The sequence below is a fragment of the Thamnophis elegans genome, chromosome 11, assembly GCF_009769535.1.
Source record: "Thamnophis elegans isolate rThaEle1 chromosome 11, rThaEle1.pri, whole genome shotgun sequence".
NCBI lineage: Eukaryota > Metazoa > Chordata > Lepidosauria > Squamata > Colubridae > Thamnophis > Thamnophis elegans.
In genome coordinates, this window is record NC_045551.1 from 68717566 (window position 1) to 68835065 (window position 117500).

At 43.3% G+C, this 117500-nt stretch overlaps 3 protein-coding genes across 3 annotated transcripts in view; 1 reads left to right on the forward strand and 2 right to left on the reverse strand.

Annotated features, from left to right (window-relative positions):
* Positions 1-17351: 17351 nt before the first annotated feature.
* EPSTI1 (epithelial stromal interaction 1) lies at positions 17352-34637 on the reverse strand. The gene is made up of 6 exons (XM_032226273.1): positions 34455-34637; positions 25649-25707; positions 23298-23381; positions 22601-22674; positions 19241-19324; positions 17352-17429 (listed from the first exon to the last, which is right to left on the reverse strand). The coding sequence occupies exons 1-6, from the start codon at positions 34544-34546 to the stop codon at positions 17352-17354; spliced, it is 471 nt and encodes a 156-aa protein (XP_032082164.1). The 5' UTR covers positions 34547-34637.
* A 2332-nt stretch (positions 34638-36969) lies between these two features.
* On the forward strand, positions 36970-63261 carry DNAJC15 (DnaJ heat shock protein family (Hsp40) member C15). Its single transcript, XM_032227052.1, has 6 exons — positions 36970-37145; positions 46978-47029; positions 47651-47724; positions 55224-55300; positions 60963-61033; positions 62417-63261. Exons 1-6 carry the CDS (start codon positions 37050-37052, stop codon positions 62485-62487), a joined length of 441 nt encoding a protein of 146 aa, XP_032082943.1. The 5' UTR covers positions 36970-37049; the 3' UTR covers positions 62488-63261.
* Positions 63262-85801: 22540 nt separating this feature from the next.
* ENOX1 (ecto-NOX disulfide-thiol exchanger 1) overlaps positions 85802-117500 on the reverse strand; it is a 132600-nt gene continuing 100901 nt past the window's right edge. The window contains exons 8-12 of the mRNA XM_032226638.1: positions 115627-115734; positions 109315-109371; positions 97535-97637; positions 94868-94953; positions 85802-85933 (exon numbers count right to left, since the gene is read on the reverse strand). Coding sequence (XP_032082529.1) covers positions 85802-85933; positions 94868-94953; positions 97535-97637; positions 109315-109371; positions 115627-115734 — 486 coding nt within the window. The remainder of the gene's footprint in view (positions 85934-94867; positions 94954-97534; positions 97638-109314; positions 109372-115626; positions 115735-117500) is intronic.

The window sequence follows — 117500 nt, forward strand, 5'->3', positions numbered from 1 at the left end:
TAAAAAAACTGGGATAGAGAGAGAAAGTGGGAGGGACAGAGAGAGAGAGATGACAGATAGCTAGATAGCTAGATAGACAGACACAAAGAAAGAAAGAAAGAAAGAAAGAAAGAAGAAAGAAATAGAAAGATTGAGAGGGACAGAGAGATAGAGGAGAGAGAGAGAGATGATAGATGAAAGACAGACAGACAGAGACAGAGAATAGAAAGACAGAGAGGGACAGAGAGAAAGAGAGACAGAAACAGAGAGAGACAGAGACACACATACACAGATAGGTAGATTCTCTCTCTTCTGCATTCAGTGAGTGATCCATTTCTCATCAGCTCTGCTGTGGATGATGGGGCTCATCAGCATCACAATGGGACTTGCTGTGTCCCAGGAGCCCAACAGAGCAGAATCACTCAGCCGTCAGTAACTAGGGAAAGATTTGGAGAGAGATTGGAAAGAGTCGGTGAACCGTGAGCGACATTCCAACAATATATTGGAAATTACCCACGCCTGGTTGACACATAACTACGCAGAGTTGCGAGACGTCGGGGGAAAAACGCTGGTGAAAGTTGCTCTCAGTTTGCTGGAAGTTTTTTTCTTCACCTGCTGCTGATGACAATTATTTGGATTACACATTGTTCACAATGAACAATGAAGGCACATTGTTGTTGAGCAGGCTTTGTTGAAAAGCTAGCAATTGAGTTGAATCAAGGCCATGAAACACCTTACAGGTAGTCCTTACTACCCGTAAGATGTTTCATTTAGTGACTTACAGCAGTTCATTTAGTGAGTGTCCAAAGTTACCCAAAAAAAAGCACCTTATGACCATTTCCCACACTTATGACCATTGCAGCATCTGCTGGGGGCAAGGAGGTGAAGCTCTGAGTTTCTGTCTCCCTTAAGGTTTTTTTTTATTTCTCTTTTAGGGGAAAGATAATATCCTGCCTTTTTAAAACATTCCCTAAAATATTTCACTCTCCTAGGAGAGGGTCGAGAGCTAACCTTCTACAAATGGCACTATAAAAAAAAGGTTACTTTGATTTTGAAAAAAAATATTTTCTTGCTCACAAAAACTAATCGTCACCTGAGCCCCTGAAGAATCATACCATTTTTTTTTCCTGTTGGTTAAAGTCTAGTTTAAAACAAGCCATAAAGCAAGTTCGTAAGAGCTTGCAAAAAGGAAAAGGGAAAAAAATCAAAGGCGACAAAATTTAACTGCTAGAGAATCTATTCAAATTTGGGTTTTTTAAAAAAGTTGTGTTGATTGACTTGACGGCACCTGCTGGGGTGATTTTTGTGCCTGCTGAAAGTCAGTCGAGAGTGAAATTCTTGATGGATAAACAGGCACCCAGGAGCCTTTCAGAGTGAGGGGGAAAAATAACCACCATAGCAGGGAATCTGGTATGAATGTCCAATCTCCCGTAAACTCCATGCCAGGGAAAAAAACCCCTAGTAGTTTCTCCATTGTCTGGACTCCAAAATTGTATTTCAATTAGAATAAAGCTTGAAGGGGCCTTGGAGGTCTTCTAGTCCAGCTCAAGCAGGAGACCCTATACCTTTCAGACAAATGACGCTCCACTCTATTCTTAAAAACTTCCATTGATGAAACATCCACAACTTCTGGTGGCAAGCTGTTCCACTGGCCAATTGTCCTCACTTGTTAGGAAGTTTCTCCTTAATTCCAGGTTGCTTCGCTCCTTGATTGGTTTCCAACCATTGTTTCTTGTCCTGCCTTCAGGGGTTTTGGAAAATAAATTGACCCCCTCCTCTTTGTGGCAGTCCCTGAGATATTGGAATACGGTTATCTTGTCCCCCCTGGTCCTTCTTTTCTCTAGACTGGCCAAACCCAAATCCTGCAACTGTTTCTCATATGTTTTAGCATCCAGGCCTTTAATCGTCTTACTCTTCTTCGTACTTTTTCCAACACTCCACAAGATAAGCTTAAGATACAGAAGGATCTGAACAGACTTGAACATTGGGCACTATCTAACAAAACGAAATTCAGTGGTGAAAAAAGTCAGGTTCTACATTTAGGCAAGAAAAAATGAAATGCACAGGTACAGTATAGGTGGTACCTTGCTCAATTGTAGTAACTGTGAGAGGGATCTTGGAGTCCTAGTGGAGAACCATTGAAATAGGAGCCAGCTGTGTGCAGCAGCTGCCAAAAAAGCCAACACAGTTCTAGGCTGCATAAACACAGGGATAGAATCAAGATCCTGTGAAGTGTTTATACCACTTTACAATGCCTTGGTAAGGCCACACTTGGAATCCTGCATTCAGTTTTGGTCTCCACGATGTAAAAAAAGATGTGGAGACTCTAGAAAGAGTGCAGAGAAGAGCAACAAAGAGGATTAGGGGACTGGAGGATAAAACATATGAAGAACGGTTGCAGGAACTGGGCATGTCTCGTTTAATGAAAAGAAGGACTAGGGGAGACATGATAGCAGCCTTGCAATATCTCAGGGGTTGCCCCAAAGAAGAGGGAGTCAAGCTATTCTCCAAGGCACCTGGGGGTAGAACAAGAAGCAATGGGTGGAAACTAATCAAAGAGAGAAGCAACTTAGAACTGAAGAGAAATTAGAACAGTTAGAACAATTAACCAGGGGAACAGCTTGCCTCCATAAGTTGTAAATGATCCCAAGTGTACACAAGTGAATGACAGCTTTGATTTGGACGGGGCCTGTTAAATAATTGGAATATGGGGGTGTACCTTGTATTGGTGCAAAAGGAAAACGTAAGCAAGCAATTCTCATTTTGGCTTCACCGGAGATTAATTTGTGCTGCTACTGGATACAGTGAAGACATGGATTTTGGACAGGACAAAAAAGAAGGGAGCTTTGTACTAATTTCATGAAACATTAAATCTGTCATCCCGAGGGGGGAAAAATGGCTGGTACTGTATTTTAAGGGATGCGTGTTACATAATGCTAAATCACATGGCGACACCTTGTAATTGAATTTTGAAGTTTATATAATATTTCTCTTAGAGGTAGATGTTACTCTGCTTCCAGGCCTTTTTACAAAATAATTGCATTTGTTGCTAAGGGTTTTCCAGAAGAGGAGAGGCGTCATAGGTGAAGGAAAACAACCTTTGAAACAGGGGGATTTTGGCGACCATTTTACAGAAGTTTTGGTCACCACAATCTTTGCTTTGCTTATCAGATTATATTATGCCAACTCAGGTCACTTGCAGTGAAAAATCTAAAAAAAGATCTTTAAGTGGTTCAACAAATCTAAGGCTCGACTCAATTTCAATCTCGCTTCAGGTGGTAAGAAAATCAAAGATGAACACAACTGCAGAAATCTCCCCCAAGTCTTGCACATCAATGTGCTTTCTCACAGGTTCTGGAAAGAAACTGAACATATAGGAGAATTGAAGTAGTTAGAATTTTCATGATGGGAACAGAGGGAGGAAGTTGATTCTCCTTCTCCTCTACGTCCTCCCTATTTCCTTTCCTCCTCTTTCCCCCACCAACCCCTGTCCCTTCTAACACTGATGATGCTCCCTAGTTGGGTCATGAAATGTCTGCATGAAAACCACCAATCTCACAGAACACTAAGGACCCTGTAGATCTCCTCCTCCTTTTCTTTCTTCTCCTCCTTTTTTTCTTTCTCTTTCTCCTCCAGCCCTTCTTCCTCCCCACAAACCCAACTCTCTTGTAACACGGATGATATTCCCTAGTTGGGTCATGAAACATCTACAAGAAAACCACCAGCCTCAGAGAACACCAAGGATCCCTACAGATCTCCTCCTCCTCCTCTTTCTCCTCTTCCTCCTCCTCTTTTTTCCCTTCTCTTTCTCCTCCAGCCCCTCTTCCTCCCCACAAACCCAATTCTCTTCTAACACTGATGATATTCCCTAGTTTGGTCATGAAACATCTGCAACCAACCTCAGAGAGCACCAAGGACCCCACAGTCCACCTCCTCCTCCTCTTTCTCCTCCTCTTTCTCCTTTTTCTTCTCCTCCTTTTTTGTCTTTCTCTTTCTCCTCCCGCCCCTCTTCCTCCCCCACAAACCCAACTCTCTTCTAACACTGATGATGCTCCCTAGTTGGGTCATGAAACGCCTGCAAGAAAGCCACCCATGGAATTCTTGGGATTCTCCATCTTAGCCCATTTAAAAAAGAATACGCAATCCTGCTGATCTAGTCCCTACATTGCAGCCATCCTCAATATTTTTGCCCTAAAGGATTTTCCATATTTTAGGAGATGTAAATACCTATACAGACACACGCACGGTATATTAAAATCCTTCAAGTCTTCCCTCTCTTCCTTCCTAAACCTCAAATGCTGGTCTTGAATTCCTACTGCCCAACTCTCTTAGCAGCACTTAGACTTATATACCGCTTTCTAGGGCTTTCAGCCCTAAGCGGTTTACAGAGTCCGCATATCGCCCCCAACAATCTGGGTCCTCATTTCACCCACCTCGGAAGGATGGAAGGCTGAGTCAACCTTGAGCCGGTGAGATTTGAACCGCTGAACTGCAGATAACAGTCAGCTGAAGTAGCCTGCAGTGCTGCGCCCTAACCATTGCGCCATCTCGGCTCTTCTCTTCCTGGCCCCACGTGGCCCAACAGGGATCGATTCGCCTGAGCCATGCAACTTTATATATTTGTAAAATGTATTGGCCACCAGTCTTACCACAGGGGAAACTCTACCTTTGTCTTGAAGCTTCCTTTTGAGTCTACACTACAGAATGGTGGATGGGTCCCTTGGAAACAGGGGAAATGGCTGTTTTGAATGCACATGGCAACGTTTCTTGACCTTGGCAACTTTAAGACGTGTGGACTTCAACTCCAAGAATTCCCCAGCTGGCCATGCCCGCCAAGGTAGAGAAACATTGGCATAGAGGGAATGTGGGGGCAGGCTTCCCAGATCCTCATCGAGAAAAGTGTCGGCATTTTACAACTCTTGTTTGCAGAGATATACTACTAGCTGGCTGTCAGTCGACTCGGTTCTCCTCAGGGTGGACTAGAAGACCTCCAAGGTCCCTTCCAACTCTCTTATTCTGTAATCGTGTTATTCCTACCTTACAGCGTTCAGGTTTCAGCTTCCTGTACAGTTGATTTGATTCTTGAAAGAGATCTGGATTCCACACATGATTTCAAACTTTTATTGATGCTATTTCAGAACCCTTCCCCAATTATAGGAAAAAGCCCAATTTCCATTAAAATCAGCTACCTTAAATAGGCATGAAAAATATTTTCTCCTTCTGCTACACATTATTATAAAACAACTGCCATGGCTTATGGGTTAAAGTAGTAAAATAAGTTACTATTGTCTGTACAGATTAGATTCAAACTAAGAAAAACAAGCGCGCCTTACCGAGACAGAAAAGGCAGAAGGGAGAAAGGACACTAAAACACACACACACACCATCACTAAGCATTTAAAATACTTCTAAAGCGAAAGAGGTAATCAGAGGCATGGCCCAGTAAGGAAATGGACCGAGTCAGGAAGGGAGAAATTAAAAGCTAGATTTCTTGTGTGCCTTCAGAGAAGCTTCTGTGGGTTTTGAATCCTGCAAAACGAAATCAGAATTAATGTTACAGTAAAAGGGGAAATCCCACAAAAATAACATTTAAATAAGATGAAATGCACACTATTTGGGGCATAATTCCAGTTTTCTAAAATAAGCAGCAGACCTCAATATGAGACGCTTAGCAGTGAGAGAGAGAGAATAAGTTTCAAAAACTTTATTGGTTATTGCAAAAGTTAGCAAGCCCGTTAAAGCCATCAACCTAATCTCACTTGGAGCAGATTAAGAGAGTTGGAAAGGACCTTGTAGGTCATCTAGACCAACCCTCCACTCAAGCAGGAGACCCAACACCATTTCTGACAGATGGGCAGTCCAGTCTCTTCTTGAAAGCCTCCAGTGATGAAGCTCCCACAACTTCCGAAGGCAACTTCTGTTCCACAGGTTGATGGTTCTCACTCTCAGAAAATTCCTCCTTATTTCCAGGTTGAATCTCTCCTTGGTCAGTTTCCATCCCTTACTATATTCCTTGTCTGGCCTTCAGGGGCTTTGGAAAATAGCTTGACCCCCTCCTCTCTGTGGCAGCCCCCCAAATATTGGAAGATGCTATCATGTCTTGGTTCTTCTCTTCACTAGACTAGAATAAACTTCTTGAAAGCTTCCAGTGATGAAGCTCCCACAACGTCTGAAGTCAACTTCTGTTCCATTCAGTTGATTGTTCTCACTGTCAGAAAATTCCTCCTTATTTCCAGGTTGAATCTCTCCTTGTTCAGGTTCCATCCATTATTCCTTGCCTGGCCTTCAGGTGCTTTGAAAAATCGCTTGACCCTCTCCTCTCTGGGGCAAACTAGCAAAACTGATTTGTAAGCCTTGCAGACAAAATTCTGGTTTTCTTGGATTTAAGAATGCCGAGAATTTGCTGAAATTAATTAGGGGCTAATCATCACCAGGGCTATGACACAAGCATAGTTAGCACGGTATTTAAATGCACACCAACAGGGGCCAGTATTGTCTAGGATTGGGGTGAACTAGGATGGAAGACCAGAAGGTCTCTAGAAAGTGTGCAGAGAAGAGCAACAAAGATGATTAGGGACTGGACCAGTGGTGGGTTTCAAAATTTTTTAGAACCTCTTCTGTAGGCGTGGCCTGTTTTGTGGGAGCATCTTCGCCTCGACTGTTGCGTGCCTCCTTTCTCCACCTGCCCAGACTAGCAAAGAAGGTGGGCCATTAAACTATCCACTCACCCACATTCAAATCAGTCCACCTCCTCTCTTTCGGCAAGGGCTCTCCTGAGAGGGAGGGAAGGCCTGCATGCTTCCAGTGGGAATGGGAAGCGCGGGGATCTTAATGTAGTAGGGAGAGGGAGGCTGGAGCGGAAGGTTAAATAAACAAATTTGGCTTCACTTCGTTGTGCGGCAAGAGAGAAAGTTGCCTGAGACGCCGCTGGGAGAATGTCCCCTTCGGGTTGCCAGAACAGTAAGTTTCAAAGCAAAACGCAGCGGCATTTCAGGCAACTTTCTCTCTTGCCGCACGAGGAAGCAAAGCCCATTTTTTTTTATTTACCCTTCCACTCCAGGCTTCCCTGCATTACTACATTAAGATCCCCGCGCTTCCCATTCCCGCTGGAAGCATGCAGGCCATGCGAGCGAGAAGGCGCGTGAGGCCCCTGATGATCTGAGGGGAGCCTGGAGGTGGCAAACTGCGCCCAGCTGTCCTCACTCCTTCCGGGCTAAGGGCGGGAGCGCCTGAGATGCCGCTGGGAGAATGTCCCCTTCGGGTTGCCGGTACAGCAAATTTCAAGGCAAAACGCAGCTGCTGCAATCGGTGCACTTGCAACTTAATGCTCTCCGAGAAGCCTGCATTACCGGGAGCAGCAGGAGCAGCAGCAACGGGCGCCACCGCCACCCCCAGTGTCCAGCATCCTCCTCGGGAGCCTCGAGTTGCGGCCATTTGTCCGTCTCTCGTGAGCTTCTCTCGGGAGGAGAAATGGGAGGCGCCCAGCCGACAGAGCCTCCGGGTGGAAGGCGAGTGAAGAGTACAGTGACGGGAGAGGCTGGCCATCCTTGAAGCCAGCTCTCGAGGAAGGAGGCAGAGATGAGGCCCGGGGCTCGCTTCCCTGCTGGGCATTGGAGGGGGGGACTTTCTCGCACGCCTTCGGAGAAAGAAAGAAGGTGTGCAGGAAAGCCCCACCTCACTGCCTCTCAGAGGCGGGGCAATTGGTGGGCCAGCCAATTAGTGAGCAGCGGGCGGGGAAAGCATGGTGTGGATGGGTGGGGAGAGCGAGCGAGCAGCGACCGGATGGGTGGGGGGAGCGAGCGAGGGGGGGCTCAGGTGGAGGGAGCTTTCCAGTACTGTGCAACTGGACGAACGGGTTCCAAAAGGTACGCTAAATTTCATGGACAGGTTCTAGCGTACCGGTGCGAACCGGCTGAACCCATCCCTGGATTGGAGGCTAAAACATACAAAAAATGGTAGCAGGGTATGTCAAGTTTAATGAAGAGAAAGACTAGGGGAGACATGATAGCAGTCTTCCAATATCTCAGGGGTTGCCACAAAGAAGAGGGAGTCAAACTATTCTCCCAAGGCACCTGAGGACAGAACAAGAAGCAATGGGTGGAAACTAATCAAGGAGAGAAGCAACTTAGAACTGATGAGAAACTTCCTAACAGTGAGAACAATGAATCAGTGGAACAGAAGTTGCCTCCAGAAGTTGTGAATGTCCCAACACTGGAAGTCTTTAAGAAGATGTTGGATAACCATTTGTCTGAAGTGGTGTAGGGTTTCCTGCCTGAGCAGGGGGTTGGACTAGAAGACCTCCAAGGTCCCTTCCGATTCTATTATTCTATTCTAAAGTGATCCCAAGTATGCAGACTAGACTGGGAAGTTGCCAGAAGAGAATATTTGTAGCTGAAGGTTGAACTGCGGTTTCCTTGGTGCTCTCTGAGCTTGGTGGTTTTCTTGCAGACATTTCATGACCCAACTAGGTAACATAATCAGGGATAGCAGTGAGGATACCACGGGCACCACGGATTTCAGGGTTCTCTAAAATAAAATTGTGAAGAAAATTGTGGCTGTGTCTTTGAAGTTACTCAAAATCAAGTTTGACTCAAAGGAGATTTTTCTTTTCAGGGAGGACCAATTAATTATATTTTTTAATGTTTGTATTTCTTACCCACCTCAAATGTAAACTATTAAACTTTTTATTATTCCACATTTCTTTCCTCCTTTTTCCTATCCTATCCTATCCTATCCTATCCTATCCTATCCTATCCTATCCTATCCTATCCTATCCTGAATGAACCTTCTCCTTCTGATATCTGGAAATAAATGTCTATTTATTGTTAACTATTTCAAAAACTATTTTGTTTTTAAATTAACACTGACATGACCTTTAAGGCAAATGTGGCTCCATTTGATAAAAGACGTACCTTTTTCAGAATCCAGTATTATTTTATTTCACTTGAAATAGCCAGGCACCTGGGGAAGTAAGAATATTTATTTATTTACTTGCTTACTTATTTGTATCTTATCTTTCCCGTCTTTCCATGGGATAACTGTATTTCTTATCAGTATGGTTTAAAATATTTTCTCTGTAGAGACAGGTCTTTTCAAAACAGCAAAGGAATTCCTGGCTATCAAGGGGCGAGTTACTCCAGGTGAATACGGAAGTTTTCCCAGAGGTGAAAACAGGGCCTTAATTTCAGCCCCTGGTTCTTTACCTTCCTCCGTTGTTCTTCTTTCCCTTCCTCCCTTCTCCTCGTCTTCGGCTCTCCTTGGACGTGAAGCTTCTGGCCTGTTGCAAAGCAGAAGAACGCAGGTGAGGGGTGTTGCCTAAGGACCAGGTGAGCTTTTCCAGGTAACCATGGCTTCTGTTTAAACCATGGTTACCTGCAAAAGTTTGCTTAAGTCGCTCCTCTCCTTCCTACCTACGACGGAGGTGGTTCTCGACTTACGACTGCCATTGAGCCCAAAATTTCTGCTGCCGAGCGAGGCATTGGCTAAAAGTCTTGAGTTTTGTCGCATTTTACGATTTTTCTTGCTAAGCGAATCAGTGCATTTTCCAAGTTAGCAACACGGTTGCGGCCTTACTTAACAAATGTCTTGTTTAGCAGCAGAAATGTTGGGCTCAATTGTGGTTGCAAATCAAGGACTACCTGTGTTGGAGGTTGGAAGGATGGGAGCCACTTAAGCAAAGTTTTGCAAGCAACCATCGTTTGAACGGAAAGATTCTCCTGGTCCTTAATCCAAGAGCAGCTGTAGATGTTTATTTATTTGTTTAAACCTATTTCTAGCCTTCATCTGATCAACTCAGATTCTTTTGCCTGCAAGAAAAAGGAAGAGAAATACTTACTTTCTTTCTTTCCTTCTTTCCTCCTCTCTCTTTCTCTTTCTTTCTCCCTCCCTCCCTCTTTCTTTCCTTCTTTCTCTCTTTCTCATTCTCTCTCTCTTTCTTTCTTTCCTCCTTTCTTTCTCTCTCTCTCATTCTCTCTTTCTCCCTCCCTCCCTTTCTTTCTTTCTCTCCCTTTTTCTTTCTATTTCTCCTTTTTTCTTTCTTTCCTCCTTTCTTTTTATTTCTCTTTCTCTTTCTTTCTCATTCTCTCTCTTTCTCCCTCCCTCCATTTCTCTTTCTTCTTTCTTTCTTTCTTTCTTTCTTTCTTTCTCTTTTTCTTTCTTTCTCCCTCTCTTTCTTTCCTCCTCCTCTCTTTCTTTCTCCTTCTCTCTTTCTTTCTTTCTTTCTTTCTTTCTTTCCTCCTTCCTTTTCTCTCTCTTTCTTTCTCATTCTCTCTCTTTCTCCCTCCCTCCCTCTTTCTTTCTTTCTTTCTTTCTCTCTCTCTCTCTTTCTTTCTTTCTTTCTTTCTTTCTATTTCTCTCTCTCTCTATTTCCTTCTCTTTCCTTTTTTCCTTCCTTTCTCTTTCTTTCTCTCTCTCTCTCTCTCTTTTTCTCCCTTCCTTTTTCTCCCTTCCTTTATCTTTATTCCTTTATTTCTGACAGGGTCTGGAGAACCGGTAGCAGGAAATTTGCGTAGTTCGGAGAACCTGCAAATGCCACCTCTCGGTGGTCCCAGAGTGGGGTGGGAATGGGGATTTTGCCGTACCCTTGCCCTGCCACGCCCACGGAACGAGTAGTAAAATAAAAAAAATTGAATTACACCGCTGCTACTCCCCTGTGTTGATATGAATCACCTTACCTGATCTACAGCAGCCTCCTGGGCAGGACGTTGCGGAGGGCGGACTTAAATCCAATTGGCTTAAGAATTCCATGGTTTTTCTGCAGGATGAAGACAAACAGACTTCAGAGTTTTTTTCTGGGGGGGAAAAAAGTCAAGCCCCTTCATCTATTTGAGCTGCGGAATTGAGGCCGGCGCTGTGAAACAGACAAGAAGGAGCCAAGAGCATCGTAGATTGAAAAGGGCAGTCAAGAAAACGGGTTTAGACGAGGGCAAAAGACACTTTGAACAGGAGTTCCTTCCATCTTTTTTTCTTTGTTTATAAATGCACCTGGAGAACTTTGGCCACAGCGAAAGTTCACAAGACGAAGGACGTATTTTTGAAGCTCCTCCGCGTTTCTCGTAAGCAAAGAGGTTGTGCGGTGAATGGTGCCGAGCAAAACTGAAAAAGCAAAACCTTTATTGTCCCAAAGGGGCCTTTTTCCCCCCCCAGGAGGCAACTGGACTGTCTGGTTTGTCCTTTGAAGCCCTTATTCGCTCCTCATCCAAGAAGCTTCTTCAGCTCTGACTGGATGGTGAGGAATGGAAGGATTTATACTCCTTGCCAGAAGGCTGGACATTTGCATCCTTTCAGAGGATCATTGAGGCCACTTGGAGGCTTATCTGTTTATCTGTCCAAATGGCCTCAATGACTCTCAGAAAGGAGTGCTAATTATCAGATGAATAAATCCTTCCATACAGAATAACAGTCGGAAGGGACCTTGGAGGTCATCCAGTCCAACCCCGCACAATTGGGAGACCCTACACCATATCTGACCAATGGCAGTCCAGTCTCTTCTTGAAAGCTTCCTGTGAAGAAGCACCTACAACTTTTTGAATAACAGAATAATAACAGAGTTGGAAGGGACCTTGGAGGTCATCTAGTCCAACCAACGCCCAATCAGGAGACCCTACACCATTTATGACCAATGGCAGTCCAGTCTCTTCTTGAAAGCCTCCAGGGATGAAGCTCCCACGACTTCTGGAGGCAACTCCTGTTCCACGGGTTGATTGCAAAACCTCAAATGCATATGGTGCTTGCTCTTATGGAAAACATTGTCTTTGCAACCAAATATATAATTTGGCTGCGATGAACCTTGGGCCCCTAATAGTTCATAAAGTTATTATGCAGCTTGTCAGCCCGCTATAAATACAATGTCTAGTCTTTCTTTGTCTAGCAAAAAGCCAGACCTTTGCTTGATGCTTTGAGCAAGCGGTTGAAACACAAAACAGATGCTTAACAAGTCACTAATCTGGTTTCCAGTCACTCTGACAAGTCATGTTAAAGGCATGACTAAATCCTCAATAATTTACAAATATAAGCGTGTTTAGTTGTGGCTGAACATCACACGTGAACCCGGCCACTGCGGTGTAGAAAACACCATGGTTCCATAGATCTGAGTTTATCCATTTTTCTTCCCCCCGTTGGCCAGATCGAGTTTTCAGAACTCAAACTTAAAAGTAGTTCGTTCTGACTTAAGGTGGGTTCCTTAAAGTGATTGTCACAAGGCCAAATGATGTATTCATTCACTGAATTGTATTCAGCTAAAACCAACTTTTGGGAAAAAAAATATAGAAAAAAATATAGAAAAAAATATAGATACTGCTGTAAACTTTATAACACTATGAAAAAGATGTTGAGACTCTGGAAAAGGTTGCAGAGAAGAGCAACCAGGATGATGAGGGGACTGGAAGCTAAAACATACAATGAATGGTTGCAGGAACTGGGCATGGCTAGTCTAGTGAAGAGACGGACTGGGGTGACAAGATAGAAGTATTCTAATATTGGAGGGGCTGCCACAGAGAGGAGGGGGTCAAGCTATTTTCCAAGGCACCTGAAGGCCAGGCAAGGAACAATGGATGGAAACCAGTGGTGGGTTTCAAAAATTTTTGGAACCTCTTCTGTAGGTGTGGCCTGCTTTCCGGGTCCACTGGTGGGGACCTCTTCTAACTGGTTTGGTAGATTTGACGAAGCGGTTCTACCGAATGGGTGCGAACTGGTAGGAACCCACCTCTGTTGGAAACTGAACAAGGAGAGATTCAACCTGGAAATAAATAGACATTTTCTGGCAATGAGAACAATCAACTGAATGGAACAGAAGTTGCCTTCAGAAGTCGTGGGAGCTTCATCCCTGAAGGCTTTCAGGAAGAGGCTGAACTTCCGTCTGTCAGAAATGGTGGAGGCTCTCCTTCTTTTGGCAGGGTGGGGTTGGACTAGATGACCTACAAGGTCCCTTCCAACTCGGTTAATCTGTTAAGGTGCTAAGCAGAACCGAAATCAATCCATAGGCCAGGAACAGAGTTTTAAAACTCTGGCTTGCTGAATATTATTATTATTATTATTTAATTAATTTGTATGCCGCCCACTCTCAAAGAGACTCAGGGCGGCTGAGTCTAGATAATCCTTGAGTTACGGCCACTATGGAGGCCAAAATTCCTGTCGTTAGGTGAGACATTTGTTAAGTGAGTTTTGCCCCATTAGATGACCTTTCTTGCCACAGTTGTTAAGTGAATCATTGAAGTTGTTAAGTTAGTTAAGAAAGTTAGTTAAGTTATTAACTCGGTTGTTAAGTGAATCGGGCTTCCCCACTGATTTTTGACTCTGCAACCGTCGTAAATATGAGTCAGCTGCTAAACGGCTGAATTTTGATTATGTCACCATGGGATTGCTGCTATGGTCATTAAGTGCAAAATGGTCGTAAATCCCTTTTTTCCGGTGCTGTTGTAACTTTAGTCACTAAATGAACTTTTGTAAATCAAGGACTGCCCGCAAACCACAATCTGCTGAATGAGAGCCAAGTAAACTACATGGTGATTGATAACTGATTTGTGACTCCCAATCCTTATAATTGTTTGGTTTCATTATGGGTCAGTTAAATGGCCAAATAGTGGTACAACTAGGTAACTGGGATCAAAATTCAAACACTTGAACACTGATTTGTACTTATAGCAATAGCAATAGCAGTTAGACTTATATAGCGCTTCCTGGGGCTTTCAGCCCTCTCTAAGCGGTTTACAGAGTCAGCATATTTGCCCCCAACAACAATCCGGGTCCTCATTTCACCCACCTCGGAAGGATGGAAGGCTGAGTCAACCTTGAGCCGGTGAGATTTGAACCGCCGAACTGCAGATAACAGTCAGCTGAAGTGGCCTGCAGTACTGCACCCTAACCACTGCGCCACCTCGGCACTTATGGTGGTTGCAATGTCCTGCAATCATGTGACCCCCCCTTTGCGACATCGGGACACGCGAAGTCCAATGGGAAAGAGAGATCTACTTAACAGCCGGGATACTATTTTAAAAACTACAGTGTCTCGCTTAAAAACTGTGGCAAGAAAGATCGTAAAACAGGACAGAAAATTTGGCACGGAAAATTTGTAGTTGCAAGTTGAGGAGGAACCGTATAGGATGCTAAAATCCTTTGCCTTACCTGTAAAGGAAAGGTTCCCCTCGCACATCTGTGCTAGTCGTTCCCGTCTCTAGAGGGCGGTGCTCATCTCCGTTTCAAAGCCGAAGAGCCAGTGCTGTCCGAAGACGTCTCCGTGGTCACGTGGCCGGCATGACTCAACGCCGAAGGAGCACAGAAACGCTGTTCCCTTCCCACCAAAGGTGGTTCCTATTTTTCTACTTGCATTTTTTACCTGCTTTCGAACTGCTAGGTTGGCAGAAGCTGGGACAAGTCACGGGAGCTCACTCCGTTACGCAGCACTAGGGATTCGAACTGCCCAACTGCCGACCTTTCTGATCGACAAGCTCAGGGTCTTAGCCACTGAGCTACTGTGTCCCCTGAGTTTCACTTAACAACCATGTTACTATTTTAAAAATGGCAGTGTTTGACTTAACAACCGTGGCAAGATAGATTGTAAAACAGGACAGAGTTCACTTAACCAATGTCTCACTTAAGCCACAGGAAATTTGTGGTCACAAGTCAAGGACGAACCGTATAGGATGGTAAAAACCTTCACCCTACATACAGTTAGTTATTTCCATATTTTCTCGATACTCTAAGGCTGGGGTAATCCAACCTTTGTGTTTTTGCACAGCGATAGGAAAAGATCGATGGGAAACTTTTTTTGCCTGCCCATCGTATTTCAGTTCTCATTAACTTTTCCAATCAGCCATTTTTATTGCCGATACTTTTTTTTTTTTTAAACGTAATTTTCGGGGCCATTTTCTTCATTGCTGGCACCTTCTGCCGTTCCCCCCCCCCCAACCTTCCCATTCATGGCTAACCTATTAAGTGGCTTTTTTTGTTTTTGTTTTTTGCTGAAGGCAATTTTGGGGCCCCGAGGTTTCATTTATGATCTGGAAAAGCGGGTTTCCCATAAATCCAGACTCTGAAAGAAATGATGAACTACGAGGGTCTTGGTCTTTTTCAAGACTTCCCGGCCTCTGATTGCACATGTATACTGTCTTCTCTTATTTTTTTCTTTAAAACTAAGATATGTTAAGTATATTGATATGGAAGCATAAATACCATCAACATAGAATGGAGTTTGCTCAGAAGCTGAAATACACCAATGAGAGGAAGAGTGGGAAGCAGAGGAGAAGAAGAAAGATAGGAAGAGAGGGATAGGAGAGAGGGTAAGGGGGGAAGACGAGGAGGATAAGGAGGAGTGGAATGAAGAGAGAGGAGAAGGAGAAAGGAAGGGGAAGTAGAGTAGGAAAGGATGATGGAGGGAAGAAAGGAGGTAGGAGAGAGGCAGAAGAAAGAGGTGTATGGAGAGCAGAAGAGCCAATAATGGGTTTTTATCTTTCTGGGTGTTGATGACAAGAGGAACTGATGTAATTACTACTTAATACAATAGGATATTGGCTATGTAATAGTATACATGTGATGGTATGTTATGAAAGTGGAAAATAAAAAAAGTATATTATAAAAAAAAAGACTTCCCGGCCTTTCCCCATCTGTGTGGTTCAATCTGTTCTGGATATTTCCAAGCCAGTTTGGAAGTTAGATTAATGGAAACAATTAGACGGGTGCCCTTGCTGGCATCCAAATGGCCTTAATTACTGAAATCAAGAAGGAGGTTTTGGGGGGGGGGGGGAAGCAGCCTTCTCTTTTCTCTGGCAAAAAACTTGACTTCGATCCAAGAGGCTTCAAGAGCGCGGGAGGGGGGAAAAAAGCAAGAGATTCCCAACGACCAGAGCAATTTCACGATGGTTTGGAGAGCAAGATTACAAGGCTCCAAAGAGAATTTAGGAAAAGGGTGAGGGGTGGGGGGGGGAAACACCCAACTAATTCTTCGCCAACTACGTGATTCATGCTCTTGGGAGTTCATGATTAATACAAAAAAAAATCAGCCAGCCTGGGAAAAATCTCTGTGGGAGAAGAGACGGAGGGGATCACATCATCCGCTCCCTGCTTCTAATAGTAATTTTAAAAAGGCTGCCATTTTTTCCCCTCCGTAGGAAACCCGTTGCATTTGTCTTTCTGTGTTAAAGAGGGTTTGGGGGCATTGCAGACTTTAAAAAGCCTGGTCTGAATAAATGCAGAATTGGAGACTGAGGAGAGAAAGAGGAGTGGGAGGTCCTTGGTGCCCTCAGAGCTTGGGAGTTTTCTTGCAGACGTTTCATGGCTCAACTAGGTAACATCATCAGTGCTAGAAGTGAGTTTAGTTTACAGGGAGGAGGAGGAGGAGGAGGAAGAAGAAGAGGAGGAGGAGGAAGAAGAAGAAGAGGAGGAAGAGGAGGAGGAGGAAGAGGAGGAGGAAGAGGACTGTGGGGTCCTTGGTTCTCTCTGAGCTTGGAGGTTTTCTTGCAGACATTTCATGACCCAACTAGGTAACATCATCAGTGCTTAAAAGGAGTGGGGTTTGCGAGGAGGAGGAGGAGGAGGAGGAGGAGAAGGAAGAAGAGGAGGAGGAAGAGGAGGAGGAGGAAGAGGAGGAGGAGGAGGAAGAGGAGGAGGAGGAAGAGGAGGAGGAGGAAGAGGAGGAGGAGGAAGAAGAAGAGGAGGAGGAAGAGGACTGTGGGGTCCTTGGTACTCTCTGAGCTTGGAGGTTTTCTTGCAGACATTTCATGACCCAACTAGGTAACATCATCAGTGCTTAAAAGGAGTGGGGTTTGCGAGGAGGAGGAGGAGGAGGAGGAAGAAGAAGAAGAAGAGGAGGAGGAAGAGGAGGAAGAGGAAGAGGAGGAGGAAGAGGAGGAGGACGACGACTGTGGGGTCCTTGGTGCTCTCTGAGCTTGGAGGTTTTCTTGCAGACATTTCATGGCCCAACTAGGGAGCATCATCAGTGTTAGGTGAGCATGTAAGCTTTGATGACATTACCTGGCTTGGATAATGAAATATGTGCAAAAAAACCAACCAAGCTTAGATGGCACCAAGGACCCCACAGCCCACCACCACCTCCTCCTCCCTGAAACCCACTCCTCCCTTCTAACACTGATGATGTTACCTAGTTGGGTCATGAAACATCTGCAAGAAAACGGCCATCCTCAGAGAGCAGCAAGGACCCCACAGTCGTTGTCATCCTCCTCCTCCTCCTCCTCTCAAAAAACTCAATTCCTTTCTAGCACTGATGATGTTGCCTAGCTGGGTCATGAAACGTCTGCAAGAAAACCACCCAGCTCAGGGAACACCAAGGGACCCGCGTTTCAACCCTGAGCTACAAATTTGTTTTTTTTCTATTGTCTTCCTCTTTTGAGACGAAAGCGTTGCTTTCTTGGGAGCCCAACTTACGCCGCGTGGTCTTCCCTGAGCATCTGCTGCCTTTGCCATTCTTGCTGTTTTCTTTTTTCTTCAAGTTTATTAGCCTGGAAGAGAAAAAAAATCATTAGGTCAGCCAGAAGCTAAAATATAAGCAGGCTGGCTAAGGAAATGACACCCCCCCCCCCTCAAAATGCAATTATATTTTTCACTGGAGCTGTGCAATCTGCCCTGGGAGCTTTGAGCCTCATTTTCAGAATGAAAGGTTTTTAAAAAAATGCATGTCACCAGAAAGCTAAAACTCTAGTTTAATATTGCGCGCGCGCGCACACGGACACACGCGCACACACGCACACACGCACACACACACACACACACAGACATACATACATACATACATACATACATACATACATATATATATATATATATATATACTTAAAGTCACAACCCCTGGTATGCCCAAGTGTGGGAGGAAGGTCACACTTCCACTCTCTGTCATTAGGCTCGTCACAAGAGTCCATCCAGACAGAAACCCAATATTTTTTACTGTTGCCTTTTTTGTTACATTTGTTATATTTATGCTGATAAATAAATAAAGGGAGACTAGTATAGATCTATTTCAAGCTATTTAGCTCTCATCAGCTAGCCATACCCAAAAACTTGGGTATGGCTAGCTGATGAGAGCTAAATAGCTTGAAATAGATCTATACTAGTCTCCCTTTATTTATTTATCAGCATAAATATTATATATATATATATATATATATATATATATATATATATATATATATATATATATATATATATATATATATATATATATATATATTTAGTGTCACAACCCCTGGTAAGCCCCAATTATGGGAGGAAGCTAACTGCTTCCATCATCTGTCAATCGGCTCGTCACAAGAGACCATCACGACAGAAACCCAATATTTTTACTGTTGCCTTTGTTATATTTGTGTTTTATTTGTGCTGATAAATAAATAAAGGGAGACTAGTATAGATCTATTTCAAGCTATTTAGCTCTCATCAGCTAGCCATACCCTTACTGGGATTCGATCCTGTGCTGTATTGCATCTTAGGCAAACGTCTTAGCCATTATGCCACAGATCTCCCCCTTATCAGGGAAGAAGGTATATATTTAGTGTCACAACCCCATAATTGGGGCTTACCCAATTGTGAGAGGGATCTTGGAGTCCTAGTGGACAACCATTTAAATAGGAGCCAGCCGTGTGCAGCAGCTGCCAAAAAAGCCATCACAGTTCTAGGCTGCATAAACAGAGGGGTAGAATCAAGATCACGTGAAGTGTTGAATACCACTTTATGATGCCTTGGTAAGGCCACATACGGCATTCAGTTTTGGTCGCTACGATGTAGAAAAGATGTGGAGACTCTAGAAAGAGTGCAGAGAAGAGCAACAAAGAGGATTAGGGGACTGGAGACTAAAACATAGGAAGAACGGTTGCAGGAACTGGGTATGTCTAGTTTAATAGAAAGAAGGACTAGGGGAGACATGATAGCAGTCTTCCAATATCTCAGGGGTTGCCACAAGGAAGAGGGAGTCAAGCTATTCTCCAAAGCACCTGAGGGTAGAACAAGAAGCAATGGGTGGAAACTGATCAAGGAGAGAAGCAACTTAGAACTAAGGAGAAATTTCCTGACAGTGAGAACAATTAATCCGTGGGACAACCTACCTCCAGAAGTTGTGAATGCTCCAACACTGGAAGTCTTTAAGAAGAGAGTGGATAACCATTTGTCTGAAATGATGTAGGGTTTCCTGCCTAGGCAGGGGGTTGGTCTAGAAGACCTCCAAGGTCCCTTCCAACTCTGTTGTTCTGCTTTGTTTTGTTCTTTTGTAATAATGGCACCTCATGTGCACCCCATGATGACCATCTCATGGGCTCTACCTTACCTTGTCTCTTTGGATGGCTTTCTTTTTCAAAATCTCAGCTTCTTCAGCCTCTCTCCTGTTTCTCTCGTAGTCATCTTTCTTTAGCTGAAACCAGAAGAAGTGTTGTTGTTTTTTAAGTTCACCAAGTTCATTTTTGGAAGTTGCTACAGAAGAATGGGACCCTTCATCTCCTCTGCAAGCAGGCGGGCTCTCTAACAGATGACAACTCCTTTTTTTGCTCAAAGAATACCACTTAACCATCCCTCACTTAGCAATGTAAATTTTTAGACTCAATTGTTGTTGTAGGTCGAGGACTCCCTAGCTCAAGTCAGCCATTCCACATCATCACCCTCATGTCAGGTACCTGAGAGAGAGAGAGGGAGAGGGAGAGGGAGAGGGAGTCCCTAAATTATGGCCACAATTTATGTTGCTAAGTGAGACATTTGTTAATACCCCATTTTATGATTTGTCTGCGAAAGTTGGACCATAAGGGAGGCTGTGCACCAAAGGATGGAGGCCTTTGAACTCTGGTGCTGGAGAAGACTCCTGCATTAAGTCCCTTGGACTGCAAGGCCATCCAACCGGTCAGTCCTAGAGGAGATCAACCCTGGCTGCTCTTTAGAAGGCCAGATCCCGAAGAGGAAACTCAAAGACTTTGACCACCTAATGAGAAGGAAGAAAGACTCCCTGGAGAAGAGCCTCATGCTGGGAATGATGGAGGGCAAAAGAAGAAGAAGGGGACGGCAGAGACAGAGGTGGCTGGATGGAGTCACCCAAGCAGTCGGCGTGAGCTTCAATGGACTTCAGAGGATGGTAGAGGACAGGAAGGCCTGGAGGAACGTTGTCCATGGGGTTGCGATGGGTCGGACACGACGTCGTAACTAACAACAACATCGACTTATCTTTGAATTTGAATTTGTTTATTATTTATAGGCCGCCCTTTTCCCTGAGGGGACTCAGGGCGGCTTACAATTTGTAGGGAGGGGAATACAAGACAAGACATAAGACAATACATAAGTAAAAATAGTACACAACATTCATTCATCATTCGGGTGGGGACGGATTAGAATCCTTATCCCCAGGCCTGACGGGATAGCCAGGTCTTGAGGGCTGTGCGGAAGGTCTGGACGGTGGTGAGGGTGCGAATCTCCACGGGGAGATCGTTCCAAAGGGTCGGAGCTACTACTGAGAAGGCTCTCCTCCGCGTAGTTGCCAGTCGACACTGACTGGCAGATGGAACTCGGAGGAGGCCTAATCTGTGTGATCTAATAGGTCGTAGGTCGTGTCTTGTTAAGTGAATCATAAATTAGTAACACGGTTGTTAAGTGAATCCAGCTTCCCCGTTGACTTTGCTAGTCAGAAAGCTGCAAAAGGGGGAAATCACGTGACCCTGGGACGTTGCAGACATCATAAATGTGAGTCAGCTGCCAAGCCTCCAAATGTAAATCAAGTGAGGGGTGCGGCGACGGTCATTAAGTGTGAAAAACAGCCGTAAGTCCCTTTTTATAGAGCCGTCGTAACTTTGAACACTCACTGAATGACTGTTGTAAGTTGAGGATTATTACCTGTACTAGAACAACAGAGGGCGTGCAGTTTATACACCATTGGCGCGATGGCAAAATATGCCAAAATGTAATTGAGGAAAAGCAGGGGCTTTTCCTCAATTTCTCCAAAATCTTGGGGAAAAGCAGTTGGGTCTGAAAAGTGAATCATAGCCTGGTCTTAAATTGTTGCAACCGTGAAGTCATCGGTGCCCAGAAGTCATGGGAAAAGAGTACACAAAGGACACAAACGTTACACACCCAAAGTTCACACACCGCCCTCAAGTTTTGTTTCAACCGTTAACCACAGTTGGTTTAACAAACCACGGGGCGTGAGTCACATATGTGCAACGCTAATGGGAGGGTAGACTAAGCCAAAAGCGAACCACTTTTTTGGGGGGGACGGGACGAGGGTCTGCGCTGGGCACGGATCAAATCAGAGAGTGATATACCGCGTGGGCTCATCTAGAAAGCCTGTCCTTCTTCACCTGCTATAAATGCCAGTTTTGAATGCGGCAAAAAACGACGCATCCTATAACACAATCGCAACATTGGCTTTGAGGAATTCAGCCTGGAAAGAAGAAATGTTCTGACAGTGAGAACAATCAACCCATGGAACAGAAGTTTAAATACAATGTTCCTTCCTTCCTTCCTTCCTTCCTTCCTTCCTTCCTTCCTCCCTCCCTCCCTCCTTCCTTCCTTCCTTCCTTCCTTCTTCTTTTTACTAATAAGGTCATAATGAAGATTAAATAATAGTTAAGAAGTCAGTTAATGATGATTGTAAATGTGCTTGGCTGTTAAGATGAAAAAAAATCTTTATTTTCAATGTGAACATTTCTAACTTTTTCTGTTCGAGATACCCTGGTGATACTTCCTTAAGATGTGGGAGCTTCATCACTGGAGGCTTTCAAGAAGAAACTGGACTGCCATCTGTCAGAAATGGTGCAGGGTCTCCAGCTTAGTATGGGGGTTGGACTAGATGACCTACAAGGTCCCTTTCAACTCTGTTATCCTGTATTCTGTAGAAACAATTTGTGGCCTTCCTCCAGAAGCTCAAAACACTGGAAGCTTTCAAGAAGAGACTGGACTGCCATCTGTCAGAAATGGTGAAGGGTCTCCTGCTTGGGCGAGGGGGATGGAGCTTTGGGAGAAGAGGCCCAAACAATTGGTTTGTCTGGTTTTCAGGAGTGTGTATTTAACACACCGCTTCGCTTCTCAGGGTTCTGACAGTCTTTGTTTCATACAAAAAAAAAAATGAGATTAAAACAACAAACTCATGTTACGGGAGAAAACGCACCTTGAGATGTTTTCAGTTCAGAACAGAACGAAACGAATAAGAGAGTTGGAAGGGATCTTGGAGGTCATCTAGTCCAGTGGTTCCCAAACTTGGCAACTTTAAGATTTGTGGACTTCAACTCCCAGAATTCTCCAGCCAGCAGAGCTGGAGAGCAGAGCTGGCTGGAGAATTCTGGGAGTTGAAGTCCACAAGTCTTAAAGTTGCCAAGTTTGGGAACCACTGTTTTAATCTAAACAGATTAGCTAGAGGAAAACTCTTTGTTGTGCCAGGCAAAAGAACAAAATCCATGGATATATAATATTAGGTTTGGGGTGGGTGGGAGGAATCCAGATGTTTTCGTTTCCTGTTCCTTTAAAAAAAAAAACTTAGGGTTTCGGAGTCTGATGTAAACCTATAAACTTTACAAAGTGCAATTTCATGTTTGCTCTTTGCTCCAATCTGGATTTTTCTCTCTCCTGCGTAGGGAAAGGTTAAATTAGACAACCTATTTCTCTTCTTGTTCCATGCAAAGAACGAGAACCGACAAGCTACATTTTAACTGACCTTTTGCTGGTATTTTGATTGGATGTACTCAAATTGCTGTTTTTCCCTGACTTCAGGCTCCGTGGCTCTTCCTCCTGTAAACACAACGTAAGACAGTATTAAAACAGCAGCAATGTGTAGGTCGCCCTAAATAAAGATTTTAAAACAGCTATAATGTCACCGTAAAAAGCATTCTGCTTACTTCACAACTTCCGACCGCTTCAAAGCCATCTTAATTTCAACAACTTGACTGATCAATCCAGAATTACTAGTTGCAATTTTTTGTCAAGAATTTCCATAACTTTTCTTTTTCTTTTTTAATGATACCATTATTCTTCAGGACATCTTTATTGAACAAAAAGACATTTTTAGCGTTCCGCCTTCATCGGATTCCATAGATTGGCTTCCCGCCAGTTAAAAGTAACATCGATTGTTTTGCAAACTCTGCAAAGATTTTATTCCACCTATATATCAGAATGCACACCGCATTAACCTCAGAGTTAAAAGGGGTGGTGGGTGGGGAAGGCTAGTAAACGTTCTTAAAATAACACAGTTTGTCTCCAACAACCAATAGGATCTGAATTTTCAGGATTCAATTAAAAAAATAAACACGACGCGTCTTCGTGAAAGAAGTGTCCTTCGGGATTGGGCGTCCTATAAATCTCATAAATTAAATTAAATTAAAGTGGAAAGTCTCTTCTATTTCCTCCTGACTTACCTAATTTCTGAGGTTTCAGGTTGATTGGGCCGAGTTTTTGCTTGGCCTTCCATTTTGTCCAATTTTCTAGTTCTTTATTGGCAACTGAAACAGAACCGAAGCAAAACAGAACTCAATAGAAATCCAGAAATATATACATACAGACTTACAACGGTTCATTTAGGGACGATTTTAAGTCACAGCGGCCTCCCATAAGCATGAAGAAGCTGACTCCCCATCCCGATAAAACCCATTTTACTTAGTGGAATTCCTCTCCATGCAAAAAAATTAGAAAATAAACGAGGGTCAAATCTGGCTGGTCCCGGCCAAGAGTCTTTCAAGAGATTTCACAACTACAGACCTTGGAGAGCTGCCAGGCCGATATCTTCAAAACTCCAAGCTGTAGCAGCAATTGCTTGGCAAGGAGTCAGGAACAGATCTTCACCCGAATGAATGGAACTAACTGTCTCCTGCAAACTCCACTCCCCTTTCGCTCCTCTTTTATTCCCCCTGGGAGGGGCCATTCACTGTCCACCTGTGGCTTTACTCCCGAGTCGACCCTTCTTCCTTAGCTGGTCCCTTCTCCTGGAAGTTGTGCACATGCGCACACTGGGAACAGGCTCCAGCTGTTCTTCTGCCTCACTGATGTCCGACTCCGAAGGCAACTAATAACTGTCGGACGGCCCTGTCCCCCTCTCTGCCTCCGACACAGAGCCCTCATCCGAGCCTTCCCCAGACTCCAGGACTGGCCCATCTTCCTCCCCAACCTCCTCACTGTCCGATTCTGCTGCCAGCTCCGCTAGCCGCTGGCGGGCCACAACAAACGGCCCTGAAAAAATTGACACAACCGTTTTTCACAGGACCATCGCAACATCCCCGTGGTCACGTTTTCCAAATTCAAATAATTGGCAGCAGCCTCATATTTATGACCGTTGCAGTGTCCTGGGGACACGTGATCCCCTTTTGCAACCTTTTGACAAGCAAAGTCAATGGAGAAACCAGAAACAGAGATTGAATTTTCGTGATCCAACAAATGCGTGCTCAACAAAAGCGTGCCGATGAAACCGGGGCGTGAAAACCACGACATCATCAACGCGCCCACAACAGTGCGCTGACAACAGCGCGCCAACAGAAGCGCGATTTAAGTTAAGGTAAGGGTTAGGTTCAGGGTTAGGTTTAGGGTTAGTTTTACGGTTAGTTTTAGGGTTAGGGTTAGGTTCAGGGTTAGGTTTAGGGTTAGTTTTAGGGTTAGTTTTAGGGTTAGGGTTAGGGTTAGGTTCAGGGTTAGGTTTAGGGTTAGTTTTAGGGTTAGTTTTAGGGTTAGGGTTAGGGTTAGGGTTAGGGTTAGGGTTAGGGTTAGGGTTAGGTTCAGGGTTAGGTTCAGGGTTAGGTTTAGGGTTAGGTTTAGGGTTAGTTTTAGGGTTAGTTTTAGGGTTAGGGTTAGGGTTAGGGTTAGTTTTAGGGTTAGTTTTAGGGTTAGGGTTAGGGTTAGGGTTAGGGTTAGGGTTAGTTTTAGGGTTAGTTTTAGGGTTAGGGTTAGGGTTAGGGTTAGTTTTAGGGTTAGGGTTAGGGTTAGGGTTAGGTTCAGGGTTAGGTTCAGGGTTAGGTTTAGGGTTAGGTTTAGGGTTAGTTTTAGGGTTAGGGTTAAGGTTAGGGTTAGGGTTAGGGTTAGGGTTAGGTTCAGGGTTAGGTTTAGGGTTAGGTTTAGAGCGTGCTTCTGTCGGCGCACTGTTGTTGGCGCGCTTCTGCGCTCATTCATCGGCACGATTTAGAACTCGCAATTTTGTCACCGTGGTTTCGTCGGACGCGCTTTTGTCGAGCGCGCATTTGTCAGGGAACCGTGAATTTTATACCCCTGGACCACCCACAATTTTGTCCCGATTACTCTAGTTGACCAAGTCCTACTTTTCAGTGGAGACCTTCTAGCAATGGGGTGCATTGGCCCAGCAGTTGAAGGCACTGAGCTGGAACTCTGACAACTAAAGTTCGAGACCCAAGCGCCATGCAATGGGATGAGCTCCCGTTCCTTGCTCCAGCTCCTGCCCACCTCGCAGTTTGAAAGCATGAAATTGTGAGTAGATAAACAGGTACCCCTTCGGTGGGAAGGTAAGAGGGTTTTGTGCACTTTTGGCGTATAGCCGTGGTGGCCACATGACCACAGAAAATATCTTCAGACAACGCTGCCTCCCTTGGCCAAGAAACGGACTTGAGCACCTTCCGTTAGAGTCAGACATGATTGGGAGGGGAAACTTTTCTTTTTCTGCTTTCTAACAACAGAGGAATGTTAAATATACAGCAAACGTCTTCGCGTGCTCGGGCCAAAATGGCTGTGTCAGGTTTGGTTAAAAAACTACTCAACCCAAGCGACTTACTTCTTTGCAACTCCTTCCGCTTTGCTGGATTCGGAGGAATGACGAAGTAGGCGCCCGAACTGGAGACAAAACAAAAGAGTCACATGTTCAAGAGGAGGAGGAGGAGGAGGAGGAGGAGGAGGAGGAGGAGGAGGAGGAGGAAGAAGAAGACTGTGGGGTCCTTGGTGCCCTGTGAGCTTGGCTCTTTTCTTGCAGACGTCTCATGACCCAGCTAGGTAACATCATCAGTGCTACAAGGGATTGGTGTTTGTGAAGAGGAGGAGGAGGAGGAGGAGGAGGAGGAGGAGGGAGGGAGGGGAAGAGGAAGAAGAGGAGGAGGAGGAAGAGGAAGAAGAGGAGGAGGAGGAAGAGGAGGAGGAGGAAGAAGAGGAGGAGGAGGAAGAAGAAGAGGAGGAAGAAGAAGAGGAGGAGGAAGAGGAGGAGGAGGAGGAGGAGGAAGAAGAAGACTGTGGGGTCCTTGGTGCCCTCTGAGCTTGGCTCTTTTCTTGCAGACGTCTCATGACCCAGCTAGGTAACATCATCAGTGATAGTCACTAATACTGACAATGTGACCTAGTTACAGTAGCTTCTTACTCCAATATAATATACAGCATCTAAAAGGGCCTCACATTCTAACCTACAATTTGGAGCGAGAGACTAGGAAAAGATGCCTCATTGTTGTATATCCTCCTCCTCTTCTTCCCCTCCCTTCCTCCTTCCTCCTCCTCCTCCTCCTGCCTCCATATCCCTGATGATGTTACCCTGTTGGGTCATGAAACGTCTGGAAGAAAACAACCAACCTCAGAGACCACCAAGGACTCCACAGTCCTCCTTCTCCCCCTCTTGCTCCTCCCTCCATACCTCCCTCCCTTCTAGCACTGATCATGTTACCTAGTTGGGTAATAAAACATCTGCAAATAATACCCATCGTGGTATTAATGCTAGACACCAACATTGCACAGGAAATGCTTACTTCTTACTTAATCTTCTTCTTCTGAGGGCCGTTTTAGTTTCCCAAACTAGCACAAGCCACCATCCCTCTCTCTCTCTCACTCCAACATAACTCCACTACCACCACACCCAGCTCTCTCTCTCTCCCTCCCTCCCTCTCTCTCTCTCTCTCTCTCCCTCTCTCCTCCACTTGCTGGACTTAAAAGGACAGGGCACCAACAGCCCAAGTGCTGGCCAGTTTGCAGACAGTGCCCCCCCCCCCCCCCTTTGAGTCAAGAGCTGCCCCAAAAGAGTCTATGGAGACTCTCAGTTTTCCGGGCCATTGTTGTCTCAAAGGTGTTTTTCAACAGATGAAGCTTCTTGGATGAGAAGCAAAACATCCTTTGGTTCCTCAAGGACGCACGAAGAAAAATCCAGTTGCCCTTTGAAGAAATATCTTCGAGAAAGGTCCACTTACGGTTCTTCTCGACTCTTTAAATCTGGCTCTCTGCAGCCTTCTTGGGGTGAGCACCCTGGTCCTCTCCTGTAGTCTTCTTGGGGTGAGCACCCCAGTCCTCTCCTGCAGCCTTTTGGGGGTGAGCACCCCAGTCCTCTCCTGTAGTCTTCTTGGGGTGAGCACCCCAGTCCTCTCCTGCAGCCTTTTGGGGGTGAGCCCCCCAGTCCCCTCCTGTAGTCTTCTTGGGGTGAGCACCCCAGTCCTCTCCTGCAGCCTTTTGGGGGTGAGCACCCCAGTCCCCTCCTGTAGCCTTCTTGTGGTAAGCACCCCAGTCCTCTCCTGCAGCCTTTTGGGGGTGAGCACCCCAGTCCCCTCCTGTAGCCTTCTTGTGGTAAGCACCCCAGTCCTCTCCTGCAGCCTTTTGGGGGTGAGCACCCCGGTCCTCCTCTCCTGCAACAGCCCATATCTTCACAATTCATGGTTCTTGGGTGGAAAAGGCACACCTGCTTCCTCCTGAGCCTTGGCTGTTTCTTAAGAGGACCAACCTCTGCCGTCCTTCTCCCTGCACACCTGAATTGGGGGTTTGCAATGAAGCTCCTTTTTCTAGGATCGGCTCTCCTTCAAACTTCCTGCAGGGTTTGCTCTTAAAGAGGAAGAAGACTCGGGAAAGGAGGACGTTCGAAGCTCAGGGTTGAAATGAAGGCTCCTTGGTGCTTTTTCAATCAGACTACAGCTGGAAGGGAGCTTGGAGGTCTTCTAGTCCAACCCCTTGCTCAGGCAGGAGACACCCCCCCCCCATACCGAGTGGCTGTCCAATCTCTTCTTAAAAAAACCTCCAGTGGTGGAGGCACTCACGACTTCTGGAGGCAACTTCTGTTAATTGTCCTCCCTGTTAGGAAGTTTCTCCTTAATTCCAGGCTGCTTCCCTCCTTGATTAGTTTCCATCCATTGTTTCTTCTGCTGCCTTCTGGTGTTTGGGGAAATAAGTTGACCCCCCTCCTCTTTGTGGCAGTCCCTTAAATGGAAAACTGCTATCATGTCACCCCTAATTTCTTCTTTTCTTTAGAGGAGCCAAACCGAAATCCTGGCACTGGTTACCGATTGGTCTCCGGATACGCTTCAAGGTGCTAGTCGTCACTTATAAAGCCTTTCATGGTATTGGACCTGGGTACTTGAGAGACCGCCTGCTGCCAATTACCTCCACTAGACCGATTAGATCCCACAGATTAGGCCTCCTCCGAATTCCATCCGCCGGCCAGTGCCGACTGGCGACCACCTGGAGGAGAGTCTTCTCTGTGGCTGCTCCGACCCTTTGGAACGAACTCCCCGTGGAGATTCGAACCCTCACCACCCTCCAGACCTTCCGCACAGCCCTTAAAACCTGGCTGTTCCGACAGGCCTGGGGCTAAAGAGCTGTTGCCCCCCGCCTCGAATGGTATGACTGCTGTGCGTTTTTTAAAATTATGTATTGTTATGTTCCGTCTTTTTTATTTCTTGTCTGTACCCCCCTCCCCTGATTTGAATTGTGAGCCGCCCTGAGTCCCCTTGGGGAAAAGGGCGGCATATAAATGTAATAAAATAAAATCAAATCCTGCAATCGTTCTTCCTTTCTGTCTCCAGGCTTTTAATCATCTTAGTTGTTCTTCTCTGCACTTTCCCCAAAGTCTCAACATGTTCTTTGCCATGTGGTGACCAAAATTGGATGTAACCCCTCGAATACTGGAAGGCTGCTATCATGTCCCCCCTTAGTCCCTCTTTTCTCTAGACTAGCCGGATCCTAATTCCTTGCAACCATTCATCATATGTTTTTGTCTCCAGTCTTTTAATCATCCCAGTGGCTCATCTTTGAGCTTTGTTATCTTCTTCCAGACTTTTTGCGACCCAAACTGGGTGACAGCATCACTGCTAGAACGGATAATACGACCTAATTTGGGGTATCAAAAACATCTGCAAGAAAACCGCCGAGCTTACAGAGCACCAAGGACCCCTCAAAGAAGGGGAAACTTTTTCCCCCGAGGATTTGTTGCGTTGCTCCTTAAAATACCCAAGCAAAAAGGAGTGTGGCAGTTTAGTTCAGATTTTCTTCTTTGGGTTTCCTTTTGCCAAACTCAGTTTGTGCCATATTTATTTTGTGGGGTATAGAAAGTCAGCATATCGGGGTTCCAAATAGCACCCAAAAGTAAATCAGAGTCCAAGGCAAAGTATTGCTCAAAGTTCCAATTTATTAAGAGACACATGTTGGCACATCTGGGAAAACCCGAATCTGAAAGCTTCCCAGTTTTCCCCACCCAGTTGAAAGTTCAGGATCTTGCCCCCCACACCCACCAGTCCATCCATGGTCCAATCTCCCACTGCCATGCTGGCAGCTTCCACCCATCCAGTTCCTGCCAGGGAGAGAGGTGCAGAGACAAAAGATGACCTTGCCTTTCTAGAAAGAATGTTGTTATGGCTACATAGCATCTAACTCCGTATAATCCAGTCTCCCATTTTCCCACAGTAGAAAATGCATAGTAGAATAATAGAAAGTGTGGCAGGCCAAATATTCAAAAGAAAAGATGGCTGCAGGCCACCTCTCTCCTAGAAAAATGAGATATTTTAGGAACTATTAAAAGGGCAGAATATTTCCCCTAAAAGGGAGGCAGAAACTCATCCCCCGCCACCACCTTTGTCAATGGAACTTTAAGGCCTGGGCCAGTCTATTCTACATAACAAAGATCTGCCTTCTCCAGGCAGAGCCATCTAATTGTCCTTCATTGCATCATTACCCAGCAAGGCTCAACCAAGCTTGGGACTCAGGACAGCCTCCAGAGTTGTCCCTGCATGCCCCCATGGGAGCCGGACAACAAATCAGAGTACAAGCTCAAATTCAAACACCACTTATTGAGGGTATAAAACCCAGGCGCCCTCAGCATCTCCTCCCTTTTTTCTCCTTCACCCAACATCTTCAAGGCATGTGATCCTGTCTGCCATTAAAAGCCATCTTTCCAAACAGCCACCATTGTTTCCAGGGTCTTACTACCCTGAACTGAACCCCGGAAGGACATCCTGGCTGGAAGGGAGTGAGGCTCAAGCCATCCTCTGTCGTGAAATATTTTTCCCTTATTTATTTTTTGGCGCCATTGGACGGAGTTTCAAGGCGTAGCGAAGTGGTTCAGTTCCTCTTTCCCTCGGAGAGCAATCAGGATAATAAACGGGAGACCGAGGCGAGGGACGGGGAGCAGAGATTGGCAAGCAGGGACTGCTAATTTCACACTGGTTAGGTCTCGGTTGGAAGCCAGCATATTGCAGCAGTGAAGGTTTTAAACTAGGATCTCTTGAGTCCTGGTCCCCCCAGAGATCCAGAAGCCAGCTTGGGTGTATTTCACACACTCTCAAAATCAAAAGGCAGGATGGTGCAATGGTGAGGGTGCTGGCCTATCTCAATCAGTCAGGACAGAGCTGGATGGGACTGTTGCAGAAAATGACAGGCGTTAGACTTCTCAGGATACAGGAAAAGTTTATTTGGCAGCCAGGTTCAGAAAGCGAGCCCATGGCTAACATTGCAAGTTCTCAACAACCTTCATTATCGAAGCAGGCATTCGTATACATTCTCAAAAGCATTGCAACACGGAAATACTTAACACATTTCTTAGTGGTTACCTTGAGGAGAGAAGCCTTATAAGGAGATGAGGGTCTTACTTCTCCTTTTGTTTCAGGTATGGCTTACGTGTCATTAATGAACTTTAATTGAACTTTGTGGTTTGGACTTTTAACACAAGAAGGGACGTTGGCGAGAACGTCCTGTGGTTAGTGAATGGGGACACTTCCTTTAAGTAACTTCTAACTGTCCCTGTTATTCTATTGCAAGTTCCAACTCTTGTCTATGTGACTTTTAATATAGAAGTAAAGGGGTTCTAAGAGGCTGTCCAGCCTGACCCAGTAGGTTTCACACTTAATGTCCAAATCTCACTTTAGGGCTGCTTCTAGTCCAGGCCCCCAGCTCAAAACTTCCACTGATGGAGCACTTACAACTTCTGGAGGCAAGTCGTTCCAATGATTGATTGTCCTCACTGTTGGGAAGTTTCTCCTTAGTTCTAGGTTGCTTCTCTCCTTGATTAGTTTCCATCCATTGCTTCTTGTCCTGCACTCTGGTGCTTTGGAGAATAAGTTGCCCCCCTCCTCTTTGTGGCAGCCCCTCAAATACTGCAATACTGCTCTCACGTCCCCCCTAGTCCTTCTTTTCCCTAGACTAGCCATACCCAATTCCTGCAAGCATTTTTTACATGGTTTTGTCTCCAGGACTTTAATGTAATGTGGGAAGTTATCATCCAGCCCGCTCCCAGAAAAAATGAAATATCCTAGGAAATACTGAAAAGGCAGAATGTTTCTCTGGATGTGAAAAGAAGCATGTTTTAAAAGACAGAATAGTTGCCTGTAGCTTCCTGCCCACCCCCACTTTGTCAATAGGCCCATTAAGACTAGCCAGGCTAGTCCACTTTACATAATAAAGACTTCAGCAGCAGCTACAGAAAGGCATGATAATATACTCAGCTGACCACAAGGCATCTGAGAACTCATCACAGCCTAGAGAGTAGCCCCCTGCATGGCCCCATGGGAGTCTGACAACCAATCAGAATACATTTCTTACACAGGAACAGGAAACAGAGAGGTGGGACTGAACAGGTTATAAAAAGCCTAGCAAGCCCCTCCCTCAGCCCTTCTCTTCTTCTCCACCAACATTGAAGCATGTGATCACCTTTTCTGTTCAGGACTCAAGCCACGTGACCCTGTCCACCATTAAAACCATCTTTCCAAGCAGCCTCCATGTCTCCAGTGTCTTTTTCCCCACTTGGAGCTGAACCCAGAAGGACATTTCTTTCAACAGTAATATGCTGGGAAACGCAGCCGAAGTAAAAAGTTGGACCATGTACCTGCCCTCTGCTCAGATTTCACCAGAGGTGGGTTCCTACCAGTTTGCACCAGTTCGGCAGAACCGGTTCGTCAAATCTACCGAACCGGTTAGAAGAGGTTCCACCAGAAAGCAGGCCACACCTACAGAAGAGGCTCCAAAAATTTTTGAATTTTTTTTGAAACCCACCACTGACACACACACACAGACAGACTCACACAGAGAGAGAAAGAGAAAGAGAAAGAGAAAGAAAGAAAGAAAGAAAGAAAGAAAGAAAGAGAAAAAAAGAAAAAGTGAGTGATGAAAGAAAAAAAGGAAAAGGGGACAGAGACAAAAGGAAGGAGAGAGAGAGAGAGAGAGAGAGAACACATGGCCGGCAAGCCACTCCCACAAAGGAGGCCACACCCACAGAGTAGGTTCCAAAATTTTTTGAAACCCACCACTGGATTTCACACTGCTGAAATAATCAACAGTTATCCTCATCTGGCCGGAAATATGAAATTCTTCTCTCCTGTAATGTAACCGGTAGTGCTCGATTTACGACCGCAATTTGAACCCCCGCCTTTCTGTTGCTAAGCAAGAGCGGCTGTAAAGTGAGTTTTGCCCCGTTTTACGACCTTTCTTCCCACGGTGGCTAAGTGAATCACTGCAGCGGGTGAGTTAGTAACACCGTTGTAAAGTGAACAACTGGCTTCCCCATCGGCTTTGCTGGTCAGAAGGTCGCCAAAAGAGATCACATGACCCCGGGAACCACTGCAACTGTCCTAAGTACATGCCAGTTGCAAAGCCTCTGAATTTTGATCACATGATCCCAGGGATGTTCCAACTGTTGTAAGTGTGAAAAAACGGTCACGCGTCACTTTTTACAGTGCCGCTTTAACTTTGAACGGCAACTAAAGAAATTGTTGTAAGCCGAGGACCTATCTGTATAGTTTATTATTTATTTATTTATTAGACTTATATACCGCTTCATAGGGCTTTCAGCCCTCTCTAAGCGGTTTACAATTTTTTTTTTAGCAAATTGAGTCAGCAACTTGCTCCCACGGTCCGGGTCCTCATTTCACCCACCTCGGAAGGATGGAAGGCTGAGTCAACCCTGAGCCGGTGAGATTTGAACCGCTGAACTGCTGATCTAGCAGTAGCCTGCAGTGCTGCATTTAACCACTGCGCCACCTCGGCTCTTAGAGATTTGAACCGCTGAACTGCAGATCACAGTCAGCTAAAGTGAGATTTGAACCGCTGAACTGCAGATCACAGTCAGCTAAAGTGGCCTGCAGTACTGCACCCTAACCACTGCGCCACCTCGGCTCTTATTATTACTAAACACACACACACATACATCACACACAAACTGTGTTTCCTTTTTAATTTGCATCAGCCAGTTGATGCAAGCTTGCTGGCGAATATATAAAAAACAAATTCACCGAAATATTTTAATTTTGTTGAGAGAAATTAATACTCTCTCAACAACAAGCTGCTTTGGCAAAGCACTACCAAAAATAGCTGATTATTTTCCCATTCGGCAGCCAACGAACTCTTCCCACTTTATTTCATGTCTTGTAACTTTTGGTCAGGCTCCCTTAAAAATATTTTCCCTTCCTGCATGTGTGGGTGGGAATACATGAATCCTCCCGACTTAATGAATAGGAAGAATCATAGACAGAGGAAAAGGTTAAGTAATATTTCTAGAGAGAAGGGGATTTTTTTAAGAAGAGGCTGGGCAACCATTTGTTTGAAATGGTACAGGGTTTCCTGCTTGAGCAGAGAGTTGGACTAGAAGACCTCCGAGGTCCCCTTCTAGCTGTATGCTTTGATATAACATTAGGTTTATGTTGTGGCCCGGCAGGAACTGTTGGAGCTGCCACCAGACTCCGACAGCGAGGGGTCTTATGAGTCGGCCCTGGAGGATGTGGAGGACCCTGGACAGGGTTCCAACTCCGAGCAGGGCGCAGAGAGATTGGTTGGACACCAGGTGGCGCCTGAGCCTTGGATCAGTGGGGAGGAGAGAAGAGAGAGTGATCCAGAAACCACCTGTGAGTTGTTCCGGGATGCACGCCATCGAAGGGCTACTTGGCGTCAAGAACAACTACGTAATTACAGGAGGTAATTACGCTCAGCTGATGGTCGTTAGGCACCTCTCCAGATTATAAAAGAGACTGCTTGTGCCATGCCCTTCTTGCAGAAGTCAACATTAGGGGACTAACCAGAAACAAACTTGGCAGGCTGGATTGCTGCCAGAGTTTGTCTGCATTGCTGCCAAGGTTTGTAGGACTTGCTGCCAGAGTGCTTATCTCTTTGTTGATTCGGCTTTCAGCCAACGAGAGTCTGGACTGATTTAAAAACATTCTCATTTACGTTTGTTTCGGCTTTCGTTCCTGGACGGAGAAGGGGGGGATCAGAACAGGTTTAGAAGGTGTTAACTTACAAAAAAATATATATGAGTATTTTGTATCTTATCAGTTTTCCTCACGGATGGCCATTTTTAAAAATCAAAACATAAGTTGGCTTCAAATTCTTTTGGTAGGTTGTCCTGAGCTAGAAGCAAAACTCACCCAGTCCTCTGAATTTCCTTGGAGTTTTTAGTTGGCTTCACCTCTTCTTGAATCAACGGTAGTAGCAAATTTGGGGGCTTTTGAATGGACATCCGTTTGCCCCTAAATACCAGTATTCAAAATCCAAGGAGCTGGTGTCAGAACGAGTGGCATCTCCTTCTTCAAACTGCCACTTTTTTTTTCTGTTGGATTTCCAAATGCCAATATTCTGTTTAGAACAGCACGGCTGGCTGGGGAATTCTGGGAGTTGAAGTCCACGTATCTTAAAAGTCACCAGAATTGAGAAACACTGGAGTGGAAGTTTTAAAAGAGGGGGAAAAAACTTTACACCGACTTTATCCTGCTCTGCTTTGCAGGCTGGCATTGCATTGCCACGTTACAGATATCAGTTCTAACGACGGTGGTTTCCACCAAGGTCCTCTGTCTCCGGCGGGAACAGAGGGTTTAATCTCATTGATCGAAGGATCTGACAGGTCGAAGGGCTGCTGTCAAACTCAACCTTCGCTGGATTGTTCTCACTTGTTGTACTTTAATGTTGAAAGAAATGTCCTTTGATTTGATCCTTCCTTCCTTCCTCCCATCCTTCCTTCCTCCCATCCATCCATCTTTTTCTTTCTTTCATCTACCTACCTACCTTCTTTCTTTTTTCTTTCCTTCTCTTCTTTCTTCTTTCTTTCCATTCTTGCTTCTTTTCTTTCTCTCTTTCCTTCCTTCCTACCTACCTATGTACCTTCTATCTTCTCTCTCTCTCTCTCTCTCTCTCTCTCTTTCTTTTGTTGAAAGAAATGTCCTTTTGGGTTCAGCTCCAAGTGGGGAAGAAGACACTGGAGACATGGAGGCTGCTTGGAAAGATGGTTTATTGTTGGACAGAGCCACATGGCTTGAGCCCTGTACAGAAAAGGTGATCACATGTTTTAATGTTGGTGGAGAAGAAGAGAAGGGCTGAAGGAGGGGCTTGCTAGGCTTTTTATACCCTGTTTAGTCCCACTTCTCTGTTTCCTGTTCCTGTGTAAGAATTGTATTCTGACTGGTTGTCAGACTCCCATGGTGCCATGCAGGAGGCTACTCTCTAGGCTCTGATGAGTTCTCAGATGCCCTGTGGTCAGCCGAGTAATATCCCTTCCCACTACAGCTGCAGTGGAGGAGTCTTTATCATGCAAAGTGGGCCAGCCTGGCCTTCTCAATGGCCTATTGACAAAGTGTGAATGGGCAGGAAGCTACAGGCAGCTATTCTGTCTTTTAAAGCATGTTTCTTTCTTTTCACATCCAGAGAAATATTCTGCCTTTTCAATATTTCCTAGGATATTTCATTTTTCTGGGAGAGGGCTGGATGATAACTTCCCACATTAATAAAGAGCTGTTGCTACCATTATGCCTGTGTGTGCCTTTCTGTTACCCGATCTAACAACAAGAATAATATATTCCTAAAAAGTGTAGGTAAGAAATAGGAAATTAACCCTGGCCACTCCATAAAAGGGGAACAAGGTAAATGTCAGCTATAAAAATGTTTTATAGGTGGCATCTACCACCAGCTAGGCTAGGCAAAATGTATAAAAATTTATCACCTAAATGCTGGAAATGTGGCCAACTACTGTGTACCTACTACCACATGTGTTGGACATGTAGAAAGGGCAAAAAGACTTCTGGCGGAGGATTTTGATGTGGCTGGAAGAAATGACTGGACAGAGATGGGAATTTAAACCAGAACTATTCTTATTAGGAATTATAATAGAAGGTCAAAGTAAAGGGCTGACATATTTAATATTACATATCACAATAGCAGCGAGAATGGTTTTATTATGCCCAACGTTGGAAATGTGAGAACGTACCTCCGGAAAGGGAAATAATAAAATAAAATATTAGACTGTGCAGAATGTCATAGACTGACAATGGAACTAAAACATAGACAGAAAACTATGAGATTTGGAATAGATTTTATCCATGGTTGGATTTGTGGAAGGGAAGTTGGCAGCGGAAAATAAGGATGTGTGAACCGAAAGATGATGTAATATATATGTAAATGTAAGCGGTTTATAAGGGGTTAAATACATGTAATAATTAGTAATGTATGTTGAGCCCATAAAATACTTGTGTTACACTTTATTGCAATTTATAATTTATTGCATGGATAGCAAAAATGAATTAGAATGATGGCAAACGCCTCTTAAAACATTCATTTGCATTTAAAGGGGCTGAAACAATAAATTACAGAGAAGAATAGGAATAAAAAGAAAGATTGTTAATGTAATTGGTGTTTTTATTTGGTGTTGGTGATTTATATTAATTTCAATGGGCAATTTAATTGGCTTAAAACCAATTAAATTACCCATTTAATTTAAATTAATCTAAATGGAAATAGAATGTAAACAAATCAGACGTCATAAAGAAAGGCAACAGTCCTGGCATTCTAGGTCACGTCGAGCTTCACGTGCTGCTACTGCGCATGAGTGATGTAATCGGACAAAATCGCGTTCCAAGGCAGAGACCGCCCGAAACCGCAGCGAGACTTTAGCAGGGTCATTAGTTTTGTCCTTTCTGCCCTGCCGTAGGTCTGTCTTTTTTTTTTTCCCCTTTCCTCCCTTTGGGCTAACTACGATGGAGCAGGCCGGGAGTTCCGCGGAGTCTCTTCGCTACGCGGAGTACGCAGCCCGGAGCGGCGGTGGCCGAGGGCCGGACATCAACTATGGTCTGGTCAGTGTCGGGGGTTGCGGGGCTGCCGTAAAAAGGGAGAACCGGCCTAGTGTTTAAAGCGTGACAGTTGCCGATCTCTTGAGCATGCGCAGTCGTGTCTCTGAAGCGGCTTGTGATGGCGTGCTGGCAAAGGGCTGACCGAGCGCTTTCTTTGGCGCATGCGCACAGGGCTTCATTTCTTTCCCAATGGAATCTTGGTGCTGAACCAAAGTAGAATTTTCCTATTAATAAATAAGAATTATCTTCTTATGAAGATCCACAGGAGATAGTAGTATGATTTCAGTATTTTGGATTTGTGCTTTTTTCGGTTGTTTTTTTTTTTTTAAAAAGAGAAGCAAAGCCAGGATCAGATCTGGTAGAAAGGTGGATGGGAGACCCCCAGGCGATGCCCAGATTGGGAAATTGAAAAACATTTCCGAAGATGGTAGCCATTTATTTGTGGATGATAACTACACTGCTTAGGAGTTACCTCTGCTTGCATATAGATCAAGTATAAACAATTATAAGGCATTTTGGTCATTGAAGTCTTGTATTAAATTTTACAAGAACCCATCGTGTGTGTGTGTGTGTGTGTGTGTGTGTGTGTGTGTGTGTGTGTGTGTGTATATATATGCATAACAGGGTCAGATATACTTCACTGGGTGTGGAGGCTTGATTGGGTTGTTGAAAAAAATCATTTTATAGGAGAAGACATTGCAAAATTGTACTGTTTGTAAAAAGCACTGCACTATATCCTTGTAGTCTCTGGGACTAAAGGTCTTGTATGAGATGATTAGATTTGATCCTTCCTTCCTTCCTCCCATCCTTCCTTCCTTCCATCCATCGATTCATCCATCCATCCATCCATCCATCTTTTTCTTTCTTCTTTCTTTCATCTACCTACCTACCTACCTTCTTTCTTTTTTCTTTCCTTCTCTTCTTTCTTATTTCTTTCCATTCTTGCTTTTTTTTTCTTTCTCTCTTTCCTTCCTTCTTTCCTACCTACCTATGTACCTTCTATCTTTTCTCTTTCTTTCTTTCTTTCTTTCTTTCTTTCTTCTCAGTAATTGTGTCAAGGGGCCAAATATATTGTCTCCGATATAACATTTGAAAATCCGGTTAAAACGAGCAATGACCTCAAAATAATGTGGTCGAAGCAACCGAATTAATTTCTTTTCTCCTTGCCTTTCCCATGCCTTTCTTTCTCTGATCCCAGAGAACTCACCTGTAACTTGCCAATTATTCTGCTGGAAATTTTGCATTATTTCATAGGGATGTCTGTACTTTATCTTTTAGTTTCCAAAGAGATTGTCCTGTTAATTTATTGCATGGATAGCCAAAAAAAAAAAAAAAAGGCCTGGCGTAGTAAATTCCAAACCCACTGAAAAAAATTAATGATTAAAAATAGGTTAATCCTTCAGATGCCTCTAAGCTCTTTTTAAGCTGTTTGTTGGATTAGCAAGATCTCGCTATCCTAGCATTTCCCAACCTTGGCAAGTTTAAAATGTGTGGACTTCAAGTCCCAGAATTCCCATTGGCCAAGATTCAGAAAAAAACTGCTCTATCCTAATCATCACCAAAGGTGTTGATTCAGAAGGAGTGGGATTAAAAAAAGTTGTGGTTATGTGAGTTTGACACCCTTGCTCTAAAAGGATGCAAATGACCAGCTGTTTTGCAAGGAATATAAACCCTTCCATTTCCCACCCTCCAGTCAGAACTGAAGAAGCTTCTTGGATGAGGAGTGAAGTGTCTTCAAAAGAAAAAAAACAAGAAAGTTTAGTTGCCTCCTGGAAAAGGTGCTTTTTGGGAGAAGAGGGGAAAAAAGCATGTTCTTTAAGGCAGAAAGCAGCCACAGTATTCCTGTTACAGGAAAACAGCTTCAAGGGGAAGGCACAGCTGCCGCAGAAGGCTAGAGCTCATGGGATTAAACCGTAGAAAAACAAAGGCTCCTGAAATCTATATTCCCCCCTACCCAGCTCCAAGGACAGGGCATGACCCCCCACACCCCCAAGTCGGGCAATGATAATTAGAATACTAAAAAGGCAGACTCAAGCATAGGTCGAAGTGCATTTCACAATGAAGAGGCATCTCAACCACAAAGCCCCCCAAAATGTATAAAAGCTCACCTACTCTCAACCCAGTGGTGGGTTTCAAAAATTGTTGGAACCTACTCTGTGGGTGTGGCCTCCTTTGTGGGAGTGGCTTGCCGCCCATGGGACCGGATGGGAGTGGCTTGCCACCCATGTGACTGGATGGGAGTGGCTTGCCGCCCATGTGACCGGATAGGAGTGGCTTGCTGCCCATGGGACCGGATGGGAGTGGCTTGCTGCCCATGTGATTGGATGGGAGTGGCTTGCCGCTCATGGGACCGGATGGGAGTGGCTTGCTGCCCATGTGACCGGATGGGAGTGGCTTGCTGCCCATGTGACTGGATGGGAGTGGCTTGCCGCCCATGTGACCGGATGGGAGTGGCTTGCTGCCCATGTGACCGGATGAGACTGGCTTGCTGCCCATGTGACTGGATGGGAGTAGCTTGCCGCCCATGTGACCGGATGGGAGTGGCTTGCTGCTCATGTGACTGGATGGGAGTGGCTTGCTGCTCATGTGACCGGATGGGAGTGGCGTGCTGCCCATGTGACCGGGTGGGAGTGGCTTGCCGCCCATGTGCCGCCCGGATATGAAATTATGAATTAGTACTTAGGTCGGTCCAAGTAGCTATTCAGAAGTTAGTGGTTAGAAGCAATCGTAAAGCAAGATATGGAATTAAAAGCAGAAACATTTTGTTGGCTATTTGAAAGGGAGTATAATATATATTTAATTTTACACATGTTAGCAGCTGCTGGAATTGTCTTTGCACAACAGTGGAAAAAACAGAGACATGTAAATGAATAAACATTACAGTGTGCAGGAATAAATAAATTGACAATTAAAATCAAGAAGGCTTTGAATACTTTTTCACGTGGGATTGGTTTTAGCAATTGCCAACTAACGGAAACAGAAATTAGAAATCCAAAAGTATGAAAGAAAACATCAATTATGTAAGGAAAGGTCCCTAAAATGTATAAGGAAATATTACTAGATCATTATTAATGCGTAGATAACTGTGGGACATTACACACCCACCAGTGGTGGGTTTCAAAAAATTTCGGAGCCTCTTCTGTAGGTGTGACCTGCTTTCCAGGTCCACTGGTGGAACCTCTTCTAACCGGTTCGGTAGATTTGACGAAGCGGTTCTACCGAACAGGTGCGAACCGGTAGGAACCCACCTCTGTCTCAACCCCCGCTGTGTCAGCCACCCCAGGAATATGCTTCTGCCCCTGAAGTTTCTGGTATCCAAAGAAACAGAGGCCTTCTCCTTCTTACGTTTTATTTCCAGCATCTTTCTCCCGGCTTGGAATTGGACCATTTTTCCCCCCTGCTTCCAAATCTACTTTCCATTCCTTCTGAAATTAGTTTAAAATCGACGCTACGTTTATTATGAGAATTTGCAAAAGAAAAAAGCCCGTTATTCGCCTTTCTGCATTTTCCTCTGGCTAAAACATTTTATTTTACAATTGGTTAACGCATCCCGTAAAAATTAAGCGAAGCCCCCGGATTTCCAGATCAATTCCATTCGAACCGTTTTGGACCCAAGCCGAATAAATTGAACTAAGAAACCCAGAAAATGAGCACGGGGAAGGAAACACACCTTCGCGTCCACCGATGCCACCCGAAGCAGAGCTCGGACTGAGAATTATTTGCAAACAGGGCAGTTGTAGGGGAAGCCGAGAGCCATTCCGTGTCCTTGGTTTTTATTTATCTTCTATTTTTTTTTTTATTTTGTGCTGTCAGCTCTTCAGGGAAGCAGCAACAGACAGGCCCTGGGCATGGACAAAGATTCATTTATGTGCCCAGTTCTTAGTTTAATGCTGCCTGGCACATTTTTTCCCCCTCTTTCGGTGTCCTTCCCTTTGCCCTCACAGCTTCTAATTGACGTTGTTTATGGAGACTTAGAGGCAATTTAGCATCCCGTGGTCATTTTGTACAGGATGAACATTATTTATGTCTCCAGCAAGCCAATTTTGCAAGTTTGGTCAAGTGTTTCGAGAAAAAAACAAAAGGCTTTGGAAAAATTTAAAGGGACCTCGGAGCTGTCAGCTTTTCTTGCAATAATAACTCTACGTGTTTCACGTCAATTTCTCAAGAGCTGTTGGGGATAATTGCCACCACGCTTAATGTATATCTTTGGGCGGTAACGCTAATTATTATGCCGATGGTTCGATTTTAATTTTTATTCTAGCCAATAACCCGACGTTGCTCGGGTATTTATTTATAGAGGGGGAAATGTCCAGACCAAACATAATTTCTAATGTTGGATTTTCCCCCTTACCAGAGGGATTCCCCCTTGTGGTAACGCTGTGAAGCCATTACCATGGCAACTCCTGTGTGCTGCACAGTACAAGCCATTTTACAGCTGTACAGTAGAATCCATTTTCAGGCACAACAGGCTGTATCTTAACAGAACACATACCCTGAGGGGTTTTACCCCCACAATATTTTTTTTCCAGAGAGTAAGTCATCAGTGTGCCAAGTTTAGTTGAAATTACTTGAGGCTGGAACACACACACACACACACACACACACACACACACACACACACACACAAACACACAGACCCATTTTGATAGATAGATAGATAGATAGATAGATAGATAGATAGATAGATAGATAGATAGATAGATAGATAGATGATAGATAGATATAGATGATAGATAGATAGACAGACAGGCAGGCAGGCAGAAAAATAGATAGATAGATAGATAGATAGATAGATGATAGATAGATAGATAGATAGATAGATAGATGATAGATAGATAGATAGATAGATAGATAGATAGATAGATAGACAGACAGACAGACAGACAGACAGACAGACAGAAAAATAGATAGATAGATAGATAGACAGACAGAAAAATAGATAGATAGATAGATAGATAGATAGATAGATAGATAGATAGATAGATAGACAGAAAAATAGATAGATAGATAGATAGATAGATAGATAGATAGATAGATAGATAGATAGATAGAAAAATAGAAAAATAGATAGATAGATTTCTGAAAATACATAAATGAATTCTCATATCATCACTTTTAAACTAACAAACAAAAATCCATTGCAGTTTTTCCATTGCCCTACTTAATTTCTTTTCTTTTCAACTTTTTTAATATTAGGAAAAGTGCTTCGGTTGAAGTGATGGAATAAAGTGCTTTTTTGCTTTCACCCTATAGGGATGTTTCTTCATTACGGTGATACCTCAGTAAGGCTTTCTGTGATAATCTACTGCTGTGCCAGAATAATTTGCAAGGAATCGGGTGGTGAAAACGCTAGTCCCCAATTAAAAGACGGTGACTGCATATTATATGACCGCATTACAGGAACGCACACAAAAGTTTTGGAAATGATTAGCCGTGCACCAATACAATGTTAACCCACTTTTTATTTTATTTTTAGTAGTAAGGGGCTTCTTAAGGCTATTGCATAAAAGAAACGGGTGAATCTTTCTCTTATTGTCTTTCGAAAGGCAACTAGACATTTGCAATTTGAGAGGAAGAACGGTCAGTGCTCCCTAAAAGTTATCCTAGAGAGCTATCCCAAAAGTGCTTTTTCAAAAGGGGAACTGGACTTTGTTTTGCTTTGAAGACACTTCGCTTCTCATCCAAGAAGCTTCTTCAGTTCTAGAGAACAGTTCTCCAGAACTGAAGGAAGCTTCTTGGATGATAAGCGAAACGTCTTCAAGCAAAACAAAGAAAGAATCTCAGTAGATAGACACTCCAAGAGAGCTAGTTTGGTGTAGTGGTTAAAGCATCATACTAGAACGTGGGAGATCATGTGCTTTGCCTCCAGATGTTGCGAGTGCTCCATCAGTGGAAGTTTTCAAAACTAGATTGGACAACCATTTGACCAGGATGTCATAAGGTCTTCTGACTTGGCAGGGGGTTGGACAAGAAGACCTCCAAGGTCTTTTCCAGTTCTGTGGTTCTATGTGACTTGAGCCACGGGGTTGGACTAGAAGACCTCCAAGGTCTTTTCCAGTTCTGTGGTTCTATGTGACTTGAGCCACGGGGTTGGACTAGAAGACCTCCAAGGTCCCTTCCAACTCTTGTCATTCTTCTATTCTGCCTGTGGAATTGTGGGGATGGAGTCCTCCTGGAAGTCAAAGCTTTAAACCGTTTTTTTTTTTCATTATGTGTTCGTTATGTGTCTTTTTTCCCCCTTTTTTTTGTAAGCCGCCCGGAGTCCTTCGGGATTGGGCAGCGTATAAATTTTATAAATAATAATAATAATAAAATAAAAAAATAGAATGGCATTCCTAAGTAATTTTTCTTTCAGGGACCTCTCCACCATGTTCTTGATCTTTGCCCTCTAATCATCATCTTTCTATCTTCTTCTTCTTTATTTATTTTATATTATATAAGGCTGTATGTATGTATGTATGTATGTATGTATGTATGTATGTATGTATGTATGTATGTATGTTCCAGCATAACTGGAGTGCCTCGAGCCTTTTCAACCCAACTTGGTACTCAGATGACTTACTCTCTGGAAACATATGCTGGGGGGTGGGGGTAAGGCACCCCTGGCGTGTGTGTATGTGTGTGTGTGTTCCACTATAACTCTGGAATGCCTGGTCCATTAAGGAGAGTGAGTGCAGCGTCCTAGAGCGGCAATTGTTCGTGATGTCAGCTCCTTTGCAGCTTCCTCTGGAAAGCCAGCCGTGGCGTTCGCCCTCCAGTGGACCAACGGGGAAGTGCCTGATGGATTTGGGGCAAAGTGCCAGGACTGTAGACAGGGCAGCAAAGAGGAGTACATGGGAGGGGGAAGGGAGAGGGCAGGGATGATGGGCATGGGAGTAGGGGGAAGAAAGGCCCCTCTCGATGGCTCCCTGTCAACAAACGCTTCGACATCTATAAATACCCAGGCAATGCCAGGTTATCAGCTAGTTCCTAAAAAATTATGGTGTTCAAAGATGCTGGACGATCTTGGTTTCCAAACTTGGCCGTTTTAAGACTTGTGGACTTCAACTCCCAGAATTCCACAGCTGGAAGGTTCACATATTTTCAAATTGCCAAGTTTGAAATAATTGATCAAGGAAAAAAAAGGGCTGTTAAGTTTTCCCAGTCGCTGTTCTGCTCCGAATTTAGGATAATCAAGATTATAATATTTTTATTCCTAACCAGATAGGAGGCAAGACCGAAGTGAGTAACTTGATGTAAGACCTAATATAACCTTTCTGGGAAACTTGACATTTCACAATTGCAATTGTTTTGAGCAGCTTTTTGGTCTATGGGTAAGGAGAAATGGAAGTGCGCATTTAAAAGTGTGTGTATTTTGTGCGCGTTAAAACGTTTGATTCGTGCAGGCAAAGGACAGGAAGTTGGATTTTTAATTATTAAAGTATTTTTATTAGTAAAAGAAAAATACAACAACCAATAACTGGTAAAAGACAATACAACATCCACTGTCTCACTTTACATTTGACTGTGTTTCAAGACATTCCCATAATATCAAAATCCTTATAGGCATCAAAGGTTGGGTATCTTCTCCCCTCCCTCCCTCTTTCCTTACCTTGTTTCTTCTTTCCCACTCCCCTTCCTTCCCTCCCTCCTTCTCTCCTTCCCTCCTTCCTTCCCTCCTTTCTTTTCCCTTCCTCCTTTCCTTCCCCTTCCCTTTCCTCTCTTCTTCCCCCCCTCCTTCTCTCATATCTTCCCTCCCTCCTTTCCTCCTTCCCTCCTTCCATTCTCTTCTCTTGAGTTCCCTCCTTTTCTTCCCTCCTTCCCTCCTTCCTATCTACTCTCCTTCTCTCCTTCCTTCCCTCCCTCATTCCCTCCTTGCTTCCCTGCCTTCTCCCCTCTCTCCTTCCTATCCCACTTTCTTCTCTTTCTTCTCTTGTTGGATTTTTAAAATGTGATTTTTTTTTTGGAATTTGAGAAAAATAGGCAATAATTTGTTTGCCATCATCACTCTATCCCAGATATAATTTTTAGAAAACACATTCAGCACGTTGGAGTGACTTCAACACTATCTGCTTGGATTTCCGCCACCAGAGTTGGTCACAATAGGCCAGTTTCTTCCTGATGAATATAGATAGATAATCCCTTTTGCTTTGTGTATAAAGTACTCTGGAACACTTTGATCACATAATATAAAAATCACAGATCTCTCTCTCTCTCTCTTATTTTGGGTGTGCGTCTTCCATGGGCAAGCAGGAGCAGGAAACATCACCTTTCCCCCATTAACAAAACGAGCTGCCTAATTACTGTGTGTCTTGTATTGTAAGAATGAATGTTTGTAAACTTATTTCAAGAGGCTTAGATTAAAGATGCTGCACAAGTGGGAAGAATTATTCTTCAGCATGAAGAGTTGGGCCTCTTGGAACAAGGCAAAACATGACAAGCATTCCGACAGCGAACTGTAATCACTTGAAGTGGAGCATCAGCTGGGCTCTTAGGAATATTAATGGGATTCCTCTCGGAGCGAAAGCAGCCGCCTCTGAATAATGTTAACGCGCGGTGGGCTGGTTTAGCATTGTGGAATAAACGGAGGCTGCCCTCCAGGACTCCGTTTGAGTTCGTTCGTTTTTCTAGGCATCCATCTGTTGGCGTTCAGTGTGGTTCAGAGTTGCCTCTCTTGAGAGGGACAGCGCATACATTGGATGGATGGATGGATGGATGGATATATAGATATATAAGGGATGGAGAGAGGGGGGGGATGATAAATAGATGATAGATGATAGATAGATAGATGATAGATAGATAGATAGACAGACAGACAGACGATAGACAGACAGACAGAGATAGACAGAGATAATGGATGGAGAGAGAGAGAGAGGTGATAGATATAGATAGATAGATAGATAGATAGATAGATAGATAGATAGATAGATAGACAGACAGACAGACAGACAGACAGACAGACAGAGGCAGGCAGATAGATAATGGATGGAGAGAGAGAGAGGGGTGATGATAGATAGATAGACAGACAGACAGACAGACAAGACAGATAATGGATGGAGAGAGAGAGCCATGATAGATAGATAGGTAGGTAGGTAGGTAGGTAGGTAGGTAGGTAGGTAGGTAGGTAGGCAGGCAGGCAGACAGACAGACAGACAGAGATAGATAGATAGACATAGATAATGGATGGTGAGAGAGGGATGATAGATAGATAGACAGACAGACAGACAGACAGACATAGATAATGGATGGAGAGAGAGAGAGGGATGATAGATGATAGATGGATGGATGGATGGACAGACGGACGGACGGATGAATAGATGGATGGATGATAGCATAAACATAAACAGACATGATAGATAGTGATGGATAGATAGATAGGTAGGTAGGTAGGTAGGTAGGTAGATTGATTGATTGATTGATTGATAGATGATAGAGATGGATGGATGGATGGATGGATGGATGGTAGATAGATAGAGACAGACAGACACACACACACACACATACACACACACATACACACACAAAATTTCCCACAGCTCCTTCCCACCAGCTGCAAGCAGAGGCTTTCTCATGGCCGCCCGAACCTTACAGCACCATCTGAAACCAACACATCCCCTTGACTTTTTCCAAAAGCTTTTGTTGAGTTTTGGTTAACCTTGAAGCGCATGACCATCGTAACTCCCAGTGCAGCCATGTTAGAAGTCCAAATTGTTATTGTTGGCATCTGAGGTTTTTAAAATTTATTTTTGCAAAAATTGTGTCCGAATCATTGTGCAACTGACATTTCCTCTTTTTTGGGTGGGATATATTAGTGTCAAATCACTAAATTTCTCCCCCCCCCTTTTTTTTTTAATAGGCCAAATCTGTCATTGGAGTCGGCCTGGGCATCGCAGCTGTTGCTTTCGGAGGTTGGTATAAAGACGCTTCAGAATAAAATGCTGTATGTTAACGTAACGCAATTTATTAAAAGCCAAAATTAAAAAATCAGGAATGCTACCTTTTATATCCAGTGAGATTACCAATCCACCAGTATATTCGGGTGAACCGCAAGTGGTATTTTGTCCTTGGTTGCAGAACCTGCAGTGACCCAGGCTGGCCACGCCCCCGAACTGGCCACGCCACGCCACGCCACCAAACCAAATTAAATTCAGGAGATGGATTTGGAAGAAATAGAGCCTGGCATTAAAAGAGTTTTAACATCGGCGTAATATTTTTTGTAACGAGCAAGTGTTTTCTAAAAAAAGAGATATTTCCCCCCTCTATAACGCTGTAAAAAATGAAGAGCGATTTATTTCACCTGCCAATTTTTCCTCCTGCTGGACTGGGCCGGCCTCCAAAATCAGCCGCCGAGGGAAAACCGTCTAAATTTCAAAAAAAATTGGGGGTGTGGGGGGGAACAGCTAATAAAATGTAAAAGAAAAAAGAAAATTAAATACTCAGTTTTCTGGCCGAAAACTGCTAGCGTTGCATATCCTCCTATAGCAGAGATAACAGATGTTAAGTTGCCTTTTGGTTTCAATATTTTATAGGACGTTACGCATTCCAGCTCTGGAAACCTTTCGAAGAACTCTTCTCCCAGGTAGCCAGGAACATTTCAGCTACTGTAAGTTGAAAGCTCGGATCATCTTTCATAACGTTGCAAGGGGGGAAAAAATACACATCTTCCTAGAGTTGGAAGTGGGGATGTCCAGTCTGATGGAAAAAAAGGACCAGGGGGGAACATGATAGCAGCCTTCCAATATCTCAGGGGTTGCCACAAAGAAGAGGGAGTCAAGCTATTCTCCAAAGCATTTGAGGGTAGAACAAGAAGCAATGGGTGGAAACTCATCAAGGAGAGAAGCAGCTTAGAACTGAGGAGAAACTTCCCGACAGTGAGAACAATTAGCCAGTGGAACAGCTTGCCACCAGAGGTTGTGGATGCTTCAACACTGGAGGTTTTTAAGAAGAGATTGGAGAACTATTGGTTTGATATGGCATAGGGTTCCTGCCTAAGCAGGGGGTTGGACTAGAAAACCTTTGAGGTTCCTTCCAAATTCTATTCTATTCTATTCTGTATTTTCTATTATTTTTTATTCTATTCTATTCTATTCTATTCTATTGTATCTCTACTCTACTCTACTCTACACTCCATTCCACTCCACTCCACTGATATGGCATAGGGTTCCTGCCTAAGCAGGGGGTTGGACTAGATAACCTTTGAGGTTCCTTCCAAATTCTATTCTATTCTATTCCTGTATTTTCTATTCTATTCTATTCTATTCTATTTCTACTCTACTCTGTACTCCACTCCACTCGACTCTGTTGTAGTGCAGAGTTTCATAGATACACACACATACACACAGACACACAAACATAGGTAGTATTCAGATATATGGTATATACAGGTAGTCCTTGAGTTCATTTAGTGATCTATAGTTACACAAACACGTACACACACACACATATATAAACACAGAGATATACACATATATATAAAGCATCTCTCCCTCCCTCCCTCCCTCCCTCCCTCTCTCTCTCTGGTAGAATCTGCTTGCTGTGCAACTTACTGACTTTGGAGTTGCTGGAGAGGGCAGCAAAAGCCTCTCCTGTTGGCTCTGGTGTGAGACAGCTGCTCCCCAGCTCCATCTATTATTAAAATCCTATTTGTCTCTGACCTAAATCCAACCCCCCCCCCCCACTTCATCTCTTTGTGTCTGCCTAATCTCCCTCCGCTTGGCTGGCCTGCTCCTTCCCTTTTATTCCTCCACCCTCTTCCCTTCGCTCCACTCCAACTCCCCGGCTTTTATATACGCACATATTTTTTTTACCTACAACAACAACAACCCCACGCCCTTCTATTATCCATGCCTTGCCTCTTTCTGTTTCGAAGGAGTGGGTCTGACCGAGGGTTTAGCAACCCCGAGCATTTGATGGGTTTGATGGAACGCTGCCTATTTTTGCATCCCACTCGATTCTGTAGGCGGCAGCCGCAGCTCTCCGAAATGCTAAACTAAAATTAGTTTCTCCTTATATTAGTAAATAGGAAGGTGCTCAGAGAGATGATTGAGAAGCAGCAAGCAGTTCACTGTGGGACATTGAGTGGGAAGATAAAGTGAGGGTAGAAATTTCTTCCCCAAGCTTCTGGGTCGGTTTCTGAACTTTTCGTTACCAGGATTTATTTATTTATTAGACTTATATACTGCTTCATAGGGCTTTCAGCCCTCTCTAAGCAGTTTACAAATTCTTTTAGCAAATTGAGTCAGCAACTTGCCCCCACAGTCCGGGTCCTCATTTCACCCACCTCGGAAGGATGGAAGGCTGAGTCAACCTTGAGCCGGTGAGATTTGAACCGCCGAACTGCAGAAAGAACATCTGTCTGTCTGTCTGTCTATCTCTCTATCTCTCTAGCTATCTAGCTATCTATCTAATTATCTATCTCATCTTATATCTATTTCTTTCTGTTTATCTAACATCTATAGCAATAGCAGTTAGACTTATACACCGCTTCATGGGGCTTTCAGCCCTCTCTAAGCGGTTTACAGAGTCAGCATATCGCCCCCACAGTCTGGGTCCTCATTTCACCCACCTCGGAAGGATGGAAGGCTGAGTCAACCTTGAGTCAGTGAGATTAGAACCGCTGAACTGCAGATAACAGTCAGCTGAAGTGGCCTGCAGTACTGCACCCTAACCACTGCGCCTCCTCGGCTCCTTATAATTATCCTCAACGTCAGGAAATTTTCTCCTTCGTTCGAGGCTGGTTGTCTCCTTGATTATTTCCCATCCATTGCTTCGTATCCTGCCTTCAGGTGCTTCAGAAAATAGATTTGTCCCCCTCTTCTTTCTGAACGGCCTCTCAAAACAAATTATAAGTTTCATTGAGCTGTGGTGGCGCAGTGGTGAGAGTGCGGTACTGCAGGCTGCTTCTGCTGCCTGCAATTTGGCAGTTCTAATCTCACCAGGCTCAAGGTTGACTCAGCCTTCCGTCCTTCCGAGGTGGGTCAAATGAGGACCCAGATTGTTGGGGGTCAAGAAAGGGACTCTGTAAACCACTTAGAGAGGGCTGTAAAAGTACTATGAAGCGGTATATAAGTGCTATATCTGTTGCTATTTATAACAGAGTTGGAAGGGGCCTTGGAGGTCTTCTAGTCCACCCTCCTGCTCAAGCAGGAGACCCTACACCATTCTGGACAAATGGCTGTCCAAACTCTTCATCAAAACCTCCAGTGATGGAACACCCATAATTTGTTCCACTGGTTAATTGTCCTCACTGCTAGGAAATTTCTCCTTAGTTCCAAGTTGCTTCTCTCCTTGATTAGTTTCCATCCATTGTTTCCTGTCCTGCCTTCTGGTAATTTGGAGCAGGGGTCTCCAACCTGGGCAACTTTAAACCTGGAGGACTTCAACTCCCAGAATTTCCCAGCCAGCAAAGCTGAGAAATTCTGAGAGTTAATGTCCTCCAGGTTTAAAGTTGCCCAGGTTGGAGACCCCTGCTTTGGAGAATAGCTTGACCCCCGTCTTCTTTGAGGCAGCCCCTTAACTGGCTTTATTTATTTATCTTGTCTTATTATTTCGCTTGCTTGGCAGCTTCCCATTATTAAACCTTAACCCCGAAAGTATTTTGGAACAGATGTCACTCCTGCAGCTGTCGTTGTTATTAATTCTAGCGCACAAAATCAAATTTGCTCTACCGTTCTTAAATTTATGAGTGGCCGGAGGCCGGCTGACCCTCAAAATTCACCCTTTCCGGACAGGGAGCAAAATAAAAAATTAAAAAAAATGAAAAACGGAGAAAGTATCTTGGGATTTGTCAAATTAGCATTTCCTTTGACGGATACTAATTTGGAGAAAGCCTTATCCAAGCAAGCTTAGATTTCCTGCTTTGGAAGAAGGCTGATGCGCCAGCTGGGAGCTTTTTAAAAATTAAAGAAAGGATTTCTCTTGGTTTTGCCCGAGGCAGGTTATAACATCCTCACAAACGATGGGTATTCTGGGTGTCAGCAGGAAAAATAAAAAGACACCGTGAACAGCCCTTATTTATTTATTTTTTAATGCTACTGTAATTCTTTCTTTTCTTTTTAAGGGTGGGAAGAGGCCAATGTCTCTCCAAACGGCTAAAATTTGGAATCAATTGTAAAAAAGCCGGTGTTTATTCCCAAATCAGACTAAATTACGGCTGTTTTTTTTTTTTTAAACGAAAAAAACCCCGGTTGCAGATCCATAAATAATGTATTTTCCTCCCTTGAAAATACAGGTAGTCCTTGACTTAACAGCGGTTCGTTTAATGACGTCTCGAAGTTACTACGGCGCTGAAAATAAAGAGAGTTAGGATCGATTTGCGATAGCGGCCAGGATCGATGGATTGTGATCGAATTGTTACACTTAGCAATAGCAATAGCAGTTAGACTTATATACCGCTTCATTGGGCTTTCAGCCCTCTCTAAGCGGTTTACAGAGTCAGCATATCGCCCCCAACAATCCGATAGACAGACAGACAGACAGACAGACAGACAGAGATAGATAGATAGATGATAGATAGATGATAGATAGATAGATAGATAGATAGCAATAGGAATAGGAATAGGAATAGCAATAGCAGTTAGACTTATATACCGCTTCATAGGGCTTTCAGCCCTCTCTAAGCGGTTTACAGAGTCAGCATATCGCCCCCAACAACAATCCGGGTCCTCATTTCACCCACCTCGGAAGGATAGAAGGCTGAGTCAACCTTGAGCCGGTGAGATTAGAACCGCCGAACTGCAGATAGCAGTCAGCTGAAGTGGCCTGCAGTACTGCACCCTAACCACTGCGCCACCTCGGCTCCTTATGGCTGTCGCAGTGTTGCCCCAGGTTCTCGTGATCCAAATTCAGAGGCTTGGCAACTGACTAGTACTTACGACAGTTGCAGCCTCTGAGGATTGTGTGATCACATTGTGTAACCTTCAGCAAATGGACCTCTGAATCTAGTCCTGATGGGTTTGTTCTCCTATGTTGAGCCACATGTATGTGAAGCAGCTGTTTTCTTTCCCCAATGTGCAGATCTTCATAGACAACATCTATGGAGATTCTCCATCTGGTCACAATTGTCCTAAAGTGGCAACTGGATTTTCCGGTTGTTCTTTGAAGATGTTTTGATTCTCCTCCGAGAAGCTTCTTCAGTTCTGACTGGATGGTGGAGGATGGAAGGATTGTTTCCATACAATCATTCATTTAGCGACTGATTGACTTATGAGCATTTTTCTCACGACCGTCGCAGCATCCCCTTGGTCACGTGATCATAATTCAGATACTTGGCAACCGACTCATGTTTATGACGGTCCCGGGGTCAGGTGATCTCCTTTAGCGACCTTCTGACGAGCCAGATTCACCTAACGACCATGTGACTCACTTAACAATTGCAGTGAATCACTTAACGGTGGCAGGAAAGGTCGTAAGATAAAAGGGGCGAAACCCACACATCTCACTTAGCGGCATAAAATTTGGGCGCCATTGTGGTCGTAAGTCAAGGAGTACCCAGGGGTATATTCCCCATTTATTTCTATTTACATTCTTTGCTTCTTCCCCCGAAAGACCCCAGTAGATGAAAAAACATTTACACCTTACAGATAGTCCTCGGCTTACGACGACCACAACTGAGCCCAAAATGTCTGTTATGAAGTGAGGTTTTTAAGTGAGCTCTGCCCCATTTTTATAACCTTTCTTGATGCAGTTGTTAAACGAATCGTTGAAGTTGCTAAATGAGTAACACGGTCGTTCAGTGAGTCTGGCTTCCCCGTTGGCTTGCCAGGAGGTTGCAAAAGTGGATCACGTGACCCCGGGACACTGTGACCGTCATAAATATGAGCCCGTTGCCAAGCATCTGAATTTTGATCGTGTAACCGTGGAGATGTCTCCACGGTCGTAAGTGCGAATAACGGCCGTAAGTCCCCTTTTTTTTAGCGCCGTTGTAACTTTGAATGGTTACTAAGTGAAGCAGTGTTTCTCAACCTTGGCAACTTGAAGACGTCTGGACTTCAACTCCCAGAATTCCCCAGCCAGCGAATGCTGGCTGGGGAATTCTGGGAGTTGAAGTCCGGACGTCTTCAAGTTGCCAAGGTTGAGAAACACTGACGTGAACCGTTGTAAGCCGAGGACTACTTGCGCAGTGAAACTCGGGGTTTTTTGGGGTGAGAAGGACGGCATCTCATCACGGGCTTCACCCTCTGCATAATTCCCTAATTATGGTCGTTCACTTCATTTGTGGCCATTTACACTTCATTCCCGCAATTGTGTAATTTCACAAATGAACAAAGGGACGCCGATGATTAAATTGCATCAATTACCGCATAATGTAAATTAAGTTGATTATGTAAAAAAAAAAAAAAAATCACATTTCGTGGGTATTAATGGGATACCTGTTTCTCCTAAGCGCTCGGCAAAAATTGGAGTTTTATCGTATAAGAGACACTATATATCGTCTTTTTTTCCCACCCAGCCAAGAAGGGGATGGGGAAGTGGGTGGGGGGGAGAGAACATTCCTCTTTTCCTCTTTGATTCCTGAATGGTCTTCCCCCAAATTTGAACGGGCCCAGCGAGAACTTTGAAGTCATTCACTGAAGGAATAAAAAGGTTTCTCTTCCAGTTGGATATAGGAGAATAAGAGTAGAGTAGAGTAGAATAGTATAAGAGGAATGAAGAATGGAATGGAATACAATGCAGAATAGAGTAGAAACAATAGAATAGAACAGAACAGAGAAAATGAATAGTATAAGAGGAATGAAGAATGGAATGGAATATAATGCAGAATAAAGTAGGAACAACACAGTAGAATGGAATAGAATAGAATAGAATAAGAGGAATGAAGAATGGAATGGAATATAATGCAGAATAGAGTAGAAACAATAGAATAGAACAGAGAAAATGAATAGTATAAGAGGAATGAAGAATGGAATGGAATAGAATGCAGAATAGAATGTAGACTAGAGTAGAATAGAATAGAATAGAATAAGAGGAATGAAGAATGGAATGGAATATAATGCAGAATAGAGTAGAAACAATAGAATAGAACAGAGAAAATGAATAGTATAAGAGGAATGAAGAATGGAATGGAATATAATGCAGAATAGAGTAGAAACAATAGAAGAACAGAACAGAGAAAATGAATAGTATAAGAGGAATGAAGAATGGAATGGAATAGAATGCAGAATAAAGTAGGAACAATACAGTAGAATGGATAGAATAGAACAGAATAGAATAAGGAATGAAGAATGGAATGGAATATAATGCAGAATAGAGTAGAAACAATAGAACAGAACAGAACAGAGAAAATGAATAGTATAAGAGGAATGAAGAATGGAATGGAATAGAATGCAGAATAGAATGTAGACTAGAGTAGAGTAGAATAGAATAGAATAGACGTAGAGGAATGAACAATGGAATAGAATGGAATGGAAAATGAATGGAATGGAATAGAACATAATGGAATATTTTATTGTCTCTGCTAGATAACCTGTAAAGATATGATGGGATATAAGTTAAATAAACTCATTCTCATTCCCCCCCCTCTCTCTCTCTCCCCTCCCTCCCTCCCTCCCTCCCTCCCTCCCTCCCTCTCTCTCTCACACACACACACACACTTGATGAGATTTCCAGTCTCAGGTTCAATCTTAAGCCAAGGACTCCCTGGTGTAGATACTTTAAATAGGATGCCCCCTACTTTCCAATACCTGCTGCTGTGGGTCAAGTAAGAGAGTCTTTTGTGGTTAGTCCGACATCTTGTTTCTGCCCCTCTTTGCCGAAGGCAGGTGGCAGGATGCAAACTTTAATCTACGTTGTTTTGGTTTTTTTTTTTTTTTTTAATTAAAAAGAAAAATTAGCAGCCCCAGATGGCCAACTTGGAAATTGGAGGACACAGCGCTCCAGATACAATTATTTAATTTTTAACTCAGCTGCTTTTTCCAAATTTAAATTCCCCCCCCCCCCCCCCCAATCTAGGCTTCCTGATTCCATCTGCAGAACATGGTGGTTCTGATTATTATTCTGGAACCATAATTTCGTTGCTTTGAAGCAGAATTCTGTCCACACGATCGTTTTGACTTTTAATGCTCTTGGGCTCCCACTAAAATCCCCCTTCTCTTTTGTTCACAGACCGCTTCTTCGTATTACAAAGGCGGATTCGAATCGAAAATGAATGTTCGGGAAGCTAGCCTTATTTTAGGCATAAGGTAAGCCTTTTGTCTTTTTTTTTTTTTCCAATGAACGATTTTTATTAGTTTATGTTATACAATAAAAACACAAAAGGAAACAGTTGGAAAAAAATAGGGAAGGGGAAAGTGTGGAAAAGAAGGGGGGAAAGAAAGAAAAGTCATTGACTCCTTGAGCCGAGGTGGCGCAGTGGTTAAATGCAGCACTGCAGGCTACTTCAGCTGACTGCAGTTCTGCAGTTCGGCTGTTCAAATCTCACCGGCTCAAGGTTGACTCAGCCTTCCATCCTTCCGAGGTAGGTAAAATGAGGACCCGGATTGTTGTTGGGGGCAATATGCTGACTCTGTAAACCGCTTGGAGAGGGCTGGAAGCCCTATGAAGCGGTAGATAAGCCTAACTATTGCTATTGCTAATTGCTTAATCCCTTTGGTGCAGTAGAACGAGATGATAACATCCAAACTCAACTTTTTTCTTTTACATAATAGTTTAAACCAAGCCATTTTTAGAACCGTAAAATCTACCTAATCGGTCAAACCCAAAATCAAAGTTTCATATTTTTTTTGCCCACCTCAAGCACAAAGTCCAGAAGTGGTTTCCAAGTAGGAATAAAAGTATTTATTCATTTATTTATTTTTCTTGGATCAAAGCAGCCAACTTAGCCATCTCTGCCAACTCCCATCAACTTCTCTAGCCTTTCATCCATTGTGTGGATCAAAGCGTGCTTCCATTTTTGTGCATAGTGTCATCTCGCTGCCATCAACGTATTGGAAATGTAATCAGTTACTGGGTTCTTATTATCATACGTGGTGAACATGCCCTAAGGCAAAAAAAAATTTGGGATGAAAATACATACATGGCTAGAAAAAATGATAAAGAAACGGTTCCACCACAAAACCGCGTTCGACTAAAGGGCGCTCGACGAAACCGCGTAGCTGACGTCATCACAGCGCGACAACAGCGCGGAGAAAAAAGCACGCTGTAAACGCTAAACCTAAAATTAACCCCTAAACCTAACCCCCCTAAACCTAATCCTAAACCTAATCCTAAACCTAACCCTTAACCTAACCCTAAACCTAACCCTAAACCTAACCCTTAACCTAACGCTAAACCTAACCCTAACCTTTAACCTAACCCTAAACCTAACCCTAAACCTAACCCTAAACCTAACCCTTACCTTAACTTGAATCGGCTTGCTTTCAAAGCGCTATTTAAAGCGCCCTTCTTTCTTCGCGCTCGCTGTTGTCGCCCTGTTGATGACGTCAGCGACGCGGTTTCGTCGAGCGCACTTTAGTCGAGCGCGGTTTTGTCGTGCCACGAAAGAAACACGTAGATTTAAAGCCAGAAATCTTCTTGTTAGTTATGATGCCAGAAGAAAACAATAATGGGAATACCTACTTATTATTACATATTTTGACAGGAGCGAGAATTGTATTTGCACAATATTGGGAAAAAATGAGGAAACTCCTACAGATGAAAATATAATTAAAAAATATTAGATTGTGTGGACAGATTGAGATTAAAGATAAAGGATAAGGAAGATACAGAATATTTCTTAACATGGGATCTGTTCTATCAATGGTTAGATAATAGAGGTAGAAATTAGAAGATGTAAGAGTATAAGAAAAATGATGAAAGGTTATTATATTTAAGCAGTGTGTGTGTCTGTGTGTATGTGCATATGTATATGTGTTTTTTTTAATTTGTGCTGATAAATCAGCACAAATAAAAAAAACACAAATATAACAAAGGCAACAGTAAAAAAATATTGGGTTTCTGTCGTGATGGACTCTTGTGATGAGCCGATTGACAGATGATGGAAGCAGTTAGCTTCCTCCCATAATTGGGGCTTACCAGGGGTTGTAAAAATCTAATAGGTATGTATATGTGTGTATATATATTCCTTCCCTCCCATATTTGGGCATACCGGGTGCTTTGACATAACACTTAATCATTTCCTTGGCTCAGCTGATAAGGGAGGAGAGCTTGTGGCTTAGAGGTTAATATAACTGCCTAATCTGTACAAACAGCCCAGGTTCGAATCCCAGCATGGACTCCACACACACACCCCCACCAAGATTTATAGAAAGACGGCAACTCCGGCCACGCTTTACTCACACAAAGACGAAGCCGAAAACACACCAGCCTGAAGTTGGCGAGTGAGACCTCGCCGAAACGTTGCCAAGACAATCTCAACCTTACACGGGAAAAGAACCCAAATACAAGACCAGCCATACCTACACATATATAAACATTATTATTATGTATAACTAAATTGACTCAGGCAATACCCTTTTCATTAAGAGCTTACGTATATTAAAGGAAAATCTATAAATAAATAGATAGATAGATAGATAGATGATAAATAAATAAATAAATAAAATAAAAAAACATATATAACATCAAATTTCCCCCCCAAGTCTTTTAGAATAGAAAAGAATAGACTAACATCTTTGTCACTTTGAATGTACATTAATGGGCATACATTAAAAATGAAATTTAGTTGCACACAGCTCTTAAAGGGTCACCACTTCAATTTGACAATACATGACAAGATAAATAAGTAAGTAAAATAAGTAAATAAGTAAGTAAGTAAATAAATACATACAAAATTATATTTTTTCCATAACCCCCCCCCCCCCAAAAAAAAGTCTCAGGTTTTTTTTTTCCTTTATGCTCCCTTTAAGAATTTCCCACATTAGGGCTACGAATCCTATACTCCAATATTTCTTTGCTTGATCTCATCTCCGCCATAAATCATAAAAGGCCCCTTTCTTTCCAATTTGCATTTCCAACATTTCACGTGGAAATACCTTTATACATTCTTGACAACTTGTCTGGAGTTAAATACCAAAAGGCAAGCCTTTTTTGCCTTGAAAAGAATGATTTATCTGAAAGGGATAGGAGGGCGCAGAATTTACCGGCCGAATTTCCTGCTCGACAGCTCGAGGGCATTTGAAAAATAAATGCCATTTTATAGCTGTCCTCCTCCTTGCACTTTGGAAATCCAGCTAAGTTTTGTGTCTTTTTTTATACAGTGTCTTTTGACTCTGTTATTCAAGATATGCTACAAAATAAAAATAATACCATTGAAACAGAAGAAGGGAATGGAGGGCGGAAAGGAGCACAAGGAGTTAGTTACAACACTTCATTTAATGACGAAGCTACAACACCACTGCAAAAATGTGAATCAGGGCCATTTTTCACAGTTACGGCCTTTGCAGCATCCCCATGGTCACGTGATCAAAATTCGGACGCTTGGCAACTGACTCATATTTATGACGGTTGCAGTGTCCCAGGGTCATTTGATCCCTTTTTGCAACCTTCTGACAAGCCAAATCAACCGGGGAAAGCCAGAGTCACTCAACCATTGTGTTACTAACTTCAACAACTGCAGTGATGCCCTTAACGACCGTGGCAAGGAAGGTCGTAAGAGAGGGCAGAACTCATCCCACAACTGTCTCGCTTAGCAAGGGGAAGGATGGGGCTCAATTGTAAGTTGTAAGTCGAGAACCCACCCAGATAATTTAAATTTGCCCCTTTTCCTACGGCGTCTTTTGAATCCGTTATTCAAGGTATGTTACAGAATAAAACGATGGCGTTTAAACACGGTAAAGTGGAATGGGAATGGAAAGGGAATATGAGCAAATAGTTAATTCGGGTTTTATATATTAATTTAGAATATTAACTCTGATACTATTTAAAATGTGGAAGGTTTAAATGTAACACAGAAATTACGAATCTACTTCACTCGGGGGGGGGGGTGAAATGGAGCAAATTTCCCTATTGTGTAGTTGACTATTAAAATATCCCAAATCACTTCCAGGCGTTGGGCTCTTCCTAAATTTTGGAATTCAGCCATTACCAGAATTCCTGTTTCCTGCCAGCGTGCCAGCTTACTCACACTTGACTAATAAAGAATATTCTACTCTATTCTGTTCTATTTATATTCTCTATTCTGCATGCTATTCTAGTCTATTTCTTTTTCTATTTCTATTTCTATTTCTTTTTCTATCTCTATTCTATTCTATACCATTCCATTCCTATTTCCTATTCTAGTCTAGTCTATTCTATTCCATTTCATTCCATTCTATTCTATTCCATTCCATTCCTATTTCCTATTCTAATCTATTCTATTCCATTCCATTCCTATTTCCTATTCTATTCTATTCCATTCCATTCCATTCCATTCCTATTTCCTATTCTATTCTATTCCATTCCATTCCATTCCATTCCTATTTCCTATTCTAGTCTATTCTATTCCATTCCTATTCTATTCCATTCCATTCCTATTCTATTCCATTCCATTCCATTCCTATTTCCTATTCTAATCTATTCTATTCCATTCCATTCCATTCCTATTTCCTATTCTAGTCTATTCCATTCCATTCCTATTTCCTATTCTAATCTATTCTATTCCATTCCATTCCTATTTCCTATTCTAGTCTAGTCTATTCTATTCCATTTCATTCCATTCCTATTCTAATCTATTCTATTCCATTCCATTCCTATTTCCTATTCTATTCTATTCCATTCCATTCCATTCCTATTTCCTATTCTAGTCTATTCTATTCCATTCCTATTCTATTCCATTCCATTCCTATTCTATTCCATTCCATTCCTATTTCCTATTCTAATCTATTCTATTCCATTCCATTCCTATTTCCTATTCTATTCTAGTCTAGTCTATTCCATTCCTATTCTATTCCATTCCATTCCATTCCTATTCTATTCCATTCCATTCCATTCCTATTTCCTATTCTAATCTATTCTATTCCATTCCATTCCTATTTCCTATTCTAGTCTAGTCTATTCTATTCCATTTCATTCCATTCCTATTCTAATCTATTCTATTCCATTCCATTCCTATTTCCTATTCTATTCTATTCTATTCCATTCCATTCCTATTTCCTATTCTAGTCTATTCTATTCCATTCCATTCCTATTCTATTCCATTCCATTCCTATTCCATTCCATTCCATTCCATTCCTATTTCCTATTCTAATCTATTCTATTCCATTCCATTCCATTCCTATTTCCTATTCTAGTCTAGTCTAGTCTATTCCATTTCATTCCATTCCTTTCCTATCCTATTCTATTCCATTCCATTCCATTCCTATTTCCTATTCTATTCTATTCCATTCCATTCCTATTTCCTATTCTAGTCTAGTCTATTCTATTCCATTTCATTCCATTCCTATTTCCTATTCTAATCTATTCTATTCCATTCCATTCCTATTTCCTATTCTATTCTAGTCTATTCTATTCCATTTCATTCCATTCCTATTTCCTATTCTATTCCATTCCATTCCATTCCATTCCATTCCATTCCATTCCATTCTTATTTCCTATTCTATTCCATTCCATTCCATTTTATACCATTCCATCCCTATTTCCTATTCTATTCTATTCTATTCTATTCTCATTCCATTCCATTCTATTCTCCTGCATTCTATTCCATTCTGCATTCTATTCCATTCTGCATTCCATTCCATTCTATTATTTTCTTACAAATTATTCCAAGTTTTTTTTTTTAATTTCTTGAAAGGTGTAGTACTCTCTTTCACCACCAGATGGCAAGGAGCTCTAGAATGTTATGTTTTCTGAAGCAATGCAAATTTGCTAGTTTTTCTGCCTGCAAGATTCCTGATTTATGCTAAGCGCTCTAAATATATATTTTTACAGTCCATCTGCCGGCAAGGCCAAGATTAGAAATGCTCACCGGAAAATCATGATTCTGAACCACCCAGATAAAGGTATGTTTTTGTGTTTCGATCAACGTTTGTTGGCTCGGTGACATCCAAACGGCCCTCTCTTAATCTCAGCCCAATCTTAACGCACCCCATTTCAGAGCAAAATGTTTTGCTTAAAATGTTTGCATGAAAAAAAAATTAGCCTTCCAATTCAATGAACCGCAGCCGTTGAAAATGGCTGTCTTTTGGGGTCACTTGCAAAATCAAAGCCCTTAATTAGCTGTCAGGTATCGGATTGCTGGAACTTAATACATCAAATTTAGGTTTCGAAGTGAGAAAAATATTAGCCAGGAATGCTAAAAATAATAATAATAATGCAGTTTACTTGAGCAGAATCTTTATAAATAAGGGAGAGGATTTTTTTTTTGGGAGAACTGTGTTATGAAATGACAAATACGTGTTAGTTTTTAGCGCTGCAAAGGACTCCATCGCTTGTCACAGATACTTTAATGAGCCAAGTTTTTAATGCAAACAGATCTCCCCCCAAAAGCTCTTATTATAACTTTAACTACACTACAGCTGGTTGAGAAGGGAGCCCATATGTTCATTGATGTACTCTCTACTTCGAAACAACAGATGGTCGAGAGTTTACTCAGTATTTAAAAAGCCCCAAAACCGGGGTGGGGGGAGAGCGAAGTTTTTTTTTTTTTAAATATCAGGCTGACAGATTTATTGTCTGTTCCTTTTCATTTCAGGAATATAAAATTAATTCTGACCTCTATTAGGGCGAAAGGTGTAGAAGAACATTGATGGCGCTGATTTAATAAATCAAATCAATCATTGGGAGTTTTGTATGCGCCGGGCTCGGTCCGGGCACAGACTAAAAACCAGTTTCGATGTAAACAAGGATGAGTTTCATTAAACAATGATCTGAATGCCGCCGCTCTGGTTTAACGGGGCAGGCTTGGATATTGCGAGATCTCCTGGGCTGAGTGAGGGGCTTATGTCTTACTTGTTTTCCAGTAGGAGCGATACGATTAGGAAGCAGGGAGTGCATTTTGTCGATTGGATTTAATATCTGGAGTTGAATTTGGCTTCCCCCGTTGACTTTGCTGGTGAGATGGTCATAAAAGGGGATCACATGTGCCCCCCCCCCCACCGGGCACTGCAATCGCTTAACGACCGTGTGGCTAAGTTAACAACTGCAGCGATTCACTTATCAACTGTGGCATGGAAAGTTGTAAAATGGAGCAAAACTCCCTTGAGAAATGCCTCACTTAGCAACATAAATTCTGGACTCAGTTAAAGGTTTAAGTTGAGGACTACCTGTATATAAAATCTCTTTCCCACAGCTAATCACCATAGTAGTAGTATTATTAGGTTAGGCCCAGCATTGTGTACTAATCACTTCTCTGATTTCTCTCTCTCTTTGTGTGTCGTCCTAAGGTGGATCTCCATACCTGGCAACCAAAATCAACGAAGCCAAGGATCTGCTGGAATCAAGCAGGAAAAATTAGGGATTTTCACCGCACCTCAGAAACTTTTCGGAAGCCACACAAGGACTTCTTTCTTACCCACAGCACGGAAATCAAACTTTGGGCTTGTCAATAAAGTGTCAGCCGATTTGAGGACGCCGTTTCAGGGAGTTCATAATCAAATCCGGGTTCCATCCTTCAAATCTCATTTATGGCCTCAGGGGGGACCTTATCCTGGAAGTGTGAGACCGCGATGCAGAAAAGTTAAGATTGATCATCATCATCTTCATTTAACCACCCCCCATAATCCCTCGCGGGGTGGTGTCTCTGCAACTGAATGGAGTTAGCCGGGTTTTTAATGGCCAGATGCCTTTCCTGTTGCCATTGCAGAGTTTTGTTCAGCAGATAAAATTCTCATTGTGCCCAGAGAGAGAAATGTCTGCCTCTAACCTAGGATCGAACTCCTGCTCCAGCCTCCTGATTGTGAGGAGACACACCACACCAAAAGTTAGGATTGTTATTCTCTATTAATACGTCAAATCCAAGTTTTTAGTTTTTCATCAGCAAAAAAAATAATAATAATGTTTTGTTTCCTTGGAAAAACCAGAAGCGTTGTAGATTACAATGATTAGACTGTCTAAATTTGAACTCCCGGCCCACCGTGAAAATTATAAAATGGATGCTTTAGACCTGTGAATTTTCTCCCATCGCACTCTTAGAGAAGTAAGCAGCTCCTCCTTTATCTAAGCTACCTGTCTTGTTTTTAATTTTAAATATTTTAAAGATATTTATGTTCCTTAAATGTTTTGGACAACATCCATACGCTCCCCAGTGGCACGTTTTTGGTCTCGGATAAAAGGTGTCCTCCCTTCAGTGGAAGATATGAATTTGACACGTTCAATGAAAAGATTTGATTGACTTTCACTAATGAGGCAGGTGTAACGGAGGGAAAAAACAGTTCCGTTATCCCTGTGTGATCGGCCTTCCTTCCCCCGAAGCAAAATTGCTCTAGTAAGCCATGAAAATATTTACTTTCGCTCGACTGTGCGAGACAACGCGAGCTGCAAATCCCCCGTTGAATCCTTGCTCGTGTTGAGGGAAACGGTGTGTCAAAAGCTGAGGTAAAAAATGGAAGGTGAAGGTTCCCCTCGCTCATATGTTGTAGTCGTTCCCAACTCCAGGGGGCGGTGCTCATCTCCGTTTCAAAGCCGAAGAGCCAGCGTTGTCCGAAAACGTCTCCGTGGTCATGTGGCCGGTAACGATGTTACCAATGGCGGTTCCTATTTTTCTACTCGCATTTTTACGTGCTCCCGAACTGCTCGGTTGGCAGGAGGTGGGACAAGTAATGGGAGCTCACTCCGTTACGTGGCGGTAGGGGTTCGAACCGACGTCCTTTCTGATCGACAAGCTCAGCGCCTGAGCCCCTGAGCCACCGCTTCCCGTTCAGCTATATTTTACCAGACACCTAATCTCGCGGCCAGGAGCGCTTTTCCAGTTCACCAACCGCAGGCCCTGATCCGACGACACTGCCACAATCACAACTCCAGTGATTTTTGAAATTTGAAATTTAATAAAATTTGTATGCCGCCCAATCCCATGGGACAATGGGCGGCTTACAGAACAAGATAAAAAGCATTTTAAAAAATTAAGAATAAAAATACAGTTGTTAAAATTACACACCATCCATTCAGTCTAAGTGGGGCTGGACATTGCCAGAACAGCCAGATTTTGGTGGCTTTTCGTAAGGCCGGGAGAGTGGTAAGGGTCCGGATCTGTACGGGTAGATCGTTCCACAGGGCCGGCGCAGCTACAGAGAAGGCCCTCCCCCGAGGGGCCGCCAGCCGGCATTGTCCGGCCGACGGCACCCGGAGGAGGCCCAACCTGTGCGATCTTGTTGGTCGTTGGGAGGTAAGTGGCAGGAGGCGGTCTCTCAGGTAGTCAGGTCCTAAACCATGTAGGGCTTTAAAAGTAACGACTTGCACCTTGAAGCGCGTTCGGAGACCAGTAGGGAGCCAGTGCAGCTCGCGGAGGATGGGTGTAACATGGGTGTATCTAGGTACACCCAGTATCGCTCGCGCGGCTGCATTCTGGACCAACTGTAGTCTTCGAACACTCTTCAGGGGCAGCCCCATGTAGAGCGCATTACAGTAATCCAGTCTTGAGGTGACAGTAGCGCACCGTAAGCACCCCCTGTCAAAACGCTTGTGTTTCCAGAGTAGTCCAGCTAGCGGAAATACGGGGAAGTCCCACCCTGTCTCTAGAAACACGAACGGCTTCCCACATATACTTCACCGTGTCACCTTGACAGTGAGAACTGAAAGCTACCCGCGTTTGCTTAGCCAGGTAATTGAGGCCTCTCTCAACATCACCCCTCTGAGCCGGCTCTATAATTTTAATATTTTGCCTTCTGCAAAGAAAGGAATCTTGACTCTGCAAAGTGCAAATTTTCTTCGGTTTCAACTGACTCACTTTTATTTTCCGTAGAAATTTTGCATTTGTTTAATTTTCTCGTTCCTCCCTGTCCTTGGCTGTTGGCAAACAACCTCGGGCGTCGATTATAGTGGAAAGGCCGAGCAGACTTTGAGCAAAGCAAGGATCCTTCTGTGGTAAAAATGACAATTAACGCTCTAAATTAATGCCCCGATTTCCTGCTTTGCTTTTGGCCGTTGCTTAGTTTCAAAGCCTCGCGCAAAAAAGCCCCTTTGCTGTTTTAGGCTTGGGACTCCTTCTCACAACCCGTGTGGCGAGAGGTTAAAACTAATTAAATCACCTTTGGAGAGCCACTGGAGATCCTGTAAAAGCTTATCCTAATTTAAAGGGGGACCTAATTTATAAACTAAGCAGGGCTGAAAAGCACAAGGTCCTTCCGCAACCTTGGTGGTTCCCATGTTTAAAAAGTGACGCGGTGGCTCAATGGCTTAAGACCCTGAGCTTGTCGATCAGAAAGGTCGGCAGTTGGGCAGTTCGAATCCCTAGTGCTGCCCTTTTAAAATCTAGAACAGAGGTCTCCAAACCTGGCAACTTTTGAGACCTGTGAACTTCCACTCCTGAAATTCTCCAGCCGGCTGAAGAATTCGGGGAATTGATGTCCATACAACTTTAAAAGTTGCCAATTTTGGAGACCCCCCCTGACCTTAGCAGAGTATTATTCGTGGCTGGCTGGCCTTTGAAGAAAATCCCAGCAGATGACAGACAGGATTGTGGAGGGAGACTGAAGAGAGGCGATTATGGGAACCCATTTCCCCCTCGAGAGAACGGCCCAGCTATAGTTATTTCTCAGTAATTTTGCAAAGTGAAGAAAAACGTTCCAACTATTTGGGAGTGAGATGCACAACAGAAATTCTGCTGGTTGGTGTGAATTGCTTTGGGGGACAAATTGATCCAGTAAGTGAGGTGTGAAAAATTTGAGTCTTAAGGTTATAGACCGCGGTTCACGTCCTTTCAGTTAAATGATGGAAGACCAAGTTTTTCTTTCAGGCACAATTCCAGATGAATTTGTTCCAGAGACATTTCTTACAGAAAAAATACGACTTAATTGGTGAACATGTTTCTATTGATTTCCTTAGTTTCCTGGGTACAAATTGGGATGCATCCCATCTTACCTACTGGCAATGCCAATCAATCAAGGATCTATCAGACCGAACGACCAGATCCCAAAATCCGGAATGAGCCAATAAGTTAAAATCCTGAGCTACTTTAGGAATACCCAAGCATGCTAAATTGGGTTAAATTTAATTTCTGTCTTTGGACAACATAAGGTTCCCTCCCTTCCCTTCCCTCCCTCCATCTCTCCCTCCTTCCTTCCTTCTTTCCTTCTTTCCTTCCTTCCTTCCTTCTTTATTTTTCTTTCTTTCTCTGACATGAATTTTTATTTATTTCCAAGATTAAAATACAATGTTCCTTCCTTCTTTCCTTCCTTTTTTCTTTCTTTCCTTCTTCTTTCCTTCCTTCCTTCCTTCCTTCCTTCTTTATTTTTCTTTCTTTCTCTGACATGAATTTTTATTTATTTCCAAGATTAAAATACAATGTTCCTTCTTTCCTTCCTTCCTTCCTTTTTTCTTTCTTTCCTTCTCTTTCTTCTTTCCTTCCATCTCTTTCTTTCTTGCTTTTTTCTTTCTCTCTCTCTCCTTCCTTCCTTCCTTCTTTTTATTAATAAGGTCATAATAAATATTAAATAATAGTTAAGAAGTCAGTTAATGATTATTGCAAATGGACTTGGCTGTTAAAATAAACAATATTTTCAATATGAATGTTTCTAATTTATTCTGTTCAAGATACTTCCTCAAGATGTGGGAGTTTCATCCCTGGAAGCTTTCAAGAAGAGACTGGACTGCCATCTGTCAGAAATGGCACAGGGTCTCCTACTTGGGCGGGGGTTGGAGTAGATGACCTACAAGATTCCTTCCAAGTCCGTTATTCTATTCTAAAATGGCCATATTTCCAAACCTGCATTTGACATTCACATTTTATATGTGGTTTTGAGCAGCCAAGATTTCTGGGTTGCTCCCAAGAGTGAAAACAAGGAACAATTTTCCCAAAAGTGTTGTGAAATCTGTTATCCTCTTTAATTTCCTAAGCAGAAAGTAACTAATCTTAATTTCCCACGTCACCTGGAAAAGAGATGACATAACTTCTAAACTCTGCCGAATGCAGCTTAATAAACCAAGGAAGCAGGCACTTTTCTTATGTCCAGATTCAGATTGCTTTTTTAAAAAATATCAATTAATTCATTAGTTGCCAAAGATTTTTGGGTAGCTTAAGAGTCAGATAGATCTTCACAGACTGGAACCCTGGGCCCTATCTGACAAAATGAAATTCCCTGTAGAGAAAAGTAAAGTCTTGCACCAGGACTTTACTCTCCCAAAAGGACACATATAGGCGGGGTTGAAACCAGGCTTAAGAGCAGTAACTATGAGAGGGATCTTGGGGTCCCAGTTAAATAGGAGCCAGAAGTGTATGGCGGCAGCCAAAACAGCCAATGCAATCCTAAATTGCATTAACAGAGGGATAGATTCAAGATCAAGGGAGGTACTAACACCACTCTATGAAGCCTTAGTAAGACCACACCTAGAGTATTGCATCCAGCTTTGGTCACCACACTATAAAAAACTTGTTGAGACTTTAGAAAGAGTGCAGAGAAGAGCAACCAGGATGATGAGGGGACTGGAGGCTAAAACACATGAAGAACTGTTGCAGGAACTGGGCCTGGCTAGTCTAGGGAAGAGAAGGTTCGAGGTTCATTTTATTTATATGCCGCCCTATTCCCAGCGGGACTCAGGGCGGCCCACAAACCCAAGGAGGGGAAGGGAAACACAAAAACTACAACAAAAAGTACAGGGCATTTAAAACAACCAACAGCCACACGATTCGAGAGGGGAAGGGAACTCATCGACCCCAGGCCTGCCGACACAGCCAGGTTTTAATGGCTTTTCGGAAGGCCTGGAGAGAGGTGACGGTCCGAATCTCCGCGGGGAGCTCGTTCCAAAGGGCCGGAGCCGCCACAGAGAAGGCCCTCCCCCGGGTAGTGGCCAGATGACATTGGCTAGTAGAGAAGGACCAGGGGAGACAGGCGAGCATCTTCCAATATTTGAGGGCCTGCCACAATGAAGAAGGAGTCAAGCTATTCTCCAAAGCACCTGAAGGCCAGTCAAGGAACAACGGATGGAAACTAATCAAGGAGAGAGTCAACCTGGAAATAAGGAGAAATTTCATGACAGTGAGAACAATCAACCAATGAAACGGAAGATGCCCTCAGAGGTTGTGAGAGCTTCAACACTGGAGGATTTTGTCTGAAACGGTAGAGAGTCTCCTGCTTGAGCAGGGGGCTGGACTACATGACCTCCAAGGTCCCTTCCAGCTCTTGTCATTCTGTTATCGCCATTAAGGTGTCCAACGGGAGTCCAAATTTGAAGCATAAAGCAGCAGGAAGAACAGTTGGGCTTTAAATTTGCCCGCTGTGATCTTTCCATGGTAGGGAAACGTATTTCTCTGGAAACAACTGCGCACATCTCTGCATCTGCTTCTCGCTCTGTGTAAATAAGCACGAGGATATAAATTCCCATCCCATCGTGCCTTGGGAACCCTAAACAGCTCCTACATATGGTACGCGAGACCCCGGTGGGAACCCCCACTCCCCCCGCAAAATATTCCTTCGATGCCAGCTGAAATACAAAAAAGTGAGATTTGCTCCAAAACATCTCGGCTGGAGACCAACCCTAATTTTGTTCCCTCCCCCCCCCGCCCCCCGCTTAGGAAGAGGAGTGTACATCGACACGTGAAAAGACCCTGGGAATTAACAGGCTGCAAAACAACAGCTGGAAGTGGTTTTCACGCTCAATTGCAACCTGCATTTGCTGAAGGAGTGCAGTGAAGCTTCCCGTCTCCGTATCGTCTTCATGCACCCCTGGATACGGTGTAAGAGGCTACAGATGTTTCCACAGCTCCCGTCTTGTCTTACGGCTGAATCGGGTTGCGAAACAAAGCGTCCAGAAAGGTGTTGCCTTGCCCATAAGGCGCATTCCCATCTGTGCGGGAAGGGTAGGACGCAGAACTGAAGAAGCTCCTTGGGTGTGTTGGGAGAAATATCCCTTTGGTTCAGCTCCAAATTAGAAGGAAGACACTGGAAACATGGAGGATGATTGGAAGGTTGGTTTAATGAGGAAGCGGTACCACCAAGCCCATGGTTCTATGGCGCAGCTGAACACGTTGAGTTGAGAGTGAAGGGGGTTTTATACCTTCTCTTGGGCTTTGAACTTGAGCTTCCTGTTCCTGGGCAAGAACGTGTATTGTATTGGCTGTCGTCAGAGTCCCATAGTGCCACGTGGGGTCATGTTTGTCTGAGTCAAGTTTGGTTGAAGTTTGCTGGGTGATGCAATCTCCTTAGTGAGCTCTGCAGCTAGATAATCCTATTACAGTCCTGGCTAACCTTTTTGCCACTGCGGGTCAAAAGTGGGGAGGGGTGTGTGTGCACGGGCGTGCCCACACCCTTAAGTCTAAATGCGTGACACCCCCCCCCACGTGCATGCCTGCACACACCCCTCATGCCCATGCGGACATGCATGCATATGTTCGTGCTCATGCCCACACACATGAATGTGCGACCCCTGCCCCCCCCCCGCCCGTTTTGCTGTGCGACCAACCTGTTTTTCACCCTTCCCAGGCTCCAGAGGCTTTCTAGGACCCTGGGGAGGGCCAAAACAACCTTTCCCGCCCCCCTGGAGGCCCTCCGTCGGGTGAAAAACGGCCCAAGGTGCAAACCGGAAGTTCCGGAAGGGACTTCCAGGTTGCCCATAAGGTCAGGTCTTAATTCCATCACCCTTAAACGGAAGGTCTTTTGCCTTGTAGACAGGTGGCCCAGTCTCCCTTAATCGACACGAAACATCTGCTGACTGCTATCTGCAGTTCGGCGGTTCAAATCTCACCGGCTCAAGGTTGACTCAGCCTTCCATCCTTCCGAGGTGGGTGAAATGAGGACCCAGACTGTGGGGGCGATATGCTGACTGTGTAAACCGCTTAGAGAGGGCTGAAAGCCCTGTGAAGCGGTATATAAGTCTAACTGCAAAATGCCTTGCAGGGTGGAGCCTGGGCAATGGCACTAGCAGAGTGTTTGTTGGCCGGATGCCTTCATGTCACCAGTACGGAGTTTTGTTCAGCAGATGCATTCTCATTGCGCCCAGAGAGAGAGATATCTAACTGCTATCGCTATTGCTATTAAGATTTTTATTTCTCTTTTAGGGGAAATATTTTATCCTGCCTTTTTCTATTTCATTCTTCCAGGAGGGGAGGGGTAGCTTCCCACGGACGAGAAGTGAAAGGTCTTCAGGGGGAAAATCAGAAAGTCCCGTTGGAAAAGCTCCTTGGTGACTTGGAGGACTGAGGATTTCCATAGACATGTGGGATGCAGAAGAAGAGGCTTGGAAGGGACCAGAAAGTCCCGTTGGAAAAGCACCTTGGTGACTTGGAGGACTGAGGATCTCCATAGACATGTGGGATGCAGAAGAAGAGACTTGGAAGGGACCTTGGAAAACTTCTAGTCCAGAGGTCCCCAAACTTGGCGACTTTGAGACTTGTGGACTTCAACTCCCAGAATTGAAGTTCACAAGTCTTAAAGTTGCCAAGTTTGATGGTCTCTGTTCTAGTCTAACCTCTGCTCACAAGGGACATCTGTGATGACTTTAAAGAAGCATGGAATTTAATTCCCAGACTTCCCCAGCCAGCGCAGCTTGTTTAAAGCTTCTGTCGAGTTCCTCCGTCCTCCAGGTCATGGAGGTGCTTTTTCAAGAGGCAACTGGACTTTCTTGTTTATTTTTTCTTTTGAAGACGTTTCTCCTCTCGTCTAAAAAGCTTCTTCAGCTCTGACTGGGACTTCCATTCCCCACCATCCAGTGGGGATGAGCGATCTGTTCTCAGGCTGTTTTTAAGAAGAAATTCCCTCTTGACTCAAATTTTGTCACATTAAGGCAAATTTGAAAGAAAGATTTAAATAAAAAAAAAACATTAAATCAGTTTCAGCTTTGGAAGCTGGACTGAAAATAAGTATTGGGGGAAACATTGCTCTAGATCATCAACAACTTCATTTAATAACCCCATAATAAGAGCCGAGGTGGCGCAGTGGTTAGGGTGCAGTACTGCAGGCCACTTCAGCTGACTGTTATCTGCAGTTCAGCGGTTCAAATCTCACCGGCTCAGGGTTGACTCAGCCTTCCATCCTTCCGAGGTGGCTGAAATGAGGACCCGGATTGTTGTTGGGGGCAATATGCTGACTCTGTAAACCGCTTAGAGAGGGCTGAAAGCCCTATGAAGCGGTATATAAGTCTAACTGCTATTGCTATAGATGTTAGATAAACAGAAAGAAATAGATATAAGATGAGATAGATAATTAGCTAGATAGCTAGATAGCTAGAGAGAGAGATAGAGAGATAGACAGACAGACAGACAGACAGACAGATGTTCTTTCTGCAGTTCAGCTGTTCAAATCTCACCGGCTCAAGGTTGACTCAGCCTTCCATCCTTCCGAGGTGGGTGAAATGAGGACCCAGACTGTGGGGGCGATATGCTGACTCTGTAAACCGCTTAGAGAGGGCTGAAAGCCCTATGAAGCGGTATATAAGTCTAACTGCAAAATGCCTTGCAGGGTGGAGCCTGGGCAACTGAATGGTGCTAGCAGAGTATTTTTTGGCCGGATGCCCTTCTTGTCACCAATACGGAGTTTTGTTCAGCAGATACATTCTCATTGCGCCCAGAGAGAGAAATATCTGCCTCTGCTTGGATCAAACTCACAGCCTCCTGATTGTGCGGAGAGAAAAGATGACGGCTTAAAATCAAGTTAACGATAAGCGCATCGTGATTGTGTTGGACCACTTCCCACTGGCACAAGAAGAATCTGGCAATAGATCCAGAACAAAGATTAAGATGATTCTGCTCACATCCAGGAAAGCTCCAGAAAGTCACGCAAACAATATTTGCAATTAGGAGCTCATCTTGCCGTGAAGATCTGGCTCGCCTGCCATTCGGGGACAATCGGTTTCCCTGGTTTGTCATCCCTTGTGATTAAATATGGTGGGTTTCGCGTGCCAATCGCAGGCGTTTGAGTAGAGTACAGTGGTGGGTTTCAAAACTTTTTCCAAACTACTCTGTGGGTGTGGCCTCCTTTGTGGGAGTGGCTTGCCGGCCATGTGTTCTCTCTCTCTCTCTCTCTCTCTGTCTCCTTCCTTTTGTCTCTCTGTCCCTTTTTCCTTTTTTTCTTTCATCTCTCTCTCTCACTCTTTCTTTCTTTCTTCCTTCCTTCCTTCCTCTTTCTCTTTCTCTTTCTCTTTCTCTGTGTGAGTCTGTCTGCCTGTCTGTCTGTCTGTGTGTGTGAGTGGTGGGTTTCAAAATTTTTTGGAACCTCTTCTGTAGGTGTGGCCTGCTTTCTGGTGGAACCTCTTCTAACCAGTTCGGTAGATTTGAGGAACCGGTTCTGCCGAACTGGTGCGAACTGGTAGGAACCCATCTCTGGTACAGTATGGCCTCTTCCCTGTGAAGAGTTTCTAATCTCCCTGTTTGATAAGAGGATCTGATCAGGGGTGGGATTGAAAAAGTGTTAGCAGCCGGTTCTCTGCCTGGTCGCTGGGTGGGTGTGGCCATAGTGGGTGTGGCCTACTCAACCTCCTGCACCATTGGGGGGGGGCATTTCTGCCCTCCACAAGCTCCAGAGGCTTTCCCTGAGTCTCCAGGAGGGTGAAAATGGCCTCCCCCGGGCTCTGGAGACCTTTCGGAGGCCGGAAACAGGCCTGTGTCAGGTTTCAAAAAAATGCCCTAATTGATTCATGAACCCCGAGCCAGTTTCAAAAGAAAACTGGTCATTTATTAGGAGCATTCATTTTGGCAATGGCTTTTTGCAGTCAGGACTGAGCATTATTTGAATTATGGCTGACCTTTACCTCTGTTCCTTCCCTCCCCTCAGTCTGTGTCATAAATCACATTCCCCAATGAGGTGCACCCCTCCCAAACCTGCTGCGGTAATCTGAGATCCAGCTCTAGCCGAAAGTATCTGTGGAATGCGCTCCTCCCCCCTCACCTCACCACAACAACTTTAGGGGTCAGCATCCTGTTTCCGGACTTCCAGGAGGCCTGTTTTTCATCCCCTCAGAGCCTCCAGGTAGACCCTGCACTTACCTGGCATAATGAATGTGCCGTGTGGGAGGGGTGGGCGTGGCCAGCCAGTCTTTGCAACTGCCGGTTCGGCGAATTGAATGTAAAATTAACATCTGGTTTGCCCGAACTGGTGCGAACCGGCTGAATCCCACTCCCCCTGGCTCTGATATACAGAGAAGTCCTTGGCTTAACAACAGCAGCCGAACCCCAAATTTCCATGGCTAAGCAAGACAGTGAAGCGGGTTTTGCCCCGTTTTACGACCTTGCTTGCCACGGGAGTTACCGTATATACTCGAGTATAGGCCGACCCGAATATAAGCCGAGGCACCTAATTTTACCACAAAAAACTGGAAAAGTTATTGACTCGAGTATAAGCCTAGGGTGGGAAATGCAGCAGCTACCGGTAAATTTCAAAAATAAAAATAGATACCAATAATGTTTTTGAATATTTATTTCAAAGAAAAACAGTAAACTAGCGGTGTATTCAATGAAATACTTCACTCACCTCATGATGCTGATGTCCCGCTGTGATGATGATGTCCCGTGCAGCCGCGGGAGCGATGTCCCGCCTCCTATGACACACGGCACAGTGATTCCTATCATTGGATCACTGTACCAGAGGAGGTGGGACATCGCTATGTGGCTGCTTGCCATAACAAGGAGGAGGTGGGACATCGTTGCAGAGCGGCAGGAGGGGGAGGAAGGGGAATCGTAAGACAGCCCTGCATTACATTAGAACGTGAGGAGGGGGGATGGTGCGGTGCGCGCTGCGCGGCAAACTGACACAGAGGGAGGGGAAACTCACAGGGGCACTGGGCCATTCACGAGTGTCACCCAGCGGCATGGCCCCGCCCCTTTTTCTCCTCCATTTCGGGCAAATTTTTCACTGACTCGAGTATAAGCCGAGGCGGCTTTTTTCAGCCCAAAAAGTGGGCTGAAAAACTAGGCTTATACTCGAGTATATACAGTAAGTGAAACACTGCAGGTGATTAATTAGTAATTAATTAATTCACTTAATTAGTTAAGTGAATCTGACTTCCCCCACTAATGTTGTAAAAGGGGATTGTGTGACCCCGGGACTCTGTGACCGTCATAAATACGACTCAGTTGTCGAGCGGCTGTATTTTGATCACACGATCATGGGATTACTGCAATGGTCATTAAGTGTGAAAGTCGGTCATAAGTCACTCTGTTCAGGGCCGTCGTAACTTCGAACAGTTGCTAAATGAACTGTTGTAATCCAAGGATTACCTGTATCATTTTGGGGTGTTGTGGCCCCCAGAGCTGTTCCTTTTGCAGGCTGTTAAAAGTCAGTTATTTTATTTGATTCTCACCGGTGACAAATGTAATGCTCCCTCCTTCCTTTATTGAAGAGGATTTCACGGGCGTTTTCATTGATTGGCGATATTTTGTAGTAAAGCCTCTTGATTTGGATGGTTGAAATATGTGCACAAAGTGAAAATCAATTTTAAAACAAACAAACAACAGCCAAAAAAAGACCCAGAATAAAAGCTGTAACTCTTCAGTACGACAAGCTAGATTTCCTGATGGTTTGGAAAACAGACCATAATTCTCTTACTAGGGATTCATTATTTATCCTTCCTTCCTTGCTTGCTTGCTTCCTTCCTTCCTTCCTTCCTTTCTTCTCTTCCTCCCTCTCTCCTTTCTTCCTTCCTTTCTTTCCTTCCCTTCCTTCTTATTTTCTTTTGCTCCCTCCTTCCTTCTTTCTCTCTCTCCCTTCCTTTCCTCCCTCCCTCCTTTCTTCCTTCTTTCCTTTCTTTCCTTTCCTCCCTCCCTTCTTATTTTCTTTTGCTCCCTCCCTCCTTCCTTCTTTCTCTCCCTCCCTCCCTTCCCTCTCTCCTGCCCTTCTTTTTTCTTTTTTCTTTCTTTTCTCTCTCTCCCTCCCTCCTTCCTTTCCTCCCTCCCTCCCTTCTTTCCTCCCTCCCTCCCTTTGTCCTTCCTTCCTCCCTTCCTTCCTGCCTCCCTCCCTCCCTCCCTCCCTCCCCATCAGTCTTGAGAGGTAGGTTGGGCTGAGAGACAGTGACGGCTTCAAATTTAGACTGCAAGCTTCCCTAACTGAGGGTTGAGAGGTTTTAGCCTAAGAATTTAACCATAAAAGGCAACTAGCAAACTTTATCCATCTGGTCATTGGTATTCCTTAGAAAATGTTTAATAATGGTACACACCGTGACCTATAATTTTCAGCAGCGGTAGACGGCTCGGGATTGGCTGGGCACAAAGCAAACCCTTGCTCATTCCTGTGTTAAATTATAATTTGCCGGCTGGGAGAACTCACAACGTCCTTCTGGCTGACTGAACGGAATAAATTCCCCCACCAAAAGTGGTCAAAAAATAGAAACGAGACCTGTTGACTTGGCACAACAGGTTGCATCTTAACAGAACGGTTGCATCTTAACAGCACACACACACACACACACACACACAAACGGTGTTAGGGATGTCTTAACCCCACAGTCTTTGTTTCCAGAGAGAAAGTCATCCGTGTACCAAGTTTGGTTGAAATTCTTCAAGGCATTTCCAGACTTATGCTGGAACACACATGCACAGAAACACACACACATTTAGATAGATAGATAGATAGATAGATAGATAGATAGATAGATAGATAGATAGATAGATAGATAGATAGATAGACAGACAGATAGACAGACAGACAGACAGACAGACAGACAGATAAGGGAGATATAGATAGATAGATAGATAGATAGATAGATAGATAGATAGATAGATAGATAGATATTAGATAGATAGATAGATAGATAGATAGATAGATAGATAGATAGATAGATAGACAGACAGACAGACAGACAGACAGACAGATAGATAAGGGAGATATAGATAGATAGATAGATAGATAGATAGATAGATAGATAGATGATAGATAGATAGATATTAGATAGATAGATAGATAGATAGATAGATAGATAGATAGATAAGGGAGATGTAGGTAGGTAGGTAGATAGATAGATGATAGATGATAGATAGATAGATAGATAGATAAGAGAGATGTAGATAGATAGATAGATAGATAGATAGATAGATAGATAGATAGATAGATAGATAGATAAGGGAGATGTAGGTAGGTAGGTAGGTAGGTAGATAGATAGATAGATAGATAGATAGATAGATAAGAGAGATGTAGATAGATAGATAGATAGATAGATAGATAGATAGATAGATAAGGGAGATGTAGATAGATAGATAGATAGATAGATAGATAGATAGATAGATAGATAGATAGATATTAGATAGAAGACTATTTATCCTATTTTTGTTACGCAAGTAAAGCTATTCTTTGTTTTACCTTCGGTGGCTGTGAGTGACTATTCAGTGGCTTATTCGTTACCAATCTTCTGATGCAGAACTCTAGTCTCCTAATGGGGATAGACTTAACAACATTTCTTATATTCCTTTGGTTTTTAGCACTCATTCCGAGTCATTGAAGCCACTTGGATGTTTCTCTGTTTATCTGTCCAAGTGGCCTCGACGACTCTGAGAAAAAATCGCTAAAGACCAGAAAACTGCAAGGAGTATAAATCCTTCCACCCCCCCACCATTTGGTCAGAGTTGAAGAAGCTTCTTGGATGAGAAGCGAAATGTCTCCCAAGAAAAACCAGAAAGTCCAGTTGCCTCTCGGAAAACAAAAAGCATTTTTTTGCATTTCTCTCTCTCTCTCTCTCTCTCTCTCTGGTTCTGAGTGATTAGGCCCTGGGAATCCTAAGGCACAAAGACTTTGAAATTTAATTAGGATTACGAGACTGGGGTAAGTGTTGGAATCGATCCGGGTGCTTGCAGATGTGAAAGAATACGCAGCCATAAATTCCTCCAACGCCGACTGAATTCTTTGCATTTTGCAAAAAAAAACCCCGCACAACGTGGATCTGCTATTGATCCGTTTGAAGGAGAAAAAAAATTCCTTTTGCTCGATCAAAGGAGCACAAAAGGCCTTTTAGGCTGGGATGCTGTAGAGCCACTGTCAACGTCGACAAAAAAACTTTCAAGTTGTTGAATAAGCAGGCATTTCTACCGATTGGGAGAAGATGCTTAAAGGAGACAGAAGGACGGAGAAATTTTTTTCACCCTCTGGTTTGGCTGGTATGATTGCTTTGAATCAGAATAGCAATAGCAATAGCAGTTAGACTTATATACCGCTTCCTAGGGCTTTCAGCCCTCTCTAAGCGGTTTACAGAGTCAGCATAACGCCCTCACAGTCTGGGTCCTCATTTTACCCACCTCGGAAGGATGGAAGGCTGAGTCAACCTTGAGCCGGTGAGATTAGAACTGCTGAACTGCAGATAACAGTCAGCTGAAGTAGCCTTCAGTACTACACCCTAACCACTGCGCCACCTCGGCTCTTTTCTCCATCAGAAATGGAGAAAAAGGTGTGGTTTTTAAAAAAATGCTTCATTTAAACTCAAGATACGGATTTCAACCAGGTTGGACAAAATCTCATAAAATGCCAACATGAAGTTTCTTTCCAAGGCCAGTTCAAATGCTTGAATGAATCCTTCCATGATTTGGGGTTCATATTTTGTACGGGTTCCCCTTCTTCCCATAAAGATCCGTTTGGCCATGATGATTCTTTATGAGATCCATCTTCAGACACAAAGTCATCAATGACCGAGAAGTCTGCTTATAATCCGTGGCACCATTACACCATTGGCGAGGAAATTTCTGCCCCTTCATTGTCTCTCGGGCGCCACTAAATGATTTGAGTCTTCCAAGCATTTTAATGGAAGAAAATAGCCATGCAAGACTCTTAAAACCTGCTGATGGTCGAGCTAGTCTGCTGCGGAATTATTTTATTGTTCTAATTCCATTTTTATTATGCGCTTATATTTTTATTGTTAATTGACTTGTATTGCGAGCTCTCCGAGATGCAATTATGAAGGTGAGTGGAGACGGCAACCCAATTAAGCCTAAGAATGAAAGCCACGAGGTCCCCGAGGTTAAATTTTATCTCAGGCCGAGGCTGATATTTGGCATGTCTTGCTTCTATCCGTCGATTTAATTTAATTTAGTCAGAATGCATCTGGAAGGGACCTTGGAGGTTTTCTAGTCCAACCTCCTGCTCAAGCAGGAAAGAAAGAAAGATGATAATTAGATAGATGAAATAGATAGATAGATAGATAGATAGATAGATAGATAGATAGATAGATAGATAGATAGATAGATAGGAGAGATGAGCTAGATGATACAGAGATGAGAGAGAGAGATGAATTAGATAGATAGATAGATAGATAGATAGATAGATAGATAGATAGATAGATAGATAGATAGGTGATATAGAGATAGATATGATGATAGTCAGACAATAGATAGATAGATAGATAGATAGATAGATAGATAGATAGATAGATAGATAGATAGATAGATAGGAGAGATGAGCTAGATGATAGATGAAAGAGAGAGATTAGGTAGGTAGGTAGGTAGGTAGGTAGGTAGATGATAGATAGATAGATAGATAGATAGATAGATAGATAGATGATATAGAGATAGATATGATGATAGTCAGACAATAGATAGATAGATAGATAGATAGATAGATAGATAGATAGATAGGAGAGATGAGCTAGATGATAGATGAAAGAGAGAGATTAGGTAGGTAGGTAGGTAGGTAGGTAGGTAGATGATAGATAGATAGATAGATAGATAGATAGATAGATAGATAGATGAGCTAGATGATAGATGAAAGAGAGAGATTAGGTAGGTAGGTAGGTAGGTAGATGATAGATAGATAGATAGATAGATAGATGATAGATAGATAGATAGATAGATAGATAGATAGATAGATAGATAGATAGATAGATAGGAGAGATGAGCTAGATGATACAGAGATGAGAGAGAGAGATGAATTAGATAGATAGATAGATAGATAGATAGATAGATAGATAGATAGATAGATAGATAGGAGAGATGAGCTAGATGATAGATGAAAGAGAGAGATTAGGTAGGTAGGTAGGTAGGTAGGTAGGTAGATGATAGATAGATAGATAGATAGATAGATAGATAGATAGATAGATAGATAGATAGATAGATAGATAGATATGCTAAGACATTAGAGAGAGATAGGCCGATAGGCAGGCAGGCAGGCAGACAGGCAGACAGAGATAGACAGATGATAGATATAGATATAGATAGATAAATATAAGATAGAGGCAAAGAGAGAGATAGAGAGAGATACACAAATACAGAGATATAGAGAGGTAGATATATAAAAATAAACTGCTGAAGTGTGGATAGAAGTGGAGAAATTACATCACAATCATGGATGACAATATTGTTTTTCCAGCAACTGTCTTGGACGACTCACTGCAGTCTTGAATCAACGCTTATTCACGGTGTGTGTGTGTGTGTGTGTCTCACCACCAGAAAGCTTGACGTTCTTTGACATGCCAGGGAGTTGGGAGACGTACATCTCTCACGAGTTTAATAACTGACAGCGACTTTCCTTCTTTTTTTCTCCGCCAATTCACGGTGTGCATTTTACATCCGTGTTTATGGGTTTCCCGTCGCAATTGCTCGCCCCTTTCCTTTCTCTGCGAATTGTACGCTTGGCCATTTATATGTAAATTTCCCCTCTGTGGAACATTGTCATTATACATCTTTTATTATGTGGGTTGATAAGATGAGGTTCCCCACCCACTGTTGCAATTCCTTGTACCCAGAAGACTTCCAGTAAAACAAACACACAAATCACATAATGAACTAATTAAAGGCGCTGCATATGGAGAAACACAAGGACACCACAAGAATAGAAGTTACACACGGCAGGCCGGGATCCGTCTTTGAGCAGAAAAATGGATTCTTTCTCCCTCTTTCTCTCTAAATTTCCCCTTTTTGGCTTGGGTCAGGATCTCCCCGAGTGGGACGAAGGAGATGTTTTACATTTGACTGAACAATGTGAACATCAGATTCACGTCTTCTTCCTTGGATCCTCTTTGCGCCATGTGGCGGAGAAGGCGAACAAAAGCTACTGAGCAGAATAATTGCTCTCGGGACATTTGAGGCAGGAGCAGATGAGGGAATTGCTCTGTTGCGTGAAAATTAGAAGCTGCCATTTAGGAATAACGGTTCATCTGAAAGTCAACTTGAAGCCCCTAGTTAGGAAGGAGATGGATGGGTGGAAAGTAAACAAGGAGAGATCGACCTAGAACTAAGGAGAAATCTCCTGATAGTTGGAAAGCTGCTTGCCTCCAGGAGTTGTGGGTGCTCCAACACTGGCTGCCCCATGTAGAGCGCATTGCAGTAGTCCAGTCTTGAGGTCACGAGGGCATGAGTGACTGTGGTGAGTGCCTCCCGGTTCAGGTAGGGACGCAATTGGTGCACCAGGCGAACCTGGGCAAATGCCCCCTCCTGGTCACAGCCGACAAATGATGTTCTAAGGTCAGCTGTGCGTCCAGGAGGACTCCCAAGTTGCGAACCCTGTCTGAGGGGCGTAAAATTTCACACACACCCCCCAGCCTGAGTGATGGGATGCTAACCAAATTTTTGGGAGGGAAACACAACAGCCACTCGGTCTTGTCTGGATTGATAAATAAAACAAATCTCAATCTCAATCTATCATCTATCTATCATCTATATCTATCTATCTATCTATCATCTCTCTCTCTCTCTCTCTCATGTCCATCTGTCTGTCTGTCTGTCCATCCATCCATCCATCATCTATCATCTATCCATCCATCATCTATCATCTATCTATCTGTCTGTCTGTCTGTCTATCTATCTATCTATCTATCATCTATCTATCTATCTATCTATCTATCTATCTATCTATCTATCTATCTATCTATCATTTCTCTCTCTATCTCATGTCCATCCATCTGTCTGTCCATCCATCCATCATCTGTCTGTCTGTCTGTCTGTCTGTCTATCATCTATCTATCTATCATCTATCTATCTATCTATCTATCTATCTATCTATCTATCTATCTATCTATCTATCTATCATATATTTCTCTCTCATGTCTGTCTGTCTGTGTCTGTCTTTCTGTCTGTCTGTCTATCATCATCTATCTATCATCTATCTATCTATCTATCTATCTATCATCTATCTATCTATCTATCTATCTATCTATCTATCTATCTATCTATCATCTATCTATCTATCTATCATCTCTCTCTCTCTCTCTCATGTCTGTCTGTCTGTCTGTCTCTCTGTCTATCTGTCTATTCTGCCTCATCAGGGGGTTGGACTAGAAGACACCAAGGTCCCTTCCAACTCTCTTCTCTTCTCCCCTCCCCTCCTCCCTTCCCTTCTCCTCCCATGCCTTGCCATATCAGCCTATCCTATCCTATCCTGTCCTCTCCTTCATTCCACTCCTCTCCCCACTCCAGCTGGTAAAGAAATAAATAATCTTGAAAATGGGCGTCTCCCGGTGAGGCCTGGGGCTAGCAGCCCAATAAAAGAGATGGATGTCACCGCAGCAGATGCCCTCAGAAAGCAGGGGCTGCCAAGTGCACCTGGTACCCTTATTCTGCATAGCCCAGGCTCTGCGGTGAACCAGACCCCAGCTTTCCAAATTGCTTGTTGGAATATTAATTTAAAAAAATGAAAAACAACCTCGGCCACCCACCCTTCCCTTCCCCACCGGTTCCCAGTCGCCATCTGGCTTCATTTAATCAAATACTTCTTATTATGTGAGAGATTCTGCTCTCTCGCAACACACCCAGGGTGGAGCCGCCGTCTTCGGCTTATTAAAATAAACCACGAGGAAAACCCAGGATTTGGCAGACATCGAGGGATTCCTTTACACATGGCGATATTTCCTAGGAAAAAACCCGAAACCTCTTCTCTCTCTCTCTCTCTCTCTTTGGATATAATTCAGGGGCATACAATAAAGTATAAAAGGCACAGATAATAGAGAGAGGAATGAAATTATGAAAACGCTTCAATCCTCTGGGTCAAGGGTGAAATGCTACTGGTACGACTAAAGATGCCAGCGGTTCACCAGAACCAGTAATTTTAAAAAAATGCTACTGGTTCGGAGGAGGCGGTTTTTCCAACGATCAGCTGTGCTGCGTGATTTACATTAGCTAGAAAGCAGGATTGCCTGTTTCGTCGCTAATCTAAATCGCTTGGCACAGTGGATTCCCCCCTCCCTCACTGTTCCCTTACTTTCTTTCTTACTTCTACTTTCTTTACCTATCTTTCTTTCTTTCCTCCCTCCCACTTTCCTCCTTCCCTCCCTTCTTCCTTCCTACCTCTCTTCTTCTTTCTTCCTCCCTTCTATTCCCCCTCCCTTCCCTTCTGCCTTCCTCCCGCACCTCTTTCCTCCCTCTCTCCTTCCTTCCTCTCTTCTTTCTTCCTCCCTTCCTTTCTTCCTCCCTCCCTCCTTTCTCCCTCCCTCCCTCCTTCCTTCTTTCCTTCCTTCCTTCCACTTTCCCTCCCCTCTTTCCTCCCTCCCTCCTTCCTCCCTCTCTTCTTTCTTCCTCCCTTTCTTCCTCCCTTCCTCCTTCCTTCTTTCCTTCCTTCCTTCCACTTTCCCTCCCCTCCTTCCCTCCTTTCTTCCCTCCCTCCCCTCTTTCCTCCCTCCCTGCCTCCCTCCTTCCTTCCTTCCCACTGCTCTTCTTTCCTCCTCCCTTCCCTTCTCCTCCCTCCTTCCTTCTTTCCTTCCTTCCTTCCTCTGCTGGCTGGAGAATTCTGGGAGTTGAAGTCCGCAAGTCTTAAAGTTGCCAAGTTTGGGAACCACTGGGCTATAGCAATCCCTGCAGCCTGAAACAGCTGATGATTGTGAGGCCCCTGCTGAAATTGAAAGTGAAAGTTGCTGTTTGCTCCACCAGGCAAATTGCTGGGAGACAGAGGCAGATTTTTTTCCCCTGTGCTAATCAGGCTGTTTGCTGTTTGCTGCAAGGAGGCAAGTCAATAACTATAAATGCCTGTAGAATGTTCAAATGATTAGACTTATTTTTAAAGACTGCTTTATTATTGTTCTAGAGAAGCTTAACAAAATGAAGAACCGAGGTGGCGCAGTGGTTAAATGCAGCCCTGCAGGCCACTTCAGCTGACTGCAGTTCTGCAGTTCGGCGGTTCAAATCTCACCGGTTCAGGGTTGACTCAGCCTTCCATCCTTCCGAGGTGGGTAAAATGAGGACCCGGATTGTTGTTGGGGGCAATATGCTGACTCTGTAAACCGCTTAGAGAGGGCCGAAAGCCCTATGAAGCGGTATATAAGTCTAACTGCTATTGCTATTGCTATAGATGTTAGATAAACAGAAAGAAATAGATATAAGATGAGATAGACAGACAGACAGACAGACAGACAGAAAGAAAGAAAGAAAGAAAGACAGACAGACAGACAGACAGACAGACAGACAGACAGAGAGACAGATGTTCTTTCTGCAGTTCGGCTGTTCAAATCTCACCGGCTCAGGGTTGACTCAGCCTTCCATCCTTCCGAGGTGGGTGAAATGAGGACCCGGATTGTTGTTGGGGGCAATATGCTGACTCTGTAAACCGCTTAGAGAGGGCCGAAAGCCCCATGAAGCGGTATATAAGTCTAACTGCTAACTGCTATTGCTATAAGAAGCTTTTTAAAATAAATGCTTGATCTGAAAGGCCCCAGTGCTATTGTATCTTCTTTTAAACAGCAAAGAATAACTATACTTCCAGAAAGCCCATCAATTTTAACAGCATCTGTACAGGTATAGTCTGAAATATAACACTACAAACAGTGTACTGTTTGCTGTTTGCTGCAAGGAGGCAAATGGCTGGGACGCAGATTTTTTTTTCTTGTGCTAATCGGGCTGTTTGCTGCAAGGAGGTAAGTCAACAACTATAAATGCCTACAGAACGTTCAAATTATTAGACTTATTTCTTTTAAAGACTGCTTTGTTATTGTTCTAGACAACGTCACAAAATGAAGAAGCTTTTTCAAATAAATGCTTGATCTGAAGAGGCCCAGTGCTATTGTTTTAAAAATAGCAGAGAATAGCTATACTTCCAGAAAGCCCATCAATTTTAACAGCATCTGTATAGGTATAGAGAGCCGAGGTGGCGCAGTGGCTAGGGTGCAGTACTGCAGGCCACTTCAGCTGACTGTTATCTGCAGTTCAGCGGTTCAAATCTCACCGGCTCAAGGTCGACTCAGCCTTCCATCCTTCCGAGGTGGGTAAAATGAGGACCCGGATTGTTGTTGGGGGCAAATATGCTGACTCTGTAAACCGCTTAGCGAGGGCTGGAAGCCCTATGAAGCGGTATATAAGTCTAGCTGCTATTGCTATTGCTAATCTCACCGGCTCAGGGTTGACTCAGCCTTCCGTCCTTCCGAGGTGGGTAAAATGAGGACCCGGATTGTTGTTGGGGGCAAATATGCTGACTCTGTAAACCGCTTAGAGAGGACTGAAAGCCATATGAAGTGGTATATAAGTCTAACTGCTATTGCTATTGCTATAGTCTGAAATCTAACACTACAAACAGTGTATATTGTGTGTACTGTTTTCTGTTTGCTGCAAGGAGGCAAATTGCTGGGAGGTGGAGGCAGATTTTCCACCCTTGTTCTCCTCCCCAAAAGCTAGGTGCGTCTTATACTTCGGAGCGTCTTATACTCTGAAAATTATGGTAGATGAGGAGATGGGGGACAGTATAAAATAAATACATTTTTTTAAAAAAAGGCAGCAGGTAAAACTCCGACTATGGTAGAATTCCTATTTATTGAAAAAAAAAATCAATATATTTGCTATAAAATCTGTAACAGTAATGCATACTTATTCTCAGATACATAACCCTGAATGTTACATACCAAATACAATTACAGTAACACTGCCTTCCTCTTTATTTACACGTTTTATGAAAATTGATATGCAAATCCATGTCGAAGGAACTCAGAATGGAGAATCGTGACGTTAGAAAAATAATATTCTGCAGAAAGCATCGTCAAAGAATCCGAGAACATTTGTGTGTCTGTGTTTTTTTTATTATTGTTTTGTTTCGGGTTTTTATTTTTTATTTTTTTTCCTTTTCAGGCCTCTGGCAATAAGGCAATATTAGTCCCTGGTAGAGCAGATAGAACTTAATTTACAAAATACAAATAACTGTTCAAACACATATTTTTTTTCCTTTTTCAAGTTTGCTTTTGGTATGTTACTCGTTTCTCACACTATGAAATTGGATTTTTATTTTTGTTTTTGTTTGTCTTCGTATGAAACGGAAAGACCCTTGGGTATGAGAATTTGGAGGAAGATCTACCATATCATTCACTGAGACACTGTTGCAGCTTAGAAAACCGGGAAGCCGCCTTCCCTTTGGCTCAAGGTGAGCTAATAACAGGTGTGTACTTTAAACCAGTGTTTCTCAACCTTGGCAACTTGAAGATGTCTGGACTTCAACTCCCAGAATTCCCCAGCCAGCATTCGCTGGCTGGGGAATTCTGGGAGTTGAAGTCCAGACATCTTCAAGTTGCCAAGGTTGAGAAACACTGCTTTAAACGATGACATCATTATGATTGTAGAGTTTTCGGTTGGTTTTGAGTTTTCATAGGAAACATTTCAGGAGCGGTTTGTTTTTTTTCCCTTTTTTGTTTTTGGAACTGGCACACGACTACATATTTTCACGAGAGGACATCACGAATGCAACTAAAATCAGGTTTGGAAAGGGGAAGAGCCAAACCTAATTCTCCTCCTTTAATACTTCCGGCTCGCCTCTGCCACCGCTGTCCGTAAAAAAACGTTCTTCCCAAGGGCGTTCGGATCCAAACCCTGGTCAAGTCGTTTTAATCCCTTCGAAGGCACAAAATTTCCACCGTTTTTCCAGCGTGGCTCCGACACCGGAAAACTCTTGCTTAAACATACGTGGAAGCCTCATCAAAAGCATTTCTATTTCGTTCGCTGAGATCTAGGGAGGAAGGAGAAGGAAGAGGAGGAAGAAGAATGAGAAGAAGAAGAAGAAGAAGAGAAGAAGGAGAAGAAGAAGAAGAAGAAGAGGAGGAGGAGGAGGAGAGGGGGAGGAGGAAGGAGAAGAAGACAAAGAAGGAGAGAAAGGAGGAGGAGGAAGAAGAAAAGGAAAAAAGGAGAAGAAGGAGAAGAAGAGGAGGGGAAGGGGAAGAAGGAGAAGAGGAAGAAGAAGGGGAAGGAGAAGGAAGAAGGAGAAGAGGAAGGAGAAGAAGGAGGAGGAGGGGAGGAAGAAGAAGAAGAGGAGAAGGAAGGAGAAGAAGAAAAGGAGAGAAAGGAGGAGGAGGAAGAAGAAAAGGAAAAAAGGAGAAGAAGGAGAAGAAGAGGAGGGGAAGGGGAAGAAGGAGAAGAGGAAGAAGAAGAAGGGGAAGGAGAAGGAAGAAGGAGAAGAGGAAGGGGAAGGAGAAGAAGGGGAGGAGGGGAGGAAGAAGAAGAAGAGGAGGAGGAGAAGGAAGGAGAAGAAGAAAAGAAGGAGAGAAAGGAGGAGGAGGAGGAAGAAAAGGAAAAAAGGAGAAGGAGAAGAAGAGGAGGGAAAGGGGAAGAAGGAGAAGAGGAAGAAGAAGAAGGGGAAGGAAGAAGGAGAAGAGGAAGAGGAAGGAGAAGAAGGAAGAGGAGGGGAGGAAGAAGGAGAAGGAAAGAGAAGAAGAAAAGAAGGAGAGAAAGGAGGAGGAAGAAGAAAAGGAAAAAAGGAGAAGGAGAAGAAGAGGAGGGGAAGGGGAAGAAGGAGAAGAGGAAGAAGAAGAAGGGGAAGGAAGAAGGAGAAGAGGAAGAGGAAGGAGAAGAAGGAAGAGGAGGGGAGGAGGGGGAGGAAGAAGAAGAAGAGGAGGAGAAGGAAGGAGAAGAAGACAAAGAAGGTGAAAAAGGAGGAGTAGGAGGAAGAAAAAAGAAAAAAAGGAGAAGAAAGAGAAGTGGAGGAGTGGGAAGGGGAGGATGGAGAAGAAGAGGAAGAAGAAGAAGGGGAAGGAGAAAGAAAAAGGAGAAGAGGAAGAGGAGGAAGGAGGAGGAGGAGGAGAAGAGATATATTTGTATGATTTCTCATGAATATATATTTTATTAAATATTTTTATTTCTTAGTACTAAATGCAAATTAAAAGGAGACCATGGAAAACCAGTGCCAATAGGGGGAACAGCATGGAGGAGAAGCAGGAGATGTTCTACCCAAGGGAAGCCATGGGGGTGGGAAACATCTCCAGTCTTCAGGATTTTAAGGGAGATCTAGAACAGTGTTTTTCAACCTTGGTCACTTGAAGATGTCTGGACTTCAACTCCCAGAATTCCCCAGCCAGCATTCGCTGGCTGGGGAATTCTGGGAGTTGAAGTCCAGACATCTTCAAGTGGCCAAGGTTGAGAAACACTGATCTAGAAGATGAGAAGATTAGATCATCTGCCAGTCAACATTGTACGCAAGAGATGGTTACCCAGCCTTCTCTTGCACACTTGTTTTTCTGTTGGGAAACCGAAATAGTAGGAACCAGAACAAAAAGCTCTTGGAAAACTGGAGATCATAGAGAACATTTCTAACCATCATCTGAAGGCCTTGGAGCTTAACGTGGGGCCCACCTAGCTAAATATATGGAAAATGTCTAGGTTCCTGATATTGATGGGCCCATATTGACTGGGGAATTCTGGGAGTTGAAGTCTCCATTCCTTAAACCAGGGGTGTCCAAACTTGGGAATTTTAAGACTTGTGGATTTCAACTCCCAGAATTCCCCAACCAGCTTCAAACTTTGGGAAGCGTCTGAGAATTCTTCACCCCTGGAAAGTCCACACCAAAGAGGACCCAAGTAGCAGAGACTTTTTGTGTATCTCGATGTTTTTACCAAATTATGGGTAAAAGATCTCCAGAAGTTGTGAGTGCTCCATCACTGAAAGTTTTGTAAGAAGAGATTGGACAATCATTTGTCTGGCTGGGGAATTCTGGGAGTTGAAGTCCACAAGTCTTTAAAGCTCCCAAGTTTGGACACCTCTGCCCTAAAGGTTGAAAAGGACTGCTTGAAAGTCTCAAAAGTGCTTTTTTCAAAAGGCAGCTGGACTGGTGTTTTTCCCTTTTATAAATATACTTTTTTTATTTTCCATTTTCATAACATATAATCACATGTATACTATTACATAGCCAATATCCTATTGTATTAAGTAGTAATTACATCAGTTCCTCTTTGTCATCAACGCCCAGAAAGATAAAAACCCATTATTAGCTCTTCTGCTCTCCATACACCTCTTTCTTCTGCCTCTCTCCTACCTCCTTTCTTCCCTCCATCATCCTTTCCTAATCTACTTCGCCTTCCTTTCTCCTTCTCCTCTCTCTTCATTCCACTCCTCCTTATCTTCCTCATTTTCCCCCCTTTCCCTCTCTCCTATCCCTCTCTTCCCATCTTTCTTCTCTCCTCTGTTCTCCCACTCTTCCTCTCATTGGTGTATTTCTGCTTCTGAGCAAACTCCATTCTATGTTGATGGTATTTATGCTTCCATATCAATATACTTAACATATTAGATCTTCTGCTCTCCATACACCTCTTTCTTCTACCTCTCTCCTACCTCCTTTCTTCCCTCCATCATCCTTTCCTGCTCTACTTCCCCTTCCTTTCTCCTTCTCCTCTCTCTTCATTCCACTCCTCCTTCTCCTCCTCATCTTCCCCCCTTACCCTCTCTCCTATCCCTCTCTTCCTATCTTTCTTCTCTGCTTCCCACTCTTCCTCCCATTGGTGTATTTCCGCTTCTGATTGATTGATTGATCATAATAGAACAATAGAGATGGAAGAGACCTTGGAGGTCCTATAATCCAACTTCCCTGTATCATTTCAGACAAATGCTTGCCCAATCTCTTCTTACAAAAAACTTCCAGTGATGGAGCACCCACAACCTCTGGACTCCAGAGGCAGAAGAAAGAGGTGTATGCTCTCCATACACCTCTTTCTTCTGCCTCTCTCCTACCTCCTTTCTTCCCTCCATCATCCTTTCCTACTCTACTTCCCCTTCCTTTCTCCTTCTCCTCTCTCTTCATTCCACTCCTCCTTCTCCTCCTCATCTTCCCCCCTTACTCTCTCTCCTATCCCTCTCTTCCCATCTTTCTTCTCTCCTCTGTTTCCCAGTCTTCCTCTCATTAGTGTATTTCAGCTTCTGAGCAAACTCCATTCTATGTTGATGGTATTTATCATTTATCATTTATCATTTATTAAGATTTATAGGCCGCCCTTTTCCCTGAGGGGACTCAGGGCGGCTTACAATCACGGGGAAGGGGGTGCAATATCAAAAAACAAACAAAATGTGAACAAAAGAAAAATAATAAAACACAACTTTCATTCAGCAGTCAACACTCGGGCGGGTAAATTGGGAACCTATCCCCAGGCCTGACGGGATAGCCAGATCTTGAGGGCTGCGCGAAAGGTCTGGATGGTGGTGAGGGTGCGGATCTCGACGGGGAGATTGTTCCATAGGGTCGGAGCTGCAACAGAAAAGGCTCTCCTCCGTGTAGTCGCCAGTCGACATTGACTGGCGGATGGGATTCGGAGGAGGCCCAGTCTGTGCGATCTAATCGGTCGGAGGGAGGTAATTGGCAGAAGGCGGTCTCTCAAGTTATGCTTCCATATCAATATACTTAACATATCTTAGTTTTAAAGAAAAAATAAGAGAAGACAGTATACATGTGCAATCATATTACATTAAAATCTAACACCCCTCGTCAAGCCTAATATACATCCCTCCCTCCCACCCCCCAAGCCCCCCCCCAGCCTTCCCTCCCCCAACTTCCCAGAACCCATACACGGTATAAATCTTTAACAAAAACATTCTAAAATATATTGGAAAAAAGAATAGAAAATTGATAACATCTTTACATTGAACTTAGCTCCTCCTTGCTAGGCTAACCTTAAATAATTTATATCATTCCTGATCTTAATCATAAGCTATCTGGAGACTGTTTTTTTTTCCCTTTGAGGAAGAAGACGTTTCGCTTCTCATCTTAAGAAGCGTCATCAGTTCTGGCTGCTGGATGACGGTGGGGATGAAATCACTTAAACCAGAGCCAGCTGCGGGTGGCTGCAGCCCCAAAAAGCTAATACAATCCTGGGTTGTATAAACATAGAATCAAAATCACGCAAAGTATTAGTACCGCTTGATTAAAGCCTTAGTAAGGCCACGCCAGGAATACCTGTATCCAGTTTTGGCCACTACATTACAAAAAAGATGTTGAGACTTTGGAAAAAGTGCAAAGAAGAGCAACTAGGATGATTAAAAGCCTGCAGACAAAAACGCATGAAGAACGGTGGCAGGATTTGGGTTTGGCCAGTCTAAAGAAAAGAAGGACTAGGGAGGATATGATAGCAGTCTTCCAGTATTTTTTTTCTTTCTGGTGTGCAATGCCTTTTTAGCATCGCTTTTTTCTCATTAAATGTTTTTATTTTCCATTTTCGTACAGTCACATATATACTGTGCATAACCGGGGCCATACAACATTAAACAATAATCACAGCAATTCCTCTTGTCAACAATACCCCCAGAAATATAAATAAAATGAAACTCAAACTCAAACTCCAATAGAAGCCCAATATACCTCTTCCACTCTCCGTACCCCTCTTTCTTCCGCCCCCTCCAACTTTCCATCTTCCCTCCATCATCCCCCTCTACCCTACTTCCCCTCCCCCTCTACCACTCCTCTCTCCCAGTATCCCAGTATTTTGAGGGGCTGCCACCAAGAGGAGGGAGTCAACTTATTTCCCAAAGCACCAGAAAGCAGGAGAAGAAAGAATGGATGGAAACTAATCAAGGAGAGAAACCTAGAACTAAGGAGGAATTTCCCTTACAGCGAGAAGATCAATTAACCAGTGGAATGGCTTGCCACCAGAAGTTATGCTCCATCACTCAAGACGAGATCGGACAGCCACTTGTCTGAAACAGTTTAGGGTCTCCTGCTTGAGCAGGGGGTTGGACTAGAAGACCTCCAAGGTCCCTTCCAGCTCTGTTGTGATTGATTGATTAGTTCCGACCGTTCCACTAGAACTGATCAAGCTTCTTAGATGAGAAGTGAAACGTCTTCACCTTCCTTCAAGGGAAAAAGAAAAAACAGGCCCAGTTGCCTTTTGAAAAAGCATCTTTGAGACAACTATGATTCGGATGACTGAGCATCTCCAGAGGCCGCCTGCTCGGAAGGGGTTGTCACACTCTTCAGCACCAGGCAGCCGCTGAAAAGTCCCATCCCGTTACGGATGGTAGCAGAGAGGAGAGAACAAAAGCAGAAAATGAAACCAGGATAAGAAAGAAAGACCAGGAGCGATCGAACTAAAAGGACATTAAAGCAGAATGTTGGCCAAGAGGCCTTGACTGATTACAGGTATTACAAAATTCATAGGGGGGGAGGAAAAAAAGGAGAATGCCCAGAGATTTTGATCCCTTAATTGGGCAGACAGCATCCCGTTTGTCCCACTCTTGAGAAATACGTCACTTAACTATTTTCCCTTCATTTTCTAAAGTGCCCAAGAAACCATTTCTGCTCGATGCTGGCAGAGGAGCCACGAACTCTGAGATTGTTCTGCCGAACACCCATCACAGATACATGCTGATTACATTCCCCCTATTTCAAGCAGCATACAGAGTGAAATTTGTGTTCACGTTGATTGCCTGACAGACAATTCAGGGGACTGTTCAGTACTCTTCTTGGAAACTTCTACAGTAAAGGTAAATGTTCCCTGCGCACAAAAGTGCTAGTCGTTCCCGACTCTAGGGGGCGCTGCTCATCTCCGTTCCAAAGCCGAAGAGCCAGCACTGTCCGAAGACGTCTCCGTGGTCATGTGGCCAGCATGACTCAATGCCGAAGGAGCACGGAATGCTGTTCCCTTCCCACCAAAGGTGGTTCCTATTTTTCTACTTGCATTTTTTACGTGCTTTTGAACTGCTAGGTTGGCAGAAGCTGGGACAAGTCACGGGAGCTCCCTCCATTACGTGGTGCTAGGGATTCGAACCCCCGAACTGCCGACCTTTCTAATCGACAAGCTTATCTTAGCCACTGAGCCACTGCGTCCCTTCTAGGAAACTTCTAGCAAGGATTAAATGAATGATATTAACCGCATGGCCTACTGCCTATGGAATAATGTTTGTGTCTGGATTTCTCTGATTATGTTGCCAAATACACATGTGTGAGAGAACACACACATTTTCCCTAGGCATTTTGTGCAGTTGTAACAACATCAACTAGAATCCATCATCATCATCACATAATTATCACCATCATTGTGTGTAACAGTTTCACAGTAACCTACAAATCAAGTTATCTAAATCTAAAATCCAGAGAATGTCTCCCAGAAACCCAATGATTTATATATTGGAATCAAGAAGGCAGGGGAAAAATAGAGTCTATTTTCAGTCAAACTTTCATACTCCAATTTCCAAATGTTATTCTGTTTTAGCTATGAGCAATATACATTGGCATATATTTTTCCTGGCATGCGTTTTTAGACTCCGGTTAACTTGGCTTCAATACATCTTATCATCTGTCTAACTTCTGCTTTGTTCTTCAAACTTAAGGAAGCATCTGAGAATTCTTCACCCCGGGGAAATCCACCAAAGGGGACCCGAGAAAAAGAGACTTTCTGTGTATGTCAATGTTTTTAACCAAATTATGGGTAAAAGATCTCCAGAGGTTGTGGGTGCTCCATCACTGGAAGTTTTGTAAGAAGAGATTGGACAATCATTTGTCTGAAATGATACAGGGAAGTTGGATTATAGGACCTCCAAGGTCTCTTCCATCTCTATTGTTCTATTATGATCAATCAATCAATCAATCAGAAGCGGAAATACACCAATGGGAGGAAGAGTGGGAAACAGAGGAGAGAAGAAAGATAGGAAGAGAGGGATAGGAGAGAGGGTAAGGGGGAAAGATGAGGAGGAGAAGGAGGAGTGGAATGAAGAGAGAGGAGAAGGAGAAAGGAAGGGGAAGTAGAGTAGTATGGAAGCAGAAATACACCAATGAGAGGAAGAGTGGGAAGCAGAAGGGAGAAGAAAGGTGGGAAGAGAGGGATAGGAAGAGAGGGTAAGGGGGGAAGATGAGGAGAATAAGGAGGAGTGGAATGAAGAGGGAGAAGAAGGAGAAGGGAAGGGGAAGTAGAGTAGAAAAGGATGATGGAGGGAAGAAAGGAGGTAGGAGAGAGGTAGAAGAAAGAGGTGTATGGAGAGCAGAAGATCTAATATGTTAAATATATTGATATGGAAGCATAAATACCATCAACATAGAATGGAGTTTGCTCAGAAGCGGAAATACACCAATGAGAGGAAGAGTGGGAAACAGAAGGGAGAAGAAAGGTGGGAAGAGAGGGATAGGAGAGAGGGTAAGGGGGGAAGATGAGGAGAATAAGGAGGAGTGGAATGAGGAGAGAGGAGAAGGAGAAAGGAAGGGGAAGTAGAGTAGGAAAGGATGATGGAGGGAAGAAAGGAGGTAGGAGAGAGGTAGAAGAAAGAGGTGTATGGAGAGCAGAAGAGCTAATAATGGGTTTTTATCTTTTTGGGCGTTGATGCCAACAGGAACTGATGTAATTACTACTTAATACAATAGGATATTGGCTATGTGATAGTATACATGTGATTGTATGTTATGAAAGTGGAAAATAAAAAAGTATTTGAAAATTCAGAATCAATCAGAATAGAGATGGAAGGGACCTTGGAGGTCTTCTACTCCAACCCCCCCTGCTCAAGCAGGAGAACTATTTCAGACAAGTGACTGTCCAGTCTCTTCTTAAAAGCCTCCAGTGATAGAACATCCACAACTTCTGGAGGCAAGTCGTTCCACTGTTTAATTGTTCTCTCTCTTCGAAAGTTTCTCCTTAATTCCAGGTTGCTCCTCTCCTTGATTAGTTTTCATCCATTGTTTCTTGTCTTGCCTTCTGGTGCTTTGGGGAATAAATTGACACCCGGCCTTTCAAATACTGGAAGATTGCTATCATGTCCCCCCCCCCCCCTAGAATTTTTTCTCTCTCTACACTAGCCAAACCTAAATTCTGCAACCGTTCTTCGTGCGTTTTGGTCTCCAGACCTTTAATCATCTTCGTTGCTCTTCTTCGCACTATTTCCAAAGTCTCAACATCTTTTTTTTGTAATGGGGCGACCAAAACTGGATGCAGAATATTCCAGGTGCAGCCTTACTAAGGCTTTATAAAGAGGTTTAGGTTTAGGTTTATTCGATTTATATGCCGCCCTTCTGCCAAGGACTCAGGGCGGCGTACAACATTGAAAGAAACACATAATACAAAAGTTAAGAAGAAATTAAACAGGATATCCCAAACCCAATTAAAATTGACAATGACACATTTTTTTAAAAAAAGAATTAAAATTAAAATTAACAGTAATCAATAATTTGATTTGTTTTGTTCAGGCCAGGCTGGCTTGCTGGAAAAGCCAACTTTTTAGGGTGCGTCGGAAGGACCGGAGGTCAGGGATTATACGAAGCTCCAGGGGCAGCTCATTCCAGAGGGGTTAATACGTCACGTGGTTTTGATTCTATCTCTCTGTTTATACAAACTCTGCTTACACAATCCAGATCTGATGCCTGGATTTCAATGCAGTAAAGAATGAATAGATGTAAAGTGGTAGAAAGTATCAGATATGGAGGACACCCGATGAATCTTCTTAATCGTATTTAGGGGTTACCTGTCTCTGGGATTTGTGTTTGAACCTCAGCAAAAAAGCAGGAATGAGGACCTAAAACTATTCTATTCGCCGTTTTGGAAAAAGATGGAGACGCTTCATCTTACCTCATCTCATTTTTCTTAATTCCAACCCTCCCTCGCAAAAAAAATAATAACAATCTATACTTATATCTGTTATCTAATTCATATTTGATGACAATAAATAAAATAATAATAATAATAATAATAAGTTACGAATCCAATTTACCCGCGAGTCCAGCTGCTGCATATACGACCAGAGATATTCAATATTCGCTCCGAAAGGATGAACGTGAAGGAATGTTGATATGATACCTGCATTAAAATGAAATTTTGATAATTCATTCGGGCCACACAGAGTAGGATAAAATAATCATTGTACACCAATGCATCTGGATTTCATTCGAAAGTCGGCACTTGTGATTCTGAAACAATTCAGCAAGGAGACGAATTTCAACCCAAACCCTTAGCTTTCAAGAATTAAGAGTTCATAGCCAAGTGACACCCCCCCCCAAAAAAAAATGGAAGAAAAAAATTACATTCAATGAAAGACGTGCTGGAAAGGATTTTTGCAGCTCCGCATGTTATGCCTGATTTGCCCATCAAAATGTGAAGGCATTTGAATAATAAAATTATTGCTTTTCCCCCCCTACTTCTTCGGTGGCTCTGATTAGGAACATGTGTTGGCTATCAACCCTGGTCAGCGTTAGCCTGCGTGGAATTATTATTTTTTAAAACAATTTCAGCATGGGTTACATCCAGATTCAGATTAGCGTGCAAATTAAGCCACATTTTTTTCCATTCATATTTTTCTCATTTTGAAAACCTGATCTCATGCAACCAACACAAGCTAGCATAGATGATCAATGAATTAAAGGGGTAAAAAAAATATAGCTTTCTTCCCCATAAATTAACTTTGTCTCTGCTAGCAGCAACGGCCTATAACAATCTATCTTGATCATATGGATGGACGCAGAGGAAATTAGTCAATGGATAGCTGTTGTGGCCCGGCAGGAGCCGTTGGAGCTGCCACCAGACTCCGACAGCGAGGGGCCTTATGAGTCGGCCCTGGAGGATGTGGAGGACCCTGGACAGGGTTCCGACTCCGAGCAGGACGCAAAGAGACTGGTTGGACACCAGGTGGCGCCTGAGCCTTGGATCAGTGGGGAGGAGAGAAGAGAGAGTGATCCAGAAACCACTTGTGAGTTGTTCCAGGATGCACGCCATCGAAGGGCTACTCCGTGTCAAGAAAAACTACGTAATTACAGGAGGTAATTACGCTCAGCTGATGCTTATTAAGCTCCTCTCCAGATTATAAAAGAGACTGCTTGTGCCACGCCCTTCTTGCAGAAGTCAACGTTAGGGACTAACCAGAAACAAACCTGGCAGGCTGGATTGCTGCCAGAGTTTGTTTGCATTGCTGCCAAGGTTTGTAGGACTTGCTGCCAGAGTGCTTATCTCTTTGTTGATTTGGCTTTCAGCCAACGAGAGTCTGGACTGATTAAAAAACATTCTCATTTACGTTTGTCTCGGCTTTCATTCCTGGACGGAGGAGGGGGGGGGTTCAGAACAGATAGCTACAGAGAACATATATGGGTAGTTCTCAACTTATGACCGTTCCTTTAGTGACCATTTGAAGCATGATTCAAGTATCAAGAAACACAGCAAAGGAACTCTAAAGGTTCCCCGTTAACAATTTGTTGGTGTGCAAATGACTTCAATCCTCAACCAGCATGTCTATGTTTTAGGCAGATGTATTAAATCCAGATTCAAAATGGGCCATTTCTTTTGAGAGGGAGATCCCATGACTTTCCAAAGAGAATTATATTTGGCAGCTACAAATGACCTACAGATAATTAAGTCCTGTCAATTAATGAAAGCCATGGTTGCATGACCTGCTACTGGAGCAAGCCAGGATCAGATGAACAAACAAGCAACCTTTTCATTTCTGCCCTGGAGGTTCTTCAACCACATTTTGTGACTCATCTGAATCCATCATAGCTACCACCGGAAGACCTGGAGATTCAGGGATTAGAGACCATGTCTAATCCAGAGGTGGAATCAGCAATTCTGACCTGTTCGGACTAATCCCACCACTGGCTGGCCCTGCCCCCACCCATTTTTCGGCCGTGTTTTCAGCTGTTTTGGGGCCATTTTTTGAAATTGCAGCCCCCCAAATGGCCCGAAAACAGGCCAAAAAAATGGTCTGAAAAATGGGCAGGAGCGTGGCCAGCCAGTGGTGAGATTAGCCAGTTTACTGAACAGGACAGAATTTTAACAACCGGTTCGCTTGAACCGGTCCGAACTGGCTCAATCCCACTTCTGCTCTAATCTATGGATTAATGAATCCTTGCACCCCCCCCCCGAAAAGAATGCAGGTAGATCTGAAAATCCTGAATGAAACACAAAGTTCATGAGATCATCATCATCTTTTAATGTCCCCAAAATCCCTTATGGGTTGGAGTCTGGGCAACTGAATGGCCGGATGCCTTTCCCTGTTGCCAATGTAGAGTTTGGTTCAGCAGATATATTCTCATTGTGCCCAGAGAGAGAGAAATATCTGCCTCTTACCTAGGATTGAACTCACAGCCTCCCGCTCTAGGCTACTGCAAACCCTCCATGAAGTTCATGAGATGTTTGTACCAACTCATTAAGGCACACTTGCAGATATTTCCATAAAGGGCTACATTGCGTGGATTTATAAAAAATGTTTAGTTTCAGAACCATGTTTTTTTAATTTCTTAACGTAGCCAACTTATCCAAATCTAGGGGGGGGGTTCCTCCTATTTCCTGGGGTCTCACCCACTGAAACGCAGAATACGCCAAAGTCTGATTCTTCTTCCCGAAGACCCTGGGACGTTATACTTGGGAAAAGGAGCATGCAGAGTTATCTTACCTATCAACAAAGCTTCTTTCTCCGATTTTAGTGGCTGGCTTCTCTTCTCCGCGTTTTTCTCTCTGTCTTGGTTGACCAATGGCGCTGTCAACCCATTGATTTCCTATAAGGTTGAGAAAACAAAATTAAATAAAACAGGTCCGTCCGCGGAATACATCCGTGTCAATAGGCACTGCTGGCATTCTTCCTTTCTCTCTCTATTAAAAAAAAAAAAAGGACATTATTTTAATTCCCAGCTACAGGCAAGACAATTATAAATTATTGATCTGTTTTTCCAATGCTGGGTAATTCCCGACGGGATCTAAGGAAGAAAACATAAACAGGTTTTTTCTCTCTCTCTCTCCATCTCTTAATTGCCTATAGCCCAAAAAAATGGTCCAGATTGAGCAATAAAGAAGATTCTTTTTAAAATAATCTGCCCTTTGTCGAATAAAACCGACATCCCCTCTGGATTATTCCAATCTCGAGATAAGTATAGGATAAACTAATGGATAACAGCATGTCCAATTTTTTTTTCTTATTCACAGATCTTGCAGGAGGGGGGAGAAAATACAGAAAGCTGTGAATAATTTACAATCAGGAGGTGAAAAATAAACTTTTCCCACAGAATGACACAACTTTGGTGAGGAGAAATGGCTCCTTTCCAAAACTGCACAGTGACAACTTCCCTTCCCAACTGCACTGAAAGGTAGTCCTCAGACTTGCAACAGTTCATTTAATGACCGTTCCAAGTTACAGGGCACTGAAAAAAGTGACTAATGGCTGTTTTTCACACTTGCGACCGTTTAGCTTCTTACGGTCATGTGATTGGATGCTTCGCAATGGACTCATACTTATGACCGTTGTGGATCCCCTTTTGTGACCTTCTGACAAGGGGAAGCCAGATTCACTCAACAACCGTGTGACTAACTTGCTAACTGTAGTGATTTACTTAACAATTGTGGCACAAAAGGTTGTAAAATGAATCAAAACTCCCGTAACAAATGTCTCACTTAACAATTGGGCTCAGTTGTGGTCGTAAGTCGGGGACAACCTTTTATTCTTTTACAGAGGTAGATAATGTCATTACGGTCAAAAACTGCCTAGGCCAGTTTATTTGATTTAGATCAATTTATTCAAATTATAGATCAAAGTTCTATAATTTAAATAAAGAAGGTGCTAAACTCTTACGGGCTTCAGTTCACGGAGAACCTTCGTGTTCATCCGCATTTAGTCCTCAAAGGATTCCAACATTTCCATCGCTAAGCAAGACAGAGTTTAAGTGAACTTCACCCCGTTTTACGACCTTTCTTGCCACAGTGGTTAAGTGGATCACGGTCGTCGTTAAGTTAGGCACACGGTTGTTAAGCAAATCCAGCATCAACGTCAACTTTGCTTGTTCAGAAAATTGCAAAAAGGGTTCACTCGATTTCGGGACGATGTAACCGTCACAAGTACATGCCAGTTGCCAAGCCTTTAATCACATGACCACGGGAATGCTGCAATGGACGTATGTGTGAAAAAACAGCCGTAAGTCACTTTTTTTCCAGTCCTGTGGTCATTCCTAATGAATTGTCCTAAATCAAGGACTATCTCTGGTTTCGGGAGCTGTGCAGGCAAAGAGTCTGCTTCGACTCGTGGAGAATCGGTTTGCAAAGTTATTCCGTTAATATATGTGTGTGTGTGTGTGTGTGTGTGTGTGTGTGTGTGTGAGAGAGAGAGAGAGAGAGAGAGAGAGAGAGAACCAGAGCGTTTCCCCCCCCCCCCGGATTTCGAGAGAGGCGCTTTGCACGCACCAACACACATCGCGAAACCTCTTTTCCGAAGCCTTTGCACAGCCCTTCAGAATCGCACAACTGTCGACACCCAACAGTTGTGTCACAAAACACATTAAAGGCAAAATGCAAGCTTTAGTGGGGGGAAAGAAGCATGCAGTGCAAATATAAACTGGAAAGTGGGTTAAAAGACGAGCCAGGAAAATGGGTCAAGTGCTGGGAATAAAATCTCCCTTTAAAAACGTTTTTCTTAGGAAAATCAAAGAGAGGTGGGGGAAATAATTGTGGTTCTTGTACTCTATAATAAAAGTTTCCTTTCCAGAAAACGTGTCCGGGGAAATTAAAGGACGGGGACAGTATTTATTTATTCCATTTCTTCCCTGTCCATCTTCTCTACAAGGTGACTTGCAAGTTATAAAAACCATTTTAAAAAATCATTAAAAGATTAAAAGACGAGGGATGCATTGAATATGTACAGGCGGTCCGGTCCTCAACTTACAATGCTTCGTTTAGGTTCATTCAAAGTTACAACAGCAGTGAAAAAAAGTGACATGGCCCCTTTTCCCGAGGGGTGAGTGGTTAAATGCAGCACTGCAGGCTACTGCTAGATCAGCAGTTCAACGGTTCAAATCCCACCGGCTCAGGGTTGACTCAGCCTTCCATCCTTCCGAGGTGGGTAAAATGAGGACCCGGATTGTTGTTGGGGGAAATATGCTGACTCTCTGTAAACCGCTTAGAGAGGGCTGAAAGCCCTATGAAGCGGTATATAAGTCTACTGCTATTGCTATTGCTATTTTCACACTTATAACCATTACAGCATTCCCCGTTGTCATGTGATCAGAATTCAAAGGTCTGGCAACTGGCTGGCAGGGATCCAAATGGCTTCCAAAATTAAATCAGAGTCCAAGGCAAAGGATTCCTCAAAGTTCCAATTGATGAAGACAGCCATGTTGGCACATCTGGGAAAACCCGAATCTGAAAGCTTCCCGGTTTTCCCCACCCAGTTGAAAGTTCAAGATCTTGCCCCCCACACCCACAAGCCCATCCCATGGTCCAATCTCCCACTGCCAGCTGGCAGCTTCCTCCTATCCAGTTCCAGTCAGGTGCAGAGATGCAGAGACAAAGGATGACCTTGGCTTCCTAGAAAGAATGTTGTTATGGCTACCTAGCATCTAACTCCTTACAATCCCTCCTCCCATTTTCCCGCAATAGAAAAAGGCATAGTAGAATAATAGAAAGTGTGGCGGGCCAAAGATTCAAAAGGAAGTTGCAGACCTGGCACTGGAATGTATTTATGATGATTGCAGTGTCCCGGGGGTCATGAGACCCCCCCCCTCTTGTGACCTTCTGATCACCAAAATCAATGGGGAAGCCAGATTCACTTAACAACCAGGTTTACTGACTTACCAACTACCCTACTCTACCCCGCCCTGGTCCAGTCCAGTCCAGACCAGTCTAGAGTATTGCAAAATTGCAAAATTAAGGAGTTTTTAACTGGACTGCTAGTTGGTGTTCTTTTGAACTTCATGCTAAATTTGAATCATAGAATGATAGGGCTGGGAGGGACCTTGGAGGCCATCTACTCCAACCCCTTGCTCAAGAGGGGTGACTTTATTGCATCCTGGAGAAATATCTATGGGGATTCTCCAGCCATCCAGATCACGGTTGTCCCAAAGATGCTTTTTTCAGGAGGCAACTGGACTTTCTGATTTTTCTCTGAAGAGGTTTCGCTTCTTGTCCCAGAAGCTTCTCCAGTTCTTCTTCAGAATTGAAGAAGCTCCTTAGATGAGAACGAAACGTTTTCAAAGGAGGTGTCTATGGAGGTTCTCAAGTCATCCTGGTCACGATTGTCCCAAAGGTGCTTTTTTCAACTGGACGTTCTGGGGTTTCTTTTTGAAGAACTTTCGCTTCTCATCCAAGAAGCCTCTTCAGAAGCTTCAGAACTGTTCCCTAGAACAGAAGAAGCTTCTTGGATGAGAAGGGAAAGGTCTTCAAGGAAAAAACAAAGGAAGTCCAGTTGCCTCTTGAAAAAGCACCTTTGGGAAGTCCTGAATAAATGGCCGTGCGCTCCTTTATCACAACCCCTACTCTGGGTGGCAAGCTGCTCCTCTGATTAATTGTTCTCACTGTTGGGTAATTTCTTCTTCGTAAAACTTGCTCAATTTTAACCTTGGCTTGTTTGTTTCTTCATGTTTCGTGTCTGTGGAGTGAACGCAGGGCCTTTGGTTAATTTATGGTTCAATATAAGCCGTCTGGAATAAAACTCAATTTCCACCTGAACTCATAAAACCCAGTACTCAATTTAAGCTCTCTTGTGTGGGCGTCGCTGGCCAGCGCCAATGAACTCAACGGGGTGTGATATTGTGGTTCTCTTAAGCTGCACCGAGAAGCCAGTTTTCCTGGGAGAAGCACCTTAAAAGTTTATCGAGCAAGTATAGAAAATATAAGTGTCTGTTGTGGATTTAGGATTTGATGGAGACTACTATCATGATGCCTCTGGCATTCTAACAGAACATAATAAGGTCAAGCAACACCGCTGTTTTGGAAATGAAAAATAATAGATCACTGAGGACTAGAATCTTATAAATGTCAAGGATAGACAGAGGAGGAGGATTCGATATTGGATGGGCACGAGACTCCTCCATAACTGCTGGTTCATCTGCAGATCTTTTTAAAAAGGTTACATGGGCATCCCCCATGCAGCAAATTTGCTTTAATTCATACTACTGGTTTCCTTCCAGATAATAATAAAATAAAAACGATTCTCAGCCCCAAAGGTGCTTTTTCAAGAGGCAACTGGACTTCCTGTTTTTTTTTTCCTTTGAGAATGCCACAAGGTCACAAAATGGGATCGCATGACGCTGCAACCGTCATAAGTGGGAGTCACTTGCCAAGCATCTGAATTTTGATTATGTGACTTTCAGTGGTGGGTTTCAAAAAAACTTTGGAACCTCTTCTGTAGGTGTGGCCTGCTTTCCGGGTCCACTGGTGGAACCTCTTCTAACCGGTTCGGTAGATTTGATGAACCGGTTCTATCGAACTGGTGCGAACTGGTAGGAACCCACCTCTGGTGACTTTATGGGGGATTCATAATGATTAAAAACTTCTTTTCAGTTTGCTTTGTAACTTTGAACGCTCACTAAATGAACTGTTGTAAGTCGAGAACTATTTCCCACCATACAACCTTACAACTCGCCTCTCACAAGTGCATTTTGTTCTGCTGGATGTGAAACAGGACTTTATCTTACCTAGTCTTGAATCAATAGTTTTCTAATTCCATGAGCTACAAAATCTGACACAGAGGTAAATATTTACTCCTGGGTGGCTGAAATATATATATATATATATATATATATATATATATATATATATATATATATATATATATATATATATATATATATATATATATATATATATATATTAGATTTTTACAACCCCTGGTAAGCCCCAATTATGGGAAGAAGCTAACTGCTTCCATCATCTGTCCTTCGGCTCGTCACAAGAGTCCATCACGACAGAAACCCAATATTTTTTTACTGTTGCCTTTGTTATATTTGTGTTTTTTTATTTGATTTATTTTCAAATCCCAGTAAGGGTATGGCTAGCTGATGAGAGCTAAATAGCTTGAAATAGATCTATACTAGTCTCCCTTTATTTATTTATCAGCACAAATAAAAAAACACACATATATATATATATATATATATATATATATATATATATATATATATATATATATATTTGTGTGTGTGTGTGTGTGTGTATTTTCATATATTCAGCTGATAAGGAGATCTGTGGCTTAATGGCTAAGACGTTTGCCTAAGATGCAATACAGCACAGGTTCAAATCCCAGTAAGGGTTCAAATCCCAGTAAGGGTTCAAATCCCAGTAAGGGTTCAAATCCCAGTAAGGGTATGGCTAGCTGATGAGAGCTAAATAGCTTGAGATAGATCTATACTAGTCTCCCTTTATTTATTTATCAGCACAAATATAATACAAAATGTGTAACAAAGGCAACAGTAAAAATATTGGGTTTCTGTCGTGATGGACTCTTGTGATGAGCCGATTGACAGATGATGGAAGCAGTTAGCTTCCTCCCATAATTGGGGCTTACCAGGGGTTGTGACTCTAAATATATGTATGTATGTATGTATGCATGCATTTATGTGTGTGTGTGTATAGATAGATAGATAGATAGATAGATAGATAGATAGATAGATAGAAAAAATACAACATATATGTGTGTGTGTGTGTGTGTGTGTGTGTGTGTGTGTGTGTGTGTGTATTTTCCATCTGGAATCTCAGATAATATGTTGGACTAGGCCAGGTTAAAAAAAAAAACCCTACCAAATACATTTGCAAATGTTATGACTGGTAAATATTAAACTCGGCTAGCTTTTTTGCGATTTAATGCGCTGCCTGAAACCAGCCAATCTGGGCAGCTTGTATTTAATTCAGATTTCGCTCGCAGGGTCACAGGTCAAAATTCTGCACGAAACATCAAGCAACAAAACATGTGTTACAATTCAGATATTAAATGGGGAACGGTGTAGCTAATTGGCTTCTAACATGAAAGCCACCTATTAGATTTTAATTATACTTAAAAAATTTCCATACAGCAATCACGACGGGTTTTTGCTGTTTTCTAAGGTTTCTTATAGAAAAGAAGGTGGTATTTTTAATTTTAAAAAAAAGCTGGATTGGTGTACAAAGAGGAGGAATATTACTACACGGGCACCATGAATGGATGGGCAGCAAAACACTCTCCGTTAAGGGGTTAATTCAGAGCTCTTGCGGGTCAAGCATTGTGGTAGTTGTTGTTAGTTGCAAAGTCATGTCCAACCCATCGCAACCCCATGGACCACGTTCCTCCAGGCCTTCCTGTCCTCTACCATCCTCTGGAGTCCATTTAAGCTCACGCCAACTGCTTTGGTGACTCCATCCAGCCACCTCCTTCTCTGCCGTCCCTTTCTTCTTCTTTTGCCCCCCATCATTCCCAGCATGAGGCTCTTCTCCAGGGAGTCCTTCTTCCTTCCCCTTAGGTGGCCAAAGTCTTTGAGTTTCCTTTTCAGGATCTGGTCTTCTAAAGAGCAGCCAGGGTTGATCTCCTCCAGGACTGACCGGTTGGATGGCCTTGCAGTCCAAGGGTCAAGCATTAACCTTGGCCAAAGCCAATTTTCTTCTGTCAACAACGTAAGAGAATCCTACATAAGTAGCCCACAACTTCCAATGTGTTTAGTGATTGGCAAATCCTGCAGCAACTAACAGCAACGGTCATAAGTGTGAAAAACAGTCTTAAGTCACCTTTTTCAGTGCCGTTATAACTTCAGTCACTAAGTGAACTGTTGTAACTCGAGGACTACCTGTAGTAAGATGGTCTAGCCTCTTACTACCCAGATCTCTGCTCAGACTCCCTTCCGTAATGTACCTGTTTACTTGTTTAATATCACGGTAGTTTTTCATTATGGCTTATCTCCACCCCAGCCTAGCCGAACGGTGCTGGAGACAGATTAAAATACTTTTTCAATTTCCTTCCCCGTATTATTATCCTTATTATTATTATTATTATTATTATAAGATTGTTTTCTCCTCTTGGCATTTCGTCCTTGTATCTCATTTTCCAGGCCAGCACCATAGAAACCCATTAATAAACGGCTACAGATGTCAAAGCCATCCAAAAAAAACAAAACAACTGGAGGATGAAATATTTATTCTCAACGAAATTGTTCTCCGAAGAAAATGGGACCGGGGGGGGGGGGGGGACACCTTATTGGAGCTTTTCCCCCAGAGCAATTAAGAAGGATAATTAAAGATAAAGAAGCGACAGAGGAGAAATCCATCAAAGAATACCAAACTCTAAACAACAGGGGAAAAAAATAAGATCTCGGACTGGACGTGGGGGGCAACACATTTGAGTGGGTGGGCCAATCCCAGAGGTGAACTTGGGGTTCCATAGTGTTATAAAATTCAAAAACACTAGAAATTCAAATACGCAACCACAATTCAGCTTTGAATCAAAAGTAACAGGTGTCTGTTGGTATATATAGCAATAGCAATAGCAGTTAGACTTATATACCGCTTCATAGGGCTTTCAGACCTCTCTAAGCGGTTTACAGAGTCAGTGTATCGCCCCCCACAATCTGGGTCCTCATTTCACCCACCTCGGAAGGATGGAAGGCTGAGTCAAGCTTGAGCCGGTGAGATTTGAACCGCCGAACTGCAGATAGCAGTCAGCTGAAGTGGCCTGCAGTACTGCACCCTAACCACTGCGCCACCTCGGCTCCAAAGTGAAGTGAAGTGACTATTTAGAATACCTTGTTGAAAAATGAAGGAATAACCTCTTTGTTTGAAGGTATGATGTACAAGGATAATAATGAACATAAGCATACTCGATGGATGATTGATGGGATTATACATAATTGAAAACAGGGATATACAAATATAAATGGTTGGTAAATCTCTTTCATATCGGGATCTGCGATTATATAAAGGTATATTGTTATTAAACAGACAACCAAGAATGTAAGGGAATTAGGTTCATTGGAAAAAAAATATTAATTGTAATTGAATATACCTTGTACAATGAAAGCGAGCTATTTAGTTATATTAGATGAAAAATCTGTGATGGTAAATGTAATTGAGAATAGGGATGCAAAAATACTTGTAACCAAACGACATGCTGTATGTAATGGATGAGATCATTTTTTTATATTGTTTTTTTTATTTTATGTTTAAAAATAAAAATAAAAAACAGATTGCAGAAAAAAACAGTAACAGGTGTCTGAGAACTTCCAATGTACACGGTGGGAGTGGTGGGATGTGGAGACTGTCTGGGACATCAAATGCACGAGGAAGTGGAAGCGCGGCGGGTAGGAAATCTCAGATGGGCCCATTGAAGTACGGGAAAAGGAGGAGCCTTTTCCTGCAAAAAGAGGAAGTTAACGGAGGTGGCGCAGTGGTTAGAGTGCTGTACTGCACCCACTTCAGCTGACTGCTAGTTCTGCAGTTCGGCGGTTCAAATCTCACCGGCTCAGGGTTGACTCAGCCTTCCATCCTTCCGAGGTGGGTGAAATGAGGACCCAGACTGTGGGGGCGATATGCTGACTCTGTAAACCGCTTAGAGAGGGCTGAAAGCCCTATGAAGCGGTATATAAGTCTAACTGCTATTGCTATTGCTAACTCCTAGGGAACGGAGGAGATGTGAAAAAGGTATAAAAATGAACGCTTGTGATCATGTCGATGCCACTGATAGTAGCTGCTCCTCCCTGGACTTGGCTGCTATCTCTGACCCGTGTTGCGATGAGAACCAAGTCTTACTGAAGTACTGGTGCAAATCTCTGGCATTTTTCATCTTTGAACTAACCATGAAAAAAAAAACTTTGGATTCAAAGCTGAATTGTGGTTGCAGGTTTTCATTTCTGTTTTTAATGTTTTTGAATTTTATAACAATAGGGTACTAGTTTAGACAGGACCCCAATTTCTGGCAAACCCCCCCCCCCAACAAATGTGGGTAGTTCTCGTCTTACAACTGAAATTGAGCCCAAGCCTTCTGTTGCGAAGCGAGACGTTTCTTGAGCCAATGTTGCCCTGTTTTACAACCTCTCTCGCCACTGCGGTTGTTAAATTAGGAACATGGTCGTTAAATGAATCTGGGTTTTCCCACGGACTTTGCTCGTTGGAAGGGGATCCCGTCATGACACTGCAATGGTCATAAGTATGAGTCAGTTGCCAAGTGTCTGAATTTTGTTCACGTGACAACGGGGATGGGGCAATGGTCGTAAGGGTGAAAAACGGTCGTAGGTAACTTTTTTCAGTGCCGTTGTAACTTCAAACGGTCACTAAATGAACTGTTGTAACCCGAGGAACATCTGTAGAAGAATTATTTTTTTTGTGCGTGTGGAAGCTCTATCAACATACTACTCCTACAATCAAACAAAGAAAGAGAGAAAAACAAGAGAGAGGGGTGTGTGGAGAAAGAGAGAAAGAAAGAGGGAGGAAGAGAAAGAGGGAGGAAGAGAGAGAGGGAGGAAGAGAGAGAGGGAGGAAGAGAGAGAAAGAAAGAGAGAAACAGAGAGAAGAGAGAGAGAGAGAAACAAAGAGTGAAAAATAAAAGTGAAAGAGAAAGAGAGTTAAAGAGAGGAAGAAAGAGAGGGAGAAAGAAATACATGAGAGAGAGAAAAACAGTGAAAAAGAAAGAAGTGTGTGAGAGAAAGAGAGTTAAAGAGAGGGAGAAAGAGAAAGAAACAGAGAGGGAGGGAGAAAGAGAGAGAGAAACAAAGAGAAGAAGAGAGAGGAGAGAAACAAAAAGAGTGAAAAAAGTTAGAGAGAAAGAGAGAGTTAAAGAGGGAGAAAGAGAGAGAGGGAGAAAGAGAACCAAAGAGAGAGAAGAAGAGAGAAACAAAGAGAGTGAAAAAGAAGTGAGAGAGAGAAAGAGAGAGTTAAAGAGAGGGAGAAAAATAGAGAGAGAAACAGAAACACAGAGAGAGAAAGAGAGAAACAAAGAGAAGGAGAGAGAGGAGAAACAAAAAGAGTGAAAAAGTTAGAGAGAAAGAGAGAGTTAAAGAGGGAGAAAGAGAACCAAAGAGAGAGAAGAAGAGAGAAGAGAGAGAGAAACAAAAAGAGAGAAAAAGAAGTGAGAGAAAGAAAGAGGGAGTTAAAGAGAGGGAGAAAAAGAGAGAGAGAAACACACACAGAGAGAGAGAGAGAGAGAGAGTGGGGAGGAAGAGAGAGAGAGAAGGAGAGAGAAGTTATCACAATCTGCTTTCTTATTCCTACTTAAAATAACCTCTCAAAAGATTCTCTAAAATCATGGAAGGGGGAGCTCAGCCCTTCCTTCCTGGCGTTACCGAATCTCCGCGCTGACTCCTAGGTGGGTATTTGTGCTAAATCCAGCTTGTCAGTGTGTATCAAATAGGTACTAATCCCATTAAAGGCATTACAGACCACTAATAACCATGCGGAAAACTAAGCCATCCTTCCCTCTCCAGACATTCTGATCTGCAAAACACTCGGCGACAGACGCGCCTCCGGGGGATGAAGGATTCTCAACTTCCTTTTATGAACGCATGTAATTCCGTAATTCACGTTTCTCCAACGTGTTGCCGGGACGCCTAAACTATCCAGGGTTTTGAAGAAGTATTTGCCGTGTTGTGCCCTCAACCGGGCTCCCTTCCGTCCCTCCTCTTCATGCAATGAAAGCCTCCCCAAATACGGATAGTCCTCGACTTACGTCCACAATTCAGCCCCAAATTTCTGTCGTTAAGCAAGACCAGAAGTGGGATTCAGCAGGTTCTGACCAGTTCTGGAGAACCAGTAGTGGAAACTTTGAGTAGTTCGGAGAACCAGTAAATACCACCTCTAAACTGGCCCCACTCCCCGTCTATTCTCTGCCTCCTGAGCCCCAGCGGATCGGGAGGGAATGGGGATTTTGCAGTATCCTTCCCCTGCCACGCCCACCAAGCCACGCCCACAGAACCGGTAGTAAAAATGTTTGAATCCCCGAAGCAGCCGGCGTGAGCTTCAATGGACTCCAGAGGATGGTAGAAGACAGGAAGGCCTGGAGGAACATTGTCCATGAGATCGTGATGGGTTGGACACGACTTCGCAACTAACAACAACAAACAACTGGAAGATTGGGTTTTTCACACGAGGTGTAGAATGCCGAATTTTTTGAAACTTAAAACCTCAAAACCCACCATCTTCTGAAAATTCAGGGATGAAAATGTGAACATCAACACAAACCAGGTTACCCACATTTCTCAGTCCCAGGCATAGAAATGTTTCAGCAACAAGAAATATATATATATTTTTAAAAAAACTTTTCCATTATACATGTGGCAAGGCAAGGGAGCCGTTAATTCTTGCATGGCAAATTAAAAAAAAAAATCAATTCATTTATCTCGAAATAAGCACCCCGAAGTAGCACGCCTTCAATTTCAGAAAAGGTTACTCTCTGTTAGGACCATTAATCCATTAACAAAACCAGCTTTCATTTCAAAAAAAACCACCCAAAATTGCACCTACTTTTGCCTGAGATTCGTCATGGCCATTAGTCTCCAACTCCTTGGCATTCTTTTTTAACTACGAAAGAGAGAGGGGAAAACAACAACAACAATCACGATTAGCCCGTTTCACACGCAGTTATTGTTGATTTATAACGACACAACGAAGAGAATATACGGAGCGTACCACTCTAATGAGCTGTTTGCTGAAACCGGTTAGAAAGCAACCTAGTTAAGATCTGATAGGTTGGTTTAAAAAAATAAAACAAAAGGAAGTCGATGCACGCTATTTTTTTCTTTAAAAAAAACACAATAAGATTAGGGAGCCGTCTCAAGGCGTAAGAAGGGTGCAGAATTAGCTTTCAAGAGTAATAAATGCTTTCATTTCCCATTTGGCGGCTGCTAATTTGGAACTTTGCAAGCAATTGCAAAGTTGCTGGTAGCTAAATAGCAGGCAGCTAATAATTGCTTTTGAGTTATGAGTTTTTGGGGCGTTTTTGAAAAAAAGCTGTGATGGGTTTTTCTGCTCAGGAACCTAATCGGGAAGAGAAAGGAGCTTATTTGATGGACTAAGTCATTGAAACCCAAATGTCTTCTCCACATCAGGATGGCTACAGGCCATCCGGGAAAAAAAAGGGGAGAAATATTCTTAGGAGAAAAAAATTAAATCAAATGCCCCACGATTGCATCAACATGTTGAAACGGTCAGGAAAGGCGATGTTGTTGTGTTGTAGCAGAAATACACTATCTGTTTTTGGAGGGGAAATTGAGCCACCCAATTGGAAAGCGTAGAGCAAGAGATGAATTTTGCAAGTTTTGAATTGTTTGCAAATAACTCTTCATTTAACGACTCCATAATCCCTTGAAATGACATAGACATAGACGTGTGTGTGTGTGTGTGTGTGTGTGTGTGTGTGTGTGTGTCTTCTAGCTTTCCTCCCCTTGAGTCCAACAGTTCTAAGCTTCCATTTCTTAACAATAGTCCGTAGAATCGAAATTGCTGCATGGAAGCATTTATAGATTTTTTTTTCCCCATCGCTTCGTAGGAGTGAATTATTTTCCACTTCAAACGTTCAGGCAGCTGTTTAGAAGAGGCTGCAATTGTGGGAAGGAGACAGAACAATTATCGCAGCTGGAGAGATGAGAGTTCGGAGTGTTTACCTCTGGGACCATCACCTGGGAGCCTACCTGGGAGTCATTCATCTTTGGAGCCTTATTAACAACTTTATGGGGATTCTTTTTTTAAGGAGTGATACTGAATCAACTAGAAGGGTGCCCAGGTATCTGCAGCCATCTCTGCAACTGTCTTTTGTCTTATTTCGAAGCTGTAAACAACTGCAGGCAGACCTCAAGTAGTGTTCAAATGTATAAAATGATGCTGTTCTTAGGTTTGTAACTGTGCCACACAGGAGAGATGGGCACTATAAAAAGATGATAGATAGATAGATAGATAGATAGATAGATAGATAGATAGATAGATAGATAGATAGATGGATGATAGATGATATAGATAGATAGATAATGGATGGACAGATAGGCAAACAGATGATGATGATGATAGATAGATAGATAGATAGATAGATAGATAGATAGATAGATAGATATTGATATAGATAGATATAGATATGTAGATAGATAGAAGACAGATTGAAGATAGATGATAGATAGATAGATAGATAGATAGATAGATAGATAGATAGATGGATGATAGATGATATAGATAGATAGATAATGGATGGACAGATAGGCAAACAGATGATGATGATGATGATAGATAGATAGATAGATAGATAGATAGATAGATAGATAGATAGATAGATAGATGATAGATATATTGTAGCTAGATAGCTAGATGACAGATAGATAGATTAGATATAGTTAAATAGATAGATAGATGATAGATAGATAGATAGATAGATAGATATTGTAGCTAGCTAGCTAGATGACAGATAGAAAGAAGATAAAGATAGATGATAGATAGATAGATAGATAGATAGATAGATAGATAGATAGATAGATAGATAGATAGATAGATTGTAGCTAGATAGCTAGATGACAGATAGATAGTAGATTAGATACAGTTAAATAGATAGATAGATAGATAGATAGATAGATAGATAGATAGATAGATAGATAGATAGATAGATAGATAGATAGAGATAGATAGATGATAGATATATATAGAGATTGTAGCTAGCTAGCTAGATGACAGATAGAAATAAGATATAGATAGATAGATAGATAGATAGATAGATAGATAGATAGATAGATAGATAGATAGATAGATAGATATAGCTAGACAGAGAAAGGCAGACAGACAGACCGAGATAGACAGACAGACAGACAGACAGACAGACAGACAGACATAGCTATACAGAGAAAGAAAGACAGACAGATAGATTGATAGATAGATAGAGAAAATGAGGCTGTAACACCAAATTGTGTAACTCTGTTCAGCAGACAAAAAAGCTTATTTTTCCTTTTATGCACACATCGATGTCTTTACCTCTCTACCCACAAATTGGAATCCGCTTTGAGCAGAGCAGGGAGAGAAAGAAAAAATCATTTGTTCAGTGTAATAAAATGATAAATAAGAAGGCTGGGCTCCCAGCAGCTCCCATCTACAAAAATACCGTCTACATTCATTAATGGGTTTCTTCTAACTATCAGAATTCCATCCGTCTATTTCTCCCTCTTCCTCCCCCTCTGTGTTTGTGTCTTTGTGTTTGTGTGTGTGTGTGTGTCTTTTGTGTGTACGTGTTTGCGTACATGGCGTGTGGGGTAGAGATTGACTTCATCATTTTTATTTTTATTTTGGAGAAAAAAAGGAAGAAGAGAAAGATACAGGATAACGAGACATTGAAATAAACAGCATCACATTGCTTCTATGACTAATAAACAACACACCTTATTACATCAAAATGCCACTTCTCTGTTCCTTCCATTTCTCCCTAATTGCTTATTTCAACAATACACAAATGCTTGAGAATGGCTATTTTATAGATGCAGAGAGTTCCATGGTGAGATCAAACGTTCAATTAAATAGCTTTAAATCACGTAATTTTATTAAAGATTTATTATTTGGCGCAAAATTGGAAGACCACGGAAGCATGAAAGGGACAAACCAAGAAAAAAAAAGATGGAAGAATAACTACAGGAGCACTTACAAATGTAATGATGGCTATTTTCACCTCTGTGAATAGCATGCTTCTCTTCTTCCCATAAACAACCCTTAATCGGTAAATCCCCAATTCCCTTTTGACCATTTTCAGCAAAAAAATAAAATAAAAGTCCTTGTGTTTTATGAAAGCCATTGTAGCTCCTTGAGCAAACCAACCAATGATGCTATTTCTGCAAACGCGGCCATCTTCACCCCTCACTGCCCCCATTGTGGCTCTTTCTGCATTCTGACATTTTGGTGGGTTTAATAATCTTACTACACTTATCAGAGACAAAAACTTCTTGTCCATCAGTAAATATTCTTGAATTAAAAATTCAAGAGACATTGTTGTCTCTTATCTATCAGCCTATCTGTCTATCCATCTATCATCTACCTCCCTCTCTCTCTTTCTCTCTCTCTCTATTATTTATCACTTATTCATCTATCCAACTATCCATCTATCTATCTCACGGGTGTCAAACTTGTGCTGCCACATTGCCATCACGTGGCTGGTGCAATGTTTTTTCCGTTCACTGAGCTGGAGCCGGTGTGGTCCGCATATGACGCATCCATTCTATGGGCCGCCAGTTTGACACCCCTGATCTATCTCTCTATCTCTTTATTATCTATGCATCTATTTATCTACCCATCCATCCATTCCCCCCTCTTTCTTTTCTCTCTCTCTCTCTTCTGTCTATCATCTATATATCCATCTATCCTATCCATCTACTCATCCATCCATCCATCCATCCATCTATCCATCCATCTATTCATCCATCCACCTATCTATCCACCCATCTACCCATCCATCCATCCATCCATCCATCCCCCTCTTTCTTTTCTCTCTCTCTCTTCTATCTATAGCAATAGCAATAGCAGTTAGACTTATATACTGCTTCATAGGGCTCTCAGCCCTCTCTAAGCGGTTTACAGAGTCAGCATATCGCCCCCACAGTCTGGGTCCTCATTTCATCCACCTCGGAAGGATGGAAGGCTGAATCAACCTTGAGCCGGTGAGATTTGAACCGCTGAACTGCAGATAACAGTCAGCTGAAGTGGCCTGCAGTACTGCACCCTAACCACTGCGCCACCTCGGCTCTATCATCTATCTATCCATCTATTCTATCCATCTACCCATCCATCCATCCATCCATTCATCTATCCATCCATCCACCTATCTATAGACCTATCTATCCTTCTATCCATCCACTCATCTACCCATCTATCCATCTACCCATCTATCCTCCTATCTATCCACCTATCTATCCTTCTATCCATCCACCCATCTACCCCTATCCACCTATCCATCCATTCATCCACCTATCTATCTTTCCTTCTATCCATCTATCCATCCATCCTTCCTTCTTTCCTTCCACCCACCCACCCATCTAACTATCTAACTATCATCAATCCAGTTTATATAGCTGCCATCTCAAAAACAAGTGAATCTGGGCAACAGACAGCAAAATTGAACAATAAATCTGTAAAAACATTAACAACTATTAAAATATTTTTTTTTTAAAAAAAAACCCTATAAAAACAGATTTCTGAGCCTGAGGCTTTGTCCACAATTATAGCCAGCCGTCTGGATCGGAGAAAGTGAGCCAGGAAATGTGGCCTGAGCTGCCCTTGTTAGCACTCTTCTCTTTCATAAAGGCGAGTTACCAAAGCCAACCCTTTTCTTAATTTCAGCAGCTACTTAATCTTGTGATAATCAGGAATGAATTAACTCCAATTAGACGACAGAATTACCAAGCTTTATCAGCTTCAGCTGAAGGGACTCTGGCTACGATGATATAAGGCTTAACTCTCAGCTCCTGTCTACACAGAGGCTGCCAGCTGTTCCCAAGGACCAGTTTCCACACAGTTCAACCGTCTTGATGCAATCAAGGAGGAGTAGCTACTCTTGCTTGGAGTCTTTGTGTCCTCATTGAAGACCGGAGTTGGGACACCATGAGAAGATGGGCTCAGAACCACAGGGCCACGGACAAGGAGCACTTACACAACAGCGGCATCCATCTACTACTTGGTCTAGCACAATAAGGAGCAACTACATCTTCATTTAATGACCCCATAATCCCTGGTGGGTGGAGTCTGGGCAGCTGAATGGAGCTAGCAGAGTGTTTCATGGCCGGATGCCATTCCCTGTCGCCAATGCGGAGTTTTGTTCAGCAGATATATTCTCATTGTGCCCAGAGAGAGAAATATTTGCCTCTACCTAGGATTGAACTCAAAGCCTCCTAATTGTGAGGCGAGAGCTCCACCTCTAGACCACTGCATCACTCCTGAGCAACTGCCACCACGCCCTTACTAGATGTATAAGACACGGTGGCTCTCTAATTCTGTCTCAACCTTCTGGGACATTATTCCCACATCCCAAATCTGACTAGCCCCTACCTGTAGTAACCACATAAGCCCAAATTGTGAACACCTGGGGTTTCTGACAGAGGGTAGAAGACTATCCTCAATGGTTTGGTCATCTCTAATTGGCAGAGGGCTATTTTGGAGTGGATGCATTTATTTTAGAGTTATAATGAATTTTTGGTCTGGAGGAAGATGGCCATTTGATTTGTGAACTGCCTAGACATATATTAAAAATATAGAAAATAGGTTATAGATATTCTGGAAATGGAGGAGAGGAGAGAGGAGAAGGGAAGGGAGGAGAGGGGAGTGGGGAGGAGAAGGGAGAGGAAGGGAGTGGAGGGAAGGGGAGGACAGGAGAGGGAAGTGGAGTGGAGAGGAGAAGGGAGTGGAGGGAGGGGGAGGAGAGCGAGTGGAGAGGAGAAGGGACAGGGGGAGAGGGGGGGAGGGGAGGAGAGGGGAGTGGCATGGAGAGGAGAAGGGAGGGGAAGGGGAGGAGAGGAGAGGGGAGGAGAGGAGAAGAAAGTAGAGTGGAGAGGAGAAGGGAGAGGAATGGAGTGGAATGGAGAGGAGAGGAGTTCCTATCTAATGAACACACCGTTTATATCTTACTTAACTAAAATGTTACTACTGATTGTTTCATTGAAGTAGTCGCTCCTCATCCTGGAGAAGCTACAGATGGACGGATGGACTCCTGGTGTAAGACCCTGTTGAAGCTTCTCCATTCGGTCTGCTCTTGAGTTCAAATGTGGCTGCTTAAAACGCTGCAGAGACCCTTCCAAACGGGGAGGACCAACCTTCCACCTGCCTCACCTGTTCCTGCAGGATCTTCAGCATGGCCTGCGTGTGGGAATGCTCTTCTTTTGCTTGTTCCAGTTCCAGCTTCTTGTTATTTAATTCTTCTTGAATTTTCAACAGTTGCTAAAAGAAAGAAAGAAAGAAAGAAAGAAAGAAAGAAAGAAAGAAAGAAAGAAAGAAAGAAAGAAAGAAAGGAAAGTTGATAATTAGGGAGGAGGTTTGATTTGGCCTATGGCATAACACACAGAGTAGTCCAATGTTTCCCTTCTTTGAGGATTGGAGGGGAGGGGAAGAGGGGTTGGCTCCGTGCGAGCAGTCTGCAAGCACACACAAACACAAGCAGCACCATTTGCACAAGTGGTGTGCACGTGCACCGGGGGTGGGGGCTTCCAGCCTTGCTAGAGCTCAGGGAGCGCCTGCAAACTACCCAAGTTTTTGTCCTACCCCCTTGCCCCCCAGGAACACTCTGCAGGCTTCAGCAGGGCTAGGGGGAGGCAGAAACACCCCCGTTTTTGCAAAAAATGAGCGTAAAACGGGTCTGGTTTTTTTTGCAAAAATGGGGGCATTAAAAAGGGGGGGGGATTACATTTTTTTCAAGGAAGGTTGCTCTGTGCATGTGCAGAACAGAAAATAAAGATGGTTGCACCCAGGATAGAACCGTTACAGTCAAGTGTCCAGCTGAGCCACTACCTCTTAGGCTGAACTGGTCCAAACTGGTAGGAACCCATCTCTCTCTTTTTTTAAATTTTTTTTATTTTATCAATTTCATATATACATTCACAATTATATGATCTCATAACTGTTATTAATAATATGTATTTATAACAATTTTTCCCTACAGTTGACAATATACTTGAAGATTGCTTTCTTACCATCCCATAGATCCATCTTATCTTACAACGGTCCTACTTCTTCTTCCCTCCCTCCCTCTTTCCTTCCCTCGTTTCTTCCCTCCTGCTCTCCTTCCTTCCCTCCTTCCCCCCTCCCTCCTTCCCCCTTCCCTCCTTCTCTCCTTCCTTCCCTCCTTCCTTCCTTCCCTCCTTTCTTCTCTCCTTCTCTCCTTCCTTTCCCCTTCCTTTCCTCCTTTCTTCTCTCCTTCTCTCCTTCCTTTCCCCCTTCCTTCCCCCTGCCTTCTCTCCTACATTCCCTCCTTCCTTCCCTCCTTTCTTCTCTCCTTCCTTCCCTCCTTTCTTCTCTCCTTCTTTCCCTCCTTCCTTCCCTCCTTGCTTCCCTCCCTCCTTCCCTCCCTCCTTCCTACCCCCCTTTCTTCTCTTTCTTCTCTCCTTCCTTCCTTCCTTCCTTCCTCCTCTCCTTTCCCTTCTCTCCTTCCCCTTCCTCCCCTTTACCCTTCCCCTCTTCTTCCCATTCCTCCCCTCTTTCCTACTCTTACATTCCCTCCCATTCTTCCTCTGCCTTTCCCTTTCTCCTATTCCTCTCCTTTCTCCTCTCCTTCCTATCTTTCCTTCTACTCCTCCCTCCATCCACTCTATCCGTTGTTGTAGGAACCCATCTCTGACGGACACAGAAATCACGCCTGGCTGCTCTTCAGCTGCTCGGCCTGCCTCCAAACACATCCCCCTCTTCACGTAACGTGAGGATCCGCCGTACATTAAAACTTTTAAATTCCTCGCCGGCGGGACCAACTGCAGAGCTGCTGTCACATCTATCCAGGCGAAAGTCTTATTTGGAGGGGGGGGGCTTCTGGCTTTAATAACACAGGGGGAGGGGAATAAGCATTGCAGCTCATAAATAATGTATGCGTGCATCCCTTTAATGTCATTAGTCTCTGGCCAGCCGCCATCTCGTTTCCTACGAAGCCGTCGTCTGAAATAGATTTGCGCTGAGTTGCCAAGAGGACAAAAAAAAAATGGCTCCCCCCCCCCTGCTGG

Coding starts and splice junctions, on each gene's coding strand:
- EPSTI1 (XM_032226273.1), bottom strand. CDS start 34,546: ATGTCCATTCAAAAGCCCCCAAATTTGCTACTACCGTTGATTCAAGAA. Junction 23,382..25,648: donor GCGGAAGGAGTTGCAAAGAA/GTAAGTCGCTTG, acceptor GTTCTGTTTCAG/TTGCCAATAAAGAACTAGAA. Junction 17,430..19,240: donor AAGCCATCCAAAGAGACAAG/GTAAGGTAGAGC, acceptor TTTCTCTTCCAG/GCTAATAAACTTGAAGAAAA.
- DNAJC15 (XM_032227052.1), top strand. CDS start 37,050: ATGGAGCAGGCCGGGAGTTCCGCGGAGTCTCTTCGCTACGCGGAGTAC. Junction 47,030..47,650: donor CGCAGCTGTTGCTTTCGGAG/GTTGGTATAAAG, acceptor AATATTTTATAG/GACGTTACGCATTCCAGCTC. Junction 61,034..62,416: donor TCTGAACCACCCAGATAAAG/GTATGTTTTTGT, acceptor TGTCGTCCTAAG/GTGGATCTCCATACCTGGCA.